The sequence below is a fragment of the Sphaerodactylus townsendi genome, linkage group LG13 (genome assembly GCF_021028975.2).
Source record: "Sphaerodactylus townsendi isolate TG3544 linkage group LG13, MPM_Stown_v2.3, whole genome shotgun sequence".
Classification (NCBI taxonomy): domain Eukaryota; kingdom Metazoa; phylum Chordata; class Lepidosauria; order Squamata; family Sphaerodactylidae; genus Sphaerodactylus; species Sphaerodactylus townsendi.
The window spans coordinates 38,044,878-38,187,936 of NC_059437.1; the positions used below are offsets into that span (position 1 = coordinate 38,044,878).

Here is a 143,059-nt window from a genome sequence, read left to right on the forward strand (position 1 = left end):
GGGTGAGACTGGCGACTGCGGGGGCCAATCAGAGACCGAGAGAAACTGTAAAGCTATTCCCGACCTCGGTACCAAAGGGGTAAACTCATTAAAACCACTCTAGCACTTCCGGTTTCCAACCGAGGCTCCATGAGTGGTAAAAGCAGCAGATACAAAGATTTAAAACACATACAGCACTTTGCGGATTTATCACAGCCTCCTTGAGAAATAAACGCTCTCGAGGCCGCTTGCTTTGCGAAACTTTTTCAAAAATTACAGAGAGGGGAGGGCTTTTTGACCCTAACATGGCAGCGTTCCAAGGCTGAAGCCCGAAGTGTCAGGCTGCGCTCCACCCTTTCTTCATTCCATGTTTCGAAGGCGGTGACAGAGTTGTGCGACCCGCCCTCCGAGGAGTTTGTGAGCCAATGAGGAAAGACAGACCGGGGAGTGGCAAGTTAGGCAGTCATGGCTGAGGTGAGGGGCGGTTTTTCAGGCAGGGAGGGGGCTGCAGAGTAGAGTGGTCGCTCTCCCTGAGGCGATTCCTATTGTTCTCCCTTAGCGGACCTTAACGAGGAGTCCCGGTCCCCAAACTTGCCTACAGGACAACTCTTAGGACACCCCCTTTTGGGTCCTAGGAGGCCCTTCCTTCTCCTCTGGACAAGCAGAGCCCCAGTTTGCATTAGGTATCCTTATCCCCCCCCCCTCAAATATTCCCCGTGGCTTCTCTTTTCAGCTCCCCCCAAAAACTTTTCCTCCTCCCTCTCCCCATAGACAGGCACACTGGCCCTCCCCTTGACCCCAGGTTCAGGGGCCCGCCTCAGAAAGCACCCCCCCCGCCCTTGCTTGCTCCCCAAAGAGCACTCCCCCCCCCACCATTGAGGTCCTTGATGCAAAAAGCACGTGGGCTCCCCTTTCCCCCTTGCAAGCGGTCCTTGGGCTGTGGCTCCTGACCGCCTTTGCAAAAGGCACCCCCGAGCCTCGTGTTCTCTGCTGGGCGAAGGGCAGTGCTTCATGCATGCTTTCCTCCAACGGGGTTCTTCATTGTGTTTGTTGTTGTGGTTGTTGAGCTCCTGGCCTTTGCTGCCATCCCTCTCCCACTTCCTTGTCCTTCGGCTGGGAATTAAATGCCCGCCCTGCAAAAGATAAACAAAATAAACCCGTCTCCCCGAAGAAACCAGGACTGGAGATAAAGTGCAGGAGATCTCCTTCCATCAAGGGCTGAGGCAACTTTGGCAAGTTGTATCGTCTCTTTCCTGCCGTCCCCCCTACCTCTGTCCCTCTTTAATCAGCATCAAGCCAAAGCTAAAGGCTGTCTGTGACAGAGTGACAATCAGATGCTTGTCACTCATGTTTTGCCTTTTTAGTGTTTAGGTAGTATTCCGATTAAAGTGACAAGAAAACTATAATTCAGGGAGTGCGTTTGTCCCTGTAGAAGTTTTTTGTAGGCAGCTTACTTTGATACCTCAATATTATCAGCTAGGATAACATATCAGGGTGAAAAACAAAACTCCGAGCGTGTTAAGGGTGCTGGTTCTCAGCCTGTTCCTCCACAAAAGGCCAGAAGAGGCCAAATGGGCATCCTAGCTTTTTTTGGCTTGGCTCCTTCCTATTGCAACCTCTTGTTCCGTGGCCTAGGCCGGCAGCAGGGTCTGACTGTGCCCTTCGTAGCTTAACTGACTATCCAGGCCTTTTGCCATGGCTGGGGCCATAGCGTCTCGGATGAGCTTTAGTTCTTTGAAAAGAAAGCAGCCGAAAACCTTCACGGTGCGGATTATGACCATGGATGCTGAGATGGAGTTCAACTGCGAGGTAAATGGTTGGTTTGCAGCATGTTGCCCCAGAATCAGTTTATTAATTTTAATGAATGGATTTGCTAGAGTGAATTGTGGGTCACTCACAAATACATATTACTGAACCTCAGTGGCTATTTTTAATTGTTTTATCCGTTGCATTTTTATCCAACCTCTCAAATAAGTACAAGCGCCCTGATATGGTCGTTACCGTAACTTTTGCATTTTCAAGAAAAGTCCTTTTAGAAGGGGTCCATTGTAAACAGAGAAATAGCAAGATGTTTCCTTAACCGTCCCCTTACTTGGTGCTCGTCTCCCAGTCATCCATCTCCCAAAAAGCTCTTTTTAAAATTCCCAGCTGCTCGTCTGCAAGAGGTGATTTAGGTTAAAAGATTTTTGGGCTCCAAGATGTAATGTGTTTGAATTGGCTCATTAGCAGATGCAAATCAGACAAAGGTTGATAGCAATTAAAGGGGTAAAACTGTTCAATAACAGTTTTAGCCAAAACAGTTGTGAGAAGAAGCTGGATGGGTGATCGCCTGTGACTTGATTGTAATTGCTTCAAATGAGGTTTAATTTTTGGTAAATATCAAGGGTTGTAACAGGTGCTTCTCTCCAGCCATTGCCCCATGTGCTCGAGATGTTCATTTTGTGGCTAATAACGTGAGCTAACCTCCCTCCCCTCCCTTGCATGCCACCCCTCCCTCCCCTCCCCCTACTTTGCACGGGTGGGTGGGCCATGTGCAGATGCTGGGCCCCCTCCCCCCTCGCATACCACCCTTCACTCACTCACCTTCCCCCTCCCTTGCATACCACCCCTCCCTCCCTCCCCTTCCTCACTCCCCTTCCCTTGCATGGCACCCCTCCCCCTCCCTTGCTAGGGTGGGTGGGCCATGTCCAGATGTTGGGCCCCCTCCTCCCTTGCATACCACCCTTCACTCACTCACCTTCCCCCTCCCTTGCATGCCACCCCTCCCTCCCCTCCCTCCCCTTCCCTTGCATGCCACCCCTCCCTCCCCTCCTCCTCCCTTGCTAGGGTGGGTGGGCCATGTCCAGATGCTGGGCCCCCTCCCCCCGCCCCTCCCTTGCATGCCACCCGTCACTCCCTCCTTTCCTCTCCCCTCTCTCACTCCCCTTCCCTTGCATGCCACCCCTCCCTCCCCTCCCCCTCCCTTGCTAGGGTGGGTGGGTCATGTCCAGATGCTGGGCCCCTTCCCCTCCCTTGCATGCCACCCTTCACTCACTCACCTTCCCCCTCCCTTGCATACCACATTTCACTCCCTCCCTCCCCTTCCCTTGCATGGAACCCCTCACTCCCTCCAGCCTTGTGGGGCTTTTCAAAATCCAGCATTCCGTACGCTGATCAAACCGTACGCTGGTGAGATAAAAATTAAGTGTAAATTAAAAACAGACAGCATTACATGAGACCGAGTGAAAAATAAAGGTCTTCTAAATAAAGATCAATGGTGAATCTGTAGTAGAGGTAAAATAGGGACTCTTCGACTTGGGTAGGCCAGGCTTGTCTGTTCACATTGGATCTTAGAAGCTAAGCAGAGTCAGCCTAGTTAGTACTAGGATGGGAGACCATCAAGGAAGTCCAAGGTTGCTACATGGAGGCCAGCAATGGCAAATGACTGCTGTTCACTTCTTGCCTTGAAAAGTCTATGGCACCACCATAAGTCAGCTGCAACTTGATGCCAGCCACAGATGCAGGCAAAACCTTGGGGGAAAATGCTATTGGAACACGGTCATACAACCTGGAAAACCCACAACAACCTATCAAGGGAATACTTTACATTGTCCTTTGTAACCCTCTATGCTTTTTAAAAAGGACATCTTAATATAGATTTTGTCCAATCAAAACGGAATATCTTTAACGATAAACACATGAGAAACAAATAAGAATATGCATACAAATTATTCTGTCACATCAAAGCACTTTGCCTAAAAGAATGATGTTACAGCCCTTTCTTTGAAGGGCCTGATGAGTAGTAGGCGTCTAATAAGATTATCATTGAAAAGAATGGTACTCCTATTATAATTATGTACCTGGATGGATCTGACATGGAAGGATCAAAGTATGCTTAAAGGAAATGTGCCTCCCCCTTCTCGATGTATGTAAAGGATCAAAGGGCATGTTACACCTATAAGATTCTGTCCTGTCCGTGTCATGGTACCTCTGCTTTCTTTTTTACAGCAAATAATTTCTGTCTGTCTTCATATCAAAGCTTTTAGAAATATTTTATCCCTTTGTTTGCCATCCTAAGACTGCAGTCCTCATATGCTTATGATGCAGCTGTTGCATGTTTACCCAAAAGTGAACCCTGGTTTGTTCAACACACTTGGTGGATTGCAATCAAGTTCAATCAAACAGATTGGGACTTACTTTTGAGTATAAGTCAGTCTGGTCCAGTCCAGCTAGAATTATGTCTTTGGTCATGAGATCTGTGTGTGGAACTCCAGATGAACGTTTCTGTTGATTAGGGAAGCAGCATTTCACTGCCTTCTGCCTCTTCTCTGAATTTTGAGCTTTGCATTTTCATTCTGCGGAGATGCCACTGTCTCTCCCAGCTGATTTCCTGACCTTTAATACTCGTGACTGTGAGTGCTTTTGTAGGTCTTGAGTTTAAAGCAAATTGAGAAGCTGTACTAGCAGAAATAATGGAGGGCAGTTTTCCACTGGCAAATACATCAATGCTAACCTTCTATCTTATTACCAGTTCAGGAGCTCACTTCTAGCTTTGGACTGTGGAATGTGTTATCTTTTTTTTGTAACTGATAGATAACTGTTTGTCACAGATCTATTTACCTGGCACAGAAATGAACCAAAGGAATTCATTTTCTGACCCACTGTATGTTCAGGTGTGACCTTCACTTAAGTCTCACAAGGGAAGGAATAAAAGTTCTTCTGTTCCATTCCTTCAAGTGGAGTGATGAGTAAAGGAGGGGAGGTGAAGGATTCTTCTCTGCAGGTTACAGGAATTTCCCTTAGTTCTCGTTTCCTCTTCATGTATATATGCTGCCAAAGCTGCTGAAACATTTAGGACCAGGGATGGTCTATTTCTGTACTCTTGAGGGCCATGTGGCTCTCTGGATAGTTGCAGGGGAGAAGTGCACTTTGCCATGTGAACTGACCTCTTTGGGGTGCTGAAGCTTCATAATGAAACTGCTGTTAAGAACATAAGAACAAGCCAGCTGGATCAGACCAGAGTCCATCTAGTCCAGCACTCTGCTACTCGCAGTGGCCCACCAGATGCCTTTGGGAGCTCACATGCAGGATGTGAAAGCAATGGCCTGCTGCTGCTGCTGCTGCTCCCAAGCACCTGGTCTGCTAAGGCATTTGCAATCTCAGATCAAGGAGGATCAAGATTGGTAGCCATAGATCGACTTCTCCATAAATCTGCCCAAGCCCCTTTTAAAGCTATTCAGGTTAGTGGCCATCACCACCTCCTGTGGCAGCATATTCCAAACACCAATCATGTGTTCTGTGAAGAAATGTTTCCTTTTATTAGTCTTAATTCTTCCCCCCAGTATTTTCAATGTATGCCCCCTGTTATTAACCAGTTTGAGCTTTATAATTATAGTGAACATGTATTCAGGCATAGCTCAGAAGTTCTTATTGAAATGTCCAAAAAGTAAGGTATCGTTTGACCCAGAGGTGTCAAATTCAAAAAGGTCTGGGGGTTGTATTTGCTAAACAGCAGTTGCCCATAATTGTTCACTAAAAAAAATACCATTTGCAACTGAATCTGGTGTAAAACCATAAGTTCTACCTCAGATACTGAAATGCGGGGGAGGGGGGATTGCAGCTGTATAGGATATCCAGATAGGTGTTTATCTGTAATCATAAAATTGAGAAGGAAACCAGTTTTGACATACCAAAGACCACCAGAGTGGCCCATATGCTTCTTAAAAACTAACTAGAACTTACTTCATTAAATACATACATCCTGTACCCTTCAATCTGATGAAATGTGCTTTGATGCACAAAAGGTTAGTCTGGAATCAATTTCAATAAGTTATCTGTTCCTGTAGAATGAACATGAGCCTCAAATATTCAAGTGTCTGTTGCTCTGTCTTGTAGACCTCAAGAGTAGGCATTACCATTTGTGACATAAATTACCATTTGTGACAAATTACCATTTGTGACAAAAATTAATTACCATTTGTGACAAAAATTAATATAAGACCCTGTCTTATTTTGGGGGAAACACGATAGTGTTTTCCCCAAAATAAGACAGGGTCTTATATTAATTTTTGCTCCAAAAGATGCTCCAAAATATAAGACAGGGTCTTATATTAATTTTTGCTCCAAAAGATGCATTAGGGCTTATTTTAGGGGAAACACGGTAGCATCAGCTCTTGTTTGTTTGTTTGTTTGTGACTGGGTAGTCTTGAAAATATTGGAATCAAGCTTTCTAGCTACACACTTTCTCCCTAGGCTGTTGTAATTTGTATGCATTCTGCATTAGAATAGCAAGTGCAGCTGTCAATGTCTTTTAGGTATGTTTGGGTGAATGTCCATAACCTGTTACATATTCTTCTTTTAATGAAATGCAGAAGCACTCTGAGATGTCAACTGTTAAATGAGTGATGGATATCTCCCTCCCACCCATTGCAGTCGTTTAAAAGTTTCCTCATCCTGTTCCTGGCTTTTGAATTACTGTGGCTGAACCCTGTAGTATGTGGTGCATGCCCAATCACATTTTTATTGGTCTTACCTCATAATACATGGAAGGGGATTTCACAGTTCAGGAAACACAATTTTCAAATTCAGACATTATATACTTTTGGGGAATTATTTTGCTTGAGGAGCCTTGCCAACTCCGCATTGCACCTTTTAAAATAAATTATCTTTTGCACAGCATAAAAATGATATTGGTGTCTGCACTCTCTTGTCTTTTTTAAAAGGAACTTTCCCCCACCTAGATTTTTCTTTCCTCTCAACCCATGCCCATAACTCAAGCCGGAGTTTAAGTAACAGGATCACCGGAACCTTCCTTTTTCTCTCAGTGATCCCCCCCCCTCAGCCCCCTTCAACTTGGTTTCAGTGGCTCTTCTGACCATTGGCAGCTGAGATTAAAATGAAACTGCATGCACTAGCAAAGAAACTTAAATGAACTTGGGTGTGTATTTGACTAGCACCTTCCCCCATTTATTCCCCATCCCGTGAAGGGAGATCAGTTAGAGACACATTGGCCCTTTCTGCACAGCACAAATAAAACATCTTGCAGACGTTTTAAAAAGATCTATTCTGGCTTTTTTTTCTGTCCACATGGTGCAGAAAAATAAAGTGTTGGCAGGGAAAGTGTTTTATTTTTTTGGCAGGGAAATTTTTATTATTTTTTCTGCAGCCGATTCTTATACCGTGACGTCGTAGCTTCAAAGATATCTCATTTAAAACAGCAAAAAAAAAATGATACAAGTGCAGGATCGTCAGGAAAAATTGATTTTATGCACTTTATGCATTGAAAGAATGTGTGGATGAGCTGCAAGCAGAGGAAACTCTACGGCCGTGGTGGCGAACCTTTGGCACTCCAGATGTTATGGACTACAATTCCCATCAGCCCCTGCCAATTGGCCATTCTGGCAGGGGCTGATGGGAATTGTAGTCCATAACATCTGGAGTGCCAAAGGTTCTCCACCACTGCTCTACGGGAACATTCTGCAAACGGCAGCAGCCTGGAGCCTCTTGAAGAGGGCAGAAAATGTCTGGCGCAAGCTGCAGAGAAATCGAGCGTGAGAGCTATTTAAACTTGGGTGGGAAAAATAAAATACTTCTTGTTCTTCTCTGCCAAGATAAATTGTCTTCACCCCGTCTTGGGAAACAAGAATTCTAATTTAGCTTTTTCTGGAAAACCCTGGTTGAGCAAAAATAAAATGTCCTGAAGTCATGTTGGAGAAAAAGCTGTGTGGAGTTCTTTCCCAAAATGCTTTCCCCCCATCCTCCTCAAGACGTTTTATTTGCGCTGTGCAGAAAGGGTCATTGTTTGGCATTGTGATGAGGCTGCCCTCTACCAGGAGCAGGGATTTTTCTGGAGCGGGCCCTGTAGTATGGTACTCCTATGTAAAGGTGGGTGATAAGATCTATTGAAATTATTGATGCTTTTCACCACCTGCCTATTTCTTTTGCTCCGGTTTTTGAGAACGTGTTTGTCTTATATTTTAGTCTTTGCATTTCTGTGTTGACCGATTTTAAGCATAGATTTATAATGGTTGTATTTATGCTTGACTATTTGTGGTTAGCCATGTTGAGGACCTTTCCGGTGAGAAAACAGGCTCAACATAACAGAAAACATAACAGACCTCAATTTCTACTATCAGTCTGAAGATCCAGGAATGAGACTTGCCTTTATATGATTGTAATGCTGTTTCCTTTGAATGAAAGACAACTGCAGAAAGCATCTGATTTAGCCCATCTCCATGTTTGCCTAAATGTCAGAAGCTGTCAACATGCCTTAACCTAGTTTAGTCATCACAGGAAAAACAGCAGGTAATCTGGCAAGATTGCCATGCTGAAAATTTAAATCTTGATGTTGAATGAACATCACATCTTTACGAGAGGAGGCGGCAAACTGATTTGCTATGAGGGCTGGACATGACATAACTATGACTCAATTGGGCCAGGCTTGTGTGTGTGTGTGAGTGTGTGGCTTGCCTGGCCTCAGAATGGCACTTGGGGGGTGTCTGGACTGGCGAGCCCGCAGTGGGGTGGAGGTCTGCCTTGAGAAGACTTATCAGGTCCATGAACCAGCTGAGGCATCCCCTTGCTTGTGGGGCGGAGGGGGTGTTTACCTCAACTGACTCATGGGCCTGATAAGCTCTCTCAAGGGGCCAGATCTAGCCCACAAGCTGCATGTTTGGTGCCCCTGATCTTTATTGTGTGTCTTGCCTACCACACTATTATCAGGATTTGGTTGAACATGTGATGAATCCTTATACTGAGTCAGACCGTTGGTTCATCTACCAGTTAGTGGTTCTCAACCTGGGGGTCGAACGACCCTTTCACAGGGGTCGCCTAAGACTCTCTGCATCAGTGTTCTCCATCTGTAAAATGGACAAATGTTAGGGTTGGGGATCACCACAACATGAGGAACTGTATTAAAGGGTCATGGCATTAGGAAGGTTGAGAACCACTGATCTACCTGATATTGCCTTTTCAGGGTCTCTGACAGAGTGGGTGTCTTTCCAAGCCCTGCTACCTGGAGATGCCGGGAATTGAACCTGGTGTCTTACGATCATCATATGAACCTTCCTTTCTGTCAGCTTCTCTGTCAATCTCAAACTGGATGCTAAGACCCACAGTCTCGGTAGCTGTACCGCGGCATGTTTGCTGCCTCCTTGGAGGTTTAACAGAAATAGCTTTTAATTAAAAAGTCATTATCAAGTTGTCATGCAGCATAAGTAAATAAAAAATAGCTTTTGCTGCTTCTGCAAGTTGCTCTGTTAAGTGGCTCTTTACATTTTTGACATCTGTCTGTTTAAGGAGGAAATTGAAAGGATTCTGTCTATTCTCTTTTAGTGTATTGTTGAACATAAGAACATAAGAAAGAGCCTGCTGGGTCAGACCAGAGTCCATCTAGTCCAGCACTCTGCTACTCGCAGTGACCCACCAGGTGCCTTTGGGAGCTCACATGAAGGCAGGGTCTGGCTCCCAGTACTTAAAAAATGGACTGATAACCCCACCCGCAATACAATGCACTCAACCACACCTTTGCATAGCAAGTTCCACCTGAATAGTTAATGATTGGTTCCCCACCCTGGGACATGGACAATATACCACACTAAACTTTCCCTTCTCTCTTAGACACAGTGAGAAACAGACTTTTCTCTGTGATACACCTCTGAAGATGCCAGCCACAGATGCAGGCAAAACATTAGGAACAAAATCCACCAGACCACGGCCACACAGCCCGGAAAACCCTCCAGAACTAGTATTCTCTGTTAGCTTTCCATGACTTTAAAAATATTGTGACTTTTTTACGGCTGTTGCTAATTTAGTACCTGCTAAGTTAAGCAGCCTATTGGGTTCTCATTATACTCTGTTATTTGTAAAGTTCTTTAGATTTGTTTCTCAGAACAAGCAGAAACTGAACACCTTCCTGGTATTTAACAACCTCTAGATGCATCTGGATACAACACACAAGGTTTCTTATTACTCAAGTCCTGTAAGTGTAAGTCCTGTAAGACTCAAGTCCTGTTGAGCCAGTGTGGTCTAGTGGTTAAGAGCAGGTGCACTCTAATCTGGAGAACCGGGTTTGATTTCCCACTCTGCCACTTGAGCTGTGGAGACTTATCTGGTGAATTAGATTAGCTTGTGTATTCCAGCACATGCCAACTGGGTGACGTTGGACTAGTCACAGTTCTTTGGCGCTCTCTCAGCCCCACCTACCTCACAGGGTGTTTGTTGAGGGGAGGGAAAGGAGATTGTAAACCCCTTTGAGTCTCCTTACAGGAAAGAAAGGGGGATATAAATCCTCCTCCTTCTCTTCTTCTGCTTCTGCTTCTTCCTCCTCTGCCTCCTCCTCTTCCTCTGCTACCGCTGCTACCCCCCCCCCCCAACAGGCTCACATCTCTCTCATCCCTCAGCCTTCCCTGAAATCCTGCTTCAATATTGAAGACTTCCTTGTTCAAGTCAAACCCCGATTTGTCACAATATTCAAATCAGCTGAAACAACAGACTATGGTTTGTTCTCTTAGCTACAAGATAGGATTAAACTGTGATGTGGAACCATGACTTGTAATCAGGAGTATAGACTGTATTTTCACCATTTGCCAATTTGAATGTCATGACAAACTATGATTTATTGAGAAGCCCTGCAAGGGGAAGAAGAATGGGGAGGTGCGAGCCCAAGGACTTCAAGACTCATTCCTGATAAATGAACCGTGATTTATCATTATGTCTGAACAAAACCTTTCTTTTGAAGGGGCACAAACAGTTCTCATTCTCTGCAAGGTCAACTTGTTACTCTTTGACATTGCTAAGGAGCCCTGTCTTAAAAGGGGCCTTTTCCTTTACTCCTCTTATATCTGCCTGCTGTTTTAGAACATGCTGGTACCTCTTTCCGTCCGTTCTTCTGTGAAGGAGAGCGAACCAGCTTTCTTGGAAATTAGTTCTGTCGGGATGCAATGTACAGGCTGGGTAACTTTAATTGGTTGTTTCTGCCCTTTTCAAAGGAACTCATCAGTGAAAGCAGTGAAGTCAGTGCTGGACCAGTGACAGCTGATGCCCTGTTTTGAAGATGTCCGTTGGAAGCACGCTTCACTCATAGTGCATGTAGTAGAATTACTGGCATTTAAATGGCCCTGTGTTTCTGCCTGAGCTATCCGAAGAGCACAAATTCAGAGCACCAATCCATACAGAGACACAGTTGGCAGCTTCCTCTTTGTGTAGTTTATTGCAATTTTAATTGAAGTTCTAAGCTACTATGAAGACTTGCTTCTTTCATGCGCTTACAGATGGAAGTAGAATATATGATTTTTAAATGGATAAAGAAATGCATTTGTTTATGGCCTGCTTTTCTCTTAATTTGCTATGAGAATAAATATATTCTTAATTTTAAAAGATCTGGTGTGTTTAGAGTTCTTGCTTTGAGAGGAGGTGATTAGTGTTTTAAATCTAGATTAGGAAGATCAGAGGCGTAGCTCCAAGGGGACAGGGGGGATGCACCGGGGATGCACCCCCCCCTGTGGGGTCGTGGCGGGTGCATTCCAGGGCAGGGCAGGGGCGTTCTGGGGCGGGGGGGGCAGATGTTGGCATGGCGGGGCGGAGGATGCACCAGTACACTGGGTGCTTTCCCCCCTTGCTATGCCTCTGAGGAAGATGTAGGTTTGAATCCTTGCTGAGCCTTGAGGCTCCCTGGGTGATCCTGAACTGGTGGCAATCTCTTGGTCTAACTTGTTTCACAGACATTTTGTGAGAATAAAATAGAATAACCCTCCAGTATTTGTTCTGAGCACTACGATGTAAGGACAGGATAGGTTAAAAAAAATTATTTAGAACCACTTTATGGATGTATCCAGCAAGCTGCTATGTAGTTTATTCCACTTAATTTATAACAATATAAACTATTTCTATGCTAATATTTTGCTGCAACTTCATAGCTACAATTGCCTGAGAAGCACTTTGAGTGACACTTGTAGGAAGGACCCTATGCTTGTATAAATTGCGCTATTGAAGTGACGCTTGGGCTGGCTGCCGATTGAAAATAATTCCCGTTGCAGGTTAATAAATAATGTATCCCCTGTTAATAGGTCCGTTCCCCCCCCCCCCCCGACATCTCAGGACAGTAAATGCAATTGCGGCGATCGCCTGAGCCGGATGCCCCCCCCCCCCCCTTCCTGCCCCGTTCTGCTGAGCGGCTTCTGAGTTTTAAGTGCTTACTTCTGTTTACTTAAAATGTTTGGTGCTGATAAATTGTAAGTACTCTGTATTTTGTAAAGATCATAAATCCCCGGCCCGCAAAATAACAGCCATGCAGCACTTAGCTGCATTTAAGAGAGTTTGTCCACGTATTCCTCCAAGACTCGCAAATATATCTAACAAACCGTGTTAAGATAAAGTTAATGGAATATGACAGCACCACCTATGACAGGTTATTCATTCTCTGGCTGCTGGCTCAATAGGGGCATCGAGAGGAAGAGAGAGTGTGGGTGCGCCAAGCCCCATTACACGCAGACGGCATCGGAGCAATTGCAGTCCTGCAGTTAAATTACGGCCACACGTCTAATGCAGTTTTTGTTTTGAGGATTTAGCTCTGTTGTATTGTTCCAGCCACAACTCTAGGCTACAGCAGTAGAGGAACTTTTGCTTTCAAGCCATTGCTTCTATATGGCGGTGACCTTCATCAGATGTGTCTTTGCCAAATCTTGTCACGGACTCTGAAAGAGGAAGAATGGCTGTATGGGTTTTACTTTTCGGTTTTCTGCAGGCCGCTTGCTTGTGATCCCTATCTGTGCAAAATTTTGATCATGATACCGGCCTTTGCATGCATTGCGACATGACGTTATTTTCATCCTCCCCTTCTTCAAAGAGTTTGTATGGTTCTGCTCCATCTTAATAATCACAATTTACAAAGGAGGATTTCTGAGAGAGGATGATTGGTTCTTGGGCATCCAGTAAGCCAGGGGTGTCCAACTCTGGGGCTTCAGATGTTCATGGACAATTCCCATCAGCCCCTGCTGTCGTGGCCACTTATCTCATGCATTCTCTGAAAAGGTAGGCGGAGATGCCGCAGCTAGGCTTGGCCTGGCTGCCCTTGACTTTTGGTGCCCCTTTACCCACCACCAGGGGGAACAGAACAAGGCAGACACTAGGACCCCAGCAGAGCATTGAACTACAAATGAGATCCAGGAAGAAATGGCTGATGAATTCCTAATTCTACTTAGATCTTCTGGTGGAAAAAAGTATAGGAGCTATCATTTTGCAGATCTGGGATGTCCTTCAGATAACGTCTATGCTGGGCTTCCTTGTGACAGCCCCAAGTTAATGCTGCTTGCAACCAAACAAGTGTTCTTTACAGTGCATATCACATAGTTCAGGCAACGTGTAGCAGATTAGCAAAAGGATAGGTGTAGCTTTAGAAGCTGAAGTTGGTCAACTGGGAGGTCTTGGCTCCCAAATCATATCGTTGTTAAGTCTCTGTGTTCTGAAAATTGGATAAGGAAACAGTCTGCTTCTGCTCAAATGCACTGGATAACTGTAGTCAGAATATACTAGGATTGTCAAACATGCAGTCCAGGAGCCAAATCCGGCCCCTTGAGAGAATCTGGCTGCAGACTCGCCAGTTCAAGCACCACCCCACCCTGCTCTTGATCTGGCCTGGTGAGCCTGTTGTGATTTGGCCACTCCAGGCACCCACCCTTCCCTGCTACTGATCTGTCCTGGCATGCAACCCCCCTGGTGCCAGTCTGGACTAGCGAGCCCGCTATGGGCTCACCAGCTGAGGCAGTCACCCCTCCCAGTACCAACCACGTCTCCCAGTGCTGATCTGGGCTGGCGAGCCTATTGGGGGCTCATCAGCTGAGGCAGCCACTCCCCAAGCCTGGCCCAACCCAGTCACATTTACATCATGTCTGAGCCTCGTAAAAAAAAATGAATCTGACACCTCTATGTTAGATTTTGGGGGCCAGGACTAAGCTTGAACTCTGCCCTTCTTTCGTATGTCCTAATGGTTCCCTTTGTCCCTTGCTGGATTTTTGTTATTTGTAAACTGAGCAATTGTAAAATGTCAAATCTGCAGGACTGTTGTCTTGTCAAGAACGGCACATTTAATTTTAAAAGATAAATGTAGGATCTGGTTCACATGCTTATGTTTTTTCATGTTATTAAGTCAGTGCAGGTGTACCCTTTCCATTGACTTCGACACATTGAGTCTGCCTTGTAAATGAACGTTGTTGCATAGTGTTATTAACACATCTTGGAAAGATTTTTCCATTTGGTGTTGATTCGGGCCTGGGGAGCGTTGAATCTGGAGTTAAAATAGCACAAAAAGATGAGTGTGGTCCATTTATCATGTAAAACAGGCAAGCAAACTGGTTGTCTAAATGCGTTCTTAATTACAACAGTATGTATAATGCTTCATAATATCCTGGAAGAAACACAGATGGAATTAAAAATAATAGTTTAGGTAGTTACATTTCCAAAAAAATGAATGCTAATGTAGTTTCATAACCAAATTTATTGACACGCACAAGTCAAACTTGGAGTCTGCGGCTCTCCCAACTGTAGTTAAATTAGTATTAATGCACTTATGAGTCAAGGCATAAAACTTAACAGCATAAACCATCATGCGAGCACTAGTTTATATGCACAGGGCCAAATTGCAGATGTGGGGGGAACAAACGTGCATCTCTTTGAAATGTTTACAGTCAGTGTTTTAAACTATCTTAGAAGTCATCCTGCCGTGCACCAGCCGATTGGTCTCTCCCCACCTCCCCGATCTTACAAGCTAATGCAATATTTAATGTTTTGAGAATGTTATCGTAGATTCTGCACTGGCTTACATAACCTCATTTCATTTGCAGTCTGTAGACTGGTTTGAAATCCAGCTGGGGAGGGCCTCTGTGTCGTTTGTAGTCTAAAACGCAGCTGGAGTTTGAAAACATTGATTCCACAGGGTACAAATCTGCATTTGTGGCTGAAAGCCTCTTGTTGGCAGACGGCAGCAGTGGCCGGCATTTGCAAGTGTCTTCTTTGCTTCCTTTTTACTGCGGGGCTGAATCTCTTTGCCCACCAGCTCTTCTCATGAACCCTATGCCAGAGTTCCCGTACGGATTACCTGGGGGCAGTGGGAGGGGAGAGAAGAGAACCAAAACCAAATTGCTGATGTTTCACGTGATGTAATCTGGCACCAATAGGAAATAATCTCATGGTAATTATATTAACCCAGCATCTTAAATATTTATCTCCTTAAGCTTATTTGTGGGAGACCCAAGTTCAGATTCTTGCTTGCCGTGAAACTCTGCAAGGGACCTTGGGCCAGTCACACTTGGCTGTCCCACCTCACAAGTTTGTTGTAAAGATTGCATGCATAGAATCATGTGCACTGCCTTTATATCTTTGGAGGGAAAGGGTGATAAAATAAGATGATTAAAGAGTGCCTATGAATGGAAGGGCAGGAGATATGTTTACAAGCTGTGCTGTGCAGAGGCGTAGCAAGGGGGAAAAGCGCCCGGTGCACTGGTGCGTCCTCCACCCCTGCCCCACCCCGGAACGCCCTCACCACGCCCCCGGAACGCCCTTGCCACTCCCCCACAGGCGCGCGCTCGGTACTTCGCACCCCCATCACCTTGGAGCTACACCTCTGGTACTGTGTCCTGGTGTGAACAGAAGAAGCCCTGCTTTGGGGCAGATGCTTCAGTTGGCAACAGTGACTGATTCATGGAATGCTGGGATATTCTCCTGAGGAGGCTCCGTTGGAATGAATGGGAGATATTCCAGTGCCCATGTTTCAATGAGGGCTTGCAATGGAGAGCTTACTGCTTGACTCTGCTCAACAGACATTTGAGTGGCATGGACAATATCTAAGGCCTGGGCTGTGTATAAAGGAGTTTCAGAATTGCTTGATAGTTAAAGAGTCCAAACATCCCCAGCCTTGGACTGGGATACTTTGACTTTGCCATCTCCTCCCTCCGTTTGGTCATCTGCTTTCCCTCAGTCTAAATTTACATTGAAAATTCCTTGGGGCAGGGATCTGACTTTTGCATATGGTGCTCTGTCAAGCATTGCATAATGGGAACATTAGCTGTGTAAAGCACAACGCATGTAATCAAAAAGCATGCCTGCCTTCTTGGAGCTGCTTTGTCCAATGTCTCAGAATAACTGTGAGTGCGTGTATATTTCTCTAAGAGTGCTGGCAGTTTGTGGAAGTTGACATGTCCTCTCCTTGAAACAAGGAGCAGTAACCAGAAGAGGGCGGTATGTGATAGCAGCTGGAGAATGAACGGTGTTGGAGAAGAGCAGTCTTTGCCATGTGTGATCGTTAATATTGATGCTGATGTTGGGCAGGTGATCCTAAAAATGACAGATTCTGATAGGTGGGGAGGAGTGATTTTCTGCCATCAGGCTTCTGAAGAAGGGCCATATGTCCCTAAGTGCTGCCTGGGTGTTCTGCCTTGATGCATAGAGACCAAGTATTGCTTGCTTTTGCATCTGATGAAGTGGGTTGTAGTCTGAAAACTGATGCTGCAATAAATATATAGTGTGACAGTATTTAATATGCAGTTGGGTTCTTTGCTTTTTTTGCAGCAACAGACCAACATGAAACACCATGGAGTATCATGTGGATGCTCCAAAGAACGAACGAACGAACAAGCAAACAAAAAACAAAAAGCTCCACTTTAGATGTGAAACTGGACAGACTTTCAGGTGGAGGCTACCAAACTGACGCTGCCACAGAATCATTTAATTGGGCTGCGCTGTTTGTATGCATTGAGCGCCTATGTTGTGTACTTCATTGAAATAAATGTTGCAGACAAGGGGTATTTTACCAAGATGACTTCAATGTCACCTTGCAAGACTAACATGAAGCAGGTGAACTTAGCCTTACGCAGATTTTTGCCAGTTTAATAACTTCCCAATAGGGCCAATGCTTTTATTTTTAAATGGGTAGGAATGTTCTGTAGGGCTTGAGAGGATTTGCGGCACAAGTGTTTGCGGAAGGGGTTTTTAAAATGGGGAATGAGGTGAACTTGGCAAAGCGAAGATTACATTTCAAAATTTATGTAGGGAATTGAACCCCAAGGAATGGACTTTACTTCCCTTTTGTAAATACCTCTCAGAAACACGTACACAAAAGATCATCCTCCAGTTACTTAAATGAAGGGACACTATGTTCACTGTTATATCCTGTTTGTATGACTCTTTTTCTTCAAAATAACCTCCTGGTCATGTTGTCGTAGTCTTCTTCATAGCCCCTTGAGCACTTTCCCCCATAAATGATTCTGCTCTTCTCCCTTGCTGGCCCTTATACTTAGAAAACCTGTGTGGTGCCTCCTCTGTTTCATACTCCATGGCGAGCTTCTCTAGAGTCCAGTTAACATAAGGGAAGCAAATGGGAACGCAAAAAGTATGTCCTTGTAGCTGCTGTATCAAATCTAAATTTTCTGGAGCATCCAAGAATGGGAGGCGTTTACCTTTTTGGAGTGATTCTTGAGTAAAAGGGACCAGATTTGCCAATGAATTCCAGTTCTTCAGCTTCTTATTCCGGCTATTCTTTCTTTCTTTTGGCTACTGACATTAATGATTGCATTGGAGAATCGTCCAAGGAAGAAGCCTGAAACATTCTGAAATTTCTTGTGTATGGGAGGAATTATTTTAGGATGGAAACCCTGAGATGATAACATCCAAACCTTGACAGGCTGTATGCAAACATGAAAATACTTTGATTTGAGAACTGGAGGTTGCAAGTTGATTGACTTTTGTTTCTGTATTGCAGGTGAAATGGAAGGGAAAGGACTTGTTTGATCTGGTATGCAGGACGTTGGGCCTTCGTGAAACTTGGTTCTTCGGTCTGCAGTACATGATCAAGGACACGATGGCCTGGCTCAAAATGGACAAGAAGGTAGGAATGTATCTTTCTCTTTGAGGAATGTGTATATGCAGAGGGAGAGCCCTGATAACTACACTAGTTCAGCAGGTGGTCTGAGAGCACCCAGTAATGCATAATTGTTAAAGCTAAGTGATGTGAAGCTGCTCAGTGTCTAAATAGGAGATTGCTGAGAGTCACAGGCAAACTGGACTGAGCATTTCATGAAAGAGCAGATTTTAAGAGAATATCTGAATTGGAAGAAAAATATTTTAATGTGTTGTTTGGCAGATCTGGGTTCACTTTTAGAGAGGAATTATGAAAGTCTGTACTCCAGGTATAGGATTCAAGTTGAAACCTCCTAATTTTCGAAATATATCAGTTTTCCAGGATTTTATTCTTATTTGGTTCTAAAACTTTGAACTTTTCATAAAACACCGTATCTTTTATGCGGCATTAGTACTGTTCTACCTTCAATGTAATGACTGGCACTTCGTCTTTAGGGCCCCTCCTTTTTATTTTTTCATTTTCCACTCCTTCCTCTGACTAATCTTAATCTAATTTAAATATTTCATCTTTTGCCTTATACGCTTAGATTTACCGGGGGTTGCTTTATACATCTCTTCAGGTTTTGAATACTTGGCTCATACAAATCAACTTATGACATATTGTCGAAGGCTTTCACTGCCGTGCTCAACTGGTTGTTGTGGGCTTTCTGGGCTGTGTGGCCATGGTCTGGTAGATCTTGTTCCTAACATTTTGCCTGCATCTGTGGCTGGCATCTTCAGAGGTGTATCACAGAGAGAAGTGTGTTACACACTGTGTCCAGTGAGAAGGGAATGTTTAGTGGGTTATATATTGTCCATGTTCCAGGGTGGGGAACCAATCAGTAAGTGTTTGGGGTAGAACTTGCTATGCAAAGGAGTGGTTGACTGCATTGTATCGCGGGTGGGGTTTTCAGTCCATTTACATATTATGACATTGATTTTTCATTAGAAGTAAACATACTGGTCCTGAAGTTCAAGCTGAGCCTGAACCAATACACTTAGTTGGGTCATTCCGGGTGGCTATATGGATTTGGAATCCTGAAACATTATTTTTGTCTTATTTTTACGCACGTGTGGTTTTGGAGGGACTAACCAGAGCTCTAATCCTGCAGGTCCTGGACCATGATGTTCCAAAGGAGGAGCCGGTCACTTTTCACTTCCTAGCCAAGTTTTATCCAGAAAATGCAGAGGAGGAACTTGTTCAGGAGATCACTCAGCACTTATTCTTTCTTCAGGTATGTGAGTTTGCAGTGAAGCCCGGGGGCTTGGTGCAGACCAGCGGGAAGTAAACTGGCAGGAGAAATGCTTCTGAGATGGAAGAGAGGTTTATCCTTTCCAGCCGTATCAAGGACACTGCTGTTGGGTTTGCTGAACCTGTCACGTGGCTTCAAAGGACTCATTACGTGACCCTTGGTGCCTGTGTAGCCTAAAGCACTTGGTTGCCTGAAGAGTTTAAAAAGACCATGGACTGGAACTTACAACTCCTTTCTGCCAACAGAGAAAGACTTTTTTTCCCCATGTCAGAGGAATTCTTTCACATCAGGAAAATGTTATTCTCATGAAGCTGCTTTATGTTCTACCTAAACATTGGGAACAATGTATTGTCGAAGGCTTTCACGGCTGGAATCACTGGGGTGCTGTGTGGTTTCCGGGCTGTATGGCCATGTTCTAGCAGCATTCTCTCCTGATGTTTCGCCTGCATCTGTGGCTGGCATCTTCAGAGGATCCTCTGAAGATGCCAGCCACAGATGCAGGCGAAACGTCAGGAGAGAATGCTGCTAGAACACGGCCATACAGCCTAGAAACCACTCAGCACCCCATTGGGAACAACTTTCTGACTGTCATGGCTGTTCGACAGTGGAATTCACTGCCTCAGAGAATGGTGGAGTCTCCTTCTTTGGAGGTTTTTAAACAGAGGCTGGATGAACGTATGTCAGGAGTGCTTTGATTGTGTGTTCCTGCATGGCAGAGGGTTGGACTGGATAGGCCTTGGGGTCTCTTCCAACTCTATGATTCTGTGAATCAGGTCATCAGTCATCAAGGTCACTGTTGTCTACCCAGACTGGCAGCGGCTCTCTAAGGACTCAGTAGAGAACTTTCACATCATGTACTGCCTGGTTCTTTTTAACTGGAGGTGCTAGGGACCGAACCTGGGTCTTTCAGCAGGCCAAACAGAAGCTATACCACTGAACGACAACTTACACTCCCGCTCCCCCACTGTCTTCTCCACTAGAGGAAGTTTTCTCCCTTGCAACGAAAACAGATGAGAATGATAGGCTCCAACTTAGCAGAAAGGAGTTACAAAATCCAGTGCTGTGTCTCTCCTGTAATACATGGGGTCCAAAGTATGTATTAATCTGATCCATGCCCAGCACACGCTGATTGCGAGAATGTGAAAATGGGACACTTTTATCCTTCACTGTCAAAATGGGACAAACATTTAACTCATTAACAGAAACCAACATTCCGGCACAGAGTAGCTTGACCTCCCCTGGAGTGCAGTGTGGATCTGTAGGGGTTCCCTTGCTTCTTTAGAGATGGGTTTGGAAGAGGGTTCACTTCCAATGATGACCAGGGCCATATCTGCATAAAGCACACCTCATTTATTAGTACATGGAAAGGTAGTCCATGGGAAAATCTGAAGGATTTACAGGTCGTATTCCAGTTCATTTTCAAAAGGCTCTGCAATGATCTTATTTAAGTATTGTACCCTACTTTTCTCCCGAACTGGGGACTCAAAATGGCTACAAAATGAAATACACATAAAAAGAGAACAATTTGATAAAAATGTGCAACACAGCAGGCAATGAGTCATTGGGACATTTCGGGTTGGTGCTAGTTCCATTGGTACCAGTACTGCTGGTTCCACCACCAGTACCAGGGTTGCAGATGCTGGTTCCACCAGTACCAGGGTTGCAGATGCTGGTTCCACCAGTACCAGGGTTACAGACGTTAAGACCAAAGAGCCCAGGCTTCAGATACTTGCAGGAAGAGGAGGGTCAACTGCTGAGCCCACTCAGGTTTTCTGTGAGCCTTTGGCTAGCAGAGTTATTCCCAAAGGGAGATGCTTGCAACTCCAACTATTTGTACTGCAGATGCCGGAATATTTCTAACTTGTCTCGGGGTAGTGTAAAAATGTGATCAAGGTGCAGATTCTTAATTGTGAATTACTTGAGTGCTGCCAACTAAAATGGAACAGAAGAAAAAATTGAGAACTTTTTCTATATTAGATGCCAGATGTTAACAAATTGAATTTTTTTTTAAAAAAAGGCACAGGAGCCGGCAAATCCAGATTGATTATTCTCTTGGTACCCGTCAAGAACATTTTCTCTGGTGCTGATTGGATAAGGATTTTTATTTTTGGATTTTTCAAGTAGCCTTGTTTGCGTTTTGCTTGACAAAACGAAGCCCTTCACGTTATCTGCTTTAATGGGTGATGATGGAATCCTGAGCCCTGAAGTCTGCAAATGTAGGAAGTGTAATTGAAAATTAACAGTCTGGCAGGCCGTGGTGTATGTCTGTTGTGAACCAACTCTGTATGTCTGCTGGGGTTGCCATACTTAGCAGTGTTATCTCTGCTTGATTGTTTTGCTCAGGTAAAGAAGCAGATCTTAGATGAGAAGATCTTTTGTCCACCGGAGGCATCTGTTCTGCTTGCCTCCTATGCAGTCCAAGCTAAGGTAAGTGTAGTAACTTTAGTGAGACTTTCCCTCCTCCCTGTCTGGGTTAAATTCTGGCCTGGTTTGTTTTCTTTACCTCTCAAGTGACATGCCCTGGCACAAGCTTCGATGGTTTTGTCCCCCCCCCCTCCCCCCGGCAAACGATGGCAGGAGCCACAATTTGATGCTGTCATTTTCCGTGAATTTGGCTGCTCTGTTTCAGCTTCTGATCTGGAAGATGCTTTGTTGCTCCTGAGCTGAAGCTCCCAGACTCTGTAAACATTGGAGCACCAGGAGGGTTCTCTTTGTTGTCCCCTCTATTAAGACTTTTTGAGGATCATTTAATAAATTTGAGGGGACGCAGCTTCAGAATGAAAGGAAATACGACAGAAGAAGTGCAGTGGGCCCCCAGGTTGTTGTCTGGCATTATTCGTGACAAGCTGTTCCAAATTAATTGGCTGAATTTCAGCTTGTATTTTCAATGAAGCCTTTTGGCTGAGGACAAATTGCTCATCTGTGGCGTATGTTTTGCGAGCGTGTTCAGACCTTTGCCTTGCGCCATCTTGTGGAATGAGTTTTATCACTGGTGTGATGCAAGTGTGCTCTTGCCTCCCTTGATGATTTCTTTGATTGCAGTCATACGGGGAATGGTGATGGATTTGTTCGTAGCCTTTCTAACATTCACAGCTCCTCCATTTGCTGACAGCTCTGTACTTTGCTCCCTTGCGTCATCTCCTCTTTGTTCAAACAGAAAACACACTACCAGTAGCGGTGTCGCTATGTAGTAAAATGATGTTCTAGATGCACAAATATTGATAAATGGTTATTTTTAACGAGCCGTATTCTTTGTGGTCCTTGTAAGTGGTGACTAATGCACCTTCTCTTTTACCTTAAAATTAAATGCTGTTGTTTTGTGTAGTGAGCTATCCAGCTAGGGCAGATGAATCTCTTAATAAGTGTTTACAAAGAAGTGTATTATATTGAACGCCCACTGGCCGTCTTGCTATTAGAGTGTAAGGAGAGCATTTATCTTGTGATTTTGCTGCTTATGCGTTATGTTCTCAAGCAGCAGGTATGTAGGATAACTTTAAATAGCAAAAAAGCACAGCTCTGCATAGTAGACTGCCCACCCCTTACCTGTTGAGCTCAGACACTGCTGCCACAGTGTTGCATAACATGTTTTTCTTGCTCCTAAGCTCTTGCCCATTATTGACTGGCCACATACTTGGAAATATTGTTTCATGGTTCGTCAGGAAACTGTACATAGGGGTCATTTTCAGGGTTCATTAAATTTATTCACCTGCTTGCTAGTGGCAGGCACCCCTACCATGTTTCCCCGAAAATAAGCCCTATCCCGAAAATAAGCCCTATCGTGATTTTTCAGGATTTTTGGAGGATGTTTGAAATATAAGCCCTACTCCAAAAATAAGCCCTGCTGGTAGTTGTAGATCAGGATGGTGTGATCCAGCCGGGTTCTCGCTGCCAATGAGGATGCAGCTTGTATCACACGTGATGGGGAAGCAACAGGGCTGCTGAGAGCCCGCCTTAATTAATTGTGAAGGTACCATATTCCCCCTAAAATAATCCCTACCCCGAAAATAAGCCCTAATACATCTTTTGGTGCAACAATTAATATAAGACCCTGTCTTATTTTCAGGGAAACACGGTACCTCTTGTGATTAACACAAAGATTCTGTTCTCATCTTGGTGATTTCCACAAAAATCCTATGCAAGGGAGAGAAACTACCTGGAAGGTTCCATAGGATATAAATAATGACTAGCTAGCAAGCCAAAAGAAGAGAAGAGGAGTTTGGATTTATACCCCACCTTTCTCTTCTGTAAGGAGACTCAAGGTGGCTTACATGCCCCTTTCCCCTCCTCTTTCCACAACAGACACCTATTGAAGTAGGTGGGGTTGAGAGAGTTCTGAAGAACTGTGAGTAGCCCAAGATCACGCAGCAGGAATGTCGGAGTGCAGAAATGCATCTGGTTCACCAGATAAGCCTCTGCCACTCAGGTGGAGGAGTGGGGAATCAAACCCAGCTCTCCAGTTTTGAATCCACCTACTCTTAACCACTACAAGTAATAAAAAAAATTATTTAAGTAAAATACAAAATCACAATGGTTGTTGTGGGTTTTCCGGGTTGTATGGCTGTGTTCCAGTAGTATTTTTTCCTGGCGTATCGCCTGCATCTGTGGCTGGCGTCGACAATACAAAATAACAGCAGTCAGATCTCAAGGTAATTAATGAAGGAATATCCATTTTTGAATCTTGGACGATGTAAGCAAGCCTCTGTAATCTGGACCTACCAGAATTTCTTGAGTTATATTTAAGAATTTATAGGACAGGGAAATGGGTTTCTTCTCCGGTTGTTGGTGGCTTGTTAGATGTTATGGGGAAAAAAATAATATGTTCTGGAATAAATACAAATAATGAGAAGATGTGTTGCCGTATGTAGCAATCAATATGAACACATTTAAATTAACGGACCAAACTACTTGAGGATATCTGTGAAATATCACAGAATCACTTGAGGATATCTTGAATAAAGTATGAGGCAGTGTCGTGGTAACTACTGGATTTAGGCCCAGTAGGGTAGTGTAGGAAGAACTATAGTCTCATTTTGAAAAGTAACCTTACAGCAGTTTTGAGTGACAGCTTTCTTTCTGTACTGGGCAAGGCAGGCTTGATATGAGACTTCCAATCCCTGGGTTTCAGTCACGAGACATAAGTTTTGATCATCGCCAGACCTGTAAAACAGTGAAATTAACTTTAAAATGTTTGCAGAGAGCTATAACTTAGATAGGTGATGTTTTAATAAATGCAAGCAATTAACTGAACTTGTGTCTGGTTTTTATCCTGGAATATTACGTTACAAAAATTGAATGAAACTGCAACAGAAGCTAAGCAGCAGCAGCAGCTATTAAGCAAATATCTGTTTCGAAAGGCATCCATTCTAAATCTTCCTGCCTAGAAATGCCTCCTTCTAAAACAGATGACCAATAGGAGCAGCTCTGCTCTGTTACTAGGTTAGCTGCCCATCTAGCAAGCTCTTATTCCTGTTCTTGCTAACAAATGATATCATAATGAAATAAGAAAAGTGTTGTGACCTCTGCAACAGCATTCTTGGCTTCAGGAAATATGTGATAGCGTCTGGAATAAAGGATATATTTTAAAACTTTTGATTATGATCAAATAATAGCCAACCATTTAACTGCTCAGTGGAGTGATGTGCTAGCTTTACCTGGAATTAATTTGTCCCAGGACTTAGAATTCTGTTCAGTGCCTGCAGTCATCTAATCTTTAGCAGAGTAAAAGGCCATCTTTAGTAATGGCAATAAAAATAGCATAGTTCCATTGGGGTATTTGGCTAGGTACAGAATAAACAAAATGAGAAACAAGTCTCTGTCCCAAGGAGCCAATATTCTAAAGGGAGTGGGAAGCAAAGGATAACGACAAGCTGGCAGGTGTGAATTTTAATCTAGTTCAGTTGTGTGTGAGGTCCAAAGAGATAAGTCAGACAGGCATTTTAGATGCAATTGTTTTTGAGCAGCGTACTCTGTATTTTGCAAATTCTTTGCCACCATTTTTGGTGATTTGTTTTTAGCCACAAATATTTAAAAAACCCAATAACAATAAAGGCCCTTTCCCACAGTAACAAGTACTGAAAAAGATTTTTTCTGAAAATTGAGTCACTGTAAGTGATTGTGCACATCCTAGCCTCTTGGATTTTGTACTGCCCTGATTCCTGTCCATGCTTCTTTCCCTTTATTTGTTGTCTCCAAAACTAATAACACTTTGGTACCTCGAATATAAATGCAGACAAAATTTATGTGGTACATTGAAAACCAGATGTCTGGTTGATAGAGAAACAATCTACAAGTATAAACAGAAACATGAATCAGTGTTCGTTCCAGAAGAAGAAACATTTTCCTCACACTTACAAAGATCTAATTTAATTGAAAAGCTTTGTGTGTGTTTTTCTTTTGTCAGATTATTTGAACCATCGTTTCTTGAAATATTTATGCCATTATTGATATTTTTAAGGGGGAAATGATTTAATTTTTCATCTAGGCATATTCTCAGTAAATCACCGACTCATAAGTAAGGGAGACAACTGATTTAAGATTTTAAAAAAATGGTTTGGCTTTTCAACGGTCAATGAAATTCATATTCATTTATAGTAAAACCTTGAGAATGTGCTTTTTTTGAAGTTCTTGATGGAAGGTTGTAATTTCTCTTAGGTACCTAATAATTAAATGAAACTACCATTGATGCCTAGAAGGAACAGCTGTGGTTTTTTTTTTTTTTTGCTAAATTTAGAAACATGAAGAACAGAATGTGCCATGTATGCACTGTCTTTCTAAGGATGACACAGCTGCAATAATTAACAAGTTCAAAGCCCTCTACCAGATGCTACCAGAGTTAAGCGTGGAATGTAACAGTAGGTTCAGAAAAGTGAGTGGACTCTAATCCGAGGGAGGAACCAGGGTTGAGTTTTCCCCACTCCAGGTCCACATGAGCTGACGACTGCCAGGCTCTTATCTGGTGAACTGGATTTGTTTCCCTGCTCCTCCACATGAGGTCTGCTGAGTGACCTGGGGCTTGTCTCGGTTCTCTCGGAACTCTCTCAGCCCCAAGATGTCTGTTGTGGGGTGAGGAAGGGGAGGAGTTCGTAAGCTGCTTTGAGACTCCTTAAAGGTAGAGAAAAGCAGGGTATAAATCCAAATTCCTCCTCTTCTGTGTGCATTAACTTGTAAGTCATGTTTTATTGCTAAAAGAAAAGTAGTTTCATCCTAAGATTGAAAAGGAGGGGAGAAATGATCTTTCATTGCTATATACTTAAGCAAATTTGGTAGAGGGTGGAGAGTGCTGGGCCAGTAGGTCTCTGTGTTCTGTGCAACAGAAGTCTCTTCACGAGTCCAGAGTCTACTCTGCTTCTCAGGGCTGGTTCATCCTGCCAGAAACCCCAGTGTGAGAGATCTGAAAGAACACCATAGAGACTAGGTAGAACACCAGGTAGTTTTTGTCCCATTAGTAACAATCAACCCTGGCTGGGTCACTTGTGATCACTTCTGTTGGCCTCTTTGTGGGCCCAAAAAAGGCACTTTGGCATCCTGTTCCCAGAAAGATGGTTGAGTTTACTGGTTGCCAGGCCTCTCAGGTTCTCATGATGGCCATTGGATGCACAGATTCTGTTACACTACTAGTAAATGTGAAATTTAAGCTTTTGTGGCACTGATTGGCCTATTTAAAATGTATCACCCCACTCACAACCTTTATTTGAACTTGGATCTTTTGATTATAGAAAGCCAAGATTTTATTGGGGGGGGGGGGTTTGAAATGAAGCCATTTTGGACCATCCTTTGCCCATCCAGGTATGTTCAACGACTGCTCCATCCACCAAAAGTAGCTGTTCCTGAAACCTGCAGGAGCAGCTAGGTGCCTTCCTGGTCCTTCTTGGATCAGCTCTTGCCACATTTTTACATGAATCAAACTGTTGAGTCAGATGCTGATTGGGCACTTCCCTTGCATCTGTTCTGGTGTCAAATTTGGTACTTCCTTCCTGAAGCAGCTCCTCTTGTCTCGTCTGAAGCATGGGGATGTCTTTGTTGCCAAGCGGATTTGTATGCAAGTCATGGATGCTTAAACCCTGGGATTTTTGCTCCAACTTTAAATAGAGGCTGATTGAGTGACTTCTGATTTCCTGCGTGCACTCTGTTCCATCGTTTGTGTCGCTAAGCAGTCCCAATCTTCCTCCCTATCCGAGCGGAGTCCTCACCGAGGACATGGAGATGGAGAATGTTGGGCAGGCTGGGGTTAATAATGAAAGGGAATTGTGTCCTGGCTTTCTCACCGGGCAATGTCAGCATGTCGCAAACCAAATAAAAAACATTCCCTGCATCTATTGCTTGTAGATCACACACTCTGGTGTCACCTGCTCCGAAGTGGCTGCCTGGTGCCCCTTTGTACTGTGTCTTTTCGGCACATGTTACAAGAGCAGCCAGTCTGAATCCTTAATTTCCAAAGTGATTGTTTCGTTGGGGTTCTCGTTATTTGAAGAGTATTGACACAAAGTGATGGATCATATGCACTATCATGAATAATGATTTGGTGCACTTGTCTGATAACGGTGGTATTTAGTGGGCCAATTTAGGTAAAAGAGCTTTTGGCAGCAGGACAAATTGCTGTCTGGAGGATCTTTGACTGCCCATCTAAATCTTACTTACAAGAAAAGTTGATGGTCAAATGCATTAACGAGGGTCCTGATAAGCAAGACTGAAATAGTTTCCAGCTATATAAAATGAGGTACTGCTTGGAGGTCAGTTCTTAACAGTTCTTAATACTTAACAGGCAAGTATTTATGTGGCATGAAGTACCCTAATGGTTTAACCAACTCGGTGGCAAGCCAGGATGGTGGGTAATTGTCCTAATGGTCTCCAGCACATGGGCCTTTCAGTTGGAATCTGGAACCTGAGGTTCAGTAGGAGAGTGGGCACTGTTCTGTTGTCTAAGCAAAGGAAGAATCCCTCTCTCCCAGTATTTATCCTCTAGAAACTTACTGGACCTCTGTAGGAAGGTCCTGTCCGTGCTTTGTGAACTGGTCTGGTGTATGGTTACACTTGTCCCAGCCCTAAAATATTTCTCTGTCTTTGCAGTATGGAGATTATGACCCCAGTGTTCACAAGCGGGGCTTCCTGGCCCAGGAGGAGCTGCTTCCCAAGCGGGTAAGAATCTAGTTCGTTCAGTTGAACGCATTAGCAGATTATGTTCCCAGAACCTCTTGGTCAGAGTTGCCTGAAGGATGACTTAAGTAACGAGGTTGCCAGTTCCCAGGTGAGACCTGGAGATCTCCCAGAATTACAACTGATCTCCCGATGACAGAGGTCTGGATCGTTTTCTCCCCTGGAGACAATGGCTGCTTTGGAGGGTAGAGGTATAACCTGCTGAGTTCCTTCCCCTCCCCAAAACTCAGCCCCCCCAAGCTACCCCCCCCCCCGCCCATATCCAGAAATGTCCCAGCTGAGAGTTGGCAACCTTGTTAAAATCATAAAATCTGAATTGCTTCTCTCCTGGATGTGCTGTCCAGATGGGCCTTATCAATCTAATTACTTTGTTTGGGGCTCTGCTCTGATCCCCGTCTATGTCTTCTGTCTTTCCATTGCATTTTTGCATGAGTCCCAATTCAGCTGCTTTTGTCATTGTTGTGCCTCTTCATGAGGGTTTGGTGGCTTGCCCAGTGTGAGAAATACATCAATACATCACACATGCTTACATCATTTACCCTTGTGGCATATTTCAGTCGGTTATGAAGAACTTTAAAAATGCAAGTCCTTGTCTGTCTGAACAAAACGCAACTATCTGTAATTTGATTACAATAGCAACCTTTCTTTTCCTGAAGCAATTAATAAATATCTTTGTTGAGAAAAGTGTGTAAAAATGTTGCGTGCCAGTGTCCACAGAAGTGCCCTACCACTTTTGATATCTGCTTTTGGAAAATGTGCAACTGTGCCTGAAAGATTTTTCAGCTTCTGGAGGGCTACTTGGGCTGCAGTCCTTTATGTGCTTACTTAACAATAAGCGCAATGAAAACAGTGGGATTTCCTTCTGAGAAAACATACATTGGATTGGGCTGTTCGTCTCCTGCATTTGATGGGGTTGGAAACCTCGTCACACTCTGTCCATTAAGCCATACTATACTCTTTTGCACCAAAAGATTAAAGCAGAGTTGAATGTTCATAGGCCACATCCTGGACCTTCTTTGTGGTAGAATGCTTGGCTTGGTTCCTGGTTCTGCTCCCCCCTCCACTTGAATGCAAAATAAAAGCTAAAAGTTTTTATACAGAAAACCACTTTGAGTTGGGGGGTGGGGTTAGATGGGATCGATGCCTTGGAGGGGAGGGAGGGGATTCTTCCCAAATGGATTCCTATAAGGGCCCCGGCTCGTGTGACTTGACGCTGCGGAGGGTAGCGTTCTGTGGAAACCTCTCAGCGCTGCCGGTGCACTTAGCACCTAGTGGAAGGAGTGTCTGGGTTTTCTTCAGCGCCAGTCCCGAAGGTAAGGAAGGCAGAGGAGAGGAGAGGGACGCGACTGCCCCTTGCCCTGTGGGGCCACATTCTGGATTTCCCTTTGAGTGCTGGGAGGAAGGACAACCCCTTCACTCATTCGTCATTCAATGCACTATACATGCTTGTATAAAAGCACCATGTTTAATAATGCACAGAATAATATTGGCAAAGGTGGCCCTTAAAAATTAATGTTAATTCTCGTATTCATTCAGAACTATTTTTCTACAGTGGAAGCATACTGTTTCCTCTTCCATCACACACCCACATACTGCACTTTAATCTTTAGGTGGAAATGAGTAAAGGTCTTGCTGAGGCAAAACCGTGAGTAAAGGTCTTGTTGAGGCTTCCGTTATGTCCCATTTCCAGGTTATAAACCTGTACCAGATGACCCCAGAAATGTGGGAGGAACGAATAACAGCTTGGTACGGTCAACATCGAGGCAGAGCCAGGTAAGTTTCCAAGAAGCACAGCCTTGCGGGAGGTAATTAATGCTTCTCAGTAAAGTAGCTTGAAGTACCTTTCTATGACCCACGGGCACAATTCCATGTTGCTGCAGTGTGTGTGTGTGTGTTTTATAAACCATATGTTTATTATATATGTATAAGAAAACTGACTCAAAAAGGTTCCCTATTTTTTTCCCTAGAACTCGAGCCACTATATCATACTGGCTGTAATTATTTCTGAGGTGGCGTGTGTGTGCGTGTGCGTGTGTGTGAAGTGTCACCAAGTCACAGCTGACTTACGGCAACCCCAGCAAGGGGCTATCAAAGTGTGAGAGGCAGAGGTGGTTTGCGTTGCCTTTCTCTGCACAATCTTCTTTGGTTGTTTTCCTTCCAATTACCAACCTGGCATAGATCTGATAAGATCTGATAAGTTCAATCTCTGCTCTGCTGCCTTCCTGCCCCTTGATGTGGCTTGCAGTAGGTTAGAACAATGTGAAATAGCTTCAGGCAGAATGTAGCTCTTGGTGGTCCAGCATGTAAAGGAGATGGTCAGGGCACATGATAATCAGGGGAAATGACCCTGAAAATATGCCACCGGCCTCCAATGGTTCTAACAATCTCGTTGATGGGGCTTCTCACCAGTTCCACATGAGAATGTGTGTGACTACTGCAGTTATATGTGTGGTGGGGATGATTATATGGGTCTTTCCCATATAATTGTCACCCTTTCAGGAGGAAGTATGTGCGTGTATTTGAAAGTTTATTTACTAAGTACAGTTATGTCCCTATCAGAGGTGGTGGGCCCTCTTCTTATTGGGTTCCTCAAAACTGCTGTTGCTTGAGCTGTGGAGGCTTATCTGGGGAATTCAGATTAGCCCGTGCCCTTCCACACACGCCAGCTGGGTGACCTTGGGCTAGTCACAGCTTTTCAGAGCTCTCTCAGCCCCACCCACCTTACAGGGTGTTTGTTGTGAGGGGGGAAGGGCAAGGAGATTGTAAGCCCATTTGGATATATAAATCCAAACTCCTCCTCCTCCTTCTCCTTCTCCTCCTCCTTCTCCTCCTCCTCCTTCTATGGAGCTCATTCATACAATTGTTTTTACAGATAAATGTGATCTTGGGGTGAGAAATTGCTGAAATTCTTTATTGGTGGTTTGTTCTCTTAAAAGTGGTAGGAAAACAAGGAGCATCCGCTGTCGGACAGAGCAGAAAAATAGCCACATGAATCTCTCTGCTTTTATAGGGTTTTTAATCAAGCCTGGCCTCTCTGAAATATATGAGAAGAGCAAGTCTTCCATCTTTTGAACTCTGCCCAAGGTGTCAGGTGGACACACGGGGCTTCCTCGGCAATGCTGTCTAAGCCTCAGATCAGCAGTTTTTGTGCCTGTTTATGCGGCACAGGATTATTGTTGCCAGACTGTTGCAGAGTCTCTGTAGAAGAATCCTGCAGTTGGCTAAGCAAAAAAGACAATGATCAAAATTCTTAGATTCATGCAGCAAGTTTAAATGGATGACCTGTTTGCCGTTGTGTTTGGTATTTAAGCTAGGGTTTTAGTGATGATACCGTTGAGTACTAGAAGCTTGAAAACAGTCTTTCTTGGCATTCTGAGAAGTTGCATTGCTGATATGCAGCCAGAAAGCCATAATTTACTCATTGGTAATTATAGAATAACAAACAGTAAAGAGTAGCAAAGCTTAGAATTGATTGGGGGGGGGAGGATGTATGATCTGTGTAATCACACATCCCGGCTGGGTTCCTTGCTGTAAATCCCAGGGTTGGATGAGTAATTTCTTCTATTGGAGGCTGTCATAGAAAATAGCTAGTCTGTCCCTAATCCCCCTCATTTCACCTAAGTCCCCATTCCTTGACTGGAGGAGAGTCAATGTGTGGCACAGCTATTTACCATTTACTTAATTTATACCCTAATAGAGACTTAAAGCAGTTTATTTGATTCTCCTTTTCTCCATTGTATCTTCCCAACAACCCTGTGAGGGAGGTCAGGCCAAGAATATGTTACTGGCCCAAGGTCATCCAATGAAATTCCATGGCAGAGTGGAGATTTGAGGCTGGGCCTCCAAAATCCTAGCCTGACACTCTAACCCAGTGGTGGCGAACCTTTTTGAGACCGAGTGCCCAAATTGCAACCCAAAACCCACTTATTTATTGTAAAGTGCCAACACGACAATTTAACCTGAATACTGAGGTTTTCGTTTAGAAAAATGGTTGGCTCCAAGGTGTGCGTTACATGGGAGTAAGCTTGGTGGTAGTCGGTGGCTTTGCTTTGAAGCAACCATGCAACTCTTCCAACGGGTGAATCATGACCCTAGGAGCGTTTACTCAGAAGCATCATGCTGGTGGGGAATGATGGCAACTGTAGTCCATAACATCTGGAGGGCTGTGAGTTTGACACCTGTGCTCTAACCACTACACAACACTTGCCCCATATATGTAGTGGTTTGAGTTTCAGACTAAGATCTTGGAGACTCAGGTTCAAATCCACACTGTGCTTGTTGGACAACCTTGGGCTAGATTTTTTTCATCCCAACCTACCTCACAGGGTGGTTCCTTTGAGGATAAAATGGAGGAATGGCGAACAGTGTTGTAAGCTGTTTTGGGTCCCCATTGTTGAGGAAAGTGGGGTATAAATATCTAAATAAATAAGTAGGCATCTAACAGCGGGAATAAAATATTCCTTTGTCCTCATATCCACATTCTTGATAGGGAAAGGTGATCATTTTTGTCACCTCTGCCTTGCTATGTATTCATTTGAATAGGCATTTACATGCAGTAGACTTGCAGGCTGGGATTTGTCGTAGATGGTTATTGATCTTGCTTGTAAACAAGAACCTGATGCCCTGAAACAGAGACAGCCCTGGCTCTAGTACACGATGTGCTGGTGAAGCCAAGAATCCATCTGGCTCCCTTGTGCACAGATCACAACCTTTTCAACTTTGCTGAACTTCTGACAAATGTAATCTTTTTGCCCTTGTCTGTGTTGCAGGGACGAAGCTGAAATGGAATATTTGAAGATTGCTCAGGATCTAGAGATGTATGGTGTGAATTACTTTGCCATTAGGGTAAGATCCTGGGTTTGCAAGGTGCTCTTGAAGCATGTCCAGAGAGAAAATTGAGGCAGTTGAACAGGTCTTCAGCTTTGCAGATTGTTGTCAGAAGCTGCTGTGTCGCAGAGGGAGAGTTTTGTGCAGAATGTTTGTTGTGCTGGCACACTTCCTGTTCCAGCTTCACCTGCAACCAGGAAGGGCCATTGAGGTTTGCCTCAAGAGGATAAATGAGTCACTGCCACTGCGGCTCACTCTGCCTTGGAAAGCCTGAAGGAACAGGGTTGGACAGAGTTATAGGGTTTATGTCTATCTATCAGATCTACTATGAATGAGTAATCACACATCCTGGCTGGGTTCCTTGCTGTAGAAGTGCCTTCCCTCCCTTTGATGTGGTTTACAGTAGGTTAGAACACAAATGAAGTACACAAATGGAAATCTTGCATATTTTCTCTTTTTCCTTTTCTTTTTAGAATAAGAAAGGGACTGAGTTACTGCTGGGAGTTGATGCCTTGGGTCTCCACATATACGACCTGGAAAACAAGTTGACCCCCAAAATCTCCTTTCCATGGAATGAGATTCGGAATGTCTCTTACAGTGATAAGGAGGTAGGGCATATTTCACTTCCCCTCCCTATCCCCCTCCCTGTCTGCGTAAACACCAGTGAATTAAGCAACAGCGGATTCAGGTATCTTTCGTCTCTTTCTTGACTAAACTCAGTCTTGTCAAAGCTCCTTTGGATACTTAGAGAAGAACTCTGAACTTAAGACATATAAGACAACAGGCGCACTCAGCCTTTTATTGTTCAACACAGTGCTTGTATATGTATGTATTTTAACAGAGCCTTTTGGTTTGTCATTTTAAAAATGAAACTTCTTCTGGTGCACTCAGCCCAAGAGAGGCTTATAGCTCAGCATTTTCAGGTTCCTGTTCCACTTTGGTTGTGTTCTGCCTTCTAACTGCTGTTGTGTAAGGAGCAGAGCCTTTGGATCTTATCCATCTAGCAGCACTGCAGAGAATTTATGAAGTTCCTGGGCTCTGCAGCTTTTAAAATCAGAGGCACAAGCACAGTTTTAATAGGAATGGAAATTTTATACAGCACTGACTTCAGTTTCCTTTCTTTAGGGCTGGTCAGTTTCAGATAAACACCTACATAGAAGAAATTAGCAATGGGATTTTTTTTTTGTTTCATTTTGAGAAAGTGGGAATGGGGAGAAGGATTGGTAATCTTTAAACATTATTTAGCAAGGGCAAAAAGCTTAAAATGCTCCATGTAGATTAGTTTTGTTGCTCAAGCCCTAAGCAATTAGCTCATGATGGTCCCCTTTAAAAGAATCATCTCTGAGAAATAATCTTACATCACTTTTAAAACAAATCCTTTGGAGACCTTTTTGCTGTCTGCGTGCAGTGTAAGCTTCCTGACTGCATTCCTCCAGGAATTGAAGGTCTGAAACCTCATCTGCTAGGCTTTGAACATAATAGACTGTAATAGACCTGCCCCTTGAGGGAAGGATCTGTCATCTTTTATCCTGTCAATAATGCTCATAATAATACGGCCACCAGAAAGATCTGACATGATAGTAAGCAGGCTTAATAGTGGCACAGGAGAGCTATTCCAAGACATCAGCAATGCTTAATCTGCTCTGGCAATGATCAGCCCTTTGCCTGGGATTGGGATAGCCCCCTCATGCCCTATTGCCAGCAGCAAGGACAGGAATCTTTGCAAGAGCTGAATCCAAGGCCCCAAGTCTCCCTCCTCACTCTGTGGCTTCTGGCTCACCTGAGAAGCCAAAACCCAGTTTTCTTTGTTAAAAACCAACTGTGCCGGCCCTGTCCTCTGTCACTGATGTATAAAGCTTTTACTCAGTGATGTCTTTGGGCAAAAAGTCACTGTCTGTAACTGTCTCTTGGGGAGGGGACAAGGAAGCTACGAAGGTACCGATTGGGACTTGACAGAACTGCTTCAACTGCAGTGGCTGCTATTTTTCTTCCAGGCATTTGCTCTTGCCCTCCTTTAATGATCTTCCCCTTGTGCTTACTGGTCCCACAGGTCAGCTTTAATGTGAGAGCTAGTTTGTGAGCTGTGACAGTATTTGAAGTACACAAGATGCTGAGCATTCCCACCCTGGGGAGCAGTTGTCTCTTGATTGACTCTTTGGCATCTGGCGAGAAAACGAACCTCCAGCCCGTTCCTCTATCTGCCAACATAGTTTAACCCCCGTGCTACCTTCTCCCTTATACTTCTTTTTACCCACCCTTCTCTTTTTCAGTGTACGAGTTTGACAAATTTTGCCTCTCTTACAGTTCACAATCAAGCCATTGGATAAAAAAATTGACGTGTTCAAATTTAACTCCTCCAAGCTGCGTGTGAATAAACTGGTAAGTGCATGCAAAGCCAGCCGTAGCAGCCACAAATAGCAACTCCTTGGGACCATTCCAGATCAGAAATATGATGGGGGGAGAGGATTAACCCCTCCCTTCCCTGTGCCACAATCCTGTTCCAACATTGTTTCCTTTTAGAAGGAACAAGTGCTGGAAGCTGTGTTCACAGAATTCCACTATCCCTCTTGTTTGTGCTCTACACACATGTAGTTGCATTGGCTCATATTTATCCTTTGCCATCCTTGGCTGCAACATTCCTTCCTTCCTTCCTCTCCCACCCGTGACTGGGTTTTATCCCCACTTCTCTCCTCTGTTCTACATGTTGCCTTTCCCCTCTTTTCCAAAATGTAAACTTCATGTTCCTGTGGACTGGGTACCTATCCTTTGGTATTTGTTTCCTAAAGTGCCCTAGAGTGGGACACACTTAGTGCTGCACAAACAATTATTCTAATAGGCACTGACGCCATACAGAAAATTGACAATAAAAACACTAGCTGTTAGCCTTATCTGAAACCCACCCCTCAACCACGGATCCATGCCTCCTGTGAAAGGGATATTTCCCTGTGGGATTTGAAGATGGACAAGACAGCAGTTCTCTGGATGCACGAAGGGCCTGCTTGACAGGGAATGAGGCACGGCTGAAGCAGCAGAGTGGCTTTGTTTGGCTGGCTGGCTGGCAGGTCCCACTCAGAAATTGGTCTCTTGGAGCACTGAGGGAACAGCTTGCTCCTCCAGGGCCTCTATTTTTATCTTTTTGAAATCCGACTGTATTTGCTTAAAGCCTAATAGTCACAGCTCTGGTCTAATGGGTTTTATTATCTTGAGTTTTTTTTGTGCTGTCCCATTAATACTTTACATTTTCTGATCAGAAAACACTAACTTGCCTGCTGTTGCACCTACCTGGAATCCTAAAGGCCATCGTCTAAACTTCTAAAGAATGGTTAATTGTAGAGCAGTGCTCCACCAAAGCCATAAGTACTCCTAGTGCCCATTAATGCCAGGGGAACTAAATCTGTAAAAGATCACCTGGGAAAGAAATGGAATGGATACTCTATCATATGGTATAATTTTATATATCACATTAGAGAATCCAATTGGGGACCCTCAGCTCTGTACTGGAGTTTTTTTGGGGAGGGGGGGAGGGAGTGATCTACCACTTCCTTAGAATCCACATTTAGCAGACACCGAGGGACCTTTTGAAGTTTTCATCTCTGGAAAACCCTGCCTAGAATTAGGGCCTAGAATTCTCTGAAGGCACCAGAATAAAGCCCGAACTAATCTTCAGTGATGCTCTCTCCCTTCTTCATTATCTTTTTTTTTTTTGCCAAATGCAGCTGTGGTTGGCGCAGTCTTCAACAAAAGACTAGTGAAGAGCTGGGTTTTTTGACTGTTTCTGGCCAGCATCACAGTTTTCATCCTTCACAACTGTGCTAGGGAAATGATAAAAGATGCCACCACATTGTCTCCTGTGAGATGAAACCAGCTGCATCTGTGTGTGTGCTGTTCTTTGTGGGGTGAATGGCCAGAGATGGAAGGACGAAGCAGCTCCTTGCCCCAGCTGTTTTGGGTGGGTTTTTTTTAAAGTCCAGATGAAAATACACCTGAGCAAGTGCAAACAACTATGAGAACAGCAGGAATAAGCCATTATGTAGTTTCAATGGGAATGTAAAACTGGTGTGCACGTTACAGTTGCCACGCAAATGCAGCCTGAAACCAGCTCTACATCAGCTGTTCCATACGGCAGTTTAGTAACCCACATGGATTACCCTCATTGTGCGGAGGGTCTCCATGCCTTGGCTGGGTGTTCTGGTGAGCACCGCATGGAAATGCTTCCTGTGGAGAGTCTCCATGCAGTTCTGTGATGCATGTGGAACAAAGGTGCTGTTGAGAAGCTATGCAGTGTTAACGGGAAATTCCACTTTATCCCCTTTTCCTGTGGTTGGGTGGAACAGATCCTTCAGCTGTGCATCGGGAACCACGACTTGTTCATGAGGAGGCGGAAAGCTGACTCCCTTGAGGTCCAGCAGATGAAAGCACAAGCCAGGGAGGAGAAGGCCAGGAAACAGGTGAGAGAGCTTTTGGCATCCTAAGAACATAAAAAAGAGCCTGCTGGATCAGACCAGAGTCCACCTAGTCCAGCACTCTGCTACTTGCAGTGGCCCACCAGGTGCCTTTGGGAGCTCATCAGGTGCCTTTGGGAACAGGATGTGAAAGCAATGGCCTGCTGCTGCTGCTGCTCCTGAGCACCTGGTCTGCTAAGGTATTTGCAAGATTGGTAGCCATAGATCGACTTCTCCTCCATAAATCTGTCCAAGCCCCTTTTAATGCTATCCAGGTTAGTGGCCATCACCACCTCCTGTGGCAGTATATTCTAAACACCAATCACACGTTGCATGGAGAAATGTTTCCTTTTATTAATCCTAATTCTCCCCCCCCCGCCCCCGCCCCCCAGCATTTTCAGTGTATGCCCCCTGGTTTTAGTATTGTGAGAAAGAGAGAAAAAAATTCTCTCTGTCAACATTTTCTACACCATCCATTTAAGATGTTGCCCCTGGGTCAGAGAAGATCCCAGAAGGGATCTGCTGCCAACTGTATGTTACAATGAATGTCTGAAGTTTTGGGTAATGTTTATACAGACCACCTCAGTTAAATTTCTGAGAGTTCAAAAGCTCGGCAGTGCAGATAAACGCTGCCAGTTGCCTAAATGGGACTTTTAGCATTCACTTACATGCGGTCCTGTCCCAGTTGGGGGTTCATGAAGAATTTTAGTTTGCGTGTAGGGGAGGAACATGGAAATTACACCCTCCCTTTCAAAAACTACCCCTCCAGGATCCTGAACAATCTGAGGGGTTTAAGCAGGCCAATCCTCCCCCTACACTTTAATTGGCTTTCAGTGTTTTGCATCTTCTGAAATATTATCATCCCTCATCAGACCGGATTTGGGTTTCCCCCGTTAATAGACAAAGTTATATTTTCCTACATACTTGAAAGTCTCTTGGCTATGTAAGAACGTCTGTCTTGTTTCTGGGCTGCCTTTTGTGTGACTTTCTTTAACCACACTGGGATCGGCCAGTTTACTATTAGATGTAGCAGTTTCTCAGATATAAACAAAATCCATTTGGGTTTGTTGGTATTCATGTGTAAAAGTCAATGCTGACCAAATTTTGAATGTTTCCTCTAACATCCTTGTGAATTATTCAGGACTGCTGTTCATAGCATGATGGATTAATTACAGATGGACCTCAGTGCTATTCATTGACTCACCTCACAATAGAATTGATATTTGGCTTTGTCTTGGCATCAACCAGCATCTATTTAGATTTTGATTCTTTTCAGAATTGGAACGTTGCACATGTTTCTTCCTCCTCCACTATCACAATTACAGCATCGGTGATCATTGTTCTACTAAACTGGTTTTGTACTTGACACATTGAACGTAATATACTTACTGTAACATATTTATATTTACCAGCAACAAATGACAGTGTCCCTGGTGCCTCACTTCAGATACTCATTACTATCTGTTTTGCGTTTTCCGTCACCATACTGAAAAAGAAAATGGGTGCAGATGTCAAGTGGATACTTAAACATCAAACAAAGAACTGTGTCACGAATCCACAAGCCAAGCATTATTGTGCTATCTCAGTGCTCAAAAAAGACACTTTGCTCCATTATGGTTTGTATTTTTCTAAGCCTCTTTAAACAGGAGCAAAGGTTTTAAGATGGTTGTGGTGGGTTTTCTGGGCTGTGTGGCCATGGTCTGGTGGATCTTGTTCCTAACTTTTCGCCTGCATCTGTGGCTGGCATCTTCAGAGGTGTATCACAGAGGGAAGTCTGTTACACACTGTGTCTTATGAGAAGGGAATGTTTTAGTGGGGTATAAATTGTCATGTCTCTGGGTGGGGAACCAATCAGTAAGTGTTTGGGTGAAACTTGCTATGCAAAGGTGTGGTTGATAGTATTGTATTGCCGGGGTGGGGTGGGGGTGGGGGGTTCAGACCAGGGAGTGATTCACATTTGTATTTAAGATGGGTTTCACATTTGAAACAGAGTTGTGTCTCAGATGTGTACCACAAGTTTCATTTTGCTGTCTCATTGTTCAGCTAACAACTGCATAAGCAAAGAGATGCCTAACATGTAAATGAAACCAAAGGTCTGACCCATGAAAATCCTTTTTGGTTTCTGGTACATCGTCTTTGCTTACAAAACGTTCTTGGAGAGGTTTCTATGTTGTAGCTCCTTACTAATGAGGGAACATCTCTTCTTTCTTTTCTTGACTTTTATCTTCCAAGAATGCAGATGGAGAAAGTGTTTGCCTAGAATATACGTGTGTGCACACTCTTTGTCTTTAAATGTATGTGGGTCCCAAGATCTGTGCCTGGACTTCAGTATGAGCAAGCCCATGGTTTCCTGGGGAGGTTGCTTGCAGTTAAGCAGGAGCTGGGAGGGAGAGCTGTGCACTCACGTGTCCTAATTAGATGGTGATGGAATGCATGCTGACATTCTGTTGCATGCTAATTTTGGGCCTGGCCTCCTTTATTCTCTGCAGGTCAGCCCAGCCGGCAGACACAGCACATTGCAGGCAGCAGCGTGGAGCCAATGAGCACATATCAGCAAATTGGATTGTATGAATCATTGTTTTCTACTTGTAGACCTTTTCTACTTACTGAAACCCACACAGCTAATCTGTGTGGTGCTGTTCAGAATATAGATTGCCACTTCTTGGTAAGCTGCTACACAGCAGCAGCAGCTCAGCCTGTTACCGCTGCAGGAGAGGCAAAGCTCATTGGAGTGCTCGGTTGAAGGCCTGGGCTTAGATTTCCCCATGTCAGAGATGTTACTCTGGATTTAGAGTTCAGTTCCTGGGGAAGCCAGTGCAGCGATGGTCTCTCCACACTTGCCGAGGAGAAGGTTTGTGTCTAGTTCAGCTTGAGCCGCAGAAACCAAATCTGTCCAAAGGGAATGTGAGGGCATCGTGCTCATCTCAGTCTGTCACTAGGTCAAGCAAGTTGTTATTTTGACTCGCTGAAGGATTGTTTTGCAGCCCTTTGGAGAATGTCAGCTTTAGATTTGGGGGGGGAGGGTGTCAGTGAGGAATGAATCATTGCTTTGAACTTGGCAGAGCTTTTTAGGGAAAGGGAGGCCTGTCTGAGTAGAGGCAACTATAATCAAAGCCTTGTGAAACAGATTCAAGGGCAGTCAGAATATCAGAAGGGTGCTTGTTTTCTCCCCTGTAGTGTTTGGCCTCTTGTCAGCAGCTGCTGCAGAGAATGAGCGGGTATAGTACATGCCCAGCAAGAGTCTTCTCAATTCCTCTTTAGAGTCTCTTCCACTTGGGAACTTTTCTTCTCCTGGTCCCTTTGTAATCAGTGCTGTGTGACTGGAGTTCGTTCAGTGTATGAGTTTGGAATCTGGAGTCCTGAAATTCTCAACTTGGATATACATCAAAGAAGTTCCTAGCCCTTATGGTTGAGAGAAACTTGAGAGTGTTTGGGAACTGGCCAGAGATGTAGGTATGCCTGTTAGGTTCTTTGTTGTTTCTTCTTTATACTTGCTCTCCTTGCCATGCTTTATTACAAACTGGTTTGTTAAGTCCTGCACCTTCCAAAGGGGCTTGATGTCTAGTGTGTGGCAAGTGCTGCCCGTGAAGCCCAAGCCCAAAGTCTCCTGGGGCCTGTGGACAGTAGCCTGCTGCTTGGAATAGCTGAACTACATGTTACTCCAGTGACCCATAAACACTTCTTAAAGTATATTTTTAATTGGTTGTTGTGGGTTGTCCTGGCTGTGCGGCCATGGTCTGGTAGATCTCGTTTCTAATGTTTCGCCTTCATCTGTGGCTGAAATCTTCAGAGGTGTATCACAGAGAGAAGTCTGTGACAGCTTATCTGTTCTTCTGGTCTTGGAGCTCTGTGGCCGGGACGAGCTCTCAGATTGGACTTTCACTACTGTCTTGGTTCACATGTGGAGGTGGGGATTTGCTACAACATATTATCAACAGTTTTGGCGCCCTTTTGCTGGAACTGTCTTATCATGTCTCTCCCATGTCTTCAATAAAATCCTTGAACCCTTCAAGTGAGTTATTGTCCGAACGGGGAAACAGACACGTATAAACCTCCATAGCTCTGGAAATTTGATTTATTTCTACGCAGAAAACAGAAATCTGGGCACATCAGTTGCTCTTAACAGCTGTGTCTTCTCCTCTTCATCTCTTTCCCTTCATCTCTTTCTCTTTCCCAGATGGAGCGCCAACGTTTAGCCCGAGAGAAACAGATGAGAGAAGAGGCAGAGCGAACGAGGGATGAGTTGGAGAGAAGGCTGTTGCAATTAAAAGACGAGGCAACAATGGCTAACGAAGCCCTGGTAAGTCCCATTAAGGGCCAATTTTGCAGGCCTCTTCTGTGTCGTAGTCTTTGACGCACCAAGTATGTGTTGATATAGCAGGAGTGGCCAACCTATGGCGCTCCAGGTGCTCATGGACTACAATTCCCATCAGCCCCTGCCAGCATGGCCAATTGGCCATGCTGGTAGAGGCTGATTGGAATTGTAGTCCGTGAACATCTGGAGCGCCATAGGTTGGCCTCCCCTGATATAGGGTGTGTTCAGATGACCAGCTTTCACATTTTGTAATGACGTCTGCATGGAATTTTGTCATAGGGAGGGCTCTCATGTGTGTACAGAGGTTACACCTTTTCAGCTGTGAGCCCACTATTGGAAGAACACACATTGCCTACTGGACATACACACAGTCTTATTCTGAGGACCGTATTATGGGGGAAACCTGCTTTTCTAATCTATAGCAAAACCCAGGTTTGTCAGTTTCCAGTGGGTGGCCTTTGGGGCTGATCATGGAACAATTCTATCCTTTCCTACTGCTGGGTTGTACGTAGCATGGTTTGGCTGGATTCCTCACACAGTCATCTCTCCCTCTCTCTCTTTGCTGTCGAACCAGATTTCAAAGTTTAATTGAAAAGAACTTTCAAAATATTAAAGTGGTGAATAGATCGCAGTGAACACAAACGTTTTGGTAACTACATATGAAGGGAGAGGGAGCTCAGGAACAATGCAGAACATTCTGTATGTTTGTGCTTTTGAGCTAGAGGCTGCTGAGGAGCAAAGGCAGGAGACATCAGAGCTTGTCCTTGCTGCTGAAAATCTGCATCCTTTCCTTTTTGGAGGTGGGCTTATGGTTGGCATGGGTTGGCATAGCTGCAACTATTTAGGAAAGTGGATTGTTGGAATGTGGTCATTGCATTCCAGATTTAGGGTTCAAGAGAAAGTGTTTCTAGTCTGGTTCCTTCTTATTTTGTCTCCTACCTGCCTACCTCTCAAGCAGTGGCACCTCCTCCGTATACAGCGAGGCACTGGTTTTAGGACTAGTTTCTTCCTGCTTCCTGCACAGAAGGACCGTGGCTCAGTGGCGGAACATCCAGTTTGCATGTAAAAGGTCCCAGGTTCCATCCCTGACATCTCATAGTTTGAGGGTCTGCAGCTTGCGGCTCTCCAGATGTTCATGCACTACAACTCCCATCAGCCCCTGCCAGCATGGCCAATTGGCCGTATTGGCAGGGGCTGATGGGAATTGTAGTCCATGAACATCTGGAGAGCCGCAGGTTGCAGACCCCTGTCCCATTGGGTGTGAGGCAACCTGAGATCTCTTCCTGCAAGCCTGAAGAGCTAGTACCAGTCAACATAGACAATACAAACCTCATAAGACCAGTGGTTTGACGTCATGTAAGCCGGCTTCATGTATGTGTTCATTTGACTTCTGAATGAGCAAGTAATAGCGGCCCCTGGGAGCAGCAGGGCCAGATGCCGTCTCTTGCTGTCCTACTAGGGCAGCTATCAATATATGTCCTCCTTCCTGTCTAGTTGACCACCATCACCACTTGCGTGCTCACCCTCCTGATCTAGCAGTCACTGGTAGCCAGGAGAAGCAGTGCCAGCCAGCTATTCTTACTCCCAACTGTTCTTTTTCCCACTGGATGACAGCAGAAGGAGAAATAGCTTATGCTGCCAGCACCAGTGCTGGACCGCAGATGGGAAGGATGCAGCTGCCCTGTGGATGGAGGGTTACACAGCAGTGAGGGAGGAAGTGGTGGGAGAGCATTTTGCCAAGTCTTCCTCGGCTGATTTATCTGGCAGTGGGTTTCAGCTTTGACACTGGAGAAGCTTTCTTGGTGACCAGTGGTGGATGCTGGCAGGTATCTGTCAGGCCTGGCCGATGTCAATCTCCCTCCCTCTTCCACAGATGCGTTCTGAAGAAACCGCAGACTTGCTGGCTGAAAAAGCCCAGATCACAGAAGAGGAAGCAAAACTTCTGGCTCAGAAAGCAGCTGAAGCGGAGCAGGAGATGCAGCGGATCAAGGCTACGGCCATCCGGACGGAGGAGGAGAAACGGCTGATGGAGCAAAAGGTGCTGGAGGCGGAGATGCTGGCGTTAAAGATGGCAGAAGAATCTGAAAGAAGGTAAGATTGGAGAAGAGGCAAGGTGAACATTGTTGCATCCTTTGCTTGCTCAGATGTTGTTTGTCGAAGACTAATTGTTTTGTACACCAGCAGAAATTATTCTGCTTCTGTTCTGTCCAAGTATTATATCTGTGTGCTTGCACTCTCTCTTCCCCAGCACTCCCATAACATTTAGTCTTGACCATGCTTCTGTTGTTTCCTGCAAATGAAAGACCAGAGTTTCTCTTCACCACCGTACATGCTAGTTTACCAACTAATATTCTGACAAGTCATTATGAGCAAAATAGTAGTGCTTGTCATGGAAACTCTTTTCCTTTTTCCTTTACATCTCTAAGTCACTTGGGAATATAAAATCATAGGGCTGGAAGGGAAAACACAGGCTCTCTGGTCCGCCCTTTACTCAATGGAGGATCAGCCTAAAGCATCCCTGACAAGTGTTAGTCCAGCTACAGCTTGAAGACTGCCAGCAAGGGGGAGCACACTAGCTTCCAAGGCAGCCAATTCCACTGCTCAACTACTCTTACTGTAAAAATTTTTTTCCTAATGTCCAGCCAGTATATTTCCAACCGTAATCTATTCCCATTATTGTGAGTCCTGAACTCTCTGCCAACAGGCACAGCTCTGTGCCCTTCTCTAAATGACAGATTTGCAAATACTTAAAGAGAGTGATCACATGCCCCATCAGTCTCCAATGAGGTGTAGTGGTTAAGAGCAGGTGGATCCTAATCTGGAGAACCGGGTTTGATTCCCCACTCCTCCACCTGAGTGGCAGAGGCTTATCTGGTGAATCGGATGTGTTTTCACACTCCTACATTCCTGCTGGGTGATCTTCCGAACTCTCTCAGTCCCACCTACCTCACAAGGTGTTTGTTGTAGGGAGAGGAAGGGAAAGGAGCTGCTCCTCCTCCTCCTCCTCCTCCTCCTCCTCCCCCGATCCCGAAGACTTTCCTGGTAGGGCTTGGTCTCCAGGCCCCTGATCATCCTCGTCGTTCTCCTCGTCACCCGCTCCATTCTGTCCTCATCCTTTTTTTAAGTGAATCCTCCAGAACTACACACAGTACTACACACAGTGGCAGAAGCAGGCACCTGCCAGAGCCACTGTTGGGCTGTGGTGAACCCTGTGTGCACCTCAGCTAGCCCAAGTGGGGGGGTTGGGAATGAAAGCATAATGGTTCAAATCCATGAACATTAAGTGCTTTTAAGCCACTCTTCCCTTAGCCCACTGACTTTCTTCCCAGATCTGCCCAATGGGAATAGTGATACTGCAGTAGTATGATTTAGTACTGTACTATTTTGAAAGGGGTGTTTTGTGCAGCGGTGGTGGAAAGTGCTGTCAAGTCGCTGCTAACTTATGGTGACCCCAAAGGGGTTTGAAGGTGTCCAGAGCATTGCCTACCTCTGTGCAGTGACCCTGCCGGACTTTCCCTCCCGTACCCTCCTTTGACTTAGTGCTACAGTACAAAATCAGGCGCAGAGGAAGCGCCCTGTAGGTGAGCCCTTAGGTTTCAGCACCGACTGATTATTCAGCTGCTCGTCGAAACCAAACTGCATTCTGCAAAGCATTTAGATGCCATTAATTAGGTTTTTTGCCTCTAGATATTAAATGGAATTAATTAACTCCCCCCTCGTGCCACTATCGTGCTTCACATCCCTCCCTCCTCTCCTATTCATGAGGCTCCTGCTGTGCTCCAGGCCTCTGCTTCCCCAATCTTTGGGGCATATGAGGGCTGCCGCCAAGAGCTCTTGTCATAAGTTGCATTCGTTAATTGGCAAATTAACAATAGCGTTAATTTCATTCTGGATCCCACCCCCCACCCCCCCTCATGTTTTTGGGCTTCCGCCTTCTCTTTTTCATTATTTCTGTACCTGGCTTGCCAGACATCTTGTTTCTTCTGCCAGTTTTTTGTTTGGAAGCAGCGCCTTGCTAACATTTCTCTGTGCTTCTTCACCCCACCCCCCTCCCGTTTCTCTACCTCAAATACAAGCGATGTGCAGCAGTTCTTATACTCTTGAGTACCCTGATTAAGTACTGCTTATCCTGTCTGGAATTGGTGGACTTAAGTGCCCTTAGTAGTAGCATTTGACTATCTTTTAGATTGGAAAGTTTTGCGCTTTGAGCCCCGAGAGTTTCTAGAACTTGTCCTGAAGCACAGCTGGGCTGATGAGACCTGGTGCAGTGCCCTGCTGGCTTAGGAAGGGATGTGAGTGTGGGGTCGCGACTACAGAACTGGTTTTGATCCGTTGTTGTCCAGCTCTGGCCCTTGACTTGTTTTTTGTCACTGGGCACAGGGCAAAGGAGGCAGACCAGCTCAAGCAGGACCTGCAGGAAGCTCGCGACTCCGAGCGGAGAGCAAAGCAGAAGCTTTTGGAAATTACCAGCAAGTCGTCTTACACAGTAAGAACACTCTGTGCTGCCATCCTGTTCCCCACCACCACCCACCTTGACGCTCTGAAACCTCTGAACCCTACAATCCCAAGATCTGCATGCTGCGTTGGAAATTATGCAAATGGAGCAGATCTGTATCAGTGAATTTGCATTCATTTGTATAATTTCCGCTATTGAGACTAGGAGAAATGCTCTAGCAAGACCAGGGAGATAGAGATGGGGAGTATCTGAAAGTTATGCTCAAATTAATAGTCTGTTTTTGGTACAATAAGAAAAGGCTGCAAGCAACCCCCACCCCCCACCCCCACATTCTATAATCAAGAGGGCTAGAAACTTGGTAACGTTTTCTTTATTTGCTGCCTTTGTTCCTAGCAGAGCCCAAGGTAGCTTACAAATATTCATAAAAGCACATCAAATAAAGTAGATTAAAAACAAAGCCAATGTTTAAAGTATGTAGGACTTCTATTAGAGTTAACCAAATGCATTCCTACATAAAACCATTTTCAGCTACCTTCTGAAGATCGAGTGTGAGGGGGCCCTCTTTCTGATTGCTGAGACAGTCAGGACAGACTGTCCCTGAGAACTTAATTCCTAAGCAGGAGAACATATAGGAGAAGATGTTCCTTCAGCTCCCCAGTCCCAAGCTATGTAGGGTCTTAGGGTCAAAACTAACACCTGGAATTGGGCTCAGGAGTGGATTGGCAGCCAGTGAAATTGCTGTAATATTGGAGTCACATAAGTTTCACAGCTGACCCTGTGCAGCAGTCTGTCTACAGCATTCTACACTAGCTGGAACTTTTGAACAATCTTCAAGGGTAGCCCCAAATGGAGTGCATTGAAGTAATCTGTGTAGTGTAGTGGTTAGGAGCAGTGGACTCTAATCTGGACAACCGCGTTTGATTCCCCAGTCCTACACATGAAACCTGCTGGGTAACTTTGGGCTAGTCACAATTATCTCAGAACTCTCTCAGCCACACCTATCTCACAAGGTGTCTGTTGTGGGAAGGGGAAGAAAGGGCAACTGTGAGCCGCTTAGAGACTCCTTGTGGTTGAGAAAAGTGGGATTTAAATCCAAATTCTTCTTCTTCTAGTCCAGTCTGGGTATAACTAAGGCATGGATCACCATAGCACTATCTGATGACCCAGGAACGAACGCTGTTGACACACCAGCCAAATCTGGGCAAAAGCACTTTGAACCACTACGGCCACCTGGTTTTCTAAGTTGACTGCTTTGCACTCCCAAGCTACAAACCTGTTTTTTCAAGGGGAGTATAACCCCATCTAAGACAGGAGAGGTCTGAAGTCTCAGATCTTCTCTTCTACTAACCCAATTAACCCCTGTCTTGTCAGGATTAAGTTTCATCTTTTGTTACCAGGGATTTTGACTTCAGCTGCTGAGTTCCATATTGAAGGCTCTCTTGTGTATATGTTCAGGGCTTATAGAAAAGGCCATGAAGATCTTCCTCTAAAAACCAAATTCTGTCAAGAGATGTGTTTGTGCTCCTTTCTCATCTTGAGGATCTTTACAAGATTTCCCTGCTGTGTGCTTATTGAGTGTAATCGGTCAGCTTTTGCGTTAGTGAAATTTAGACATCTGCTCCTGGGTTTTATCAAGTGGCCGACTCTTTAAATCCCTTTACCATCTTCTCAGTAGAAAAATAACAAGACACCTAATTAAATAGAAAGGCAGCGAACTCTTAAGAGGAGCAAAATCTGCGCATTGTTAAATAATCATATATTTTTAAGCAGTGTAACTCTCTGTCAGGTAGTGTTGTGGAGCGAAGGTATTCCCTCTGCAGCCTCAGGAGTTATTTGTTCTGTTGTGTTTATAACTTGCTGCATTCTAAGGTTTGTACTAGACAGCGGGATGGCAGCGGCAGCAAGATCATTTCTGTCTTGAAGGCTCAAAAGAAGTTGGATAACCAAGGGGAGTACAAGGGGAAAGGGACAGCTAAGGACCAAAACACACCTCAGGTTACTCTTGTGGGTTTCTGAGAGAGAGGCTACCAGTTGCCCCTGCCTCATGGAAGATGTTCAGCTGGGAAAAGGACAAGGTGAAAACTAGATTTTTGTGGAAGAGATTAAAGAGAGGTATGCATAGCAAGATTGCAGGCATAAGACAGCAGGAAGGCAGAGGGTGGGGTGAGCAAAATACAAAGTCAAGCACGTTGCCAGATTTCTAGACCACTTTTGCGCTAAAAATATTCAAAGAAGTTCCCAAGATAAAAATGATCATACTAAAACAGTTGAGGTGGGGCTGCACAACCAAGCCTCTGGATGCTACTAGCCAATTGGGTGGCTGAATTCTCAGCAGGATGGGAACCCCCCGCAGGATGGGAACCCCCTCCCTCCTTTCTCTTGCATGCCACTCTTCACTACCCCCCTTCCCTTGCATGCCACCCCTCCCCTCCCTCCCTCCCCTTCCTTGCATGCCAACCCTCCCTCCCCTCCCCTCCTCTAGGGTGGGTGGGCCATGTCCAGATGCCGGGCCCCCTCCCCTCCCTCCCCCTTGCATGCCACCCCTCCCCTCCCTCCCTCCCCTTTCCTTGCATGCCACCCATCCAGCAAGGTGCCAGCAACACAGTAGCTAACCAATGATTGGCAAGGCTAAGGAGTCATCACCCGGTCATATGGGATAGCAGTTACATGGTTAAAGCAAGGAAGGATGAGGTTCATCCTCCCATACAGTTGGCTTGCCAGCTATTTGTGCAGGGGGATCTTTCCCCTCTTTAGGCTGGCCTGAAAAGCAATGCTTAGCCATTAGCAGAGAAGTACAGTGTTTCAGCTCCAGAGGTATGACAGTCCTAGCAACACAATCTGATTGCTGCCTGTCTTCTTTTGGACGTGAAGCGCAGCAGGTCTAGAGATGACCAGGTGGCCTTGCTTTGCAGTTGGCCATGCTGCTGTTCTTGTTCTAGGTGGGCCAATGTCACCAGACAACCGGGCATCGTTATACCGGCTTTTCTTTTGTTGTTGCAACCCCTCCGCCAATAGTTGTTTGTCTCTTGCGGTTCACTGAGAGTGGGTGGGTGGGTAAGCGTTTTGGGGCAAGGGGGCCACCCTTGAGATGAAGTTGCATTGGAACCCTGTTTCTGTCAAGCCGTAGTTTCTATTAGTGAGTGAACAGGATTTTCTTATGCCAATTTGATGAAGGCAGAATAGCATGGGAAATGAGAGTGCAGGCTTGGAATTTCTCTCACAATCAGAGGCACATAAGCGATGCATTTTTAATCCCCCCCCCCCCCCCACTTTGTGGCATTCCTTTGCAAGTGTGCTAAATCAAAGCTCTGGTGCGTGTCTTTTTTTAAAAAAATCCCCCTCAGCGCTAAACAGTTGCGGGGGGGGGGGGGGGGTGTGTGTGTGTGGGGAAAGTTGGTTTGTTGCTGTCACAAATAAACCCTATAAACAAGTTCCTTTTACAGCAGTTACCATCACAACTTGTGTTTCAGCACTGCGTCACCCTGAGTGAGTGTTTAAAGAAGCAGAACGAAGGTGGCTTGAATTTAATGGCTTTTCCTCCAAATTCTCTGAGGCTCTCTGCAAACTTTCAAAAGCTTTTAAGGGGACTGACTGCAGTGGAAAAACGAGCCTGGCATTTCTAGCCAGAGGCCCCTTGAGCTGAGCACTGGCTGCTCGGTCGCTTTGCTGGAGAATTGTTTGGAACAAATACTCTTGGCTCTCTCCCCCCCCCCCCCCACCATTGTTCTAACTGTCAGGGCTGCTAATTTAAGCAGGCGTGATGCCAGGGACTGGGTTATCAGGCCAGCTTCCTTCAGTCCTTAATGGGTTTTGTTGTGGTTTCATGCACATAGGTGGTGGTGGACTGAAAGCATCCATCTGGTATGAGGGCAGGAAAGGAGGAGGAGAAGCCGAGGGAATGGGCAGGTGCCTGCTGTCCCTAAGGAAGAAGGGACAGGACTGGTCTGTAAAGGGGTGGTTTATAATTATCATGTTGAAATAACTTGTTTGGCGAAGTGCCAAAAAGTTCGGTTTATATTATGCCTGAAACACTTAAGGCAATCCTGTATGAGGGGTTAGTGTTCTCTTAAGAGAGCTAGTGCAGCATAGTGGCTTAGAGACTGACTAGGCCACAGGTGTCAAACTCGCAGCCCTCTAGATGTTATGGAGTACAGTTCCCATCATCCCCTGCCAGCATCATGCTGGCAGGGGATGATGGGAACTCAGCATATAAAAGAATTGGGATGTGCCTTGTACCTAATTTAGGGGCATGGCTGTTAATTCCCACTAAAGCTAAAGGTAGATCGCTCAAAAAAAGATTGAGGTTGGTGCTAATACACAACCTTGCCTCACACCTTTGTAAGTTGGAATGAAATTGGTCATAAGACCTTCTCACAAGCACTTTACTCTACAGTTTGTACCATTATAGAGTTGCCTTATTATATAAAGGAGAGGATGGGAACTGTAGTCCATGAATATCTGGAGTGCCATAGGTTCGCCACCACGGGACTGGGCTGTGAGCCAGGAAGTTCCCGCTGCAGATCTCACCTCTGCCATTGACCCCACAAAATAGCCTTCGCTTCAGACCACCTCTCACATAGGAATTCTTTATTTGAGTAGCTCTAAAACCGAAGGTAAATCAAAATCGGAGCAATCAAAAAAAATCAAACCACCAGATCCAAATGTTGAGAAGAATCAGGAGGACGAGATGAGGAACACATATCAGTCTGAAAAGCCTTCTTGAATACCCATTTTTCCACTGCTCACAAAACAACAACAACAACAACCAGGCAGCATTAAGGTTGTGCTCTCAGGCAGGGTGCCACAGTCAAAAGGCCCAACTTGCTGCTGTCTAAAAGAATTCAGAATATGGCATTAGATTTGATCTGACTGTTCATGAGGAAAGAGGTGGCTCTAAGGGTATCATATCTTAATTGGCTTTATTACCAGGTGGTGGTAAGGATTGCTGAGACATTTCATGTGAAGTTTGTTGAATCTTTGAAGCTTGCTGTCTCCTTTCTAAGTATTGTCACAATACAGATTGGGGTGTCTTTGCTAGGACTTACTTCTCAGGGCCACACAAATTTTAACTCAGGACCCTAAATTGCTTTGCTGTTGATTTTGATGCTAGAAGACTCTTGGCTTAGAAGGCAGCTAGAAGACTCTTGGCTTAGACGGCAGCGAGCTACAGCATCTTCGCACATCTGAGTACCATGAAGCTATTATGTCCTTGGCTAAACTCTTATGGAACAAAGCAGGCTTTCTTATCATGTATGCACTCCATGTTCTCATTGTGAGCTAATCAGTAGGCATCACAAGTATATTTTTGCCTCTAGAGCTGAAGTATAATTAAGGGGGACATTGTGGGATAGGAGTTTGGCTCCACCCCTCCAGCTGCATCAGTCCCAGAAATGTTCCATTGAGAACTGCTTCTCCTTGTTATACAATCGGTTGCTACACTCCCCAAAGGGTTTCAGAAAAAGGTTCATTGCAAGACCTTCTGTAAGGAATTCCATAGAAGCAGAAATAAAAGGCTTTTTGGTGTAAAAGACCGTTTATTCAGACATCCTAGAAAGCTCACGTACACGACGTGGCAGGAATAAAGTCTCCCGCCAGAAGCACAGGTTATAGTTCTGTCCATCCCATCCCCCCTCCCGGTTTCTCATGGGAACGGAGTTCTCATCTCTCTCGAAGAGATAAGGCCTCCACCAGAGTCTCCGCCGCAGATGCTGGCCCATCGCCCGGGTTTTGGAATTCAGTCAGTTCAGTCAAGGCCAGGCGGCTGTTCTGAACATCAACACCATCGAATCCCTTACACTCTGCCTCCCTTAAGAAAACCTTCTCCCCCCCAGGTTTGTGCGGAAAGGTGCGGTGGAAAGCAGAAATGAGGGAAGGGGCGTCAATATTTTCTGAATAGACCCATTGATTATCCCACCCAAGAGACTAAATATTGCAAGCGTTTGCGATTAAAACGAGAGTCCAGGATGGCGTCAATTTCGTAATGCTTGTGGCCATCAATTATAGTCGGCGGGGGTCTCTCCGGAGGGTCGTGCCAGGCATCGGAAACGGGAGCCTCCTTGAGTAAACTGGAATGAAAGACAGGATGGATATTACTTAGAGAATTAGGCAAGTCTAAACGGGCAGTGACATCATTAATCACTTTAGTAATCTTAAAAGGTCCCACGAATCTTTTGCCCAGTTTTGAAAATTTATGTACGTCTCTGAGATTCTTGGTAGACAAATATACCCAGGCGCCCACACGTAAAGGGAAATCCGAGCGGTGCTTATCCGCTTGAAGTTTTTGGGAATCTTTAGCTTGCTGTAAAGCGGTCTGGACTGTTTTCCACCCCTCGGCCAGAGATGAAATCCACTGTTGGAACTCTGGAGGATTCAACGCTTCAGCAGGTAGTTGCGGCAGCGGAGGGAAGGACCGGCCAGACACAATTTCGAAGGGGTTTTTTTTTGTACTGCTATGAACCGCATTATTGTAGGCGTATTCTGCAAACGGAATTAAATCGCACCAGTTGTCTTGGTGATAGTTGGTGTAACAACGTAAATACTGTTCCAGGGTTCTGTTCGTTCTCTCCGACTCACCGTCACTTTGAACGTGGTAGGGGGCGGCAATTGCCGGGGCGGCCCCCAACAAGCCCAGAAAAGCTTTCCAGAACTTTGAAACGAATTGGGGCCCGCGGTCAGACACCACCTTGACGGGGGAGGAGTGTAGACGATAAATATGCTGAATGAACAGACGCGCTAACTTAGGAGCGGAGGGGATGGAAGTACATGGGATGAAATGGGCTTGCTTGGAAAATAAGTCCACCACCACCCACAAGACTGTGTTGCCTTGACTTTCTGGCAAATCCGTAATAAAATCCATGGAGATGACTTCCCAGGGACGGGAGGCCACCGGGAGAGGCTTAACAGACCATGGGTTTTCCCGGAACGGATTTGGCTTCCGCACAAACAGAGCATCCTTTGATATATGTCTCAATGTCTTTGCGCATCGCGCGCCACCAGAATTGACGGCGGGCCAAATGCAGAGTCTTAAGGAAGCCAAAATGTCCCGCCGAGCGGGCATCATGACAGGCCTCGAGAACCTGCTTACGAAGGGGGGGAGGCACGTACCAACAATCCCCCCACCTCCAAACACCATTCTCCAAGCGTAATTGGGAGTCACCTTCCTCCGCCGGTGGCTCGCGCAGCCCCGCCTCCTCGAGTTCCCGCAGGAAAGGAGAGATCAGGCTGGGAATGGGTGGTGAAGGAGGAGTGGACGTCTGAGATCGAGTGACAGCCAGCCCCAATTGGGAGGGGGGAGAGAACAGTGCGCGGGATATCCCGTAAGGCAGCTCCACCCCCCTCCCCGGGCAGGCGCGAGAGCGCATCAGCCAGTTTGTTGGTTTTTCCAGGGAAAAAATGGACGGTGAAAGAGAAACGAGAAAAGAAATCGGCCCAACGGAGTTGTTTTGCGGACATCTTGAGGGGGGTGGAAAGGGCGGCCAAGTTCTTGTGAACCGACCAAACTTGAAAGGGGTGTTTAGCCCCCTCCAGCCAGTGGCGCCAAGTGGAGAGCGCTACTTTGATGGCCACAGTCTCTTTATCCCCTACAGTCCAGTTGAGCTCAGCACCGGAGAATTTCTTTGATAAATAAGCACACAGAACAAGCCTATCATCTTTATTTCTCTGCAACAGGGCTGCACCAAGCGCTTTGTCCGAGGCATCCACATGAACCACAAAAGGAAGATCTGGGTCAGGGTGTTTTAGGATAGGTTCGGTAGTAAAAGCTGATTTTAACTGTTGAAAGGCTGCCTGACATTCCTTAGACCAAGAAAGAGGGGCCCCGGGCTTGGCAGCCTGTGGGTCTTTACCTTTAGTGCGTAAGAGGTCTGTGAGTGGGAGAGTCAGTTCAGCGAATTGGGGTATAAAGTCACGATAGAAATTAGCAAACCCTAGGAAAGACTGGAGTTCTTTCCGATTGGTGGGGGCAGGCCATTGGAGGACTGCTTCAATCTTAGCAGGATCCATTTTTAACCCCTCGGAAGAGATCCGGTAGCCCAAATAGTCGATGGAGGATTGGTGAAAACAACATTTAGAAAGTTTTGCAAAGAGGGAGTTGTCGAGCAAGCGTTTTAATACTTCCCGAACCAAGGCTTCATGCTCCTCCACGGTTTGTGAATAAATTAAAACATCATCTAAGTACACCACTACTCCCTTGTATAATAAGTCATGTAGAACTTCGTTGATGAGGGCCATAAAAGCTCCGGGGGCCCCACTTAACCCGAATGGCATTATTAAGTATTCATACTGTCCAAATTTTGTGTTAAATGCAGTCAAATGTTCATAGCCTTCTGCAATCCTGACTCTGTAGTATGCTTCTCTTAAATCCAACTTAGTAAAAATACGTCCCTTGCCCAATGCATCTAAAAGGTCCTTGATCAAAGGCAAAGGGTATTTATTGGACAGGGAAACCGCATTGAGTCCTCGGTAATCCGTACAGAGCCTTAAAGACCCGTCCTTTTTTTTTTAACAAATAATACAGGAGCAGCATGTGTGTGTTTGGTAGCTCGTCGTATGAATCCGCGAGCAAGGTTCTTGGCTAAGAAGGCACGAAGTTCCTTCTCCTCATTGGGACTCATGCGGTAGATTCTACCCTTGGGCAGTTGAGCCCCCGGCTGTAATACTATTTTGCAGTCAGTGTCTCTATGGGGTGGCAATTGATCGCATTCTTGCTCCTGAAATACTCTGGCTAAATCTTGGTAAGCCGGTGGAATGCCGGTGGATTCGGGAGCAATTGGAGCGTGCACCGCTGACGAAGCCAGGGGGTGTATGTCATTAGGAGGTGAATTATCCCCCCAATTCATGTGTTCTCCACAGGGGGGGTCAGTGAATTCTAAGATCCGTTCTTTCCAAATGAATTTTGGTTCATGCAACAACAACCATGGCATGCCTAGGACTATGGAGTGTTTGGCCACTGGGGCCAGAATAAAACTAATTTTCTCCCAATGGTCAGCGCAGCGGAGGAGAACCGGTTGCGTTTTGAACTGGGCCGGTCCTTCGGCCCCGAGGGGGCTGCCGTCCATTTGTGTGAACGGTATGGGCTTAGCTAGGGGAACTCGGTCTAGCCTAAGTTCCTCCGCCACTTGGGGCCGCATTAAGCAATGGGAGCACCCAGAATCTACAAGGGCTGAGGCTATAATAATGAGGTGTGCTTAGCGGGTTGGCCAGAATCGCTAGAAGCGTAATGGGGGCGCTGCCTTGACTCACCGCATCAGTAGGCGAACCCCTATCCATGGGGGTGGGAGAGAGGCAAAACGCCACATACACCTCTTCTGAGTCGCCTTGGGTAACCGCCTTTAGACGAAGCCCGCCACCGGAGGTGGCCCGGATTTACGTGGTGGCTTGGCAGATGGGGTCGCGAGTCGAGCGGTTGGCTTTTGTTTTTCGGGCAGTTGGCAGCTAGATGACCCGGTCCTCCCAGTAAAGACACAATCCCAAACGGCGACGGCGCTCGGAGGTGGTTTCCGTAGAGACTGCTGGGCTTGGCTTGCGAGTCGCAGCGGTGGTCGTAGCAGCGGGTTTTGGGCATGGGCGGCCCCCGGCGCGAGCGTAATCCAAACGAGACGCCACTTGAGATCCTAATTCGATCCATTCAGCAATAGTGCGTGCGACCCGAATAAGGAACACCGTTTCTCGCAGTTTGCCGTCGACAGCATCCGAGAAGTATTCACATTTCATGCGCTCAGGCCACTCAGGAGGGAGTCGAGCAGCCGCCACACGAAATTCACGGGCAAATTCGGCAAAAGAGCGGTTGCCTTGCTGAATAGATTTAATGGTGCGGATGGCTTCATTTTCAGCATCCGATCTTTGGAAGCAGCGCCCTTTAAGGCTTGGAGGAACGAGGCACCGCAGGCGAAAGTATCCTCCCCTTGCAGGTCAAAAAGAGTCACAAACCAGTCGGCTGCCGCTCCATCCAAGACGGAACCGATGTCCCGTATTTTTTCGCGTTCAGACCGGTACAAATCGTCATAGTCCTCCATGTGGGCATTGAGTTGCAGGATGAAGTAGGGAAGTTTGGAAGCGGTCCCATCGAAACGGGCAGGTATCGGAGGTCTGTAATATCCTCTCTCCACGGCCCTCGGAGCACGCTGGGGCGGCAGTTGCGCAGGTTGAGGCGGCGGCGCAGGGAGAGCCGGAATCGGTGGAGGTGGGGGCACCGGCGCCGCCGCCGCTGGTGCTCTGGTGGGAGCAGGTCTTTGGAAGGTGGCAGATACGCGAGTAGCAGGACCCAGAAGCGTTGCCCCTCTGGCGTTGGCTGTACCGGTAACGGCGTAGACTCCAGCTTGGGGCATCTTGTCCTGCTGCTTCTTCAGCTCCTTTTCAAAGGCGGCTAAGTCTCTTTCCTTGCGAGTCAAGGCATCTTGCGCGCATGCAAAGCTGCTTTCTCTCGCTCCAGTTTGGCCAGTTCGCCTCGCTGAATGGCTGCAGTTAGTTCACTTTGTGCACGCGATGGCCTTAACGCTTTCGCGTTGACGCTTCTAAGTCCAGTTTGAGTGTTCCAGGACCTTTATCATGGACCGGATAAATTCTGCATATATTGCCGCTGTAACGCGTCTTTGGCACGGTCCAGTTCGAGTTGGATTTCTTTGCGCTGCTGTTCCCGGTCCCTTTGCAGGGTTTCACGCTCTTGCTGCAGCTGCTCCCGTTCCTCTTCCCATAGCTGGCGTTCACGGGCCCATGCTTCCTGGGCATCTCGCAGTCGGCCCACTTCCTCATCCCAGCTCTCTTTTGACGGGAGGGGAAATAGGTCCGGATGAGAAGGCAGGCTTTCTTCGATTCCTCCTCATCGAATGCAGCACTGCGGTCCACCGGCGGCTCCATCGGGGCGCCTCTGGTGCAGCTGCTGATCCGGGATCTGGGGTCCGATCGGAAGCTGGTACGATACCCCTCCCAATCCCCGATATAGTCCCCGTTTCTACGGTGGTCTTAGGACGGGCCCCAGTGCTATGCCACGGTGGATTCTTGGGAGCATCATCGAAATAAGAGTCCAGGAATCGTTCAATTGACTCCTGGGTTGCCGCATGAAAAGTGGTCAGGCCCATCTCCTCCGTGACAGGTTGCATCTGAGGTTTGTAATCCACACGGAAACGGGTAGGTATCCGATCCACAGGCGCCCGATCCATAGACAGCGCCCCAAACGACCCATGCAAGTCCACATGATCGCTCCTCGCCCCTCGTTCCAACGAAGTAAGGGAAGACTCGTGTTGATACGAGGACGGGAAAGAGTTACCAGCGAGACCCGTTCTCCCGCCGGTTCCTCCAAATCCAGAAGGGAAAGCTCGGAGCCCTCTTTGGGGGCTACCGCGCCTTCCACAGTTTCAGGAATATTCAACCTCTCCATGCCGAGACACCAGAGGTCCACTACACTGGGAAGATAGATGAACTAGGATTCCTGCCACAATGTAAGGAATTCCATAGAAGCAGAAATAAAAGGCTTTTTGGTGTAAAAGACCGTTTATTCAGACATCCTAGAAAGCTCACGTACACGACGTGGCAGGAATAAAGTCTCCCGCCAGAAGCACAGGTTATAGTTCTGTCCATCCCATCCCCCCTCCCGGTTTCTCATGGGAACGGAGTTCTCATCTCTCTCGAAGAGATAAGGCCTCCACCAGAGTCTCCGCCGCAGATGCTGGCCCATCGCCCGGGTTTTGGAATTCAGTCAGTTCAGTCAAGGCCAGGCGGCTGTTCTGAACATCAACACCATCGAATCCCTTACACCTTCTTCTCCATCCGTGGAGAAAATTTTCAGATCCCCTGAGCTATTGCTGCAGTAGCTATACCTCCTTTAAAAGGCCCCAGTTTTCAACTACAGCAGTTGGGGAGTAAGACAGTGTCAGAACCACTGAATTTCAAGAGGCCTTTTAAAATGTGTGTCTCATTGTCCCTCTCTTGTCCTGTGAAAAATCAACAAAAGGTGACTGTACTTATTGAAGAACACATACTGGTTCAAACAGGTGCGCTCACCCGTGAGTAAGCCTACTGTTACTAGTAGATGTGCTGGTCTGCTACTCAAACCAGAAAGCATATCTGTAAATCAGTTCATTTGCAGGTATATGTACAGGATAGTGGAAACACAGTCTCTTTCATATTTGCCATGTGAAATGGCAAGTTCACATACCTGCCTGCAGAAAGACTTTTAAATGTTTATTGGTTCTGAAGCTGTGTGCAGGAAGGTAGAAGTTACCCTTTGTAGTTGAGATGTACTCTGCACAAAACTCTGTTGTGTAGGTGATACATTCCTCAGTATCAAAGAACAGGAAAGTCCTTGCATGCATGAATCTTTGTGTACAAACAGGCGTTCCTGCATGTGTACCAGAACCGCTGTATTTTGTGCATGGATGCATAAAAAGGTGCAGATTCTCATATATAATTTCATATAAAGTAGCACTTAAACAAAGATCAAACAAGGGCAACCTGGTAATTGGATAACAGCATCTTGCATTGCCACAATTGGTGCTAGTGGTTTAATGTGCATCACTTCCATTTGTGCAGCTGGAACTAATGATCTAAAGGACTGTGACTGATGGTAATTTCCAAGGTGTTAGATTTTCAAGTGAGTAGTGAAGTCCATTCAGTTTGAAGCACTATTGGTCTGAGCGTTAGTTGCCCATCAGCATTATGGGAGCAAGTTTGCTGTTCTGACCAATTTGTGATATAGGTTTCTGTTGAAGTTTCCTGCTTCTAGATAGGTCCAAGATTCAGAAGGTAGCAAAAGGTCATGTGGTCCAAGTTCTTGCTGTGAGGCAAGATCGTCTATCAGCTCTCCCGGACCTGCCATCATAGTGTGCCCTGCAGAAAATGTGCACAGATCAAAATAGCTCTGGAGGATTCAAGCCAGTGAGCTTAGCCATAAGCTCTGTGGGAATGTAAATAAACACCCAAGATCACAAACCAGTCTTGGATGCCTTCCCAAGCCCAAATATCGACTTGGAATCTGAGAGTGAGCAAACCCTATCTAGATTCATCTCACAAAAATTGTGTCAGATACAATTTGTGTGCTCCCCTAAACATTGTTTCAGATTTGGGGATTCTCAAATGCTGCAAAGAAAACCCCTAAGTTTAGTGTTATTGTTTCCTAAACTTTCCTGTATGCCAGGCATTCATAAAACCACAACAGCCATCCAATTAAGTGAAGATTGCCTAGGCCAGACTGATACTTAGAAGTTGCCTATCACAAGAAAGGCCCAGAAGGGGAAGTGGCAAAACCCTTCTAACTCTTTGCTAAAACTACTCAAGATCATTATCCCTACATCTAATTGCCAAAGGTTGCCCCAACTGTAGATATGCAAATCTTCACAGTGGAGCCAGCCACACCAATGGTTTAAATTTCTGAAATCTTAAAGGTAAAGTTTCCCCTTCAGTTGTGTCCGATCCTGGGGTACTGCTGCAAGCAGTGATTTCATAGGCAAGCCGTTTTTGTGGGGTAGTTTGCCATTGCTTTTCCTGGCTATCCTTTACCCCCTAGCTGTGTGCTAGGTACTCATTTACTGACCAAGGAATGGATGGATGGCTGAGTTGACCATGAGCCAGCTGCCAGGATATCTGACCCACAGGGGGCTCGAACTCCTGACCGTGTGAGTGGCAGTGCAAGCACTTCACCACTATGCCACGTGGCTCCTTAGGCAACACTATGATGGTACCTAATAACAGCCATTCATCTGCTGCCCTTTTTAGTGTATGTAATAATATGCCATGATATGCCAGTGATGGGCTTTTTGTTCTACATGTTAGGACAAACAGGTCAGTATCTATGCAGAAACTTAAATGGACTCAAATCTGGCATTGAAAAGGAAAATTCAGAAACCAGTGGTGGAACACTTCAGTCTCCCAGAATGCTCTGCAGCTGACCTAAAAGTTACCATTATTCAACAAAAGAACTTTAGACTCTAGACTGAAATTGCTGAACTAGATTTTTTCCCCCAGCAAATTCAATTTTATTCAATTAGGGCTTAGTGCGGTTCCTTTTGCATGACTGGTGTTAAATTAGCATAGCTGGGAAGATAGCATTATCATTGGAGACTGGTGCTGGGAATGGGTAACTCTGTTCTCATATTTGGGAACTGTGTGGAAAGGTCACAAATCTGCCTCTGACCCTTACATATCAAGAGCTTTTGCCTGGTTTTTCCCCTTTGAAAAAGCTATGAATTGCCAGCTGTGAGAAAAGCATTTTGAGCGTCTGACCAAAAGGTTTCCAGCTCACAAAATCTTATAGCACTAAATGTTTGTCTTGAAGGTGACCCAAAAGGCTCTTTGTTGTATTTGCAGCTGTTGACTGATAAGACAGCTCTTCTGGAATGTGTGTAATTAATTGTTGTTGCTGCAGGTAACCTGTTACATTCAACCTCCAAAACAGTGGTTCTCAACCTTCCTAATGCCGCGGCCCTTTAATACAGTTCCTCATGTTGTGGTGGCCCCCAACCATAAAATTGGTATATATAAAATATAAAAATACCTTTTTCCGATGGTCTTAGGCGACCCCTGTGAAAGGGTCGTTCGACCCCCAAAGCGGTCGCGACCCACAGGTTGAGAACCACTGCTCCAAAAGAAAGAAGGCGCATGCTTCACCAGTATCCAAAAGAGTCACAGTAGGAGATCTCTCCTTGATGGAAACCTTTTCTTTGTTCTCTTTTTGAGTTTAGCTTAGTTTAGTTGGCCATTTGAGGATGCTGGACATTATGACTCTGGCTTTGGGGCTATATGCATTTAATCGCTGAATTTCAATCCCTGTGGTGCAGTAGTTAAAGCATCAGAATCGGATCTGGAAAATTCAGGTTCAAGTCCCCAATCTGCCATGAAAACTTGCTGGGTGACCTTCAGGGGTCTGCAACCTGCAGCTCTCCAGATGTTCATGAACTACAAATCCCATCAGCCCCTGCCAGCATGGTCTAAGTTAGGTCAACCATACACTCCCAGCCTCAACCCTGGCAAGTATTTGGATGGGAGGCCTCCAAGGAATATCAGGGGTGTGATGCAGAGACAGGCAATGGCCAACCACCTCTGAACTTCTCGGGCCTTGAAAAACCTTTTTTTTCCAGGGGGTGGGGGTGGAGTGCAACATAAATCAGTTGAGAGTTGATGACAAAACACACATGCTCAAGCATTTTATCCCAAGGTCTCAGTGAGTTTGTAAGCCTGTATCTTGTTTGTTCTACTGTGGGGTAAAGGTGGATATTTGTATATATTTTTAAAATCCCTGCATATTGAAGTCAAGAATGTTTGGGAAAAAGTCAGTCTGGAACCCTTCTCGACGTATAGTTGGGGTCGGGGCTATAGCCTGGTAATCAGTTATGATCCTCTTTGACATAAGCTTTGACTGAGGAGAATCCAAGTATTAGGATCAGTGCCAGGCTGAAATGGCAGACATTAGTGCCTAAGAGGGCAGAGGAGGGCCTGGGTCTCCTCTGGTATCCCCAGATCACCAATGAGCTTGCGGTGACAGGTATGCCCTCTCACCTGCCTTCCTCTCTCTGCCGCACAGGTGCCCCTCAGTGAAGTTCATTGCTTTGGTATAGAATGCGCCTCGTCACAGTAATAAGCTCCCATCTGCAGTTGTAAATGGTACAATACACATTTGACATTTGAGGACAGAACTACACAAGTTGGTGGGAGTTCCATAAATGGAACTTCATGTGTGTATGTATAGAGGGACTCAATCCTGACTAAGACTGCGGAGGGCAGGGTGGTGGTGGAATCCTTTCCCTGTGCCGGTGTTTTTTAACTTGAAACAGCACTGTGGATCCATTATTTGTTTGTGACCAGGCCCTTTCCATTTATGATACTCCCACCCTCCCGTCTAGTGGTGCCCTTTATTAGCTGTTTTGCAGGTATATTTCATTTTGGGCTGTCACCTTTATTATTCTTCAAAATATAAAGCAGGTTATCAAATGTTTAAAATAAGTCAAAGCGAAAGCAAATTTTTAGCCTGGGAAAATTGTTCTATGCGTGTTCCAGAAAAGGATTAATTTTTTAAGCAGTTTTAGGAAATGTGTTTCCTGTCAGGAGACCAATGATGCCTCCTTGTTGGTGTTCAGTGAGCTGCAAGATCACATCCAGTTATCAGTGGTGCCAGGCCTCTAGCCAGCTGCTGCCAGTGCTGTGTCTTGTTACACAGTGCCAACTGTAGCCTCCCCGTTCTTGACTCTTCACAGCCTGGGCAGGCAGATGCTGTTAACCTGCAGTGGTGATTAATCTCTGCTTTGTTTTAGCAGCCCATGAACTCAAGTACAACCACGCTGCCTGCTGACTTGCCAACCTTCAACCTCATCAGCGAAAGCTTGTCCTTCGACTTCAAGGATACAGACATGAAGAGGTTGTCTATGGAGATAGAGAAAGAGAAGTAGGTTGTCTTGAGCCTTCGTAATAGTGATTCTTAAGACCATGCTAGCTCTGCTTAGGGCTAAAGGAGGAAGCTCTCTCTGTTTCCACGTGACATCAACAAAGCCAAGACACTGCCGGAAATGGCTTTGAGCAGTGAAGGAACTGGTACCCTGACTCTAAATCATGCTGCTTAAACTACAGTAGCACTGTATTGTCAAAGGCTTTCACAGCCAGATTCAACTGGTTGTGGTGGGTTTTCCAGGCTGGTAGATCTTGTTCCTAATGTTTTGCCTGCGTCTGTGGCTGGCATCTTTAGAGGTGTATCAAATAGGGAAGTCTGTTACACACTGTGTCCAGTGAGAAGGGAATGTTTTACCCCACATATATACCCCACTAAAACATTCCCTTCTCACTGGGCACAGTGTGTAACAGACTTCCCACTGTGATACACCTCTGAAGATGCCAGCCACAGATGCAGGCAAAACGTTAGGAACAAGATCTACCAGACCACAGCCACACACAGCCCGGAAAACCCACCACAACCACTATAGTAGCATTGCTTGCATGGGGCATGTGTACAGGATCAGGATCCCAGCTTCCTGTCTTTCAGTTTAGATGCCCTGGATGGCATTGCAGATGGTATTAGAGGACAGGAACTTAGTAGGATGGGGATAAATAGTGCTGAAAATTGTGCAGATACTATTTTCCTCTAAATGGATGTAATGGTTAACTGGCTGGCCCCAAGAGTGGGTGATAAAAACTGTAAAACTGAGCAACTCTCCCTACAGGCAAATTTGGGGTCAGGGAACCTTCCAAGGTATGCAGAAAAATGTGACGGTAAATTAACAAAAGGAAATCTTTGTAAGATGGGCTGATGGGAGTGAAAACATTTCATACTGAGAGAGGCTGAGCATCAGTTAAATGAAAGAAAGGGTTTTCAGACACCTCAAACCTTTGAGAACTGAGAGAATCCAGGAGAGGGAGAACTTGGAAGGGCATAGTTCAGGGGTGTCCAACCGTGGCGCCTCAGATGTTCATGGACTATGATTCCCATCAGCCCCTGCCAGCATGGCCAATTGGACACTCCTGGCATAGTGGGATTTCCAAATTGCTTGCCTGCACGGACTCCAGCTTGTTCTGTTACTATTAAAGTGGATGGCCTTGTTTCGATTACTGCAGCATCTAAGCAGGACCACAGTATATCTGACTGTCATCTCAGTTAGTAAGGATATGGAGCAGATGGCACCTATGCTTGTATCATTCCTGCCATCCTGCAAACAGTGAGGAAACCTTGCCTCAGCATAGCTTGCGGGTGCAGTTCCAAGCAGTGTCATCAGTTCCATCCTCCCAGCAGCGTTTTAGGGGTAATTAAATAAGAAATCTATTCGACAGTATGAAGAAGTCTATCATCTGTTTTCGCTGCATCTGCAAAATGGTTCGTTTTCATGGCTAACTGCACATTTCTTTGTGCGTGTGTTTTACCAGGGTGGAGTACATGGAGAAGAGTAAACATCTCCAGGAGCAGCTGAATGAGCTGAAGACTGAAATCGAGGCTCTAAAGTTGAAGGAAAGGGAGACAGCTATGGATATAATGCACAATGAGAACAGCGACAGGGGAAGTAGCAAGCACAACACCATCAAGAAGGTACGGGGTCCTTGCCAGGTTCTGTTTTCCAGAATGGAAGTTGCTCCTGCTGGTGTGATACTTCATTTAGCCTGCTTTGTGCCAGGAGATCTGGCTCAGCCACTGCACCAATTACTTTAGAAAGGCCATTGCTTTCACATCCTTCATGTGAGCTCTCAAAGGCACCTGGTGGGCCACTGCGAGTAGCAGAGTGCTGGACTAGATGGACTCTGGTCTGATCCGGCAGGCTTGTTCTTATGTTCTTAAACTCTGAGTGAGAGAGAAAGTCAGGAAGAACCCACTAATAGTCTAACTTTAAACAACATTAGATACTGTGTAGAATTTCTGAGGTCTTCTTCAAGTCCTTGTTCAGAATATGGGGTTTTGTTCTGTCTGCTGTAGTATCCCCAAGGGCAGCAGTTTGCTTTGTGGCAAAGCTTTTAAATTACCCTAAGCTTTATCTTCCCTATACTTCCCCACTACTTCTTTATGTTCCTTGGTGATCTGTCTCTGAACTCTGAGGTGACCTGTCACCTCAAGAAAATTGTACACCCTCAGAGTAAGATTGGGGGGCAGCTGCATGTTATATGTAATTGTGGGGTAGAAATACAACTAATGAGGCCACAGTTTGAATTTGAAGACTTGTGCAGGGTAAAGGCTACTTAACCATTTTCCCCATGCCATCTTTTGCTTCCAGGCTGTGAGCGTGTGCGCATGCACACCTTGGCAAAGACATAGGGACCTGTTTCTTTTCCATTTAGGGCAATTTTCTGCAGAAAAAGTAGGCATAGGATTATGGAACCCCTTCCCACCCCCACTTCCTCTTTCCATTTAAGATTTGATGCCTGCACTGAGGAAGAGACCCATAATCTATAGAGAGACTCATAGGACCTCCTACATGGAGCGTGTGTACCAAAATGATAAAGGGTCTGGAGTCCATGCCCTATGAAGAAAGGCTTGGGGAGCTAGGGATGTTTAGTCTGGAGAAGTGTAGGTTAAGGAGTGACATGATAACCATGTTTAAATATTTGAAGGGATGTCATGTCGAAGAGGGAGCAAGCTTCTTTTCTGCTGCCTCAGAGACTAGGACACGGAGTAATGGATTCAAGGTGAAGGTAAAGAGATTCCACCTAAACATTAGGAAGAACTTCCTGACCATCAGGGCTGTTCAACAGTGGAATTCACTGCCTCGGAGAGTGGTGGAGTCTCCTTTGGAGGTTTTTAAAGAAAGGCTGGATCAGCATATGTCGGGAGTGCTTTGATCGTGTGTTCCTGCATTGCAGGGGGTTGGACTTGATAGCCCTTGTGGCCTCTTTCGACTCTATGATTCTATGATTCTCCCTACTGTTTCCCTGGCACTAAATTTTTGACATGCAGAGAACTTTTAAAAATACACTGGAGCAATTATTCAGTGGTGAAACCTAACTGGTTTAATGTAGGAACAGTTTTACTACGTGATGAGCTGCTTGGTCTAGAACAGGTTTATGCTTGGTGATATCTAGCAGTTCTAACGAAAGATGCTGATAGTGATCAAATGCCCCTCATGAACTGAGCTAAATTAATCCAGGAGCAGAAGGCAAGCTAGGAAATCAGTTGCATCATGAGAATGCCAGAAGAGCTTGAGTGTTGCTGTGAATAGGCTGATTCTCCTGAAGTAGCCCAAAGAGAGAATTCTTAGTCTTCTGACCATCTTGAATTCCAAAATGTCTCTTGTTAATAGTGCAGTAAAAGGGAATAATATCTTCCTGAGTAGCTTTATTATTGATCATTCTCTCTTGCAGTTAGTCATTGGCTTGGGAATTACATGTAGGCCTTTGTCATGCCACCTGTGACTCTTCTGAGCGCTGTGCCGCTTGAGCACTGTGCTACTTATCCCATGTTTCCAGAAAGTGGGCAAGGGCTTTTCCCAGTGGAACTTGTAGTTGACAGGTGGTTCCTACCTTGAAACACCCAATGCTGGAGGAACAGGTAAGCCTCAAGACTCCCTGAGGTAGAGGCCTCTTGCCAGGGGTGGAAGTAAATGTGGCTTTTCTGGTATATGGTAATTAGGAATGTCGCTCAGTACCACGTACTTTTCAGCTTACAGCTGAAACGGGGGAAAGAAACTGAGTTCCCCTGCGTATTTCCCAAATCAGGCAAATAGCAGATCTTCCAGATCATTCACTAAGCCCAAGGGAAGGAAGGAATTCTCTGCTTCACAAGCCTCTCTCAGGAGAGGCACAGAAAGATTTCTCTTGACAACTAGAGCCAGAAGGGAGTTGAAAGTCGACTCTGTTGGACTGCCGCAAGGGAAACCTGGATTCACACCTCTGTATTGCCACAAAACTGCTTGGAGTTAGACTACTCTGTATCTCGCAATGATGTTGAGAATAAAATGGAGAGTGAGGAAAAGGAACCATACAGTACATTGAATGCTTTCAGGGGAAAGAGTGGGTTAAAAAAACTAATAAATAAATTGTTCTGTACTCTGGTAGGAGGGAAGGCAGCGTGGTGTAGCCTGATCTCATCAGATTTTGGAAGCTAAGCAGGGTTGATACTTGGATAGGAGACCACCAAGGAAGATTTCACAAAGGAAGGCAATGGCAAACCACTTCTGCTTCTCTCTTGAAAGCACAGCTGCGACTTGTTATCATTTTGCACACATGCATGTGTATGCGCACGCGCCCTGGAAACTACAGTCATCTTGCTAACCTCATTTTGACTCCTACTTCTTATTCACCAATAGAGCATGATGGGGAGAAGTGTTGGGAGCTGGCTTTTATAAGTAAGCGTGCCCAGTTCAAGCAGTACAGTTGCCAGGTAAAGGTAAAGGCTGTCCAAGCAGTGAGTCATTACTGACTCATAGGGTGAGTTTATATCATGAAGTTTATGAGGTAAACTGTTTATGGAGTGGTTTGCCATTGTCTTCCCCAATCATCCTCACTTTGCCCCCAGCAAGCTGGGTACTCATTTTACCAGCCTCAGGAGGATGGAAGGGTGAGTCAAATTTGTACCTGTTGCCCGAATCTGTCTTCTGTCAGGATCGAACTTGGGTCGTGAGCAGAGCTTTGACTGAAGTACTACAGCTTACCACTTGGTGCCATATGGCTCTTTTATCCTGACCCTTTAGATGAGGCTTCATGGGATTGTTTACCTTAATGTCATGAAATGCTTCAGGTGCTCAACACATTATGAATGTGTGACCCTTCTGTGTGATCCTTCGATTGATCAAGCAATCCATATTCAAGTCCAGAAATGACTTGCATTGCTGTTCTCTGACTAGGATTTCACCTCACCATCTTTCTAGTGGAAACTTAATGATGTACTGGTAGTGATTATGTTAAATGCTTATTCAGAGAAAACAAGCTCAGATTTCCCCTCCTGTTAGCAGATGTATCGCCATGTCCCACAATGGAAAAATGCTTGCTTTTTTAATAAAAGGAATTTATAAAGTTTAGTATGTGAGTGGAAATGTACTATTAGAATGCTAAGAATTCTAGTAAGGAAACCCTTCACAGGAAGAAAAGAAAATCAGCACCTATTCAAAATTACAGATTTCACCAGAAGGTACTGAAGCTAAAATGAGTTTAAATTCAGTTTATGGTAACCTTTCCCTTTTAAAGTGTGCTTACTACTTATGCTTCCTTCTGCCGCAGAGAATAGCCTGCTCCTCGTTATTTCTTCCTGTTTACCTGTCATTTTATAGAATGGTTTTATTTAGGGAGCCCTAACCTTTCTATCCCTGCAGAAGTGGTGATGTCTACATTTGTAAGCTATTTGCTGTGGGAAAAGAAATCTTTTAGATTGCCTTAAATATCTCTTATAGATCTCCAATGCCTTTGTCAACAAGGAATTCCTCCTCCCTTACTTTAAACTAGAGAGAACACATATTCTATTAAAATAAATCCATGATACAGAAGGACTGTTGTGTGCAAAGTACCTAAGGCAGGGGTGTCCAACTCTGGTTCTTCAGATGTTCATGGACTACAATTCCCATCAGCCCCTAGGAATTGTAGTCCATGAACATCTGAAGCACCAGAGTTGGACACCCCTGACCCAAGCAGTTGCCCTATCTCTTCTGTTTTGTTTTATTTCTGTTCTCTCAAAGGTGCAGCGCTTGCGGCCAATTGTCTTTATATCTTTTTATTGCTACTCAGACCTTCTGAGGTAGACCAAGTCTCTCATCTTCAAGCTCCTTCTGCTGAAGGGGCAGAAAAACCCAAGGATTTTTCTTCAGATGCACCTTTACAGCAGGCACCACCTTAAAAGAGACTGAATAAAAATGTACCTGTTTCCTGCATCCTTACACCCTTATACTCACCTGTCATGGAGGCAAAATGAATTAGCTGAAAACCAGTACAGATAAGAGGAAAGGCTCTTTTGAGAGTGTGTTTATTGGCCACATCTTACTCCCTCCCCCATTATTGTATTAAAGTGTCTGTTTCTTAAAAGTTTCGCTAGTTAATTTGAGAGACATTTTCGTCAATCAAAAGATTTTAAATCAGGGATCGACTAATATTCACACCATTCAAAAAGATGTAAAGAAAATGGTGGAGTTCCAATGCAGGCTGAAGCATCATTTCTAATATGCTTCCTTCCCCACACCCTCCAGTACTATCCCATACTGTGGTCTCAGCAGTCAGAAAAGAAAATTTCTTTTTAACTTCTAAATAGATGTAAATGAGCATATCATAATGCTGAATTTGTCGCCTGGGCTGCTTTTCCTCCTCCTCCCCCAGCCAAATAAAGTGTCCCTTTCCCCTGTTCTCTTGTGCACCCTGCTGATGTGGACCACCTGTGGTTGTAGCAAAATCAGTCAGCTGAAAACCAGTAGTGTAAATTAAGAGAGATTTTTCTGACCCACTTTCATATCTCCAAACCCAGTGCTTTAGCTGTTACGTACAACATTGGTCCTTCTCCTGTGACTGTCAATATAGGGCAGTGGTGGCGAACCTATGGCATGCGTGCCAGAGGTGGCACTCAGAGCCCACTCTGTGGGCACGTGCGCACAGAGTTCGTCATGTAGGGGAAGTGGAAAATCACCCCCACACACACACCCAATTAGGCTGGCCTTGCTTCTGAGTAAACCCTCCTAGGGTTGTGATTCACCCATTCAAAGCGTTGCCCGGTTGCTTCACCAAGCTTACTCCCGAGTAACGCACGCCTTGGAGCAAGCATTTTTTTCTAAACCAAAACCTCAGTGTTCAGGTTAAATTGCCATGTTGGCACTTTGTGATAAATAAGTGGGTTTTGGGTTGCAATTTGGGCACTCGGTCTCGAAAAGGTTCTCCATCACTGATATAGGGATATGCCTGATCAGCCTGGCTTATAGCCTGGCTTGGTTTGCACTTTCTCCTCCAGCTTCCTATGGGAACAGTCTCAAAACAGTTCTCTTGTCAGCTTGTCTGGCAAGTTTTCTAAAATCAAATTGTGGATGATGTCTGCTGCTGCAACCAGAAAATACACTCTCAGCCTTTATCGGGCGCTTGTTGTCGAGCTGCTTTGTGTCCCAGTACAATAAACTTACTTACTAACTTACTAGAGTTCTTTGAGGGTGTAAACAGGCATGTAGACAGGGGTGAACCAGTGGACATTGTCTACTTGGATTTCCAAAAGGCTTTTGACAAAGTTCCTCACCAGAGACTGTTGAGAAAACTCAGCAATGAAGGAATAAGAGGGGAAGTCCTCCTTTGGATTAAAAACTGGTTGAGAAACAGGAAACAAAGGGTGGCTGTAAATGGGAAGTTCTCACAATGGAGAGATGTCGGGAGTGGTGTCCCCCAAGGATCCGTTTTGGGACCAGTGCTCTTTAACCTATTCATAAATGACCTGGAAGTAGGGGTGGGTAGCGTGGTGGCCAAGTTTGCAGATGATACCAAATTATGTAGGGTGGTGAGAACCACAAAGGATTGCGAAGAGCTCCAAGCGGACCTTGATAAATTAGGTGAGTGGGCTCAGAAATGGCAAATGCAGTTCAATGTAGCAAAATGTGAAGTGATGCACATAGGGGCAAAAAATCCAAACTTCACATACACGCTACAGGGGTCAGTGCTATCAGTCACAGACCAGGAAAGGGATTTAGGCGTCTTAGTTGATAGTTCCATGGGAATGTCAACTCAATGCATGGCAGCTGTAAAAAAAGGCAAACTCTATGCTGGGGATCATTAGAAAAGGAATTGAGAATAAAACTGCAAAGATTGTCATGCCCTTATATAAAGCAGTGGTGCGACTGCACTTGGAGTACTGTGTCCAGTTCTGGTCGCCGCATCTCAAAAAGGATATTGAGGAGATAGAAAAAGTGCAGAGAAGGGCAACAAGGATGATTGAGGGACTGGAGCACCTTCCCTATGAGGAGAGGCTGCAGCGTTTGGGACTCTTTAGTTTGGAGAGGAGGCGGCTGAGGGGGGATATGATTGAAGTCTACAAAATTATGCATGGGGTAGAAAATGTTGACAGAGAGAAATTTTTCTCTCTTTCTCACAATACTAGAACCAGGGGGCATCCATTGAAAATGCTGGGGGGAAGAATTAGAACTAATAAAAGGAAACACTTCTTCACGCAACGTGTGATTGGTGTTTGGAATATGCTGCCACTGGAGGTGGTGATGGCTACTAACCTGGATAGCTTTAAAAGGGGCTTGGACAGATTTATGGAGGAGAAGTCGATTTATGGCTACCAATCTTGATCCTCCTTGATCTGAGATTGCAAATGCCTTAACAGACCAGGTGATCGGGAGCAACAGCCGCAGAAGTCCATTGCTTTCACATCCTGCATGTGAGCTCCCAAAGGCACCTGGTGGGCCACTGCGAGTAGCAGAGAGCTGGACTAGATGGACTTTGGTCTGATCCAGCTGGCTTGTTCTTATGTTCTTATGTTCTTATGTTCTTATGTCCTTCTAAAAATGATTTTTTTAGCTCATGTGTTTTTATTGTTGCATTTTGTCCTGATTAAATTATAGCATTTGAAGATTCCTTTCCAGTTCCTCTTAACCATCTTTGGACCTTACGTAAGGCCAAACAAAGGATATAAATATTTTAAATAATTGCAAGTCAAACAAACTGGGCCTTACTAACTGCAAGGGCAAGACATTTTGGTGTTTGGCACCCTGTCTGTTGAATTAGCATGGAATGTAGTATCCTAGGAAGTTATCCCAGTACAATAAACAAAATTCTCATTTACTTCAATATGATTTATAGAGGTGATCTTTGCAAGAGGCCTATGACCTGTAGTCTGCCTCTTCGGTTCTGCCTGCCCCCTTGCTTTGTCCTCCAGTAATTGCCGACCACACTGTTTCTCACTTTGGATCAAGTGTTGCAGGAAATACACATCTGGGATGGTGGCACTCTTGATTTGACAAAGGACTTTTGTGTTTTTTATTTTATTTTGCTGGTTTAGCCTCAAGCCCAGGGCAGAAGACCTATCTGCATTTGAGACTTCAAAGTAGGCTATTCCAAGGTACTTTGCGTGTGGTGGTGGGATGGTCATGTGTAATACTAACCTGTGCATGAGTTTGCCTGTGAAAATCTGCAACTATAGCCGGCTGCAGACTCTGCAGAATAGCTTAAGCCTGATGCACCTCTGCAGCATGCTTTGCAAGTCTGAGATTATGACTTGCCGACAACCGCTTGGTGCCTCTGCTCCTGTGCAACCCAGTGCTGGACACAAACAACTCCTTTTTGGTTCAGGTTTCTGCTTTTGGTGCAATTGCATCTGTCCAGTGAACTAAACACAAGCCTTTTGGGAGACTCTATTAGACTCCATTTCTTCATACGCTTAGCATGCGGTTATCTTCATGACGGGGTACAGGAGCAGACAGGTGTCTCTTCTTTCCATAATTTACACAACGTGACGTAGCATTCATTAATTTAAATTATTTCTAGGATGCCCATTCAAACAAAAGTTTTGTGCAAAATTCAGATTATCATCATTAAATTAAAGATAATAGCAACACTAATAGCACCACCACAAACCTAGAACATGAACAAGAGTAGTACAATTTATGATCAGATAGCAATACAGAATAATAGCAGTGTGAAAACAGAGCGTAAAAATAGTGGCAACAATTAGCATGATTCCTCCCCTCAAAAAGGAGCAGAGAGGAAGAGATTCCTTGAATTGGGCCTGTGCATCTTGGACGATTATTTGGCAGGTAAGTGATGGTTAAGAAGGGGATGATGCCACACTCTGCCCTCGGGTTTTCTCGTGAGTTGTTTTTCTGTGCCATTTCCCACAACTTTTGTCCAGTCAAATTGAAGTGGTAGGAGAAAGGGGCCTGTGTAATCTACTCTATGACACAACGAGAATTGCCACCTAGCTTGAGATTCATTTTCGGAAGTGGCTTTGATTCTTCCTCCTTGCCTTTTCAGTCTGCAACTAAAGGAAATTTGTGAAAAATAAATCTTCTGAAAACTTCGGAAGCTGCCACTTTACTCTCCAATGCGAGGCTTCAGAGCAGCTGTGGGGCCTTGGGAAGCTTTGGCAAGGATGCTTTCACCTGCTGCTCTGTGCCTTTGCTTCCCAGTCTGTTGTTTGCTTAACAGAACAATTCCGTGAAGGAAAGGGAGAGTCGGTGTCAGCCAGAATGCCGGAGCATCAGCTAGCCGCTAAGGATGTTCCCATGAGACCAGCCTTAATTGAAGATGATTGCTGTCATTGGCAGTTTGAAGATGGTTTTACGGGTGCAGAGCCTGCTAATTGTCTGTCGTTCTGTGGAATCCTGAAAGGCAAAGAATAAGAGGAACAATTAGTTTCTTTGTTATTCTGTTACTATTTTCTGGGGCTTCAATGTTTAAGCCTTGAAGATGATTTCATGGTAGAGCTGTTTGCAGTTGTGTCGGTGGCTGCTTTGGGGGCTCGTAGAGGTGGCTGATCCTCAAAGAACTGGATCCTGGGCCATGAGGACTCTGAACTTTTTTGGCCTTTGGCCAGTTATTCCATCACCTTGTCCATCAAATGGGACACCTTGTTGACCCAGTTTTTGTGACTATACGGAAATATCCTATTACTGAAACTCAACATGGGGCAGCCTCTGCTGTTTGGAACCCAGCTAGGAAAACAGCAGTAGGTTCAAATATTGGTGTTACACAATACATTAATCTATTGATGTTCACTCAGTGTCTCAGGAGCCACATATTGGTCTTTGACATGCCACCTGTGGCTCTTCCAAGCACTGTTCCCCAATGAAGCAGTTGCCCATATTTCAAGAAAATGGGCAAAGCCCTTACCCAGTGAGGCTCCGTTTGGCAAGTGGTTCCCACCTTGAAACAGCCACCATTGGAGGCAGAGGTGTAGCAAGGGGGGAAAGCGCCCGGTGCATTGGTGCCTCCTCCGCCCCCGTCCCGCCCTGGAACTCCCCCACCATACCTTTACCACATCCCCACAGTGACGTGTCCCCCCGCCCCCTTGGTGTTACGCTTCTGATTGGAGGCACAGCTAAGCTTCAAGCCTCTCTGAGGAGTAGGCCTCATGCCAAAAATGACAGTCAATTTTGCTCTTTTGGTTGATTCTAATTGTGAGCTGCACTACATTAAACCCACTGAACTCTACTCTGAGGGTGTGGGACTTTGATTAAAACAGGGCTATCGTCAATTATGTTTTCCATGATCTTTGTCTTTTGTTCAATGCATGATTCCAAAGCTAACCCATTCTCCTTGAACACCGCACATTTTAAATCTCTGTTACCACTGAGTCTGCAAAACGTGCTTTCTTCTTCAAGTCAGGGCTCCGGTGTTCCTATTCACTGCTGAAGTTGTAGGCAATTGGCATGAGGATTGCAGTCAACGTCCCAAGCCCAAACCCACGTCATTCAATTGCAGTGGTTTGTCATACTATGGCTGATCACATGACTACTGTTTCACGCCCCCCAAGATATTGCATATCACATCAAGCTTGGTAGCATGAGAAGGCTATCTCAAATCAGCTGTCCTTTGTAGGGCTGTTGAGTTGACGGCACTTGACATCCTCCGGTGTTTGGTGCACCTTCTTTCTCAAAGGTTCTGATACTGTGAATTCCTTTGGATCCTTGGCTTGTTTTTTTTATTATTATTTGTTCATTTACCACTGAAGCATCCCTTTTGGGTCACATTAAGATTAGACAGTAAACCGTGAAAGGCAGCAAGAAAGGAAGAAGACCCAACATGAAATAGAGTGAGTCAATCACGGAAGCCACAGCATTCATATTTCAAGAGCTGTTTCACTTCATGCCTTACCAAAAGACCCAGTTGCTCGTTGAATGTCTTGAGCACTGACTGATTCAACAGAATGTCTGTGGTGATGACCACTGCTTGCTTATTGGTGTCTCGGTGCCCTCATGTTTGAAACGTATCCTCACACTTGCCTACTTGTGTCTAAATTGCCAAAGCCACTGAGCAGAAATAATAACCATCTTGGATGAAGCCGTTGTAGGGTTCCAGTTATGTGATTAGGCCTGCTGTGCACACTTGCTCAAAACGCAACACAACGAGGCATTCAGAAAAGCAGCATTCTTCAACTGCAAAATGAACATATTGGCATCATTTCACTAATATTGTTAATTAGTGAAATTAATTTTATTCTGTTTCTGCCAGTCTGGAGTCACGCATGACATTAAAACCTCATCCCCCAAGAACTGGTAACCTTGTTATTAAGCACTGGACATATTGCAGATGTTATCTTCATAACCATGAGGGCTAGAAACTTGCTTTAAAAAAAAAAAAAGAACAGGAAATCTGAGTCTTGAGAAACAGTTCCGTGAATTCTGCTTGCCATGTCTTGGTTGTTTTTTCCCCCCTGTGCTTGTGGGGACTTATGGTATAACCGCACCCTGGTTGTCAAGCCTTCATTTAAAAGCCAATCCAAGTCAATCTGCTTGTGTTTTGGGAGACATTGGTTATGCAGTAATCATGCCTTCCTGTTAGCCAGTTGAGAGTTGTGGATTCATATGGGACTTTTGAATATGTTTTTTATTCACAGATGGAAACCAGTAGATTTTTAAAAAAAACCCTGTTAGGTATTTGGGGATTATTTGTTGTTTTCCAGCCTGTGATGTAAAGAACCTCAAAAGTTTACTTTCCCGATATTGTCGAAGCACACCCAGAACCAGCTGGCTGTTGTGGGTTTTCCAGGCTGGATGGTGGTGGTCTGATACTTTTTGCTCCTAATGTTTTGCCTGCATCTACGGCTGGCATCTTCAGAGGCATGTCACGGTGAGATGTGCTTCGCTTTCCTTCTTTTGTGGAATTCTGCGTTGAATAACTGTGCAGTGTCTTCGTTTTTCTTTTGTCTTCTTCCCTGCATAAGCTGTACCCTGCTCTAACTAAGCCACACAGATCAAAGAAATGGCTTTTAAAAATTACCTCTGTCGAGAGAAGGAGAGAGAGCATCTACAAAGCCTAAAGCACTACCATTAGCCCTAAAGATTTCCTGCTTCTCTCCTGGCACTAGATTCAGTAGCAATAATGAGGTTTAGCTGTTTTATGTGAACTGTTCGGACCATTTGGGCTTTTTCTTGGCTAAAGCTAAGTGACATGAATTGTATAATATCCGAAGCTTCCTCTGTTCATTTAAACATCAGTTACCTAATGAAAAAACCCCTTTCCTGCTGATCTTGCACTTTTTGCTAGTTTGTGCTTCTGGCTAAGGAGAAGGGGAAAAGAACACGAGGGAGTTGATTTTACTTTTTCAAACCTCCGAAAAGTTTGGGTAAAGGTTCAGGTGATGTGTTAGCTGCTTAGCTGTTAGAGCACATAGCACGTTAGAGGGGAGGTATGAGAAAGCAGGGAAAGGTAACAAGGATGACTGTGAGCAAATGCACTCTCCTGTATGACCTCTAGATTTTGACCTCCAGACACTGAGATTTTGAAAACCTCAGTGTCCTTGATACTTTGGGAAAAACCCAACTCCAAATTCAGCCAAACGCAGCTGGAATGAAAGGAAAATCTTCTTGGTCTAAGGAACTTCTAACCTGGATGGAAGCACTTCTGTAATTAAGCCTTGATACACCATGAGCTATTTTTGTGACCTCTGGGTTTTGCCATCAGCCCTTGAAAGAGTCTACTAAGTTTTTCATGTTTAATTATGTGGTTAACATGCTAATCCCTTTTTATGAGCTCTGTGGGCCCAGCGCAGGCATCTCTTCTGGAAACAGATTTCCTTCCCTATCTAGCCTGCTGGCACCACTAATTCCTGCTGGCTGAGCTTCAGGGAGGCTGGCTGCTTCGTCTCTGTAAAAGTGTAAAAGATGAAGTGTTGTTTCTTACAGGGGTTTTTTGGGGCCAGTTCCTCAGCAGCAGGAAGCAGATCTGCTTTGGACTTGTTTTTTTCAAATGTAGAATCAGAACTGGAAGGGGCCATACAGGCCATCTCGTCCAATTCCCTGCTCGATGCAGGAGCAGCCTAAAGCATCCCTGACAGGTGTTTGCCCAGCTGTTGCTTGAAGACTGCCAGTGAAGGGGAGCTCACCGCCTCCTTTGGCAAATGATTCCGCTGTTGTGCAACTCTTATGGTATAATTTCCCCCCCTGATATCCAGTTGGTACTTTCCGCCTGTAATTTAAATCTATTATCGCAGGTCTTATCCTCTGCTGCCTACAGGAACTGCTGTGTGCCCTCCTCTGAGCAAGAACCTTTCAGATTCTTAAAGAGAACAGTCATGTCCCCTGTCAGCCTCCTCTTCTCCAGACTGAACATTCCCAAGTCCCTCAGCCTTTCCTCACAGGTCTTGATCTCCAGGCCCCCGATCATCCTCACTGCTCTCCTCTGCACCTGTTATGCCCCCCAGAGAAGCTTTTATTATTTTCTTATTAAGCATCAGTTATCCCTATAGCTAGCATGGGTTTAGTTCCTTGTACAGTGTTCTAGGGGAGGGAATTTTAGTCAGCCCCTGTCCCTTTAAGAAATTCCCTAGAAGCAGTCTTCCTTCATTACCCAGCAATGCCCCTGTTTAGCTCAGTCAGTTTAAGGCACCTAGGGAGTTGGAAGGCTGCAATATCTGTTATGTCTATGGTGCATAGACTAAAGTATATATAGTCTAGAGAACATAAAGTAAAGCTGTCAACAGAAAGTAGAATCCAGATAAAAGACTGAAAGAACCAGGAGGAAGCAAGACTAGTGGACTTTCTTGAAAGGAGCCAAGAAAGAATAAGAGTCTACAGCTTCAGATTTGTTCACCAGTCTTATCTTAGTTAGACCCTGGGAGGAGTTAGGGTCTCAAATCTTCTGAGCAATAAACCTTGTTTTTGAACTGTTACACCTTGCTTATGTGTCTCCCACTCTGTTCCATTCTGTGTTACTGTCCCAAGGTGATTATACATATCCAAGTCCAGTTCTGATACTCTAAGCACTGTACCACATTGGCTCCTGTGGTGGCACAAGTGATTCAGGGTGTTCTATGCCTTGGCATGGAGCTCTGGCGGTTTGGAGGCAAATTTGAACTTCTTTGGCCCTGGCTAGGATGGTAGCACTGGGTTGCAGCGGAGCCTCTTTTCAAGGTTGGTTCCTGTCATGTGGATGACCTTGTCTACCAGTCTGGAGTCTAGAGAGATTCAGCCAGTCCCCCTAGAGCTCCAGAGAGGTAGCTACATGACAACGGGATTTTTCAGGAGGGCTGAGTGTGAGGATGAGAATCCTCAATTCCAAAGGAATGATAACTGCATTGAAATGAGAGAGAGCATGCAGATTTCTCATTCAGGAAAGAAATATTGCTGATTAATTCTCCCTTTCCCCTCACTCCTTAGTGAAAGGGATGCCACCGATGGTGTCTGTCAAATAATGTTATCAATGCAAATTTCATTCCATGTGCCTTTTCCGTCTACAGTTCTGACCCCTGGAGTAAAGATCATGGGAATTGTATATAAAATCTAATTTAATGCAGAGGCAAACCAGCCACTTGCTTGGGTGAATGGTAGCCACTCCTGTGACAAGCTGCCAAGTAGGTTGGCAAGCAGAGAGCCGTGCTGGCAGGTTTAATCTTCAGTGTGATTGGGCAAAAGTCAGACCAGAGGAGGAGGAAAACATATAGAAAAATCCAAGGTCAGAATCTAGCATCCTTTCAGAATCCTGCAGTAGTCGGTTACCTTGCCTGCCAGTGGTGAGCTGCGTTGAGCTTTGCACGGACCTGCAGCCACAATAGCCCTATTCAATTGTATACCATGCAATCTGTTATAACTGCAGCACACTGTAAAGGCAGCAGGGAGTGCTTTTGTTTTCAGCCCCGGGCCCCTTGGTTCCCATGTGGGGATAAAAAAATTGATCTACTTTGCAGGGCTGTTTTGGGGATGTGCAACATGCTACAATAGCCTCCTTGAGCCAAGAAGAAAGGCTGAGTACAAATATTTTAATAAATAACAAAATGCATACCTGTCGTAATCGTTAATAACGACTGTATTATTTTAACATCCCATCCTGTATGTGAATTCTCTTAACCAGAGCTAACATTCCACTTGAACTATCTCGAAGGGTGGCAGTGGAAAGGGAAGGGGGATTTGCATGAGAGGCAGTATGGATAAGGGTCAGGGGAAACTTCAGTCCCATACTCTGCTTCTGATCCTTTACTTCCCATTAAGGGAAAGGCAGTGTTGTGCCTCATGGTGTGGTTTTGAAGGCTTGTGGTAGCAGCCTCTGCCGAAGCTACGTGAAGCTGACTCTTTTTGGGGGGGGGGGGGAGGTGTGCAGAGGATACCTGGATGCGTGACATGGAGTTCCGTGGTGAAGGAGGTACAAATGCTGTTACATCCTGTTTGAAAAAGTTGGAAGGAGTCATGCATAATTTGTTGCTGGCTGCGCTGCTGACCCTTGGCAGGTCTGTGAGTTGATACTTTAGGAAGATGTAAAATAAAACGATAGATCTGGACGTAACAGACTGAGAGGTGTTCTGGTTATTGTGGGCTTTCCAAGCTGTGTGGTCGTGGTCTGGTATATCTTGTCCCTAATGTTTCGCCTGCATCTGTGGCTGGCATCTTTATAGGTGTATCACAGAGAAATGTGTTACACACTGTGTCCAGTGAGAAGGGAATGCTTCAGAAGATGCCAGCCACAGATGCAGGCGAAAGGTTAGGAACAAGATTTACCAGACCATGAGCACACAGCCTGGAAAGCCCACAACAACCAATTGAGTCCGGCCATGAAAGCCTTCGGCAATACATTGAGCGGTATTTGTTCCAACATGTGCATCATCCTCCTTATTCCATATTATCCTTTGCGAGCTATTAATGGCTTGCTTTGAAGGCTTGGTTCAAGGTAAACTATTTTGGTCTTTTTGAGAAAGGGGGGGTGTAGAGGGTTGCTGGGGGGGAGAGGTTGTGAAAAGGGTGCATGAGTGTGTTTGTAATAAGCTTGCAGAATTTTAATGGTGTCCAAACAAATTTGACTTTCTTCCAATTATAACAGCCATAATAAAAAGCTTTCTTTACGAGCAGCAGTGGACCCTGGGAAGTAACTTGAAAGTGGTTTTGAAAGAAGTGGCAAAGATGTCAGGGTGACCTTCTTTCTGCAAAATATGTGCACTGTTCAGTATGGATACCATTAACTTTTCTTATGCTGTTAAAATCTAATGTGACGGTAGTGGCGTAGATAACAAATAGATGATTAATGTTAGCATTTTCAAAGGGCTTCACTGAAAACTGCGTGTGCATCTTCACAGCAAAGCCCCGATGACCCCTTTAAATTTAAAAACAACTAAAGCCCCTTGAAGAGCTCAGAACTTGTGTTTACCCTTCCCCTATCTGCTGCTTCTCCATTTCAAATCATTTCTCCCAAAACTGCTTCTATTTCTCTCTTTTAAAAAAAGCAACAACTGTCAAGGCTTTTAAATCCAAAGTCTTCAGTTCCTAATTTCTTTCTTGAGCGAAACCAAACGGCCTCTGATCAACTTGACCCTCCATGTGCTGGAGTCCACGGGGCTCTGCGGTGCCTAGAAACTGAAGTGCCCGGCTTGAAAGGGGAAGAGTGTTTGCGCCATTTCTCCTCCCACTCAGCCATAATCTCCAGTTTGTTGGTGACGAAGTCTAAACGGATTTGGTGGTCTCATTTCAATTCCATGTAATTTTGCCAGGCTAGCAGAAGTTCAGTGCCTGTAGTTATTGAGTTATCTGCTGCAAAACGGCTCTGACTGCAATGGAGTTATTGGTTGTTTAAAATCAAATAACGCGGACACCCTGGGGAATGGAGCAGCCCGGCACAGGCGGTGGGCAAGGCATGTTGTCCTTCTTTCCCTCCCTTGGCCTGCAATCCCGTTCTCGCTGTGCTGGCAGCTTAATGGCTCTCCCTCCCTCCTCTCCCCCTCTTTTTTTCCCTTTTGATTTGTCCTGGCAGTGCACTTTTAGAGTCCTTTTTCTTCTCCCTCCCTTCCTGCACAAAGGAGATCTTCACACAATACTGCCTTGTGTAATCAATTTTCTCTCTGTGACAAAAATGTAATTTGCTCCTAATCACTCTGATTGGCTTGCATGATCTTGCTGCGCACACATTTCTCTTGCATTGCTGTGTGGAAGGAGAAAGAAACTCACATACTTCCCCTCCCAGCCACTTGCCCAGTTGCACAAGAGGAACAGCTTGTAGCTAATCCAAGTGGCTTTTCGAGGGAAGGGAATACCTGGAGGAGAGGCAGGTGTGGAGGTGGTTGGGAGAAGTATCTCCTCTTTAGGAGCAGCAGTGGCGTAGTGGTTAAGAGCAGGTGCACTCTAATCTGGAGAACTGGGTTTGATTCCCTGCTCTGCCACTTGAGCTGTGGAGGCTTATCTGGGGAACTAGATTAGCCTGTGTGCTCCAACACACGCCAGCTGGATGACCTGAGGCCAGTCACAGCTTTTCGGAGCTCACTTAGCCCCATCCACCTCACAGGATGTTTGTTGTGGGGGTGGGGGTGGGGGTGGGGGTGGGGGTGGGAAAGGAGATTGTAAGACCCTTTGAGTCTCCTTGCAGGAGAGAAAGGGCGGGAGGTATAAATCCAAACTCTTCCTCTTCTCTTCTTCTTAATGGCCAGGTTATTTGGATGAGAAATGCCCAATGAAGGCATTGAAACAAGTGGCATTTGATGAACCACTCTTTCCCTGGAGACAGCCGGGTAGACTGCACTGGCCACACAAACGTGTTATTGGCTATCGCTAATTAGCCTGATGTAGGAAAGAAAGAAACTGGTAGCTTCCAGAATGCAGGCAAGATTTCTTGTTGGAAGATTGCCTTGGGACAGAGTGCTCTGCACTAAAAAAGAAACAGCTTAAAAAAAGAAACAACCATCTCAAACTTTTAAGAGATTCTCTCGCTATATCCTTCTGATATCCTTCTGACTCCCCTGTTAGGTCTTTACAGAGACCCGAGGAGACTCTTTTTGGGCTCTGATCTTCATTCCACTAGACCAGATGTGTCAGCCTTTGTCATTCCGTATGTGGCCTGAACGCGGTCAGCACGTGGCGACCTCAGAGCTGCTCTGACTCTCTCGGTCCAGCGATTGTCAAAAGCAATAGGCAGGCTGATGGGTGAAACGTTAGGCAGGACCAGAGCACATTCACCGGAGCATTTTGCGCTGATGTCAGAAGAGCTGGGGAAAGCCAAGCATCACAGGCAACTGCTGGGAGCTCTTCCCCATCCCAAGGCCAGAGTATTTCATCTGTTCTGAGCCTGCTGTTTCCAGGCCATGGGTTCCCTACAGGGTCAGAGACAGAGAGTGGCAGCGAACATGATTCCTCCATTGGGGGTGGTGGGGATTGTTTGCACGCTGCCGACTTTAATTGAATGTGAAGAGGCGGCTGGATGAGAGATGTGGGTCAGCCCCAGTGTTGGATGGAGACTCCCTGTTTTTAAGATTGTGCCTCAGGCTGTTGAGAGTCATTGCAGACCTTCACTCATACATAAAAGAGAAGAAGATAAAGAGTTTTGGATTTATACCTCAACTTTCTCTCCTGTGACTCAAGGTGGCTTTCCAGCTCCTTTCCTTTCCTCTCCCCACCACAGATACCTTGTGAGGTAGGTGGGTCTGAGAGAGTTCCAAGAGAACTGTGGCTAGCCCAAGGTCACCCAGCAGGAATGTAGGAGTGCGGAAACACATCTGGCTCACCAGATAAGCCTCTGCCACTCAAGTGGAGGAGTGGGGGATCAAACCCAGTTCTCCAGATTAGAATCCACCTGTTATTAACCACTACACCACGCCGGCTCTCGGAATTGGTTGCAGCAATGTGGGCTGTTGGCCAAGTCTCCTGGAACAGAATTCTACCTTTCCAAACACCCTAGAAGTAGACACCCCTGTGGCTCATCATGAACAAGCTGAATCCAAACAAAACAAGTAAAGCTGGTTAAGAAGGGTATATTCTAGAGCAGGAGTGTCAAACATGCAGCCTGGGGGCTGGATCCCTGAACCCACCCTCCCTCCCTCCCTCCTTCCCTCCTTCCTTCCTTCCTTCCTTCCTTCCTTCCTTCCTTCCTTCCTTCCTTCCTTCCTTCCTTCCTTCCTTCCTTCCTTCCTTCCTTCCTTCCTATAAATTCACTTTACCTTGCATTGGTATCCTAACCCTTTACCTTGCATTGGTATCCTAACACTTGGTATTCTTGCATTGGTAACCTAGCACTTTACCTTGAATTGGTATCCTAACCATTTCTAAGAAATTCCAGGTAGCAAAGAGCAAGTTAGGTGAGAGTTTTGTGTTTGGCTGGATCTCACTTGAGCATTTGACATGTACTCACTTGGATGTTTCTAGTCTTACGGAAAGGAAATCCTGCTAGGGGATGGGGCTTAAAGTAACCTAACTTTTTGGCCCTTTTCAAATCCTCTTTTCTTGCTTCATCCTTGTAGCCCTTCCACAGGTCCCATTTAATTCAGAGGACCGTCCACATGTATGCGGTGCACGACGCCTGAAATCTCATTTTGTAGAACCGCGGGAGGTTCGTTTTACCCTTCTCTAGTTTGTCAGTGTTCGCTCTCTCCCAGAAGACTGTTGAGTGCTCCTGGAGAGTTACATGACAGCTGCAGAGGCTTTTCTGTTGATTTTTGGATTTGGGAAGGATGAACACTGTGTACCTTGGCTGGCTTTGTGACAGACTCTTTTGCCATTTGTGCCCTTTCTTGTTGGCTCTGTGTTAGACAAGGACTGGGGAGACCCAACTTCAAATCCCAACTCAGCTGTGAAGTCACCTTGGACCAGTCACCTTCTCTTAGGTTAAACCTTTGTCACAGGATAATTGTTCTGGGGATAAAGTAGAAGATCGGAGAACCATGTTAACTGCCTTGGGTTCTTTAGCCAAGGGAAGGGATAAATATGGTAGGCAAAATCTCAGTGGCACAACTGCTTTTTAATGGGCTCATCTGATTCTGTTTCTGCTTGGCCGTTTCAGAACATAGAATGACATTTTCCGTAGCCCTCTGGCTCACATAAGGGGGTTTGGAGAATGAGTGTGGACAAGGATGTTCCATTTTTGTAAGCCGTCCTGACACCTTCGTATAGGGCAGGGTATAAATTCTATAAATAGATAGATAAATAAATAAACAATGTTTCCATCCTGCTACTTCCCTGCTAGTTTCCAATAATGCTCCAAATTGCTTCCTCTTAGGCCCCTTCTGCCCATGTAGAGTAATGCACTTTCAATCCACTTTTGCCATTGTTTGCAAATGGATTTTGCTATTCCACACAGTAAAATCCAGCCACAAAGTGCACTGAAAGTGGATTGAAAGTGCATTATTCTGCAAGTGCGGAAGGGGCATAACAAAAACATTGCCAGTGCTCATTTGATGTTGCTAAGTTAACCTGCAGCACTGGCCAAGCTGTGCATGTACTTCGGTTCCACAATAAATGTGGTAGTGGCTCCATAAATCAGCTTCCTGCGAATCAAAGCTTTCATTTTGTAAAGGAGAACAAGCATCTAATTCTTTTGGTGGTAAAGAAACTTGAGCGTGGGTGGGTAACTTCTAACGAAATCTCAGTAGCCATGCCTTGTTGTAGAATTGTTCAGTTTGTCTAATGTTGAGTCTGAACAGCGTGGAGTAGTGGTCAAGAGTGGTGGACTCTGATCTGGAGAACTGGATTTGATTCCCCACTCCTCCACATCAAACCTGCTGTGTGGCCTTGGGCCAGTCACAGTTCTCTCAGAACTCTCTCAGCCCATGTAGAGGCAGACAATGGCAAAGCACCCACAAATATCATTTGCTTTGAAAACTATGGGGTTGCTGAAAATTGGCTGCAACGTGACAGTAATTTATACACACAAGGATAGGCTTTTTTTTTAAGATAGCTTTTAATTAAGGTTTTTAAGGAAGTAAACAACTAAGAATATACACAAAAAACCTGCTATAAGAAGAAAAGGGCAAGCTCCCAATTTCTTCTGTGCCAAATATAAACACAGTTAAAAATTTACCACTTGCTCCCTAATTACAATGATGAAAGTATAATTCAATTAATTCTTACTTATTACTGATGAAACAGGATAAACACTTTTCCTCTATAATGACCATTTTCTTATTCTCCTAGTCCGCAAATCCACAAATTATCAGTTCATTTCTTTTTCTGTTTTAAGGAAAAAGTCTATGAGGGGCTTCCAGTTACTGATAAACTTAATTAAGCTCTTTTCTCTAATCAAAGGATTAAGTTTAGCCATCATAGCCAATTCTGGTATCTTTACAATCCATTCTTCAATTGTAGGCACAGATGAAGTTTTCCAATTTTTCCACATACATTATCACTGCTGATGTCTTATATATTTTTAAAAAACCTTTATCTTTTTTTTCAAACTTCCTGTCAATCAGATGCAAAAGAAAGCTTCTTGTTTTATTTGTATATTAATATTGAATGTATTTGTGTACAATTTTTTTAGCTTTATTACAAGTCCACCAGAAATGGTTAAACAACCCTTCAAATATTCACATTTCCCTTTTTATATATTTTTGCTAATTTCTCCAGTGACAAATACCTACAATTCACCATTCTACAGAAATCCTCTGTGAGACTGGAAATTTAAGACCCTTTAACCATATATTCTCCCACTGATCCATTTGTATGTTATACCCAAAGTTGCTGGTCTATTTTTATCATACAACCTTTCACTTGGTCTTCATCTGTTCCACATTTCAGCAGGAGTTTAAACATTTTGGCAATAACATGATAATCATTCATATGAGAGCCAGCGTGGTGTAGTGGTTAAGAGCAGGTGCACTCTAATCTGGAGAACCGGGTTTGATTCCTGGCTCTTCCACTTGAGCTGTGGAGGCTTATCTGGGGAACTAGATTAGCCTGTGCACTCCAACACATGTCAGCTAGAACTGTGACCTTGGGCGAGTCACAGTTCTCCAGAGCTCAGCCCCACTCACCTCACAGGTTGTTTGTTGTTAGGCAGGAGGGGGAAGGAGATTGTTAGCCCCTTTGAGTCTCCTACAGGAGAGAAAGGGGGGGATATAAATCCAAACTCCTCCTCCTCCTCCTCCTCCTCCTCCTCCTCCTCCTCCTCCTCCTCCTCCTCCTCCTCTTTTGGTTCAGTCTCATGTAAAAGACAGACTTGAGTTCCTTCTGGGCTTTGATAAACCTACCCCAGAGGCGTAGCTCCAAGGGGACAGGAGGGGTGCGTGACATACTGGGTGTGCGCCCCTGCGGGGATGTGGTGGGGGCGTTCCGGGGCGGGATGGGGGCAGAGGATGCACCAGTGCACTGGGCACTTTCCCCCCTTGCTACGCCTCTGACCTACCCCCACCCTGCCGGTCCCTGGCATCCCCAGAAGCAGCCTGTTTCTTGATTTGCACTGTAACACAGAGCACCTGTGATTACATTTGGTCTTGCAAGCATGCTTGCAGTCAGGCTGCCTTGGACAGCTAAGGCAGCAGCTGCCCTCAAACCAAAGATGGTACCATTTGGTTGTCTTTAGAAGTGGGTGAGATTGTAGGCGCTCAAGGAAATGCGTGGCACTCTGAAGAACAGGAATGGGCAGCTGCTGGCGTAGCTGTTCCAGGCAGCCACTGGATAGATTCCAGCAGAGGGCATTAAGCTTCTGCAGTAATTTCCTCTCCTATACAGGCTTTCCTAGTGGAACTGGCAACTGCGAGGAATTAGTGAGCAAAAGACTTGCAAGGCAAAGAGGCTGTGAGGAGAGCCGGCAGCTTGAGTTATAGGGCTGGATATTTGTGGGAAGGTGATCCGTCTCCACAAAACGCCTGACTCTTGACCGGAGTTGCTCATTGCTTAGTTTGTCTGCACTGAAACGTTCCCAATTAATGATGCTCCTTTCGTTTGCTAATCCTCATTTGCTAATCTGGAATGCATAATTTGTCCCAGGACACCCATTACACAGGCAGTAATCAAATAGGATAATTATCTCAGAAGGCCCATCACGGTTGCCTTCTACTTTCCCCTTTCTGCAGCGTTGCAAGCAAATTCAGGCTCCTTTCCTACAGGGGGTTGCATGTTTGCAGTGCCTGCTGTGCTACTAATAAATTACTTACTGTTTCACTTGTGGGTGGGATGCCCCCTCTGCTTAGAGTGTGTTTGTACTAGAAAGACCCAACCAGCTTAATTGCCATGACTTTTTCCTAAGTGTTTTGGAGCTGTAGTTCTGTAAAGAGGAAACGGGGAGGGGGGTGGGTGGGCGGGTGGAGAATCTCTTAGGAGAATTCTTTGGCATTTGCTAATCTGCCAGCATCCTCTTGTAGAAGCTTTAGTATACTGGTTTAACCTTTAAAATAGCTCTTGTGTTGAGTGGCTCTTGTGGAATTCGTAACAATAATATGTGGTGGGGCCCACTGATTTAGATGGCTTTTTAAACTTCTTAGAGAAGTGTGTCTGTCAGTGGCTATTGACCAGGATAGTTAAATAGCCAAGTTCAGAGGCAGTATGAATGAATAGCATAGCCTTTATTGGCATAACAAAAACAAAAACAAAACACGACTAGCATGAATAATATTAAAACAGGCGATAAAACTCAGTTAAATATAAATAAATTACAAACTCTGTTTGCTCCTGATCTCTCAGATCTTTCACCTGTGGGACCATTGGCAGGCAATTTCTCGGGATTTCTGTCCATGTACCAGGTCCGTGCAGTAGGGCTTGGATAAACAGCAGCTGGCCTACAGTTGTGGTATTCCCTCCTTTGGACTCCCTCACACTTGAGCTTGGATGCCTTCCATATGTGCTGGAGGAGTTGTCAGTAGCTGGAGTTATCCAGACATGATGTAATTTTAGTAAGCTGCATTTTAGTTGGTATCTTATTTTCTTGGTTTATACGCTCTGCCAACTTGCTGTTGGGGATGAGACAGAATGAAAATATAAATAATTAGTTATTGGTGGAAAAGTAAGCACAACACTCTCAGAAACCCTAGATATAGCAAAATCCACCCCAAACAACCCGAAGCAGAATTCTCACAGTTGACCAGTCTTGTGTTGTTCTGATTTCTTGGTTTTATTGAGGTTGGTTCTTAAAATGGGGGTCCCTTTGCAAAAGCCAATAGTATTGGCAAATAAGCAGGGCATTTTTGCAATGCAAAGTTCCCACCTCTGCGCTCCTTGGGATTTGGCAGGTATCTTTTGGTGAGGTGGGACTACGCAACAGTCTATCAGTTTATGCCAGTTGGCATAACTGGTATATAACAGAAGCCCCCGACCTTATTGAGCCTGTGGTTACTTCTGGAAAAGTGTAAGATGGCAAACTCAACCACAGAATGGCAGCTATGCCATACTGTGTTTTGAAAACATCTGGGAACTGTTGAGGGAAGGAGTATTAACTGTTGTGGCTCCTGGATAAGGGTGAAAGTGCAGTGGAGAAGACGGTTGAGCGTGGCAGTCTCAGATAGCACCCCTTGTTGAGCTGGCACGGAAGCAGCTGCAGTTGAAGGGGTTTTCCATGCAGAAACAGATGTGATGCCTCCTTGCCTCTTCCGAAGCTCATCCTTGAGTCTTAAGCAGCACCTCCTGCAGTGGGGAGCCAGAGGAGAACTAGGGGAAGAAAGGCTGTTTGGTTTCAGTTTCTGAAGAAGGGGGGGGGGGGGGGCCTTGCTTCCCAAGAGAGATTTCCCGGGCTGTGGAGCCCAAGAAAGCCTGCGGCTGTGTCCAAGCCGACCGTGACACACCTGGCTGAGTTGAATTCACAGCTCAGCTGTTCTGTAAATCAGTACGGAGCAGCCCAAAGCTGACTCTGTTTTTGTTCCATTCAGGACCCCTTGGATTTTGATCCCCAAGAAGCAAGCAGGTTCCGGTAAAGACATCTGTGGCTGCCATGACAGTGATCACTGATCTAAGAGCTCTGAGATTCTCCCTCCCTCTTCCTCCTATTTCCCTCCCGCTTTTCCTGCTGAGAATGTGGGTGGGTGGGTGGAGAGCTGTAATCTCACCTTTTTCCATTTGTGTTGGGCAGTTAGGAAGGTTGGAGGGAGCGCAAGGGATCTTTGTTTCTCCAGTGTTCTTGGGAAGCCAGTATAGGAAGGGTTAATTGCAGGAGTTGGGATGTTCTCTGTTGGGGTGGATGTGGGGGGAAGGGCTCAATTTGGAGATGTTATTGTGGTCGGACAAAGGTCACCCTCCTGTGCAAGATGGCAGTGGAATGTTCCTGCTTCCCTTGGGAGGAATTGCTGGTAAACCGGGGCCAGAAAAAGAAGCTAGTTTGGGCTGTCTTAATGAGCAGAGCTGGGCTAAGAAGTCTTCCTCGCAAGGTCCATGTGTAGTGACTGTTGCCCCTGCATGACTATGGCAGGGGAGGGACAGAACGTGTGACTGTCCGCGTGCATCTGAAGCTTCCCAGCCAGCCCACTTTTGTGTGCAGATTAGAAGACCGGCTTTGGAGTTTCTGGAATTCCTGTTAAAAAACCTCTGTGGAAATGTGTTCTCTTGTCATCCCCTCTCCATTATCATACATATTTCAGTGCGTTTTTCTCTGTCTCTTTTTTCTTCATTCCTTGGGTGACTCATTTTCTCTTAGACAGCAAGACAAGCCAGGCACAGAAGAAGCCAGGTTGGCAAACACACCCTGAGAGATCCAAGCCAACTTGATAGCACTGGATGTTTTGCAGTTCTACTTTTAATCTGCCTCAGAGTTTGCAGGATTTGCCACTTGAAGGCTACCTTTATGACCCCCAACCACATTGGAGGCCTCTGGTTTGCTAGCTTGGTGAGGAAATGAAAGGCAAACTCACCCAGTCTTTGTCAGGCTTTCAGGTGTGCAGAGAAGGCTAATTCTGAAATACTAGATGCTATTCTGTTGCCCAGCAAAGGCGTAGCAAGGGGAAAAAGCACCCGGTACACCAGTGTGTCCTCCGCTCCGCCCCGTCCCGGAATGCCCCTGCAACGCCCCCAGAACGCCCTCACAACGCCCCCAAAGGGGCACGTGCCCGGTGCATTGTGCACCCCTGTCCCCTTGGAGTTATGCCTCTGGTGCCCAGTCTGTTTGTCCAGGAGGACTTGGAGGAGCAGGTGTGTTTTGGTTGTCATCTACAGGTCAGGCCCAACAGTAACTCTGGCCCCATCCTTTGTAAGCATTTTACATAATGGACTAATTATGCCTAGCCTGATAGTACAGCGGGAATACCGAAAGAGCTTTTAAATCCCACACTCAGCTTGGATATCCTGATAAAAGGCAGGTGTTATGTGTCACTGTGAAGTAATCAAGCTTAGTGTGAAATGGGCAGTCACTTAGTGTGAAATGGGCAGTCTTCCCTAGCTCTTTGGGTTCTTGGAAGAATCCACTCTGGCTATGGTTTAGGACTTAGTTTTAGTTTGGCATTTTAGGACTTGGTTCCTTCCTTAAGAGACTTGTCCATCATGCTGACACTGATTTGGTTTGTTTGTATGTACTGTGCTGTTTGTATGGAATTACTGATCCGTTGAACGTGGTCCTGCATCTTGTGAGTGTGGCTTTATATAAGTATTACTATTGATTATGATTTTACACCTTTCACTTAGAAATATTATTTTCAAGTAATTAAAATTGGACACTGTTCTTATATGCCAATAGCATTGGTGTTGTAGGTTTTTTTCTTTAGTTTATGCTTCAGTTCTGCAACACCTCCATTTATTTGTTGCATTTGGTTTTCCCATCCTCTGTACACCAGCCTTTCTGCTCTCAAACAAGAAGAGGACAGGGCAGTGCATTCTTGTTCTTTAATAAGATGTTTTTGTAGTTTGTCACGGCAAGAGCTGCCGTAGCGTCCTGGCTAAGCAACTGAGCTGTGATGTGAACCAAAAAGGTTCCAGTTCAGATTTCATTCTGCCATAGTGGCCTTAGGCAACCTACTCTGCTTCACACGTTTCCCTCTAGTATGAGCTTCCGTGACTTGGTAAGGATCACTGCCTGAATGTGTGTGAACCCTGTTATCAGTAGCAATGCCCCAAGCTGGAAGAAAGAGAAACATGATGTAGTGTGGCCCTAAATGTTTCCTATTCCTTACAGACTTCAGCAAGCAGCTGTTGATAGGGCCACCTTCTCCTCAGATAACCCAAGCAGTAAGGAAGGAAATCCCAGCCCGCAGTGGTGGGATTCAAATAATTTGACAACCGGTTCCGGTGGTGGGATTCAAATAATTTAACAACTGGTTGTTTACAAGCACCACTTTAACAACCGGTCCTGCCGGTGCAAACCTGTTGAATCTCACCACTGCCAGCACCCTGTTTATTTTATGCGTGTGTCTTTCTTTTTCTTCCCGCCCCTTGCTCAGCTCACCTTGCAAAGCACAAAGTCCCGTGTGGCCTTCTTCGAGGAGCTGTAGGAAGTGAGCCAGTACTTTGACTACTGAGCCAGCTCACACCCGGCGGAACCTGTTTGAGGACTCGTCTACGACCTCTGCCTGATTGCCATCTGGACTGGGACCTTCTTCACACGCAGTGGACTTTGGCATTTGGCATCTTGGGAGTCCGACGTGATGCTCTTTATCTTAGTACCTTGTAGTTTGTAATAACCTTTGTATAACACACAGCTGTGATGTATCTTTTAGCTTTTTAAAGTGTTTGTATCGACTGGAGCTTGTATTTTCTTCTCAAGACAAAAGGGCGTCATAGCATTGTTCCTTTCCCCAGCTGGCCCTCCTTAGGAGTGCTGTGGACGATGCGTCCCCCTGCAGGCAGAGAGGGGTGGCCTTTTGCCGAAGCCCCCGTGTACAGATTTTTAACCTTAGCGACTATATTTCTCTCTGAAAACCCCTAGTATATCCTTAGTGCTTGTGTAAGAAGATGAAACCTTAACCAGTGTCCTCAATGAACTGAGCTGGAGTTCTGAACCGGGAGCACTTTGACATCTTTCACGGACTCTCACTTTCCTCTTTGAGCCAATTCAAAGCTAGTGATGTGCTGAGTTTCGAAGGATCCCTGTCTTGGTTTGTGTTTTACCCAGAGAAGATGAAATTCCGCATTAAGTTTGGTGCTCGGAGCGTACAGTCCCCACTTTTACCGCTTGTCATACTGGGATTGTGCTTTTTTTTTTTTTTGGAAGGAAGAACTGGGGTAGTGGCTGCCAAGGAAGAAAGAAGCATATGAGGTATTAGGAGTTTGGTGATTCAGCTGCTCTGATGAGATGTTGTGCAGGGTGCCGAGGGCATCTGTATTCACACGCACACACCTCTAGCATCGACCTCTGGAAGTCCTGCTCCCCTTACTCCAATTCTCTAGGTATTTTGACCTTTAACAGACTCTTGTGGCATGTCTTTTTTCCCCCCTGTGTAACCACCAAAGCTGGGAGCTTGATTTCATAATTATAAAAAAAAAAAAACCCTCGCACAATATGGCCAGTTTTATACCGCTTAAAACATGTAGCCATGCAGAACGCACAGCCCAAACCACCGTGAGATGCTTGCCCAGTGGGCAAAATGGGCACACTTCCCTACTCTTCATATTCAAGCATTTTTCAAAAATCCCTAGTTTTTGTTTTTATAAATCCGAAGACACTTGTATTTTTAAAGTATTAGATCATTTTCTACCTTTCACTCCATAAAGTCTCCTTTTCTGTACTTTTAGCAAGGGTCATAAAAATATAAGGAATTAGAATTTGTAAAGGTAGATGTTCTAATCCCAGGTGGAGTTTCCATAAGGGTCAGAGCTGCATTGTTAGTACAGAAATCCCAGTAGGAACAGTTTCTCCCACTACCACACCCATAAATGCTGTCCCTTCTAGCTCAGGCACCATCTAATCTGCTTGTAAAAACTAGCAGAAGGCTTCACTTGTGTGAAAAGGTGTGACAAGATCCTGGGGCTGTTGATAGGAGCCCTTCTCTTCAGTTGACAGTGTACCACTCATAGTCTGAAGCTGGTTACTCTGACAAAGAGAGTGATTTGTTTTGGCTAAATTCACAGGATCATTCGAACCAACGGTATCCAACTCTGATCCTCCAGATGTTCATGGACTATGACTGGCCATGCTGGCAGGGGCTGATGGGATGATCCATGAACATCTGGAGGGCCATAATTGGACGTCCCTGATTCAAACAGTTACCTGACTCAGCCTCAGACACCTCAATAACTTAAGCATGGCTTCAAGCTTAACAAACTCTTTTCTGGTGCCTGATGAGATGGGCTTTTGGGGGAAAGGAAATTTGACCTCCAGCATACTGTCTCTGTTGCCATTACCAGGAATGTTTTTAAAGCTGTTTTTAGGTGCCCATTAATTGTAAAACTGACATCTTCTAAGTGCTGGTATTTTCCTCTCTTCGTGCTTGTACCCTGCATATGCATTGAAGCCTCAATGTTGTACACCTCTGCCCACCTGAGAAAGCCGCAAGACATGCCATAGGACTGGTTTTAGTTGGGTTTTACTAATCTGATGTCCGGCCACTCTTAACTAGGCCAGGGCTGCCAATCTGTCTCCTTCTCACTGTCCTCCAGTTTCTTTCAATCCAGCTAATATTACTTAAAATTTAAACAGTCAACATTTTATCCAGGCCTTTCAGATGTTACTTGTGCCTGCTCCACATTCATGCTTTAAGAAACTATGAACTTGCTCTTTTTCTGTTAGTGGTGTGATTGGATTGGAGCTTGATCAACTGGGTTTAGATATCCCCAGTGGCCACAATACTTAATTTTATGCCAGGGCCTCCCCAGCACTAGGCCTTCAGAACAGTTTCAAAAGGAGTCCTGGAAATGGGGGCTTGCTCTGTGCCTTTTTGGTTGTAGGAGTGAAGGTGCAGAATACTTTAACCATGGAGTGACACTTTGCACGTTGTGCCTTTGTTTTTAAGAGAGGAGACACATATCGATAGACTCTATTCCAAAGAGCCACAACATTGCCCCTGGGTGAGTGCCCATGCAGATATGTGCATATCTCTATTAGTAGTTAGTTGGTTGCTTTTCAACAAGTGCACCATGAGTCAAGCCAAAATGGTCACGAGACACACCAGCACCTTTTCTGGTGCCATAGAACGTGGATGTGGCCAGGAGAGTTTTAGCCTAGCAAGGGTTCTGTTTGGCCCCTGGAAATTTGTTTGGCTGTGCAGATTTTTGAAAGCATTGCTTTGGCAGCAGCTGCCGCCACCACACAAGGGTCTGCACTGTGTGATGGAAAGTAAGCTGTCGCAGCTATGTTGTGGCAGGTTCTGCAGCAACCCATTTTATGGCCATTTTGCGCCTGTACCCACTGTCCTATCAGAATCCTGAAGGTGCCTGAGGGTCAAAAAAATTGGAGACCCTTGCTCTAGTCTGTGGAGTTGCAGATATAGCACAGTACTCAAGCAAGGGCGCAGGCTTCTGTCTGCTCACGTGACTTCTGTTGCAATGTGCTGCAGATTTGCTTTCCCAGTTTTAGATGATGTTATCTCCTGACACAAGGGCAGTGTGCGGTTTGCTGCCTAAAGCATGAAGCAGCCCTGAACTCTGTTACAGAACAGGGTCCGTGGCTTGGGGCTGCTATAATCTCCAGATAAGTCTGACTTCTGGCATTCTTAAGCATCATCACTAAGTACCAAGCAAAAGCTTGACCCAGATGATCCACCCAAGGCTCAAGGCGATGAACCTCGTCCTGACTTCTTTTAGCCCTTGGGTTTTCTCACTACTTTTTAACGAGGTCTTCATCTGTACTAAATCTTTGGGGAAAGTGTATCTGAAATTCAGATATGTGAAGCAGCCTCCCCCCCCTCCCCCCCTCCCCCCCCAGTCCCCTGCAATCATTTTTCCTTATTCAAGATCTGGTACAGGTAGACCCTATTTTCTGTTTCCATTGATTGTTATATACTCTGCAGAACTAATTGTTTTCTCATTTAGATTTAATAAAAATTCTGAACATTTGGAGAGAGATATTGTGTTCCTTCAAAGGGGGGGGGGCGTTGTTCTAAAAGGGCAGAAAAGGACTTCAGTTAGTCTATTACTGCTCAGCATTGCAAGGTGGTTTTAATTGCGGAAATGAGCCTTTGTCCCAGAATGCCGAAGATGGCACCTGTGAATTGCTGACACTCAAGTCAACTCTACCCCACATACCCCCTCTTTGTAACTCTGGCATAGAACCATAGCTGCAGGCGTCCTCCTTTGTCACCTTGCTTTTGAAATATTCGAGGAATTTCTGCCAGTCAGGGGGGATTTTAACTTGTTTGGTTCTTTTGGGAATCAATCCTGCAAGTGTATTGTCTTAAAACATTGAAACTGGTTATTCTGGGTTACCCTTCTTTAGCTCTGCCATCAGACCTTGCAGGGCTTTTGATTCTGTTCCAATTGTCTTGAGAAGGATAGCTTTAAAAGGGGCTTGGACAGATTTATGGAGGAGAAGTCGATCTATGGCTACCCATCTTGATCCTCCTTGATCTGAGACTTCAAATGCCTTAGCAGACCAGGTGCTCGGGAGCAGCAGCAGCAGCAGGCCATTGCTTATGTTCTAAGGAGGGACACAGAATCTCATGAAGAGCTGCTTGTAAATGGGACCTCCGAGTCCCTTCCAGTTTTAGCCTAGATTCCTTGGAGGATTTTGGTTTTGTTTCCATTGCAACATACTGCCTTCGAAAGGGCTAATTCACACTTCACAAAGTTCCTATGTCTGCCATGTGACTGCCCCAGACTTGTTATCCAGATCTTCTCTGGAAGTTCTGTACTTGGAACTTAATTCTCAGGTGCACTCAAGCTCAGTTTGGATTGGCCAGTGATGCCATCATGCCCTGCTGTTCTTCAACCTGAACCTATCTTGGGAAGTTGCTGTATGCTCCACTGAGGAAACTTGTATACACTGATGGATTCAACTCAACAGAGCAAATGGGAAGCTTCCCAGAGCCACTCCAGGTTGGGAAAATAGTCTGTGGGAGGGGGAAGGCTTCATTCCTTGCTCCCTGTGCACTGTGGCCCTGATCTAAATTTGGGCCTTCACACCTGGGAATTCAGCTCCAAACACGAAACTCCCATGCAATATCTGTTGACCAGGTATGTGAGGGATATGAGGAGTTTATAAGTGTGAATTGTTCCTGAGTCAACATAAAACTGTTACCTTCAGCCTTTTCAGGACTGTGAATCACCACCTGCCACATACCTTGAGAAACCACAAGTGGGTCTTGCTTTCTTCTCTGATGTAATCAGGTGAGATAGGAGAGTAGGCCTCCCATGCCTTTAAACGATGCCAGAAGAACAGAATGTGATTGAGGTAGAGATGGAACTGTGTCCTGCTGTCATTCACTCTTCTGCACAGCTCTCACATGTGTGCTGGGCCTTTCCTCCTTAGGATCTGACTAGCTTATGTCTCACTTTTTAAAAAAACTGGTGTTGCTGACTCACTAAGTTGGACTGTGTGATCCTCTTAGGGGTCCTGACTCACCCACTGAAGGCCAGCAACATTGAATGGTATTCAGAGGCAAGCTCTGGCAACAGACCTGCGGTGACTCATTTGGTCCACGCAAGTCATGACAATGCTGAAGTCCCTGAGGGATGAACGTGTGTGAACTGGCCCTCCAGGACACCACTGAACGTGCAAATGGAATCCACTGAAAGGCCTTGATTGTTGAGGCAATGTGAAAATTCAGTTTGCAGCGCCAACCAGGAATGGTTCACTCAAATGTGCATGCTGTTTTTTGATGGACGCCATGAGAAGGTATATGCAAACCAGTCAGAGTGGGATGGAGTCTACCCCTGATCTATCACGTCAGAGTTTTTTAATTGAAATATTTATAGGCCACCTTTCCTTTGGGCTCAAGTTTGAAGCCATCTCCTAATGGGAGGAGCCTCTTCCTCCAAACTGAGCAGCTCTGCCACCGGAGAAAGAGACATTCAAGTGGGAAGAAGGCTGAAACCATCCAGAGTCTTTAATGAAAGTTATGTTGGGGTTTTCTAGATGATTCTTGTGGAACAGCCCAGCCACTTAAGGAGCAGCTAACTTCCTTATCCTGTTGCATCAGTGCCTGCCTGCCTGCCAGACTGGTCCATCTTGCTGCCTGTGTGGAAGACTTGCTCACAAGACCTGTTGGATTGCGGTCTGCAGCGCCATTTGCAACATCTGGATTGGGCGGGGCTGGGCAGCCACTTAAGGAACAGCAACAACCCCAGGCAGTGGCCTTGGGCAGTGACATCAGGAGCTGCCAAATGCAGGCCCGTTCGGGGACTGTTTGGGAGCAGGGTGGGCCACCTCCTTTTCATGTTTGGCTTGACTTGGTGTATTTGGAGAAGGGAGGTGGGTGGGCGGGCCGGCCTTGTAGGTTTTAGTGGGAACTCTTTTATTATTTCTGATTCATTTATTTACAGTTTTGTCTGGGTAAATTTATCCAACGTTGGAGATTAAAATGGAAAATGCAAAGGTGCCTACGTTCGTGAAATTTGTAAATTTTAACTATTTACTGTTCTGATTTAACTTATTTACATTGTTTACTATGTAAATTACTATGCATTATTTATAGACTGTATTATGCATTAATTGTATAGGTTGACTACATGTAAGCTGCCCTGTGCCCGGCCTTTGGCTGGGGTCGGGTGAGATATAAATCCAGTTAAAGTCAAGTAAGTCGACTGTTGATGCAGCCAAAAGAGCTAATAGTAGTGCGGTACTTTTAAGACCAACACATATATTGTGGCAAACACCTTGTCAAAGGTCTGGCTGACAAAGTGGGCTCTGGCCCATGAAAGCTTATGCCGGGATTAACCCAGCTGTTCTTCTAGAATCAGTACCCAACATACTGCCAGTGCCAGGCAAGTATTAGTGACAAAAAGAGATAAGGCCACACCAAGCGAAATGAAGGAAAAGCAAAAAAAAAAAGAAAAAGAAATGGTGCTTGAGGGAAAATATTGTCTGTACACTTCTGTGCATAGTAAGGGGTAGTGGTTGAGAGTGGCAGACTCTTAATTTGGAGAGCTGGGTTTGATTCTGCACTCTTCCACATGAAGCCTGCTGGGTGACCTTGGGCAAGTCACAGTTGTGTCAGAGCTCTCTCAGTCCTGCCTGCCTCACGACGCGTCTTGGAGGGAGGGGAGGGGAAGGCGATTGTGAGCTGCTTTGAGACTTCTTAAAGGCAGATAAAAGTGGGGCATCAAAACCAGCTCTTCTATGTATTTCTCATGAGCTTCATCGGGGGGATATAACTTCAAAGACTGTGTGCAGTGTTACTTGGTGTTGAGTTTTTAGACGGAAAAGGGAACACTGCCTACAGTCTTTGAAATTATATCCCTCTGATGAAGCTCATGTGAAACATGTAGAGGTGCATAGCACAGACAATAAATTCTCTCAAGCGCTATTTGTCGTTTGCTTTTTCTAAGTATTAGTGATAGCAATAATTCCTGAAGGAATCTTGAATGTTTATCATTGGTAATCATTGTGTCATTCTCTTGCTAGCTGACTGGTGCACTGGAAATCTCCCTTGCTTTCCTGCAAGACCTGACTCTTGGGTTCATTAGCTCCCCTTTCTCCAAATCCTTTCTCAAACCCTTGTGTTCCTTATTCCTTGCCTCCAAATAGTTGCATAATCTAATTTTCCCTGTTGGATGTTTGCCCTTTTGTACACAGAAGGCAGCTGTGCCTCTCTGGCAGATAATATGATCCCTGGATATTCCCCATCTAGTCAGGAAGTGCTTTGGCTCTGAAGGGACACAGTGCTGCATCAGTCAAAAGTTCTGGGGAGGAGGCTGTCATGCCAATCCTGCTTATTAAATAGGTTACCTTACAAGTGCCTCTTGTGACTCTGGTAAGCTGGGCAAAACCAACATTTTCTCAGGGACATTTTGGCATTGGTGAATCTTGAGCCCATATCTTTTAGGGTGTTAAAGAAAATCAGATCATCAGATATGGCTTGGCATGGTGGTCATGTCCCAGTTAAAAGCCAGTCCAAGCATCTTATGGCAATAAACCTATGTTGGCCTCTGATCGTATACCAAGTGCGATCCATGATCTTGCAAAGGCTTCTTAGATGACCTGGAGTGATATACCAAGTCTAAGTTACCTCACAGGGTTGTGAACTCAGGGAAGTACCTGCAACTTCCTCATCCCGGTGAGGGATGGGGAAGTTGTAGGTGCTTCTCTGAGTTCTTTGGAGAAAGGGCATGGAGCTATAGTTAATAAACCAATATGGTAGCCAAGGAGCATCATTACCAGTGGAGGACTTGCACTCTCAAAAATAACCCATTAAGTTAGGTTGATCTCTTGGTCCATCTAGCCCAATACGTAGATAGTGGTTCTCTGTTGCCTCAGAGCAAGGTCTCCTCCAGCCTTACCTAAGATCCTTCCAGGGGCGATGCCACCTCTTCTCAGATCTGCTCATAAATATGCGACCTGTTTCTCATGAGCTAAGTCAGAAATGGAAGCCTAGCTTTTAATATTCATGCCCTACTGGCAGGTCTAGCTCACGCTTCTAGGGAAGACACAAGACCTCTTGTAAGCAAGCAAGGGGCAGACATGGCCTTCTGGGGGAGCTTCCCGGCCTTGGTGCAGCTGTGTCCTGCAAGCAGCCCTATTCTCAAAGTCCCAGGCTTGCCTGTGTCACTTAATGAATGCACCACCAGAGTTGTTTATCTTCTCTGTGTTTGCACAGCCTGGCAGCAAGAAGAAAGGAAAAAAATCCCGGGAGATTAAATTTAGCTTTTGATGAGGACTCATCCTTGGATGATGGTTCTGTTTGCCATATTTTAGCTCAGACTCCCCACCCTGCAGTTAATAATTGGCTCAGAAGATGGCTCAAGCTGGCCTCTTTTCTCTCTTCACCTCTTTCTCTCTGATCCTGCGTTTCTGCCCTGGAAACAGGGGATGTGCTTCTTTAGTGACAGGGAAATTGGGAAGGCCGGGGGCAGGACAGGGAGATGCCTCAAGTATGTGTTCTGTTAAGCAAAGCTTGGAAAATAAAAAGATTAAAAGAAGAATAGCTGACCCAATTTCAGTAGCAAGCATAGAGAGAGAGGGAGTATCCTTGTTATAAATAATGCAGGGTTTTTTCCCTGCATTTGAGTCTGACGGAAGGAGCAAGAAAGCTGGACTCTGCTCTTGGGGAATTAAAGCTCCCAAACAAAGCAGCTTTCTTGGTGTTTTCCTTTCTGCGAAATAACTTGAGACTCTCTTGCATTACCAGAATATTATTTAGCAAGAGTAAGGGGGAATTCCTACCCTCTCCGTGCTTTTATTACTCAGTATTTTAAGCTCATCAGCCTGTAAAATGGGGATCCTGTTGACCTGTCTCTCAGGATTCAGGGGAATGTTAATAGGATTATTATTTGAATAGCTTTTAAAGGACTGTTTGACTTTTTGGGTCTTTCTGCTGCCTTAGCACAGCTGTGAGCTACGATCATACATAATCCTCCTTTGGTCTAATTGACTTGGGAATGTGGAATACAATGCATATATCCTTCCAGATACCCTAGTTCCTCGAGAAATCTGAACTAGGGGCATGTGCACTCCTCTCCTTTGAAACAGGAAAGACAAAACATACCTTCTCAACAGCTGAAATTTGGTACACAGAGCCTGGAACTTCTGAACTATTTTTTTAAAAAAGTCTCAAAGAGGTACATTTGTACATCTCAGGCAAAATGCAAAGGGCCATGCTTTTAACAGATACTAACTATGCCCCCTCCGAAAAGATCGTAGCTGAGCCCTCTAAACAGATTTTAATCTTCAGACAGCTCTTACTGGAGAAGAAGAGTTGGATTTATATCCCCCCTTTCTCTCCTATAGGAGACTCAAAGGGGCTTACAATCTCCTTGCCCTTCCCCTCTCACAACAAACACCCTGTGAGGTAGGTGGGGCTGAGAGAGCTCCGAAAAGCTGTGACTAATCCAAGGCCACCCATCTGGCATGTGCTGGAGTTCACAAGCTAATCTGGTTCCCCAGATAAGCCTCCTCAGCTCAAGTGGCAGAGCGGGGAATCAAACCTGGTTCTCCAGATTAGAGTGCACCTGCTCTTAACCACTATGCCACGCTGTCTGACTGGTCCAGATTTGGCATACTCAATATGTGGACTGGATGATGAATAAGGGAGTGGAGTTTTTTTAAACAAACCCAGTAAAGGCTGGACCGATCTGAACATGGTAGAGTCACATCAAGTCCATGAACACATCAGAGAGAGAGAGTGGAGAGGGTGGGACTCTTGTAATGTAATACAGAAAATAATCTTTGGCAATGTGTTAAAAGAAACCCACAGTTGCCAAGACATTATCAAAGGAGCACTTTTTTTTGTATTTCTGGCCACAAAACTGCAGATGTAATGAGAAAGGGGAAGAACAGATGAGTATCTGAATTCTACATTCTACATTCACTCTCCCAATTTAATGTGAACCGGAGCCTGAGCTGCTCAGAGCTGTGTCAAACCTTCCTCTCATTTTCACAGAAGGGCTCTGGGATGCCTGTAAGGGCTCCGTTAGATCCAGCAGTGGCTCAGGCTTGCTTCTTCTCACATTATACTGAGTCAGTGAATGAATGATTCAAATGCACTTAAAATAAGTATATTTCTAACCTTTGCTGTATGAAGGGGGTGGGGGTGGGGGTGGGAGTGGGGGCAGGCTAGCAGTAGTCAACCCGCTTGCTCACTGAGAAATTAACCTGTGCCTATCTCCCAGATTTAACTAACGTTGCCCAAAGATTATTAGTATTTAATTTTACTATAAGTCTGCTTTCATCAAATTATAAGAATCGATTAGATTACTTCTGGAGAACAGAAGTGGTGTAGTGGTTAACAGCAGGTGCACTCTAACCTGGAGAACCGGGTTTGATTCCCCGCTCTGCCACTTGAGCTGTGGAGGCTTATCTGGGGAACTAGATTAACCTGTGCACTCCAACATGCACCAGCTGGGCAACCTTGGGCTAGTCACAGTTCTTTCGAGCTCTCTCAGCCCCACCTACCTCACAGGGTGTTTGTTGGAAGGGGGGGAGGAAGGTAAGGTAAAGGAGACTAAGCCCATGAGTCTCCTCACAGGAGAGAAAGGGGGAATATAAATCCAAACTCTTCTATATTATCCCACACTGGTTCTACGAGAACACTTGGGCCACACCTATGGAACCTCCATGTTCAGAGGCACTATACCTCTGAATGAAGTTTACTGGAGATAAATGACCTTAGAGGCCTGTTGTCTTACTGGCTTCTCAAAGGCATTTTGCAGCTTGATGCAGAAATCTGGGCTAAATCTACCATTAGTCTGATTTCGTATGGTGCTTCTTAGCCACGTTTGCTAAGCAGAAGCACTATGTTTAGAAGCAGTAGTTATTGGAACACCAGCGGCTTGTGGCCCCTGAATGGGGAGGGCTCTTATAGTCATATCCTCCTTGTGAGCTTCCCAGAGACACTGTTGAAAACAGCACACTGGACCTCGGTCAGTTCCAAGAAGAATCTGCTGTTTATTTCATATCTTACCATCATCTACTTCTCAGCCCAAGCCAGAAGCAAGAAGAGCCAAGCAAGGCCAGATTAATGTTCTGCACAATCTCTATACTGCAGAAGACAGTCATTGTTAAGAATTTAAGAAGGGATGAGCTCAACTAGATCGTATTTTCTAATACAGTGAGGAGCTCAATGAGATCATATTTTCCAATCCAGTGAGGAGCTCAACTAGATCATATTTTCTAATCTAGTGAGGAGCTGAACTAGATCATATTTTCCAATCCAGTGAGGAGCTCAACTAGATCATATTTTCCAATCCAGTGTGGAGCTGAACTAGATCATATTTTCCAATCCAGTGAGGAGCTGAACTAGATCATATTTTCCAATCCAGTGAGGAGCTCAACTAGATCATATTTTCCAATCCAGTGTGGAGCTGAACTAGATCATATTTTCCAATCCAGTGAGGAGCTCAACGAGATCATATTTTCTAATCCAGTGAGGAGCTCAACTAGATCATATTTTCCAATCCAGTGAGGAGCTCAGTGGGATCATGTTTTCTAATCCAGTGAGGAGCTCAGTGGGATCATATTTTCCAATCCACTGAGGAGCTCAACCAGATCATGTTTTCTAATCCAATGAGGAGCTCAACTAGATCATATTTTCTAATCCAGTGAGCAGCTCAACTAGATCATATTTTCCAATCCTGTGAGGAGCTCTAGATCATTTTTTCCAATCCTGTGAGGAGCTCAACTAGATCATTTTTAATCCAGTGAGGAGCTGAACTAGACCATATTTTCCAATCCAGTGAGGAGCTATACTAGATCATATTTTCTAAGCCAGTGAGGAGCTCAACTAGACCATATTTTCCAATCCAGTGAGGAGCTCTAGACCATATTTTCCAATCCAGTGAGGAGCTCAAGTAGATAATATTTTCTAATCCAGTGAGGAGCTAAACTAGATCATATTTTCTCAGTGAGGAGCTCAACGAGATCATATTTTCTAATCCAGTGAGGAGCTCAACTAGATCATATTTTCCAATCCAGTGAGGTGCTCAGCGAGATCATATTTTGTAATCCAGTGAGGAGCTCAATAAGATCATATTTTCTAATCCAGTGAGGAGCTCAAGATCATATTTTCCAATCCAACGAGGAGCTCAACTAGATCATATTTTCCAATCCAGTGAGGAGCTCAACTAGATCATATTTTCCAATGCAGTCAGGAGCTTGATCATATTTTCTAATCCAGTGAGGAGTTCAACGAGATCATATTTTGTAATCCAGTGAGGAGCTCAACTAGATCATATTTTCCAATCCAATGAGGAGCTCAACTAGATCACATTTTCCAATCCAGTGAGGAGGTCAACTAGATCATATTTTCCAATCCAGTGAGGAGCTCAACTAGATCATATTTTCCAATCCAGTGAAGAGCTCAACTAGATCACATTTTCCAATCCAATGAGGAGCTCAACTAGATCATATTTTCTAATCCAGCGTGGAGCTCAACTAGATCACATTTTCCAATCCAGTGAGGAGCTCAAGTAGATCACATTTTCCAATCCTGTGAAGAGCTCAACTAGATCATATTTTGTAATCCAGTGAGGAGCTCAACTAGATCATATTTTCTAATCCAGTGAGGAGCTCAACTAGATCATATTTTCTAATCCAGTGAGGAGCTCAACGAGATCATATTTTCCAATCCAGTGAGGAGCTGAACTAGATCATATTTTCCAATCCAGTGAGAAGCTCAACTAGGTCCTATTTTCCAATCCAGTGAGGAGCTCAACTAGATCATATTTTCTAATCCAGTGAGAAGCTCAACGAGATCATATTTTCCAATCCAGTGAGGAGCTCAACTAGATCATGTTTTCTAATCTAGTGTTCTGTTTCCAAAAGTGAACAACTTGATACCTCTGTGAAGCTCACAAGAGGGCCCGAAGACACTGATTAACCTCTCCTGCTGCTGCCCTTCCAGCAACTGGTGCTCAAAGATATACTGCCTCAGAAAATGGAAGCTTTGTTTAGCTTGCACAGCAAATTGCAGCAGGCAGGCTATTTCGCTGTTACCGTGTGTAGCAGGACTGAGCGTCTTTCAGGAATCTTGTAGTATTGCAGCTTGTAGACATCTGGGTAACAGTCTACAGTTTATTGGTCCCATCCCCCCAGGCACATGCAGGACTCTCCAGTCAATTCAACCAGCTGTTTAGTCAGTCCTTCAGGCATGCAATGTGAGGAAATAGCTGGCAGCACTGCTTTTCACTGCCTTGTGGCTCTGAAGTTCCCCTTGCTACTCCATCTGCCAACCTGCCAGCAAGTCTCTCCCTGCTGTTTTTGAACCTTGCCTTGACAAGCACCCTGGCTTGGCTGACCGGCTGCTGCCCCTGCCCCCAGCTGCGGTGAATGTCTTCAAGACTGCTAGCCCTCCCCAGCTCCAGTGGTGGGCTGCCTTGCCTTTTCTGAGCAGGCTTCTCAGAGCTGCTGGTGTATCCTTTTGGCTTCAACTGTGCCTCAGCTCTTTCCACCTGAGGAGGAAAAATAAGAGTTTGGATTTATATCCCCTTTTCCTCTCCTGTAAGAGACTCAAAGTGGCCTACAAACTCTCCCCAAAACAGACACCTTGTGAGGAAGGGTGTGTGAGAGTGTGTGTGTGTGTGAGAGAGGAAATGTGTGTGAGAGAGAGTTCTGAGAGGAAGTGTGAGGAAGTGTGTGTGGAAGTGTGAGAGAAGTGTTCTGAGAAGAAGTGTGTGTGAGAGAGTTCTGAGAGAACTGTGACTAACAGGAATGTAGGAGTGTGGGAGCAAATTCGGTTCCCCAGATAGGACTCTGCCACTCATGTGGAGGAGTGGAGAATCAAATCTGGTTCTCCAGATCAGAGTCCACCTGCTCTTAACCACTACACCACGCTGGCTCTCCCAGTCTCCAGTAAGTGGGCTACTTTTCTAGCCTGTCCTTGACACACTATTTATATAATTCCAGAGGATTATATATTCTTTTGCCCATCCTGAATCCCCTGCCAATCATCTGAGCTTTATTTGGACACTCTGAGTTCTAGGCTGGGGACAGGAAGAGAAGAAACCCTCCCCCCGCCCCCGTTCATAATTTTATAAACCTTCATCGTATACCCAGACATGACAAAGATTTATACACTTTTGAATGATATCACTAGATCTGTGGAGCTTCCCAGAATTATGGCAGGTCTGTCCTCCACCTTGCATCTTAATCCGGATTAGCATCACTCATGTTATTACTGTGACATTTTGTCACATTACTTCATTCTCGGTACCAGGGGAGCCACATCATATAGCAAATGGGTTGCTGTTCTCATAAAAACATAAAATTCCTGTAATGGGTACCGTCAGCGAGCCAATTGACTCCACCTACACCAACAGACCAGGGTGCTGCTACTCGGCTGGCTGTGTCCTTAAGAAAGAGAACGCTCTTGTCTCTTGTGCGATATTTCTCAGAACCAAATTGCTTGTGACACCAGGGAGCCATGTTCGGATCCCCAGAAAGGTAATTTCGGATTGATTCACACATTTCTAAGTCTACATGTTCCCCAAGTGGCCTTTCAGCAGATGCATCCTAGGAATTCCCCAACAGGAACTCAGTACCCAGGTACACAGAGGCTTTATTCAGATTGTGACTACAATGCACGTGAAGAAGGGCTTAACCCAGTGGTGGGATTCAAATAATTTAACAACCAGTTGTTTAGCAAGCACCATTTTAACAACCGGTTCTGCTGAAGTGGTGCAAACCTGCTGAATCCCACCAGTGGCTTAGCCCCACCCCCCTTACTGTGCCATTTCCCTGAACTGGAACGACCTTGTGGAGTCACTGGGGAAGTTTCTATGTAATCTCATCTACATGCCTGTTTTTCCACGGAGGCAGCAACTAGCTCTGTGGTGCCAGTGGAAGGGCATATGTCTCTCCTTCTCTCTGTTTTCTCAGATCAAATCAGGCCCTTGTGTACCTGGGAACTGAATTCCAGGCATGAAACTATAGGCCTATGTCTGATCCAAAGTTCTTGTAGAGGCCACCATGTGAACGTTGTAATGTGTGAATCAGCTGTTAGTTGCACCAAGTAGCCTCTTGAGGTGGGGGTGCTTGCTGGGGATTAAGTACTTGCGAGGGGCTCTTTAGAATCATAGAGTTGGAAGAGACCCCAAGGGCCATCAAGTTCAACTCCCTGCAATGCAGGAACACATAATCAAGGCACTCCTGGCAGATGGCCATCCAGCCTCTGTTTAAAAACCTCCCAAGAAGGAGCCTCTTAAAGCCCCTGTATGAAAGAGTGTGACAGGCCTAAGGGGGCGGCCATCTTTTCTCTATTGGAAATCTGTCTAGAAGGACTGTCAGTGAAACTGCATGTTTCCTCTCCCCAGCCCTATCCTTGGCATCTGCAGTTAAAGGCTCTCAAGAAGCAGGTCTTTGCTTAAGTTTCTGGAGAGCAGCTCCAGGTAAATCCTTTGCTCCAGGAGCTGGATGGACCAACCTGATAAAAGACAACGTCTTATGTTCATGGTAGAATATACCCTCTTGAGCAATGAAGTACAGCTTGAAGCTTCATCTGAGGATACATTGTCTCCTGCTAGAAAGGTTGCCCAGGAAGGATACAAATTCCAGGAATTGGCTTTTCCCCTCTACCTGTTCAATGATGTGGCATCTTCTGCACATCTGGTGCTGGTTGAAATGCTGCATTCTGGTTCCAGGCAGCAGCAGAAAGGCTGGGTTGGAAAACCACGCTCCTGAGTCTAGATTCAGGTGTGGGCCTGGCAGGATACTGATACTGGCATGGACCAAGAGGCCAAAAAGGCATAACAGCTGACAACTTGGAGAGCATGTTCTGCATGTACAAAGGCTAGCTAAGTGGCACTGTCAAGCTCCAGCTCTTTCATGTGGCTAATTCTAATTAACATGGTGCTCTTCATTTACACACCCAGATTAAGGTAAATCCTTTGCTCCAAGAGCTTGGCTTCCAAACTAAGCCAAACTAAACATTCCACAGGATGCTAATAATCTTACCCGTCTCCTGTTCATTGCAGTAGGCCTCAGTGCAAGAGAAGCTCTCAAGGGATTTTGACTCCCAAGGCTCAAAACTGTCTGTCTTCCTGCTGCCTCACCTTGTTTCATTGTAGGGCAACTATTAGGTTCTCTGCAGACATCTCTGGCATGGCCTCCCCCCCCGCCCCCACCTTGCTTTGCTGTCTTTCCCAAGCAGGGTGAAATATAACCCTCGCGGCTGATCTGTCTCCCTCTCTAGCAGGCAGGTGAATGTTCGGCCAGTGTTTTACCATGGAGGCTGTTATTTATTGTTTTGTCTCTAAGCCTGTAGAACGCCCCAGACATGGTAAAAAGAAGAAATCAGGTTTCTGTTCAACATACTCTCATCACTTTTCTTTGTACCTTCATGCCCTTCTCAGCCTTCATAAATCTACAGTCCGTAGAAAATATGCAAGAAGGCTAGAGACAGACAGAAAAACGTTTTAGTGAGTTGGAAATAGTTTGAGAGAGCTTTCTTTTCCTGTGGTCTATACATACACACAGTACTCCTCTCCCTTACTTGATTAAACAGGCTTTGCAGGTTTTTGCAAAACCTATTTACCAGAAGCAAGTTGGGATGTGGTGTAATACACACCATAAGCAACAGTTCCTCTTTTGAATGATCTTCAGAGCCCTGAAAAACAAACCTGTGGTAGTGAAGCAGAGGGCAGCTACTGGAATGGGAATCCCTTCAGGCTAGGGATATTAGCCTGCAGGTAGGATCTGCGGATCCCCTGGAATTACAATTCATTTCCAGATAACAAAGATCAGTTTCCTTGGAGAAAATAGATGCTTTGTATGGTGGACTCTATGGCAGTGTAGAAGAAGAAAGAAGAAGCGTTTGGGTTTATACCCCACCTTTCTCTCCTGTAAGGAGATGCAAGGTGACTTCCCCACAACAGACACCTTGTGAAGTAGGTGGGGTTGAGAGAGTTCAGCGAGAACTGTATCTAGACCAAGATCACTCAGCAGGAATGTAGGAGTGTGGAAACAAATCTGGTTCACCAGATAAGCCTCCACCACTCAGTGGAGCAGCAGTGGCGTAGTGGTTAAGAGCAGGTGCGTTCTAATCTGGAGGAACCAGGTTTGACTCCCCGCTCTGCTGTTTGAGTTGTGGAGGCTTAGCTGGGAAATTCAGATTAGCCTGTGCACTCCCACACACGCCAGCTGGGTGACCTTGGGCTAGTCACAGCTTTTCGGAGCTCTCTCAACCCCACCCACCTCACAGGGTGTTTGTTGTGAGGGGGGAAGGGCAAGGAGATTGTAAGCCCCTTTGAGTCTCCTACAGGAGAGAAAGGGGGGATACAAATCCAAACTCCTCCTCCTCCTCCACTCAGGTGGAGAAGTGGGGAATCAAACCTGGTTCTCCAGATTAGAATCCACCTGCTCTTAATGACTACAGCATGCAGGCTCTCCTCAGTTCTAAAATGTGCAGAATTTCAAAAGTCAGCCTGTCAATGACATTTTCAGCTGTACCACACAAGTATGGAAGCTATTTTTGTCCCCCCCCCCCCAACAAAAACAAAACCAGAGCTCCAGCATTAGGCACAAATGCAATATACTCCAATAGCCAGGAGACCGAGAGCAACATTCAATCATTCGCCTCTTAATTAAATGGAGTCATACAAAGATGCTGTGATCCACTTGTCTCGACTCCCCCGGCTGCATTTTCCTCCACCACTGGAGGCCTCGAGGTCTGACCTTCTGCATTCTGCTCACATCCTTATACTTCTCATTTTCTGCAGCAATTTCAGGTCAGAGAAACAGTGAGGGAGCACACAGAAAGATAGACTGCGAGGGGATGCGGGACAACTCAGGTTACATGATGGGTGAAAGAACATTTGTCTCTTCTGTGGTTGGGAAATGCAAAATCCCTTTCCCTCCCCTCCCCTTCTGGCTACACCTTGTTAGAATGCAGGCAAAGGACAAACAATTATGCAACCATCTTTCAGGAAGAAAAGAAAACCTGTCGCTATTCAAGGGTTGTCCTGCTGAATGCGCTCCGAATGTCTTTTCACTTCCAGGGCAGCCACTGAGCCATTGCAGAAGAAGAGCTGGATTTTATACCTTGCTTTTCTCTACCTTAAGGAGTCTCATGGAAGAAGAAGAGTAGTTTGGATTTATATCCCCCTTTCTCTCCTGTAAGGAGACTCAAAGGGGCTTACAATCTCCTTGCCCTCCCCAACCCACACAACAAACACTCTGTGAGGTGGGTGGGGCTGAGAGAACTCCAAAGAGCTGTGACTAGCCCAAGGTCACCCAGCTGGCATATGTTGGAGTGCACAGGCTAATCTAGTTGCCCAGATAAGCCTCCACAGCTCAAGTGGAAAAGCAGGGAATCAAACCCAGTTCTCCAAAGCAGCTTAGAATCACCACTACAGACCCCTTGTGTGGGTCTGAGGGATTTGACTCTAGCCAACTGCTGCCTGCCAGGCAGAAGATACAGTACTGAGTGGAATAGGCCAATGGTTTAACTCTTATCTAAGTCAGCTTTATATGGACACATCGATCTTTGCAGAGGCTCCCTTCAGAAGATGACAGAGACAGCTGGGAGTGAGATTGGAAGCTGGGAGACCCTTTGCAATGTTGACCTCCCTCTGTGTGTATTTTCATGGGTTGCATTAACAACGGTCTGTGCAAGCTGCCTTAATCTTCTTAGAAATAGCATCTAAGAATCCACTGGAGAATGATTATTAAGCTGCCTTTCCTTCAGTGCAATGCATTGGCAAAATATTTCCTTCAGTGCAATGCATTAGCAAAATATTTGAGAAAAGCTTAAAACAAACGCAAGAAGGCATTTTCTGCTCGGAGTGGGAGGCAACCTTGCTCTCCATAACCAATACTAAATGGCCCTCGAGTATCCTGGAGAAAGAAGTAAAGCCTCCTTGGCTCCGCCCCCTTTTGCAAGCGCCTGCAGCTTCTCAAAGAACTCGTGGCTGAGTTTTCGGCCCGTTCCTAAGCTGAGAGGCCCGTGGTGTCTGATCTGGTCTCATCCTGTCATTGTGCAAAGGGGGAGGTGAAGACAAGGGACGGGTCATTTAAAGCCTGCCTGGTCCCAATTAGAGCCGGCAGCTCAGTGCGAGGCAATCTCGCCCAAGCAGGTTTCAACAAATTGAATCAACTCCTCGGGCACTTTACTGGCTGTTACTCTGATTGTCAGCTCACTTTATCTCCCCTGCCAAGCGTTCGCTGCTTCCTTGCCTAATAAGGGAGCCTCTTGTTCTTCTCCTGCCTTCAATTTGCAGGCAGCACTCACTTTTCATTCTTTGGCAAAACGGGCCGTATGTATTCTGCACCAGTGGGGTCACGTTCTGTGCCAGGAAAATCCCCAATCCTGCAACTTATACAAGTGATACAATATCCTTTGCGACAACTAGGAAGGAGCAAGGATCTGGAAAACACTGAAGCTCTACTTGCTGCCTCCTAGGAAACCAAGCCAGTTCCTCCTCTTGCATCTGACATGCCCCTGGGCATTGCTAACTTAGCTCAGTCGTTGAAAACCTCCTCCACATGAAAAGGATCCAGGTTCAGTTGTTGGTGTTTCCAAGTAGCAGGGCTAGGAAAGAGTCTCTGCTTGAGTTCTTAGAGAGTCTTTGCTAGTCAGCGCTGTGCACTTTGGCTCCATACAAGGGCCTAACAACATCTTTCCCAGGTCCATACCATGAAACATGTGCTCCAAGTTCAATGCTGGGAATTTAGTCCTAAGGTTGGGTAGGCCCAGTGTGGATCAGCTCCGCAGTTCACAAGGAAAGCAGGCTTCAGCCTTGCCCAACAGCTATTTCTTGAATCAAAAAGGCTCCAGGAGGTGCTGTTTGTTTGTAGAACCTAGATGTACCCCATGAGTACACATGGAGCCTGCAACGGGGAAAACAGCACTCCCTGTTGAGCCATTGCAGGTCCAGAAAACAGCGCAGAAGGGAAGGCTGAAGCCTGTTCTCTCCATGGTGCTGATTTGAACAGCGCCCATATTTTTGGGATTAAGTTCCCAGCACAAAACTCACAACACATGTTTGATTACATAGATCCAGGGAAAGATGTAAATGTGTATAGTTAGGCCACTTTCATATGCTAGTATCTCTGCCTGAAAACTTGCATGCTGTTGTAAGATACTTTAGGGAGTTTTCTGTGGATTCCTAGATACACTCTTAGAACAATTTTGCCCTTCCACTGAGGTGCTTAGAAGATGTAACTTTGCTTAGAAGTATACTTTTGGCCCTTCCAAAAGTACTGCAAAACAGCTATTTAAAAGCCAACAAAAGCTGCTTCCAATGAACTCCTGGGCATTTCAGAAATACTTTCCAGTGTAATATTCTTTTCTATAGAAAACTTCATTTTTGCCTTGAAGTCTGAACAGTCTAAAATTCTACTACCCAAGGGTTGCCAACTAAACTGCAGAAAAATGTCTTGTCTTTCATAGATGCCTACTACATGGATATGGGCTGGTGAAGTTTTCATGGCACGAGGAGTAAATAACACTACCCGAAATAATGTCTCGTTACATTTCCATCAAAGGGCCAGGACATTTTTCTCTTGCCTTGTTGTCAACCCTATCTAACAGAAATCATTTTATCCCCAGACTCTTCTCTCCCCAGTAAAGCTTCATTAATGTTTGCATGCCCTGTCTTCAAATTCCACATATTCTAATTTTGTAAAACTTGTTAAAGGCGTGTAACAATGGGTACAGTATTTTCTGTGGGTAAAGTAGCCTTAGCCGAAATTGCAGAAACCCGCAAAACATTGATTCTATTCAATTTCTCAGTACATTGTGCTGGCAGATAGTTTATGAATTGATTTCTCTCTGTCTCACGCTCTGTCTGCCTGTCTTTTTAAAGGACTAAAATGCATTACAGTGGATAATAAGTATCATTTTAAATATTCCATTGAAGAGGGTGATAATTGCATTACAGCCTTCAAGAGGGTGGAAATGCATATGTGAAGGGGGGAGGAAGTGAATTGTCATTTTAAGCCTTTTCTGAAAGGTCTCTTCAACTAAAGGACGGGTGTGGGGTGTGGGTTATTTTTTTGCAGTTTTGCACATATGAGTGTGGTAAGTGGTCATCTTGAGTAATCAGCCTGACCGGTTCCATATTATTGGGAAATGATTGAATGAAGCCTTGCAGAAACAGATTCAACTTCCTCTGCTGGGCACCGTGATTAAACCCTTCTCCCTGAACTCTTCCCCTCCCTCCGGCCCTCACACTCTACAACCCACACAAGGCTGCCTGTTAGTTGAGATCCCCAGAAGCCTTCCTCCAGGTCCCCTGCCCTGAGCAGACACGGCCTTTGCTGTGCTGGCCGCCACCTTATGGAACTCCATCTTGAAGGATTCTAGCCTGGAGCCATCTTTACTGTCATTCAGGCATTAATATCTGTCCTTTTTAATCATGCCACTGGTGGGTTGTTGTTTTTAGTCAATGCCATCATGCTGTCTTTCTTTTACCTTACCAGAAAGTATATTTCCATCTACCAGAGGGTCCCAGTGAAGCTCTTATGTTAATATGCTGTGTTCCAGAACACTTGAGCTCCCCCCTGGAGACCACCAATATTTCTGAGTGTCTGCTGGTTCTATACTGAGCCTTGGGTTCTATGCTGAGCCTTGGATTCTATACTGAGCTTTGGTTTCTATACTGCTCATTCTATACTGAGCCTTGGGTTCTATACTAAGCCTTGGATTCTATACTGAGCCTTGGGTTCTATACTGCTGGCTCTATACTGAGCCTTGGGTTCTATACTGAGCCTTGGGTTCTATACTAAGCCTTGGATTCTATACTGTGCCTTGGGTTCTATACTGCTGGTTCTACACTGAGCCTTGGGTTCTATACTGAGCCTTGGGTTCTATACTGAGCCTTGGATTCTATACTGAGCCTTGGGTTCTATACTGCTGGTTCTATACTGAGCCTTGGGTTCTATACTGAGCCTTGGGTTCTATACTGAGCCTTGGATTCTATACTGAGCCTTGGGTTCTATACTGCTGGTTCTATACTGAGCCTTGAGTTTTATACTGAGCCTTGGGTTCTATACTGAGCCTTGGGTTCTATACTGCTGGTTCTATACTGAGCCTTGGGTTCTATACTGAGCCTTGGGTTCTATACTGAGCCTTGGGTTCTATACTGAGCCTTGGGTTCTATATTGCTGGTTCTATACTGAGCCTTGGGTTCTATACTGAGCCTTGGGAAGTCAGAAAAATGCGTGTCCATCTATAAACACTATTAGTTCTCACTTGTTACAGGTACTTGGAGATCCTAATTTTTTTCTGGCTGTTTCTCTGCACAGCTGCCCAACCTCACTTTTCAGAAGGATGGGGGTTCCTCTTGCAGCACCACAGAGGAGCAAAGCAACCACATGAGCACAGCACTATTCTTATTCATTTTCTGCTATAAGGATAATATGTACCTAATGGACAGAGGAGGAGGGGAGGTGGAATTGTATAGCCTGACCTCATAAGATCTCAGAAGCTGTGCAAGGTCAGTACTTGGAAAGCAGACGTCCAATGAAAACTCTGCAGAGGAAGGCAATGGCCAGCCGCCTCTGCTTCTCACATGACTTGAGAGCCCTTTACTGGGGTCATCATACGGCACATTATATGCGCGCGCTCGCGCTCGCGCTCACACACACACACACACATACACTGCACAGAAGACAGTCTGGAATCTCAAACTCTGAGTCTTTCAGGATGAATCTGGGAGATAAGGTGTGGTACCTGTTAGTTTAGTGAGGAAGCTTGGTGGGGTGGAGCGGCACCTACTGGCCCTTGGACCTGGGTGCCAAACCTAGCCATGTGGCTCAGAGACATAAAGTGAAGTTATCAGCAACAGCTCTCATCAAGCCATGTATAAAATAGCCCTTTGGCTCTGAACGGCTTATTAGCATTATGATCGATTGTTTACTTTTATGGGTATTTATCTGCTGTTATCTGCTTGTAATCATTCAGTTACCACTGTTGCAGTTCAGTGGACATATATATTGGTTTAAGATACCAAATACAAACATTCCTTTGCATGAAAAAGAGGTGACTTTCATCAATAGTGTCATTATGGATTATAAAGGAAGTAACCATACTACTACTACGACGACTAATTCACCCCTGAATATATCCAAGAACAGTTTTTTGCTGAACACCCCCATAATATTTTCATCAGTCTCACCATCACAGAAATCTGAATTTCTTATTTTTATTTATTTATTTATTTGCATGTGCTGCTATGTTCCTGAAACCAACACATGGAACAACATTTTCAGGACCATGGACAGAAGTACACAGATAAATACCACACACACAAATCAATAGCATAAGTCACAGGTGTCGAACTCGCGGCCCTCCAGATGTTATGGACTACAGTTCCCATATCCCCTGCCAGCATGATGATGGGAACTGTAGTCCATAACATCTGGAGGGCCGCAAGTTCGACACCTATGGCATAAGTCAATAAAAACGTTTGCAAAACATTATCAATCTCCCTTGAAATGATTCCTGACTGCCATTTTCTGATCATTCCAGGATTTTTTAAACTTCTCCATGGAGCCGATACTTTAAAGCCTCATGCTGCAATTCTTCAGAGGTTGTGTCTTTGTAGCTCCAAAAGACATCACCCCAAAAAACTCCTAATGAAAATAATCAGGTGAGATGACAGATCGAGCTCAGAAAATGGTGCTGAATAGGAAGTCCGGGGACTGCAGAAAGGTGTGGGGAAATGTTTTAAAAAGATATGCACAGCAAGCCAAAACATTTTGAAAATGTTTCAACAAAAGAATCACTAAAATCAAGGATGCATTTATAATATTTTCAGGCTAGAAATATAATGTTTGCGGCTAAAAATATTGCAGAACTCCTTGGAAGAAACGTTATATTTTCTGCCTCAAAGGCCCCTTCCACATGTGCAGAATTGTTTGCAAGTGGATTTTGCTGTTCTGCATAGTAAAATCCAGCTGCAAAGTGCATTGACAGTGGATTGAAAATGCATTATTCTGCTTGTGCAGAAGGAAACAAAATGTTTTGTTTTGGTTGTGCAGAAAGGACCAATGCCTGACTTAGTCAGTGACTGGGCTAACTCTGCCTCTTGAGACCTTGTTATTGGAGCATGCCATGGGCAAGGAAGGGGGAGCAACAGTCCATGGGGTCGACCATTTGTTCGATTGTAAATGGGAATCGATGTATATCTGAGAGTCTTGGGTTCTGCACAAACTCAGCTGCAAACACTGAAAGATGCTGTGGACCACCAGTAAGACAAATGAGTTCTAGAGCAAATCAAACCAGAACTGTCCCTGGAAACTAAAATGACCCAAATGAGGCTACTGTGCCTTGGTCTCATTATGAGAAAACAAGAGTATTGCAAAAGGCAATAATGCCAGGAGATGTTGAGGCAGTTTTCTTTGCTGTAATCAGTAAAAACGGGCGGTGGCCAAATTTTATACCAATAAAAGCTTGGTCTTTGTATCTGTTATGCAACCAGCTCCTTTTGATAAAAGAGGAGGATTTTACTGAGAACTCATAGCAGATTCATCTTATGCCCATTGGGACAAAGGTCTCAGCTGAAAGATGGCAATGGAATGCTTGGCTGTATTCCAGCTCCTGGCCCTGGACAGCCTAGATCTTTTTGGAGATTATCTCCCATAATTGCAGGTGTGATAGACACCACTAGTGGGATGGATATATTTGCTGGGGGATGCTTCTCCTGGCTCCCCCTTCTTGTCACTCCTGTCTAAAGTGCTTCCTCGGGAGACTGTAAGACAGTATATTCATGTGGCAGATCCTCATTCCTCTTCCGTAACAGGCCAGGCATCACAGAGCTCAGAGGAAAAACCTCTGACAAAGCACAGAATTTATGACTAGTGGACAACCAGTTATCATTCTGTCTGACAGACACTTCTCTCTTCCGCGCCTCCTGATTTCCTCAATTTTAAATCCATGCAACATTTATAGAAGTGGTCAAATGAAGACCACTTGAGGGCTGAAATGAAATTGTGTGCAAATGTGTTACCAGTTCCTACATTCTCTTGACATTCAGTTTTATTTAACATGAAAGAATTGATGCTGACCTTCTAATAGGTACGTTTTTTAAAAAAATATTACCATATGACAATTCTCAGTTGTTATGTTGGCTACATTTTTGGATCGATAGACAGAAATAAAGCAATGGAGAGGTTTTTTTTTAAAAAAAATACCTTGCCAGTGTTAAAATGTAAGCTGAGAAAATGAATCTCACCAAAATAAACCAATTCTTGGTTTATAGAAAGCAAAATTCATGCATATTTTTATGCATTTTTATATCTTGGTAACATAGAAAACTTAAGGACTCTATCCTGAGAGTAAACCCCATTGAATAAAATTGAACATGTCTGAATAGGCCTGCTCCTATAGGCACTTTGATAACTTTTATGTTTGTTTTTGAAAAAGACGGATTAAAATGTATCCAAGAGACAGACAGCACCATACTACCTAGTATCAATAATATCAAAGTATCAGCTCTCAAGATACGAGAGCTAGCCGGAACAACACAACATAACCAAACCAAGAAACTTCAAAATAAAACCTCACAATGAAAGATTTTTTTGAACCAGAACAAAGCTTCAAGTTAGGCAGATAATAAAAATGAACACAGTACCAATTGCTAGCATTTTTAAAGCTCCAATCTAGCTGGAGATGGTAAACTTGCTATTGCAAAAGAACATTGTCCGAGGCTGAAATCCAATTACAGAATTAATTGAAGGGTGTGAGAAGTAACTTACAATTTAATAAACAAAAGCTGCCATTCACTATTAGAAAGAAAGGACAGCTTTAATATTTTCTTCTTCATTCCCTGTAATAGCGGCATGCCAGAATGGAAGTAGTTTGCCGCACAGATGCCCATCTTTGACTTTCAGTCCTCTCAAAACTGCTCCTTATCAACCAACACAAGACCACAGCAGCCCTACATTTTAAATACAAATTACTGCTGAAAACTGTCCATTTACCAGTGACAAATCCTATGGTAAACTCCAAGCTACAGTAGTCACTGTATATAACTATGCTGTACTAATTTACAAACCAGGCTTGTGCAAATAAATTTTCCTTCCTTAAGTATTACAGGGGGATTTTTTGAATGACTAAATATGAAACTGAAGTGTGGGGAGGAGTTCAAGTGAGCAAAATAAAACTTGTCCACAATAGCAATATTTAGTTTGTACTGCTTGAGCAGGAGGGAAAGTGACATTGTAGTCCCCGATCTCATCAGATCTCAAAAGCTAAGCAGGGTCTGTACTGAAGAAGAAGAAGAAGAAGAAGAAGAAGAAGAAGAAGGAGGAGGAGGAGGAGGAGGAGGAGAAGGAGGAGGAGGAGGAGGAGGAGGAGGAGTTGCTGCTGCTGCTGCTGCTGCTGCTGCTGTTGTTGTTGTTGTTGTTATATCCCCCCTTTCTCACCTATAGGAGACTCAAAGGGGCTTACAAACTCCTTTCCCTTCCCCCCTCACAACAAACACCCTATGAGGTAGGTGGGACTGAGAGAGCTCAGAAGAACTGTGACTAGCCCAAGGTCACCCAGCTGGTGTGTGTTGGAGTGCACAAGCTAATCTGAATTCCCCAGATAAGCCTCCACAGCTCAGGCGGCAGAGCGGGGAATCAAACCCAGTTCCTCCAGATTAGAGTACACCTGCTCTTAACCACTACACCTCTGCTTACTGAAAACAGCAAACTACCTCTGCTTCTCCTTTGCCTTGCAAACCTCTTCACCATAGGTTGGTTGGGACTTGACAGTACTTACCACCTGAGTGTTCTAAGTAATCCTAAAGTCAGTGAGCAATATTATCATCATCCTGCTGAGGCTGAAAGGCACAGTGGTTTTGTGAGGCTACCTAAATGAGAACTTATGAAGCTGCATCAGATCACCGGCCAGAGGCGAAATGAGAAGGGCACAGGAATAAACTAAGCTGAGTGGTTCTTACAGCAATACAAGCCATGCTGCTGGGACCACTCAGTTCAGACATTTCCAGCAGCACTGATCATGGGTGTCAGCTCACCTTCAAGTTTGTTATCAAGTGTCCACCATTCGTTGGTGTTGCAAGAGGAGGCAATGGATGAGCCAGCCAGGTCTGAATGGACTCTGTAGTGCTGACAGAACCACTGGAGCTTGGGTCTGCTTGATTATGGTGGCCTTCCAGGACAGTGGCCCACAAGAAACTTTCTCTGTAAGTTACATGGCGAGTCCACCCTTGCCAATACTCCGCTGGGCTCAATATTGCTTACTCTGACAGCTGTTCTCCAGAGGTTTCGCAGCATCTGCATCTTCAGACACGACAACTGGACGTTGAACCTGGGATCTTCTAAGGTAGGGAATCACCCTCTTACCCACAATCCCAGGTTTCAGCTCAGCCTCTTAGGCATCATACTGTCTTCAGTCGAAACATTAGCCTCTGATTGTCTTTAATAGCCCTTTTGCGGCTGGATGGCAGACCAAACCTGATGCTGTCTTCTGATGTTGTGGCTCCTGAACTCTGCGGCTTCATCTCAAGTGAAGCAAAGGATGGCAGAATCTTGATAAACGAGCCCCACTTGCATCAGGGGTTTTGGTTTTGTGGTCATCTCCTCTCCAAGAGTGAAAGCTTGGGTTTGCAGCCGTCGGACTCATTATGCTCCTGACCTCTTGCCGGCTTGAAACTTTCGGAGGAAATGAGGCCAGAGCAGATGGCTTCATTAAGGAGCTGCTGACCACAGGTTATGTTCCGCTCTCTGGCTAATAGGGTTGCTGCCTTTCTTACAGACAAAGGCTTGGCCCCTAACAGCTGCCTAACAGGCAGAAACTAGTACGGGAAGCCTCCCGCAATCTTATGCGTTACCACTGGCTGTGCCTGTTAAAAGCAGAGCATCACCGTCCAGCTTGGATAAAGCTAGGAACATCAGGGCAGCCTTGGAAGGACCATCTTGCCCCAACAGCATCTGTGTCTTCTGTCTTGTTGCACAACCTCCCTCTGCACCTTTGCCGAGAAGTATGTCCCACTGTGTTTAGTGGGATTTGCTCCTAAAGAGGCATTTACTAGGCAGTATCGCATGACAGCCATACCCCTTGGTGAAGTCTCCCTGCTGATGCCCTGCTGTTTTGCTCTTCTCTTCTCTTCTCCTACTGGGAACCTCAGCCTCTCCCTGGTGTGCATTTTACAAGACAGGTAGTAGAAGAAACAGATGGGAACAGCAGACTGTGCTGCAATTTCCAGCATCTCCTTATTTCCCAGCTGCTGGAGATTGACAGTTTTTTCAGAAATTGTATTAATTGCATCTTAAAATGTGGTGAATCTCAGCATGCCCCCTCTTTCACTCCTTTGCCCTCCCTCCCAGAAATGCACGATGGGACAGAACGTGGGTATTCTTTCTAGGTTTGTTCTGCTCCCCAGCTGAACTTTAATGATTTGGGCAAACATAAAATGCTTCTGAGAGATGAGAAATGTATTTTTACATCCTGCCCTAGGAGCAGGATTGGGGGCTTCCATAGCTGAAGGCGAAAGCTGCACTGACAGCAATTGGGAGAAATGAATCACCAGGAATAGATGCAATATCAAGAGAATTATTCCAGGTCACAGAAACTGCGTCCATCAAAATCTCAACAAGAATATGGTAACAAATACGGAAAACAGAACAATGGTCCACAGACCAAGAATGGTCAATTTACATTCCAGTTCCCAAAAAAGGAGACATCAAAGACTGCAGCAACTATCAGAGCCTTGCATTAATTTGTCACATGAGTAAAGTAATGCTCGAATTCTTACAACTAAGACTGTTACCAGATACGGAATGAGGAATGCCAGATCTTCAAGCTGGATTCAAAAAAGGAACAGGCACCAGGGATCATATTGCAAATGGACATTGCTTACTGAAGTGTACAAGACAATTTCAGAAGAAAATCAGCTTGTGTTTCATACATTACAGCAAAGCTTTTGACTGTGTGGATCATGAAAAGCTTTGGCTACTTTTAAAGGAGATGAGTGTGCCACAGCATCTGATTGTTTGATGCACAGCCTGTTCTCTGGGCAAGAGGTGACTATTAAGGCAGAATACGGAGAAACAGGATGGTTTCCAATCAGCAAGGTGTTAGACAAGGATATATTTTATCTTCCTATCTCTTCATTCTGCATGCCAAACACGTCATAAGGAAAGCTGGATTAGATTTAGATCAAGGTGGAGTGAAAACTGCAGGGAGTAATATTAACAATTGGAGATGTGCCAGTGATTCCCACGTTACTGGCAGAAAATAGCAAAGACTTGAAATGACAACTGCTGAGAGTTAAAGGAAAAAAGTGCCGAAGCAGGACTAGACCCCAACAGCAAGAAGACAAAAGTAATAACTACTGGGGAATGACTCAACTTTTAGATGGAAAATGAAGAAACTGAAAGTGTTCAAGACTTTCTATTGCTTGGCTCCATCGTCAACCAGAATAGAGGCTGCAAGCAAGAAATCAGAAGGACTGGAAAAAGCAGCCATGAAGAAACTAGAAAACATCCTTAAGTGGGAACAGAACAGGCACTGCCAACCAAGATCAAGTTAATTTGTGCCATAGCATTCCCTATTTGCTATGCATGGGTGTGAAAGTTAGACAGTGAAGAAAGCAGACAGGGAGAAAATGGACTCATTTGAAATGTGGTGTTGGAGGAGGGGGTGTTACGATGCTGTGGACAGCCCAAAAGACAAATCAGTAGGCTCTAGATCAAATCAAGCATGAACTGTCCCTAGAAGCAAAAATGACTAAAACAAAGCTATCATACTTTGATCGCGTTATGAAAAGACAAGAATAACTGGAAATGACAATAATGCTAGGAAAAGTTGAAGGCAGCAGGAAAAGAGGAAAAGCCAATATGAGATGGATTGACTCTATAAAGGAAGCCACTGCTTGCAGTTTGCCAGCCCTGAACAAGGCTGTTAACAATAGGACATTCTGGAGGACAGTGATTCACAGGGTTGCCATGAGCTGGAAGCCACTTGATAGCACTTAATGAAGAGGAGGAGGAGGAGGAGGAGGAGGAGGAGTTTGGGCATTCATTTTAAAAGGATTTTAAAAGAGGATTCATTTAAAATGATTTGAGGCTGCAAATAAAACATTTGGGGGTAAAAACCATGTGAAACTTCATGAAGGAAGTGTTTTATTTCGTGTCTCAGAACTGTTTAAAGCGTTTGATCAAAAAATAGTGTCTCTGGGGAGCGTTAAGGCCGTCTTCAAAGACTGTAGAACTGACCCATTTGGATGTGAAAGTAACTGTGCAGTGTTGGGAATTCATCAAGCTGTGAATGTGTATGTGTGAATCAGCACTTAGTGGTTAGCTTCGCCCTCGATCTTGGACCGTGCTTAAGGCTAAGACCTGCACTGTTCACTCTCTTCCTCCACCAATAAACCAAGCTCCATGGCTGCTGCTCCACTAAATTCTGGTGGTGGCTCAGCTCACTCTTTTCCCATCAGAGAGTCTTTGTTTTGTATAAACATGCTAAAATTAGCTTCATGTTTCACTCAATTAATTGCTGCAACTAGGAGACACCTGTGCAATCAGCACTCAGCCCCTGCCGGGTGGAGGTCTCCGTTAACCTGTTGTCTTCGCGGTCTCAGCCCAGCAGGGATGGAAGTTAGCGAGAAAAAGGACCCAGGAGAAAAGCACTTTTCATGCCCTCCCTCTAAACTGAGAGAGCCAGCGTGGTGCAGTGGTTAAGAGTTGGTGGATTCTAATCTGGAGAATCGGGTTTGATTCCCCACTCCTCCACCTGAGTGGCAGAGGCTTATCTGGTGAACCAGTTGTGTTTCTGCACTCTTACATTCCTGCTGGGTGACCTTGGGCTAGTCACAGTTCTCTCGGAACTCTCTCAGCCCCACCTACCTCACAAGGTGCTTTTGTGGGGAGAGGGAGGGAAAGGAGTTTGTAAGCCATCTTGAGTCTCCTTACAGGATAGAAAGATGGGGTATAAATCCAAACTCCTCCTCTTCCTCCTCCTCCTTCCATGAGATGAATTTGCAGTAATGGGAATAAGATGACTTGCAGCTCCTAGACCAGAGGTGAATGTTTTGCTCCAACAAATTCTTGAATGTATGAAGCTTATACTGAGTCAGACCCTTGGTATATCAAGGGCAGCATTGCTTACTCTGACTGGCAGTAGCTTTCCACATTTCAGGCAGAGGTCGTGAGCTCTTTGATCCTTTTCCCTGGAGATGCCAGGGATTGAATCTAGGACAGGGGTCTGCAACCTGTGGCTCTCCAGATGTTCATAGACTACAATTCCCATCAGCCCCTGCCAGCATGGCCAATTGGCAGGGGCTGATGGGATTTGTAGTCCATGACCATCTGGAGAGCCGCAGGTTGCAGATCCCTGATATAGGACTTTCTGTATGCAGAACAGATGTTATTCCATAGAGCAACCTTCTCCTTGATTTCCTAGACATTCTGCAAACATTCTCAGAGAAACTGGATATTGACAGAATATTTGATACCTATGTTTGATTGACTCTGATTTTTGTTTCACTATTTGCTATTCATTGGTTGGCATGAAATTTTGCAGCATTTTTCAGATGACATGCAATGGCATTTATTGTTTGACAATCCGTGAGACTTCATATTGCCAAAATAACCAAGAGAGGAAAATAAGACTAAAACACTCATTTCTAATTTTGAGCTAATGTTTCCTATGGTAAATGCAAAGTGGAATTTGGCATGTCACCTTGAGACTCTGAGCCAGTGTGGTGTAGTGGTGAAGAGCAGGTGCACTCTAATCTGGGGAACGGGGTTTGATTCCCTGCTCTGACACTTGAGCTGTGGAGAATTATCTGGTGAACCAGATTCGCTTGTGCACTCCAACATATGCCAGCTGGGTGACCTTAGGCTTGTCACAGTTCTTTGGAGCTCTCTCAGCCCCACCCACCACACAGGGTGCTGATTGTGGGGGGGGGGGGGGAAGGGAAAGGAGATTGTAAGACCCTTTGAGTCTCCTCACAGGAGAGAAAGGGGGAATATAAATAATCCTCCTCCTCCTCCTCCTCCTCCTCCTCGTTGTTGAGTGGCAAAACAGAACCGCCCCTTCCTTTTTAAATATTTTAAAATTTTCACAGCTAATCTAGCATGCAGCCACGCTGTCCACCATCTATCACAGCCCACACATGCTAGGTGACTCTCTACTGCAACCTCTGAAGGACAAAATGGATCTCTAGAGGTTAATATATTTTATACACTTACACGCACTGGGGAGGAAAACCTTCAAAAACAGAGCGAAAACAGAAATAGCTGTGCTGTGGTTTGGCAACATCCCTCCAAGGCCCTCCCAGGAAATTCCAGATTCTGGCAACGGATGAGGTAACTTAATCAAAGCCTCCCTGGGTAACATATGACTCAAGGTGGAAGGCTGGGCAGCGGGACATTTTAATCTGTCTTGCCTGTGACTGTGTCATGTCCTCTTGCCCTCCTTCCTCCCTGGGTGCTAATGAATGTTCATAACACTTCCTGGAATCTGCGAGAGACGGATGGTCCCCTTTAGACAGAGAAGTCCTGACTCTGCTCCTCCTGTGGGGGCAGCTGGCTCTGCAGGAAATCGGCCGAGGTGCCCTTGAAGAATCGTCTTGGCAAGGGGAGAGAGCAGCTGGCAAGAACCTCCCTGCCATCTCGTCATTCTTTCTGAAGGAGGGTGCCGGGGAGCCGGAAAGCTCACACGTTCTTGTACCAGCAGAGGATCCAGTGGAATACCAATGCGCTCCCAAGCAGAGATGCACCCTTCTAAGACCACTGACTTCAAGAGGCTCAGAAGGGCTTTGCTGTGCTTAGGAGTGCCTTGTATGCCAGTGGAGGTGTTTTGAAGAACAAACGGAACGGGCACGTCACCTAAAAGGGAATTCTGTGCAGCTTGGGAGCAGGCCTGTTACCGTATTGCCAGATGTTCCAGTTGAATATATCAGCTATAGAATCCCCAGAGAATGACAAAGGCAGGGGAAAGCTGGCAGCGTGCTTGCTCATCCTAGCCCTCTATCCTCCTTTTCTTTCTCTTTTACAACAAACCTTTTATAAAGTCAGGTAGGCTATTTTTACTATCTCCATATTGTTCATGAAGCAAAATGGTTTGCTGAAGAAAGAGGAGGAGGAGTTTGGATTTTTGTCCCGTCTTTCTCTCCTGTAAGGAGTTTCAAACTCCTTTCCCTTCCTCTCCCACAACAGACACCTTGTGAGGCAGGTGAGGCCGACAGAGTTCCAGAGAACTGTGACTTACCGCCACGGCCACCCAGCAACCTCCATGTGTAGGAGTGGAGAAACCAATCAAGTTCACCAAATAAGAGTCTGCTGCTCATGTACAGGAATGGGGGATCAAACCTGGTTCTCCAGATTAGAGTCCACTCTCTTAAGCACTACACCACGCTGCCTCTCAGTGCAGGTTGGTGGCTGAGGTAACAGATGACCCAAGACTTCCTGGCTCATATCTTAGTGGGAACATAATGGTACTTTTCCAGTAGCAACACCAGTCAGCCAGATCAAAAAATGGGAGCGTTGCCAAATGCCAGTATGGATTGACCGCAGTTATCAGGCTGCTGCCAAAAATCCTCCTCTACCTGCTCTTGGTATTTTTGTTTGATACATTAATCTTCAGCAAGCGTGCATCTTGGTTGGTCCTAAAAGTCTGGGTGAAACGTAAAGGAGCAGGTGATCAAGTGGTGGCCTGGATTGGATTGCCCAGAAGGTGGCAAGGTTGGGTATTTGTCAGGGCTCCCAACCCATCCCTACAACCCACTCTGCATTGTCCTTTGGCCAGGAGACTCCAAGGAGATCACAAGTAACATGAGTGTCTTTGCAGTCTAGAATGTCTAGTGAGGGTGCCTTGCCTACAGCCCCGACTGCCTTGGAGCAAATTCCGTGGGGTCCATAAGATGCCTTCTCGGAAAACATCCAGATACTAAGTGGCATAAATATTCTTCTTTGCAACTTCCAAGCAAGCCCTGGCTCGCATTAATAAGTCTTGATGCTTCCGTCTTGCCATTCCTGGGCCCTCCAACCACGGCACAGATGCTGCCTGGGTGTTTTTCAAGGGGTCACTGGGCAGCCCAGTTGCAGGCAACCTTGGCTCGTTGATATGAACATGAATTCAGCAGCAATGGAGAAACAGCAATGCAGATGGGCAACGTCTTATGATGGAAGCTGGCCCTAAGCCCAGTATTCCTCCTTGCCTCCTCCCATGGCTTCCCTCCTTGCTTGCTGCTCTTCCCCTCCTGAAAGGTGTACTTGATGTGGCCAAATTAGTGCAGTGGAACAGCTGCATTCTTCTGCCATTTATTGCGGAATGACAGGTTATTTCCTGTTCGTGCCATCTGGGCATCATCAATCCCATGCAGGGAGAGACAAATTTGGGAGCTCCTTCCCTGATGGATAGAGGACAGGCACCAGTTGGGGAAAGATCACCATCGTTCTGAGTTTTGACTGACCAGTGGGATCACTGTGAGTGAGCGCTCAGCGCTGTGCCAAAGTAATCTTTCTTCATACCAGAGGCTGACTTCTTAACCAAGTGAACTGGGCTCTGCAGATGCTGGGATGAGAAGCAGAAGCAGCCTGACAGTTTTCAGTTTGGGGATGAGAGTGAATGTGAGTGAATGGACAATGTGACATGGCAGCCCGTATGTCAAACTCAAGGCGGTTTCATGTATTCCCTTAGCCAGACACATCACTGGATGACTAGATGACAACAGAAATTGAAACTTCCCTGATAGGATCTTGTGTCAGCTGCTCTGGCGTAGTGGTTAAGAGCAGCAGTGGCGTAGGTTAAGAGCAGGTGCACTCTAATCTGGAGGAACCGGGTTTGATTCCTTGCTCTGCTGCCTGAGCTGTGGAGGCTTATCTGGGGAATTCAGATTAGCCTGTGCACTCCCACACACGCCAGCTGGGTGACCTTGGGCTAGTCACAGCTTCTCGGAGCTCCACCCACCTCACAGGGTGTTTGTTGTGAGGACGGAAGGGCAAGGAGATTGTAAGCCCCTTTGAGTTTCCTACAGGAGAGAAAGGGGGGGGGGTATAAATCCAAACTCTTCTCTTCTTCTTCTTGTGAATTTGATGCTTCATCAATGGATTTGCTGCCTGCAGGTCTTGGCTTATCATATGCTTGGATTTTTGGAACAAAACACGTCTCCTCATTCACAGGAAATGGAACCAGGAAGTGCTGCAGTTCCCATTGTGGAACCACTGACATATTTTGGGTGCCCCCTTTCTTCTTGAATCATGGGAGTGAGAATCAAAGGAGTCATGAATGGAACAGGGGGAAAAATAACCCCAAGGAGTTTCAGATCATTTCCTACCAGCTGGTGAACAGCCAAAGTGCGGAGCTCATGCTGAAAATATCCCTTTAATTTCAACACGCAGAAATGAGCAGCTGAAGCTTTTTGTTTCAAGGAGCCAAATGAGATCACCTGATAATGGCTTGCAGCTTGAACTAATATTGACGGGGCAGCTTGACGGGGCAGCTGGGCGGGGGGGGGGGGGACCACTTTAAAAGAGCCAGTAACCCTAAATCCCACCTGTTGAAACTCATACTCAGCCCTGAAACCCACAGGGCTTGACCACACATTTTTAAGCATTTCCATACAGCCGCGACATGTAGCAACTTGTTTCTTTAAAAATATATATATTAAAGCAGGAAACTGATTTTGCTAGGAGCAAAAGTGGCGTAGTGGTTAAGAGCAGGTGTACTCTAATCTGGAGGAACCGGGTTTGATTCCCTGCTCTGCCGCCTGAGCTGTGGAGGCTTATCTGGGGAATTCAGATTAGCCTGTGCTCTCCCACACACGCCAGCTGGGTGACCTTGAGCTAGTCACAGTTCTTCTGAGCTCTCTCAGCCCCACCTACCTCACAGGTTGTTTGTTATGAAGGGGGAAGGGAAAGGAGTTTGTAAGCCCCTTTGAGTGTCCTTCAGGAGAGAAAGGGGGGATATAAATCCAACTCTTCTCCTTCTCCTTCTTCTTCTATGAAGGGGAGAGGAGGGTCTGGCTGAAGAGAATGACATGAAGGGGAGAAAGAGATTTGTTTGCTTTCCTCTCCCTGCATTTGCATGAAAATCTCCGCATGCTAAATTCAGAACAAGCAAGGGAATTCCTTTAATGACCAGGTAATGGTCAAAATGAATTTTCAATCAGAGGTAGTGAATGCAGACCCCAGTGGATTGTGGGTATAGCTAAGGCTGTGTCTCCCTTCCTCCTTTTAGGAGTAAAACACTTTGCAAAGAGCAGCACTGAATTTTATTGGCTATATCCTTTCCCGCTCTCCTAGTCTCTTGGAAGCCATTACAGTTTGCTTTCAATTTAACTCCCTTGAAACGGTTTGGTCTAACCTATATATTTTGCTGGTTTCAGAGGTCCGTCCCCCCCACTACCCTGCTAATGGCTCTGTTTAAAAAAGAAAAGGACTTTCAATCTCCCAGTCCTGGATAGGACATGAGTTCTGTTGTTTAAATTGTCCAATGTATGGGAGAATTGTGGCAGGCGAAGCTTTTCCTACCACACAGCTACAGCTGCCTCTGTGTAGACTGGTGACACAGTCAGGCACTGTGAAATAATTACCTGAGCAGTGAAAGAAAACATCATCAGATCCCCAAAACATGATAGGGCTGTTATCTTGTGCAAATTTACCTGTAAACAGCTCCCACTGAGCTTAATGGACCATACCTGTAAGTATAAATAGACTTATCTGCAAAGTTTCATATATCTGCAGTCTGACACAATGCATGTTGACAATGAAGATGAGTTATTCAGACTTAGTCCCAAGGAAGGGTGGACAGGATTGCTGATTTGTTAATATAGGCCAAAGAATTGATAGGAACTGACTTCTGAATAAATAGGAAGAGGGATCAAGCTGTAAATTGTGACCACCCCATCTTAGCTACGCCTGAGGTTGGCAGTTTTTAAACCAGTGCCTCTACCAGCCCTTATAATAGCAATTTGATCTGTAGGGTACTATTTGTTAGGTCGTTAGGAGTGCCCTGATCTGGATAGTCCCAGGCTACCCTAATCCTGCTAGATCTCAGAAGCTAAGAGAGCCAGTGTGGTGTAGTGCTTAAGAGCAGGTGGATTCTAATCTGGAGAACCAGGTTTGATTCGCCACTCCTCCACCTGAGTGGCAGAGGCTTAGCTGGTGTTTCCGCACTCCTACATTCCTGCTGGGTGACCTTGGGCTAGTCACAGTTCTTCGGAACTATCTCAGCCCCACCGACCTCACAAGGTGTCTGTTGTGGGGAGGGGAAGGGAAAGGAGCTTGTAAGCCACCCTTAGTCTCCTTACAGGAGAGAAAGGTGGGGTATAAATCCAAAATCCTATTCTTCCTTTAAGCAGGGCAGCTCTGGTTAGTATTTAAATGGGCAACCTCCAAGGAATACGAGGATCATGATGCAGAGGCAGGCAATGGCAAACCACCTCTGAATGTTTCTTGCCTTGAAAACCCTACAGGGTCACCACATAAGTCAGCTGTGCCAGCACACACATACACACACACATGCCAGGGAAGCTTCAACTGCCCAATTCTGCAACTTAAACATCTACTAAAAAGCCAGAATAATTCTTTTTCTCCAAACCCCAGTCTCATCCAGTTTAGAAGAACCGAAAGAGGCCAATCCCAGAATTTAGCTCTGGCCAAGCATTACTTTTAGTGCCAGACCACCTGTATGGTTTTGATTGGCTGTTAGGAAATGACAGGTGGGGCTTGCCCAGCATATAATTTGAACAAGGCACACAGGTGAGGCTAGGCAGAGTGGGCTCAGAGGTTTAGAGTGGTGAGTATGGAGAGCTATTGATTGGGAGAAGTGAAACCTTTGTTATAGTGACTCCGATATCTAGTTGATATGAAGGGTGTGCTAAAGCGAAAGGTGGGAGTAACAAAGGGGTTTCATTGCGTAGACCGAGTTTTGAATTGTTCAAAGAAGCAGAGGTGCTAATGACTTAAATACTGTTCCTGACAAGTTCATACGTAGCTAATTCCCTTGATTCTTACAACCCAAAAAATCACTTTGAGCCATACTACCTCCCTGTACTACAGGAGTCTGCAACCTGCGGCTCTCCAGATGTTCATGGACTACAAATCCCATCAGCCCCTGCCAGCATGGCCAATTGTAGTCCATGAACATCTGGAGAGCCGCAGGTTGCAGACCCCTGCTGTAGTATCTTCAGTGGCATGTAGGAGTGAACTTACCGATTTTCCTGCTGTTGGTCAGTCTTCAGTCCTTCTTGGTACCCAATAAGGAGACCCTGGTAGTTTTAACACGTCTCTGTATTACTTCTACTTGGGAGTGAATGCTTTACAGGTGAAGAATGCTAATAGTCATAGCAAACAAGGCTTAAGTGAGGCCCCTCCCAGACAGGGCCTTGAGAGGGAAAAACTCATTCTTAAGGGGTCGCTTAGAGGCAGCCTTCCAGGGAATAGATTCCTGTCTTTGAAATGGCTGACAGAAAAGTCATGAAGGAAATGCAGTGTGACTGTAGTTCTTCCTTCTAATGCACTTTACTCTGTTTGAGGTTGTTGAGCCCTATGGTTAGAGCCTCCAATACTGGTTTGGGAAATTCCTTCAGGGTTGGGGGCAGTGTCTGGTAAGGGAGGCCTTTGGGGAGTGGAAAGATCTCCAGAGGGATGTGCCGCTATATGGACACGGTCTGTCCTCTAAAGCGGCTGTTTTCTTCAGAGGACTTAATCTCTATAATCTGGGGTTGTAGGGTTGCCAATTCCTGACTGGGAAATTCCTAGATATTTGGGTATGGAGTTTAGGGAGGGCAGGGACCTCAGCAGGATATATGCCATAGAGTCCAAAGCAGCCATCTAGGGGAATTGATCTCTACCATTTGGAGATCAGTTATAATTCCGGGAGATTTTATGGCCTCCCGTGGAGGTTGCCAACTCTAAATTGTGGCCCACTTTCTTTGCTGTTGGGTCCTGCCGAACAAGTGGAGAGTTTGATGTGCTAATTTTTTTCAAATCACTGTTTCTTCATTTTGAGCCGATATGCAGCAGAAAGCTTCTGAGTGAACCACCAACTTGAGCAATCGCCCTGACTCCTCTGTGGACGAGAATGACTCAGTTCAACAATTTTGAGTATAGTTTGCTCAGGAGAGGGGACTTCTATATCTTCCAATGCATCTTGCAGCCTTTGTGGGAGGTGCGACCGCACTTGGAGTACTGTGTCCAGTTCTGGTCGCCGCATCTCAAAAAGGATATTGAGGAGATAGAAAAAGTGCAGAGAAGGGCAACAAGGATGATTGAGGGACTGGAGCACCTTCCCTATGAGGAGAGGCTGCAGCGTTTGGGACTCTTTAGTTTGGAGAGGAGGCGGCTGAGGGGGGATATGATTGAAGTCTACAAAATTATGCATGGGTTAGAAAATGTTGACAGAGAGAAATTTTTCTCTCTTTCTCACAATACTAGAACCAGGGGGCATCCATTGAAAATGCTGGGGGGAAGAATTAGAACTAATAAAAAGAAACACTTCTTCACGCAACGTGTGATTGGTGTTTGGAATATGCTGCCACAGAACGTGGTGATGGCCACTAACCTGGATAGCTTTAAAAGGGGCTTGGACAGATTTATGGAGGAGAAGTCGATTTATGGCTACCAATCTTGATCCTCTTTGATCTGAGATTGCAAATGCCTTAACAGACCAGGTGATCGGGAGCAACAGCCGCAGAAGGCCATTGCGTTCACATCCTACCTGTGAGCTCCCAAAGGCACCTGGTGGGCCACTGCGAGTAGCAGAGAGCTGGACTAGATGGACTTTGGTCTGATCCAGCTGGCTTGTTCTTATGTTCTTATGTTCTTATGTGGGGTTTGCTCTTCCTTCGTTGCAGTAACTACAACGATACCCTGCAGTAATTTCTTCCAATTTATGTTCACTGTCTTGTCGACCCTGATTGGGTGGACAGGTGGTATTAAAATGTTTCAAATAAATAAATGCATAAAAGCAGTACTTTTGCATACAGGGCTCTGTATGACCTGTGAAGGCTGAGGTAAGGTGTGTCAAAAGCGAATGAAATGCTTCAAATTTAGCGAGGACGTATTCATTTCATGTGTTTCTGAACTTGTTTAAAAGGAGTTTCTGGCAAAAGGGGTCACACGGGCTCAAGCATATACCCTTGCTAATACCCTGCTTGAGTTCAAAGCTTTAAACTATGTATTTGTGATAAATAAAGAAATATTGCTTTTTCAATATATATAATTAAGAATGAAATATGGGTTTATATGTAGTCCTATAGCTTAGTATGTGGCTTTTTCAGTATCTATATATGTATATCATTTAAGCATGAAATATGGATTTATATGTATCCCTATAATCTAGCATGTTAGGGGCAAATTGTATTTTTCTTTCTTGCTTTATGAAAAGCTAAATAGACTAATGTTAGGAGGTCAAACGGGCAGAGTGGGTTGTGCAGTAGGAAACGTCAAACCGCATAGCCAGCTTATCTAGTAGGTATATCGGAAAAATGAACAAAGAAGTCGCAAGACATGTTAACCACAAAAGTATAGAAAACACGTCTTAGACTAGTAGAGCAGAAGCTGTGCACTGGGGAAGGGGGTGTGAAGGGAGTTTTGAGTGGGTGCTAGAAAAGAACAAAGGTGACCTTTCCAACAGACAGATAGAAGAGGTAATAAGTGGAAAGTTGAGAACAATTCTTGGAAGTGGAAGGCCAAATAGGGGACAGAGACAATGTCTGTAATTGGACCATGCCTTAGTCTGTAAACCCTTGGCCCTCCCAATGGGAGTCAAGGGGAGGGAGAACGCCCACTCATCTGAAGGGAATATATGCATGATGTTTGTGACTGATAGGTGCGCCTCTCTCTGTTGACAGACGCCCGTTGCTTGCAAGAAACGTATCTTAAATAAACTTTGCTGATTCTTCACCAAGCTTTGCCCAAATTCTTTAAAGGTCTTAGACATGTGTTTCTGACATATTGAATCCAGGTAAGATGGGCGTAGCCTATTAAGGGAGACTGGCAGCTGCCATCCAAGGTGCACTTACCTGGAAGTAAGAACAACTGTATTAATCAGAGCTCGCTTCTGAACAAATAGGCAGAGGATCGGTCTGCTAGTGGTGTAGCGAGTTTGATAGCTGCAGCACACAATTGAAACCCTGGACGCTCCTTGTTTTCAAAACATGTCCCTGCAAATGCAGAAAAACAGACTCTGAATCCAAGCAGCTTTTCAGTGTGGTAGAACAATCTGATGCCCAAATTCTAAAGAGCTCCACTATCGTAAAATACCCTGTCTTTTGTAGTGCTTAGTCTTAAAAATAAACAAGGAAGAAAACTAAATTGCCTCCTGCTCTCCTTTTGTGTAGGTTGGGTAGAGTGCCTTCTGCTCTGCCTTTTGCGTAGGTTGGATAGATTGCTTGCAGAAATGGATTATGCCATGAAATCTCTGGGCTTTCTCTCCCCACGATCTCTTTCCAGGTATGTTCTTGTGTTCCTTTGTTCTCATGTATTAGTTCCAGGAATTTAAGGAAGAGATGATTTGTTCCTGGTTGTAAATGCCAGGGTTTGTAGTACATGGCTCCTGCTATGCCTACAAAGGTACATGCTGTCTTGCTTAGTTACTAATGATACCCCTTGCTGGGGTTGTGGCAAAGATGGAGGCAAGATGGTTTTAATTAAATGTGATTGTCCAAAGGCTCCGTCAAGTCTCTGTCACTGGCTGACAAGAATCAGTTTTGGGGGTTGCTTCTGCTTCAAAGGCTAGAACTGCGTCCCATAAAAATGACAAGACTTCAGTATTTTCCCTCACCCAACATCACAAGAGAGCTGGCAGCTATTACATTGGTCTTTGAAACTTCTTGCGGCTGGGAAAAGTAAGGAGTGCCCACTGTGGTATCTTTGCCCAAGAAGGAAGGAAGGACATCCGATAAGAAAAAGCTCCAGTTATTGAAGGCCAGAGCTGAAGGTGGCACAATAGCATCACTAGGCAGGGGAAGTATGTCTGCTCCCCATCCATCAGTGCCTGCAGCATGTGGCAAATCTTGTCTACCATCTACAGCCCAGAGGTGTCAAACTCATTTGTTATGAGGGCCAGATATGATATAAATGTGACTTAGGCCAGGCCTTGGGAGAGGGGAGGCTGCCTCAACTGGCTCACATTGGCACCAGGGGCGGGGGGGGGGGGCGCTGCGTCAGCTGGCAACTCCACTGTAGACTCATCAGCCCATATCAGCACTGGTGGGGGAGGCTTCCTATGCCCACATCTACATGGGAGGGTGGCTCTCTGGGTCAAATTGGGAGCAAAGGGGCTGGCTGTCTGGCCTCTTGAGCCTCCAGGGGACTCACCAGCCAACAGCAGCACTGGGGGAGGTGTAGGCACTGGTGGGCAGTGGTGGCATGACAGGACCATCAGGAGGGGGTGGGTAGGTGCCTGGACTGGCAGGCCTGAAGTGGGCTCACCTGACCGGATCAGAAGCAGGGTAGGGGGGAGTTGCCTCTGCTAGCTCATGGGCCTGAAAAGCCCCCTCAAGAGGCCAGATCCATGTCTGACACCCCTAAGCTATGCTATGATGTGTGTATGCTGGTGGGTAGGAAAGACTGAGGTTTCAGAGGTGTTGGCTAATTTCATGACCTTCTAGTTAATCTGTAAATTCAGCCTTCTTTCGTGGCTCTTCTACAGTGGGGTTGTGATTTCAGTTGGGGATGCAATGGGGGTAAAGTTGGGGATGCAATGGGGGTAAATATTAGCAACAGTATTAATTACGTCTTATTACAACAAATGCTCATTCTTGTAGAGAGCTGGTCAGACAACAGGATGGGAGGAAAATGGGCTCAATGATAGGCACAAAAACTGAAAAAATGCTAGACAAATAGAAGTAATTAACCCTGAGGGCTGTTTCTGTTCTGACCAAAGAAAGTTCCCTTTACTCCCACATCGAGGAAGCTGGCTAGGGCAGAAAGGGAGCTAGCAGAAATAATGTCTGTGCTTTTGATGCCTCAGGTGTGTGTCTGCTGGTTCCACCTCCATGACACCAAAGCAGTGGACCATGCCAGCTTCTCAAGCCCGGCCTTATCGTGTAAACAACTGGGACCGCACCGTACGCAAGGGAATCATGGCAGAGAGCTTGAAGGACCTGCTTGAGAAGGTGAGTGTGGGGAGCCCAAAGGTGAATGTGGGGAGCCCAGCATCTGAGGCAGGTATTGTGCTTCTCTGCCATATATTTACATTGTATTTATCTGCTTTCCTGTTCTTGCTGAGAGTCTAGTTGAATTACAACGGGAGAGCCAGTGTGGGTTAGTGGTTACAGTGTTGACATAGGATCTGTGAGACCCAGATTTAAAACTGTACTATGCCAGGGAACAGAGGTGTAAGTCCCTCCCTGCCCTTGCATGCCACCCCTCACCCCCTCCTCTCACTCCTTCCCCTCCCTTGCATGCCACCCCTCCCCTTCCCCTCCCTCCCCTAAGGTGGGTGGTCCAGGTCCCTAACCCTAACCCCTTCCCTCCCCTTTCCTCCCTTGCATGCCCCTTCCCCCTCCCCTCACTCCTCTACGGTGGGGATGTGGCGAGGGCGGTCCAGGGACGTTCTGGGGGGGCGGGATGGGGCGTTCCGGGGTGGGACAGGGGGCGGAGGATGCACCAGTGCACCGGGCGCTTTCCCCCTCTTGCTACGCCTCTGCCAGGGAAGCTGGCTGGGTGACCTTGCGGCGGTGACATCGTCTCAGCCTCTCATGGGGTTGTTGTGAGGATAAAGTGGAGCAGGGGAGAAGGTTTTAAGTCTCTTTGGGTCCCTGTTGGGAAGGAAGGTCGGATACAAAGGAAGCAAAATGAAATTAGGAAAAACACAAACAGTGCAATAAAGAAACCGTGAACAATAGAACAGCGTTGCAAAATTTAGAAAACACAGTACAAACAAAATAATGCATACAATGAACAGTGCAATAAGGGACAACATGCAGATTGTATTTATACTGATTTTTACAGGGTGGTCCCTGGAGGTGGGGGAAGATGACTATTAAGTCCCTTAAACCTGCAGTGTAGCTTTATCCCATAGTCCTCTAGCTATTCGTAACCTGAACATGACCTGTTTGGGGGGTGGGGTAGAGCAGTGCAGCCAGGTGAAGCAATCTTTAGAAGATGGGTCAGTGCCTAGGTAAGCCTGGGCTTTTGGCTGTCAAGAGGCTGTCTGATGCATCCATGGGGCAAGAGCTAATAAGGACAGTTCTCTTCTGTAGCTATATCTGGGCAGCATAGAACTGAGCTTCAGTTTAGCACAAGCTGAAAAAGCAGAAATAATGCCCGCATAAGCTACTGCTACTGTGTTTCTCCGAAAATAAGACAGTGTCTTAGATTAATTTTTGCTCCCAAAGATGCACTATGTCTTATTTTCAGGGGATGTCTTATTTTTCTGCTCCACAGCTGCATGCTCTGGTGTTCTGTTCGACGGGCATGCTTCCAAACAAAAACTTTGCTACGTCTTACTTTCAGGGGATGTTTTATATTTAGCACTTCAGCAAAATCCTACTATGTCTTATTCTCAGGAGATGTCTTATTTTCGGAGAAACAGGGCACCTCCTGTCTCCTGTGGTTTCTGGGTACCCTATGCTGAAAAGAGACACTCTAGAGTTAGAGGGCACAAGAGCCACCTGGGGCCTCATGCTTTTTCAGACACTGCTGAATGGTGGTGCTGAGCATGATGTTCCTTGCACTCCTCTGTATGCGATAGCATATCCCTTGTGGGAAGAATGCTGTTCACAAATTCTGGCAACCAGACCAGCTGCTAAAACTGACCTGGCTACCTTCCTGAATAGGTGGCAGTACTGTCTAGTCATCCCTTGTCTAGTGTTCCTGTGTTCTTGCAGGTGCATCTTGCGTTGTCAGTGGTGGGAACCATCACCCTGGTCCTAGATGAAGATGGTACCATTGTTGAAACCGAGGAGTTCTTCCAAACGCTGCAGGAAGGCACGGTGTTCCTGGTGCTGACCAAAGGACAATTGTGGCACCCAGTGAAGGTGAGCAACGGCACTGGCCAGTTTTTAGTTGGCATTGTTGCTTCTATTACATTTGGAAGTGTTCAGTCAGGAAAGGCTTCTAGGTTCAATAGCACCTGCATCTCAACAGTGACCACCCTAATATTCCTGATCTCCTCCAGAAAGGAACAGCTGTCCTTTCCCATGGACTTAGCAGCCCTTGGAAGGCTTATAAAGAATGGTGGCATTCTCCTTGCAACTAGGAGGAAGGGGAAAACTAATTTAGCGCATGAAATATCTGAGAATCTGCTTGGAGATGGCATGTGGCTCCCAAGCTTCTGGGATCAGTGTAGGCAGAACATGCTGGAAAGCTTAGCTGCTGGGAGGGAGAAATGCAGTAGAGGATCAGGCACTGAAGAACTGCAAACTTTAAGGAAACAACCTGAGCATCTCCATAAATCCCAACTCTGCAGCATGGTGGCAGAAGTCGGCAACGCAAGCTAGAAATGTGAATTTGGCTGGTTAGCTCAGAACCTGCATGCCGAGTTTGCAAAGAGGGCTGGAGATGAGTCTCTGTAAGCATCTATTGACCAATGAATTGCTGAGCGTAATTTGATGGTGCCCCGCTTGCGTTTCTTAGGTAGTGAGGTTTTGGTACTTTCGGGCACTGGAGGAAATGTGAGGTTACAAAGCTATTGATTGTAAAAGCACTATATAAACGAAAGATGGGTGTTGCAGGTTAATGCCACTGTGCTGTCTTACAACCTTTCCTACCAACCATAAAACGTCGCAGAGCATGCCCTTAATTCTTGGACCAACTAAAGTTCTAGTTTGTCAATTAAACTTGCATCTGTACTCTCAAGGTAAGTTTAGGACATACATTCATGCACTGGCTCCTTTAGGCTCTGCTGTGCCAACAATCAGAGCCTCTTGAGTGCTGAGTTATAAATCTGTCATTGAAGCAACACAAACCTTGATAAAGTTGTCACTATGTGCCCACTCACATGCTCCTGTCTGCACAGGCTGCAGGCTACCAGCTTGGCCTGTCTCGCAAACCTTGCCACAGGCATGATGTGGCTCGTGTGACCATTGACCTCTACAAGACCAATCCAGAGGACTTCATTGGCTGCCTGAACTTCAAAGCCACCCTGTACGGTGCATATACCATCTCCTATGACATGCGCTGCTATGGTGCCAAGAGGCTCATAAAGTAAGTGTCAAACAATCCATTCAGTGCTAGCTTGAGAGGGTGGAGGCCATTGGAGGGCAGAGAGGTGAAGAATGCCTAGGCTCATTGTTTGCTTATTGAGTGGGAGCATCTATGCCAACCTTGGGCACATGCTTCTCCAGTGGGTATGCCATACCCGGCCGCTTGCCAGTGTTGTAGTACCCATGGAACTGGGGCACAGCAAGCTCCTAAGGAGGAAGGTTGGGGCCTGGAGGGATGAGCTGTAGATTGAGAACACCAGTTCTAGACCTCCATGTCTTCTGAGTCAAGATGGACCACTAAATATGGTGGCCCAAATTTCTACTGGCCCAGATCTTGCCCAGAGGGCTTCTGCACAAGCGTCAAAAACAGTTATATTCTAGAGAAGGTTTAAATATTGCCTGACCTCTGCAGGCTCATACAATGGCTCCCACTGATATGCGGCATCAGTCTTCCTAGCAGCACAAGTTGCTGGTATGAAAGAAGGCAATGACTTCGTTTTGGTTGTGAGCTGCCTTGAGCAAATTTGAGAGGCCGCCTGCAGATGCCCTCAATAAATCTGAGGAATATCCTGTACTGTGTTCCAACTGTCGTTTGCAAGATATGCTAAATGGCGGCTCTTTTCCAGCACTGGGTATTCTGAAGAATAGTGCTTCCGTACATAGAGGTTCCACTTTGACTGTGAAGGCTTATACATGAATGACAGATATTGGTTCAATTGGCAATTTAGATAGCGACAGACAGCTGAGCTAGTGGACAACATCTGATGGCCATGTTGCATACATATTACATAACAAATGCTCAGGGTTTTTTTCGTTGTCCCTAACATATCAATTTAGCTTAAGCAGGTGACTCCGAATTTGAGCACTAGGGATGCCAGCCTTCCAGTGGGAGCTGAAGACCCCTCCACAATTACAGCCTAACTCCAGACAACAGAGCACAATTCTCCTAGAGAAAATGGATTCTTTAGAGCACAGGTATCAAAGTCGTGGCCCTCCAGATGTTATGGACTACAGTTCCCATCATCCCCTGCCAGCATGATGCTGGCAGTGGATGATGGGAACTGTAGTCCATGACATCTGGAGGGCTGCAACTTTGACACCTGTGCTTTAGAGGACCCTGTCCGCTCCAGGCACCATCCCCAAATTTCCAGGAGTTTCCCAACCTGGATCTGGCAACTCTCCCCTTCCCCCGTGCATCTTCTGCCAGTGACCCCGGGGTGGGGAGACCTGGCAACGCTATCTACCAGCAAGATTGGGTTGTGGGGCTTCAGTTATTGTACTAAATTAAGAACGGTGCCAGCTTATTCCACTGTTGCTGATGATCTGATGTTTCGTTCCCTCCCAGGGAAGCCCTACGGTGGACGCTCGTCACCATGCAAGCCACGGGCCACGTCCTCATTGGCAGTTCCTGCTACGTGCTGCAGCTGCTGGATGCCACCGAGGAAGAAAAGAGAGGCAGTGAAGATCTCCCCTTGGTTCTGCGCAAGTTCTGCCAACTTCCTGCCCAGAAGATGTTGCAGTGAGGGCACTGCTGTCTGGACCCTTATACAGATCACAGGCTGGCTTTTTCCTGTTTCCTCCTCCCAAGAGCTCTATGGCTTGGCACTATCACGTGTGCGGTCCCAAAGCCAGCTGGGGGAACTCAAGCCCTTGCACATTTCGTCCCTCACTTGTTCAAAACTTTCCCTGTCTTACCCTTTATTCTGGTCATCCTGCATATGTGACACAGCACGTCTTTTGTTGGTGTGTAATGGTGCTCAAGATTGCAAGAGGAGTTGATCTGCACTTTCTGGCAGAGGCTGAAGTTAAAATTCTGGGCTTCAGCACCTTCACTTGCCCAGCTACACAGGGAGGGACCCTTCAGCCTGGTTCATGGAACTACACATCTTGCAAGAAGCCAATGCTGCGGGTTGGCCCAGGTCACTTAGCTGTATTACAGTCCTAGCTTGGTTTGTTTTAGCGTTGCCTGCTGACCGTTTCTCCTATTTGTTTACAGACAATAACGCCATGTATGTAGCTGTATTAAAGTTTGTGTCGTTTTCTTATAGCCTGTGTTTGCTGCCTTGCTTTCTTCTTCAGTTGGCTTCCCCTGCTGGCCACTGGCTAGGACTGCCCCCGGCTGCAGGGTCTGTTTTGCGCCAGGCAACCGTCATTGAAGCAGCTTCTTTTGACCACATGAGGAAGACAAACTGTAACTGTTAGCTGAAAGGCTGGAGAAAGAAGGAGAAATTAAGAATGGTGCCAGCTTATTCCACTGTTTCTTGATGATCTGATGTTTCGTTCCCTTCCAGGGAAGCCCTACAGTGGTCACTCTGGTAGCTCTTATATTACAGGAGAAACATCAGTGGTGGGATTCAGCTGGTTCGCACCACTTTGGCAGAACCAGTTGTTAAAACGGTGCTGGTAAACAACCATTTGATAAATTATTTAAATCCCACTGCTGGAACCGGTTGTTACATTATTTGAATCCCACCACTGAGAAACATGTATGGTGGAAGGAAGTGTGCCCCCAAGTTAAGGCTGCCAACCTCTGTTGCACTTGGTGATGTGGCAGCCAAGAAAGCCAATGCAGTTCTGGGCTGTATCAGGAGGAGTATAGTGTCAAGATCGAGGGATGTAATTGTACCTCTCTATTCTGCATTGGTTGGACCTCACCTGGAATATTGTGTGCGGTTCTGGGCACCACAATTCAAGAAGGATATTGACAAGCTGGAACGGGTCCAGAGGAGGGCAACCAAAATGGTAAAATGTCTGGAGTCCATGCCCTACGCGGAGAGACTTAGGGAGCTGGGTATGCCTAGCTTGGTGAAGAGAAGGTTAAGAGGTGGCATGATAGCCATGTTTAGATATTTGAAGGGATGTCATGTTGAAGCCAATGCTGTGAGCAAGCTTGTTTTCTGCTGCTCCAGAGACTAGGACCAGGAGTCATGGGTTCAAGGTGAAGGAAAAGAGATTCCCCCTAAACATCAAGAAAAACTTCCTGACAGAAAGGACTGATTGACAGCGGTTGGTGGAGTTTTCTTCTTCAGAGGTTTTTAAAGAGAGGCTGGATGGCCATCTGTCAGGAGTGCTTTGATTGTGTGTTCCTACACTGCAGGGGGTTGGACTTGTTGGCCCTTGGGGTCTCTTCCAACTCTACGATTCTATGATCTCCCACTATTACAACTGATTTTCAGATGACCCAGATGACCACTGAGGGACTCTATAGCTGCTGAAATTCCTCCCCCTCTCAAACTCTGCCGTCCTCCAGACTCCACTGCCAAAATCTTCAGGTATTTCCCAACCTGGAGCTGTCAATCCTACTCCCAGCTAAGAAGGCAGGATTAAACTATGCTTCCTTAAACAATCTCTCCTCCCGCTCCCCAGGAAATTGAAACAGCACGCGCTGTTTCTATCTAGAGAGGAGTTTCCTCCTGTTCTGTTCTCCAGCTTAGGCGGTAGGGAACCTCCAGTGTTTTCCAGATAGCTCAGGAATTAGCATACTCCCATCAGTCTTCACCAGCATGGCCAATTGGCCATGCTGACAGAGGCTGATGGGAATTGTAGTTCCTGAACATCTGGAGAGCCGCAGGTTCCCTACCCCTGGTTTAGAGTCATTTCTCATTGGGCTGCTCTTTAATGGCAGGGAAATGCAAACTTACCAAAAGGAGCTGTACATTACAAATAGGGGAACGAGCAGGGAGAAAGGATTGTCAATATCTGTTCTTTTGGATTTAGCCATGTGATTGCCAAGAACAGGAGTTAACGGACTTGAAATGGCGAGGACCGTTCAGAATGAAAAAGAAATAAAAATCCTGAAATTGCAAGAGCAATTTAGAGTCTGCTGTTTTGATCATGTAAGCGTTTGTACTTTGTTTTCCACAACACTGAGGGTTGTGAGTCGCATTCAGAAATGAAGTCAGTGTCGTTTACTGGCAGACAAGTGGGGTTAGTTCACCTCTTTCATGGCTGTGAGGTAGGCAGGTGTCAGGGACACACTGGGTGGGGGAGACCTTTTTTTTAAAAAACAGTGAAAGGCTACTGAAATGACACAGGCTGGAGGGAAGGAATGGCCCCCATTTCGTTTCCCTTCTGTTTTCCTGTCTCCCACCTAGAAATATTATCTGGCAATAGAGTTGGAAGGAGCTGGGAATGGCTGTTCCCAGTATTTGGGAACGGTAACTAGCAATGGAAGCAGAGTGGAAAACAGAGGTGGTTTACTTTATCCCCATCCTTGTATGTATGTATCCCTGACTGTCTCTACGTATTACTGGGGCAAATGACTGACTGTCTCATCTTGAAATAAGCGTTGTTAGTCTTTAAGATGCCAATGGACTTTGGTTTTATTTTGCTCTGGGAGATTAGCAAAGCTACCCCTTTGGAATCTCTTAGCTCAGCTTTTCTCCATTCTAGGAGGTATTTCAGTGAAGAGTTAAATCTCGGCCCCCCCGCCCCCCCGTGCCTTGCCTACTTTCCTAACTGGTATATTTAACACTGGGAAGGTCTATTTACTGACCCCCTAGCATCATCTCTCTTTCCTTCATTAGAGTTCTTCAGGATCAATCCCAAACATCCATCTAGTCTAGGGGTCTGCAGCTCTCCAGATGTTCATGGACTACAATTCCCATCAGCCCCAATTGGCCATGCTGGCAGGGGATGATGGGAATTGTCCATGAACATCTGGAGAGCCGCAGGTTGCAGATCCCTGATCTAGTCCAATATTCCGATGCCTACAGTGGATAGCCAGATGCTGCAAGAAAGCCTATAGGTCACAGAGGATAGCCAAATGCTACAGGAAAGCTGACAAGGTCTCCCTCTAATTGCCTGAGTCATGTAGCTGGTGTTTAGTGATACATTGCTCCTGATGTAAGTTTGATTGATGCATCACATCTCATGCTACATCGTCCAAACTTCATTGGGTGAAGCAGTCCCCGTTGTTGATCTTAAATCTGCCAATCAATTTCACAGGGAAAGGAGGGTGGAATTTATTATGGGAGAAAATTCTACCATCTATACATTATAAACGGCTTGGGTTCCAAATATCTAATGGAGCATCTTCTCCTATATGGACCTGCCTGGGCCTTAAGATCAGCAGACTAACTCCACTTGATATTATTTTATTTATATTTTTATTTATTTACTTATTACTACTACCTTCAGTGGTATGTAGCTCCGGCAATTGTGTAGTTATCTAATTTTAGATACTGATGTCATCTACAGCCACCCAACCCCAGCTTGCTCAAAATACTTTTGGCCATTTGCAATCTTTCTGCAGTTTTTCAATACTTTCTCAAACCACCTTTGATCCTCCACACTTGCTCAAGTGGAACACAGAGGAAGCTGCAGAAAAAAAATAACAATTGCAATAATGTCACCAGGAAACTCTGAGAAAAACCCAAACTGCTGTTAAGTGCAGCAGACTCTTATCTGGTGAAATGGGCTTGTTCCCCGACTCCTACACATGAAGCCTGCTGGGTGACCTTGGGCCAGCCACAGTTCTCCCCCCAGACTCTCTCAGCTCCACCTACCTCACAAGGTGTTTGTTTGGGGGAGAGGAAGAGAAGGCAACTGTAAGCCGCTTTAAGATTCCTGGAAGGTTGAGAAAAGCAGGATATAAAAACCAACTTTTCTTCTTCATTCAGTGTCCAGGGGAGCTCCCTAAGCACAGTTTGCTTTTTCTGTCAGTCTGTGGCAGAGGAAGTCTATCCAACAGGCCAAGGACACATATAGTGGGAGTGGAAGATACTTTTTTAGACAATGATCTTTAATTTAGAAAAAAGGGAGTGTTAAACAAGGATGACCCAACTTTCAGGAAAGCACTGGTGGAATACTGCAATTCATTCATTCATTCATTCATTCATTCATTCATTCATTCATTCATTCATTCATTCATTCATTCATTCATTCATTCATTTGATTTATGCCCAGCCCTCCCCCGTAGGGCTCATGTAATTTGTAGGGCTCATGCTTATTTACCCCTCTCCACAAGTTACCACAGCTAATCAGTAGGAAGACAGGGACAGTGCAACTTAATTGGGAGTCCACCTGCGGATGAAGGTAGAAGTAGTACTACCTGGTTACCAGGTGGGGATGGGGATAGATTGGGAAACTCCTCGAGATTT

At 45.4% G+C, this 143,059-nt stretch overlaps 2 protein-coding genes across 7 annotated transcripts; both read left to right on the forward strand.

Annotated features, from left to right (window-relative positions):
• Positions 1–398: 398 nt before the first annotated feature.
• Positions 399–94,376, forward strand: NF2 (NF2, moesin-ezrin-radixin like (MERLIN) tumor suppressor). Of its 6 annotated transcripts, none has more exons than XM_048514042.1 (17): positions 399–1,788; positions 17,708–17,833; positions 18,957–19,079; positions 21,441–21,524; positions 28,164–28,232; positions 29,941–30,023; positions 33,020–33,095; positions 33,551–33,685; positions 35,382–35,456; positions 37,412–37,525; positions 41,697–41,819; positions 43,708–43,925; positions 46,215–46,320; positions 62,529–62,659; positions 64,126–64,285; positions 71,639–71,698; positions 90,827–94,376. In XM_048514042.1, the coding sequence occupies exons 1-16, from the start codon at positions 1,675–1,677 to the stop codon at positions 71,672–71,674; spliced, it is 1,773 nt and encodes a 590-aa protein (XP_048369999.1). In that variant the 5' UTR covers positions 399–1,674; the 3' UTR covers positions 71,675–71,698; positions 90,827–94,376. The 6 variants fall into 6 exon arrangements, with proteins under 6 accessions (XP_048369999.1, XP_048370000.1, XP_048370001.1 ...); XM_048514043.1 differs by having other exon boundaries at positions 71,639–71,683; XM_048514044.1 differs by having other exon boundaries at positions 62,532–62,659.
• A 37,813-nt stretch (positions 94,377–132,189) lies between these two features.
• Positions 132,190–138,965, forward strand: LOC125443074 (cell death activator CIDE-3-like). Its single transcript, XM_048514954.1, has 5 exons — positions 132,190–132,258; positions 133,781–133,925; positions 135,642–135,791; positions 136,772–136,959; positions 138,304–138,965. Exons 1-5 carry the CDS (start codon positions 132,206–132,208, stop codon positions 138,479–138,481), a joined length of 714 nt encoding a protein of 237 aa, XP_048370911.1. The 5' UTR covers positions 132,190–132,205; the 3' UTR covers positions 138,482–138,965.
• The last annotated feature ends 4,094 nt before the right edge of the window (positions 138,966–143,059 follow it).

Excerpts from the sequence above, each read along its gene's own strand:
- NF2 (XM_048514045.1), top strand. The coding sequence starts at position 1,675 with ATGGCTGGGGCCATAGCGTCTCGGATGAGCTTTAGTTCTTTGAAAAGA. Across the intron at positions 28,233-29,940 it reads AGGAGCTGCTTCCCAAGCGG|GTTATAAACCTGTACCAGAT; the intron begins GTAAGAATCTAG and ends TCCCATTTCCAG. Across the intron at positions 43,926-46,214 it reads GCAGAAGAATCTGAAAGAAG|GGCAAAGGAGGCAGACCAGC; the intron begins GTAAGATTGGAG and ends CACTGGGCACAG.
- LOC125443074 (XM_048514954.1), top strand. The coding sequence starts at position 132,206 with ATGGATTATGCCATGAAATCTCTGGGCTTTCTCTCCCCACGATCTCTT. Across the intron at positions 133,926-135,641 it reads TGAAGGACCTGCTTGAGAAG|GTGCATCTTGCGTTGTCAGT; the intron begins GTGAGTGTGGGG and ends GTGTTCTTGCAG. Across the intron at positions 136,960-138,303 it reads GGTGCCAAGAGGCTCATAAA|GGAAGCCCTACGGTGGACGC; the intron begins GTAAGTGTCAAA and ends GTTCCCTCCCAG.